The sequence below is a fragment of the Mauremys mutica genome, chromosome 20 (genome assembly GCF_020497125.1).
Source record: "Mauremys mutica isolate MM-2020 ecotype Southern chromosome 20, ASM2049712v1, whole genome shotgun sequence".
Taxonomy (NCBI): Eukaryota; Metazoa; Chordata; order Testudines; family Geoemydidae; genus Mauremys; species Mauremys mutica.
In genome coordinates, this window is record NC_059091.1 from 20,808,262 (window position 1) to 20,948,362 (window position 140,101).

At 52.6% G+C, this 140,101-nt stretch overlaps 3 protein-coding genes and 1 long non-coding RNA gene across 6 annotated transcripts in view; 1 reads left to right on the plus strand and 3 right to left on the minus strand.

Moving 5' to 3' along the window:
• The first annotated feature begins 1,182 nt into the window (after nucleotides 1-1,182).
• On the plus strand, nucleotides 1,183-10,874 carry LOC123353473. Of its 2 annotated transcripts, none has more exons than XR_006574506.1 (5): nucleotides 1,183-1,398; nucleotides 2,551-2,742; nucleotides 5,227-5,418; nucleotides 5,610-5,763; nucleotides 10,776-10,874. It is a non-coding gene; the product is annotated as an uncharacterized LOC123353473 (long non-coding RNA). The 2 variants fall into 2 exon arrangements; XR_006574507.1 differs by lacking the exon at nucleotides 10,776-10,874 and adding an exon at nucleotides 10,303-10,407.
• Nucleotides 10,875-16,601: 5,727 nt separating this feature from the next.
• On the minus strand, nucleotides 16,602-46,321 carry LOC123353824 (adhesion G protein-coupled receptor E2-like). Its single transcript, XM_044995237.1, has 18 exons — nucleotides 46,285-46,321; nucleotides 33,527-33,679; nucleotides 31,408-31,491; nucleotides 31,098-31,235; nucleotides 29,583-29,659; nucleotides 28,731-28,814; nucleotides 28,016-28,193; nucleotides 27,123-27,242; nucleotides 25,973-25,991; nucleotides 25,553-25,743; nucleotides 24,405-24,575; nucleotides 23,781-23,971; nucleotides 22,368-22,603; nucleotides 21,461-21,527; nucleotides 19,246-19,337; nucleotides 18,218-18,386; nucleotides 17,414-17,506; nucleotides 16,602-16,980 (listed from the first exon to the last, which is right to left on the minus strand). Exons 1-18 carry the CDS (start codon nucleotides 46,319-46,321, stop codon nucleotides 16,975-16,977), a joined length of 2,106 nt encoding a protein of 701 aa, XP_044851172.1. The 3' UTR covers nucleotides 16,602-16,974.
• A 7,444-nt stretch (nucleotides 46,322-53,765) lies between these two features.
• On the minus strand, nucleotides 53,766-79,554 carry LOC123353435 (adhesion G protein-coupled receptor E1-like). The gene is made up of 23 exons (XM_044994517.1): nucleotides 79,199-79,554; nucleotides 78,245-78,295; nucleotides 77,822-77,965; nucleotides 75,651-75,794; nucleotides 74,571-74,708; nucleotides 73,997-74,143; nucleotides 73,076-73,213; nucleotides 72,524-72,670; nucleotides 70,848-70,985; nucleotides 69,352-69,489; nucleotides 67,952-68,058; nucleotides 66,955-67,038; nucleotides 66,238-66,415; nucleotides 65,345-65,464; nucleotides 63,705-63,895; nucleotides 62,554-62,724; nucleotides 61,930-62,124; nucleotides 60,538-60,773; nucleotides 59,615-59,681; nucleotides 57,211-57,302; nucleotides 55,102-55,270; nucleotides 54,665-54,757; nucleotides 53,766-54,221 (listed from the first exon to the last, which is right to left on the minus strand). The coding sequence occupies exons 1-23, from the start codon at nucleotides 79,290-79,292 to the stop codon at nucleotides 54,216-54,218; spliced, it is 2,988 nt and encodes a 995-aa protein (XP_044850452.1). The 5' UTR covers nucleotides 79,293-79,554; the 3' UTR covers nucleotides 53,766-54,215.
• A 9,713-nt stretch (nucleotides 79,555-89,267) lies between these two features.
• The window catches only part of LOC123353432 (proto-oncogene vav-like), a 54,971-nt gene continuing 4,137 nt past the window's right edge, over nucleotides 89,268-140,101 (minus strand). The window contains exons 2-27 of one of the 2 annotated variants that reach the window (XM_044994506.1): nucleotides 126,575-126,691; nucleotides 117,199-117,257; nucleotides 116,154-116,219; nucleotides 114,878-114,986; nucleotides 114,304-114,399; nucleotides 112,766-112,834; nucleotides 111,765-111,868; nucleotides 111,075-111,174; nucleotides 109,003-109,098; nucleotides 108,276-108,344; nucleotides 105,469-105,555; nucleotides 103,729-103,814; nucleotides 101,847-101,979; nucleotides 100,918-101,027; nucleotides 100,096-100,197; nucleotides 99,721-99,818; nucleotides 98,919-98,941; nucleotides 97,627-97,672; nucleotides 96,742-96,878; nucleotides 94,268-94,333; nucleotides 93,587-93,618; nucleotides 93,221-93,337; nucleotides 92,463-92,550; nucleotides 91,999-92,113; nucleotides 91,057-91,208; nucleotides 89,268-89,987 (exon numbers count right to left, since the gene is read on the minus strand). In XM_044994506.1, coding sequence (XP_044850441.1) covers nucleotides 89,934-89,987; nucleotides 91,057-91,208; nucleotides 91,999-92,113; nucleotides 92,463-92,550; nucleotides 93,221-93,337; nucleotides 93,587-93,618; nucleotides 94,268-94,333; nucleotides 96,742-96,878; nucleotides 97,627-97,672; nucleotides 98,919-98,941; nucleotides 99,721-99,818; nucleotides 100,096-100,197; nucleotides 100,918-101,027; nucleotides 101,847-101,979; nucleotides 103,729-103,814; nucleotides 105,469-105,555; nucleotides 108,276-108,344; nucleotides 109,003-109,098; nucleotides 111,075-111,174; nucleotides 111,765-111,868; nucleotides 112,766-112,834; nucleotides 114,304-114,399; nucleotides 114,878-114,986; nucleotides 116,154-116,219; nucleotides 117,199-117,257; nucleotides 126,575-126,691 — 2,331 coding nt within the window. In that variant the 3' untranslated portion in view covers nucleotides 89,268-89,933. The remainder of the gene's footprint in view (nucleotides 89,988-91,056; nucleotides 91,209-91,998; nucleotides 92,114-92,462; nucleotides 92,551-93,220; nucleotides 93,338-93,586; nucleotides 93,619-94,267; nucleotides 94,334-96,741; nucleotides 96,879-97,626; nucleotides 97,673-98,918; nucleotides 98,942-99,720; nucleotides 99,819-100,095; nucleotides 100,198-100,917; nucleotides 101,028-101,846; nucleotides 101,980-103,728; nucleotides 103,815-105,468; nucleotides 105,556-108,275; nucleotides 108,345-109,002; nucleotides 109,099-111,074; nucleotides 111,175-111,764; nucleotides 111,869-112,765; nucleotides 112,835-114,303; nucleotides 114,400-114,877; nucleotides 114,987-116,153; nucleotides 116,220-117,198; nucleotides 117,258-126,574; nucleotides 126,692-140,101) is intronic. The other variant, XM_044994505.1, reaches the window with a different exon arrangement.

The following is a 140,101-nucleotide window of genomic DNA, read 5'->3' on the forward strand; positions in this document are numbered from 1 at the left end:
AAGTCCATTTTCGTTTTCACGCTGGTCTTTTGAAGGTGCTGTGCAAAGGAACAAACATCTTCAAAAGATGAGCATGGCAACTTAAATTCATAACTCTGCTAGTCACTAAAAATCATGGTCTCAGGCCGGCTCTACAATACAGACCTATATTGGTAAAATACATTGCTCAGGGGTGTGAAAAATCCACACCCCTGAGTGATGTAGTTATACCAACCTAACCCCCCTGTGTAGACAGCGCTACGTTCAGAAGCCAGATTAACATATAGCCTAATTTTTAGCCCTGTTGTAGGCCCTCCATTCCATACTGAAGTAACAGCTGAGTGACGGCAGTGGGGCCATCGGAATTTTTTTGTCTCATTCGATATTGTTATGTACAAATTAATCAAGACTGTGGACTCAATTTATGGTGGTTGTGATTTTGTCCTTGTGGGCTAAATAAGTGTTTGTGGGCCCAAGCAATACTGAACTTTGTACACAGCCGGCCTAAACTGGACAATAGAAATCATGTCGAAGAAAGGAGGCTGGCAGACATTGAAGGAGGCCAAAGAAAGATGGCAAAGACAAGATGCAGTGCTGAAAGGAACTCCTTCTCGCCTAACGTTTTTTTCCTCCTACTAAGTCTGGTGGTGAGGAAGTCCAGGAGAATACCAGTCTAAGTGAACCTGCTGCATCTCTTGTGCCTTCTCTAGCTGCAGTCTCACCCCACTTCGAAGACTTTCCCAGTGACAGTAATACAAAAATACCCTTCTCCAGCGATCCAGGGGAGTGGGACATGACTTCTCAAGAGGGCTTGCATATTGGACTGAGAAGGGCCCATAGAAATGCCAGGATCTAGAGGCTGATTTTTCACTGACAAAGCGAGAGTACCCAGATCAGAACCGTTACCTGACCAAATCAATGTTTGAATATGTGAAGCCTAACAAACAGATTGGCAAGTGAGAATGGCTCATTAGTCGCCTTCTAAGAAGAAAGTGAACTTGTTTTTATTGCCGCCTGTTTTCTGATGCCAAAAAGTGGGGAATGTTCTGCCAAGGCTTCCATGATTGGAAGAATACTCTGTACGTTACGTGACGGGGCAAGGCCAGATGGCTATAGGAAAGTAGTGAAAAACAGGTATGTTAGCCCCAGGCTAAACAAATCCCTGTTACCATAGTAACCAAATGGCAGTTGCTTCAGGTTAATCAAGAGACCCAGGACCAATTAAGATCCTTCCAGAAAGCAGTGGTGACAGCTAGGTTGATTGGGACACCTGAAGCCAATCAGGGGCTGGATGAAACTAGTTAAAAACCTCCCAGTTAGTCAGGTGGCCGCACATGTCAGGAGCTGTAGGAGGAAGCTGCGCTGTTGGAGAGCCTGAGCAGTACACACCATATCAGGCACAAGGAAGGAGGCCCTGAGGTAAGGGTGAAGTAGAGCTTGAGGAAGTGGGGGATGCTGTGGGGAAGTAGCCCGGGGAATTGTACGTGTCCTGTTTCTAAAAAGGTCGGCTACCATAGCTGATAGTATTAGGGTCCCTGGGCTGGAGCCCGCAGTAGAGGGTGGGCCCAGGCTCCCCCCCACCCCTGATTAATCACTGAAACTGGGAAACAACAGAGACTGTGCAAGGGAGGATAGTTTCTCCTCAGCTCCCTTGCTGGCTTATGATGAAAATGGTTCAGTAGGCTGTGACCCTTGGCCTCTAGAGAGAGAAGGGCTACGTGGAGGGTCACAGTGAGCCTCTGAGGCTAGCAAATCCACCAGGAAAACGTGGGACCCATGGAGACGAGGACAGAGCTTTCTCACAGTTACCAATCTTGCAATGAGTGAGCCTCATACATTGTCAGTTAGCAGTCCCAGCTTCCCCCTGCATCCTGTTGCCTGGACAGATCGGTCTTCCTGCCCTACTTTCACACACTAGTTTCCAGTCCCAGTTCAATCCCACCTCTCACACCTGCTTGGGGCCCAAGAGGGTGGCACCACTACAGATGCAACTTTCCTTATAACAACAATATGAAAAAAATGCATGGGGGCCGTTGGCTCCCATATGCTACTGCCTACAAACATACACAAACATGCAAGGGCCTAGCTACACCCACACTGGTTTGTGGGCAGTTTCTGAACCACAGACCACAGCACGTGCCACTAGAGGGCTCACAGACCGCTGTTAGCCTCTAAGTGTAGACGTACTCTTAATCACTGCAGCATGCTCACCAGTCAGTAGAGTACACTGATACATAACTTTCTGGCAAGTGCAAGAGCTGGTCCCAATGGCATTAGAGCAACCTACATTACACTCACCCCATTACCGAGCTCCCACTCACTTAGCTGGGCTCCGGAGCCGATACTCACCAATGCACTTCACTGTTGGATCAGTGAAGTTTTGCTCCCCAGAACTAGATGCAAACCCATGTTTGCAGATGCAGTGGTAACCCCCAGCAACGTTTTCACAAGTTGCAAAAGCAGGACAAGTGGACGAATCCTGACATCTGTCGACTGTGAAAAGAAGAAGGAATCATGTCTTTGAAAGAGAGCAATGGATAACCCTTTACACCTTTTGTCTGACTTCTCCAGTGTGGTTCACATTCATTCATTAACCTAGTTAATCATGCACTGAGGGAGAAAGAGTGGACCTAACAGAGCAGGTGGCTGAGTTGGGAAGACCAAGGCAGCTGGCCACTCTTCTCAACACATCAGGCAAAGGATCAAGAAAAGGCCTCCATCCCTCTCCCTTGAAGCCAGGAAAAACAAGAGGACACGGGAATGGTAGGTGTGACACCCTCTATCCCATGTTCACCACTTTTATATGGCTATGATCTATTTTGTACAAAGTATGCCTTGTGTGGTGTCATTTGGAAACTCATAATCTGATGAATATTATTATCCTGTAGAAATGTGTGCAATTATAGTACATGTGAAATTGAGATTTTCCTGTCTGATTGTTACTGAAATGTGTTGTAATTCTGGGTAGTACCCATAAACCAGTGTCTCAGAGACAAAGACACACTGGCATGCCAGCAACATGCTAAAGAGAAATCCCCTGGATAATCACAGATTCACCAACTGGGGAGTCCTAAGTAGGAAAATTACAAATCAGCTGAAAGACAATCTGGCGCTCACATACTGCCCATCCACATGACCCAACAAGGGTTTTTCCAATACACAAGGATCGGGGTGTAAGAAGCGGGACAAAACTGTCTGTATCGCCGCTTCTGTCTACCCTATCTCTCTCTGCTTATAACATCAATGAATCCTTGAAAAACACTGAACTAAGAGAAGTGGTCCCAGAATGAAAGGAAATCCAGCCTGTGAACCGAGAACTGCCTGCAGCATCCGGTGTGGTGAGAGGGATGTTGGTTTCAAATCTTATTTAGCTTGGTAACGTTTAGGAATTAGCTTGAGGTTTTATCTTTTTATTTCATTTGTAACCAATTCTGACTTTTGTGCCTTGCCACTTAATCTCTCTCTCTCTCTCTCTCATTAATAAACATGTTTTATTGTTTTATCTAAACGAGTGTATTTGAAATCCTCTAATTAAGATAACAAAGGCTGGGGCATAAACATTACCCTTTCTTGGAAAGTCAGACTATCTATGAACTTATAATGTCCAGGGGTCTACTGAGCAGTATAAGACACACATTTCTGGGGAGCCAAGGCTGAGAATGGAGATATGTGGGTGTTTCCCTGTATCTATTCATGAATGGCTGGGACGTCATTCATGTAAACATCTGGGAGTAATTTTGCAGACTAGTGGCTGTGCATGAGCAGGCCAGGAGTAGCTGGCCTGACAGTAAAGCAGCATAAAAGGAACACGAGGCTAGAGAGTAAAGGGGACACAGCAGTTCAGGTTGCACCCTGGGGAATTTCACAATAGGACTAAAGGATGGGAGTTGCGGGAAGGGAAGTTCTGATCCTGTGAACAGGCTACAGTGAGTTTTAGTCCAGAAACAGACTAATCCCCTGCTAGGGTCACCGCTTTGTCTTAAAATCCATGTCCACCACCAGCAGCAGCAAGAAATAACTTTGAAGGGTTCTGGTTATGTTGCTATCAGTAAAGATCTTGACTCCAGAGCTCAATGCATGGCCATCGTTGCAAGCATAAAAGTAACTCCAAAGATCATGGTGTGAGTGGCCTGGCAAGGGCAAGATTTTCTTCTGAGACACTCACCCACGCCTAGGGAGTCATGCAGAACTGACGGAACCAAGCCTGGCCAGGCACCAGGTGGGGACTCAGAAGAGCTGGAATCTTGGCTCCCATTCCAGGCTCTGGAGGGGAGTGTCCACTAGTGGGCACAGACTCTTCTGCCTGCTCATACCTAAGCTTGGCCCCTTCAGCCACAAACCTCCCTGCACATGTCCCTCTGCCAGTGCTGTCTCTTCCCATCCCTGGCTCTTATCCCCGTTCCAATCTGAATGCCTCAGGTGTCTCATCCCAGTCCTGGTCTCCTTTCACAGCCAGTCCCAGTTCCCCTGCACCCGGTCCTCCCGTCCCAGTCCCGATCCCCTCTCCCAGCCAGTGCCAGTTCCCCTGCATCTCGGCTCCTCATTCCATTTGTCTCTCTCCTCCTCTTAGTTTCTAGCTGTGCCCACTGCCAGCCCCCCAACATTCCCCAGTCCCAGAGAGTCCCACTGTCCCTCCCCAGATAATTAATCCAATCTCATTATTGTTCTCCCAGCCCAACTCCTTGACCCAATCTATTTATCTGGCCAGTCCCATCTTCCCCCTGCATCCTGTTGCCTGGACAGATCTGTCTCCCCACCCTACTTCCACACACTGGTTTCCAGTCTCAGTTCCTTACCACCACTCGCACCTGCTTGGTTACCCTCTATTGTTAGCATGCTAGCTCGATGGAAGTGTAGACGTACCCTTAATCACTGCAGCATGCTCACCAGTCAGTGGAGTACACTGATACACAACTTTCTGACAAGTGCAAGAGCTGGTCCCAATGGCATTAGAGCAACCTACATTCCTCTCGCCCCATTACAGAGTTCCCGCTCACTTAGCTGGGCTCCGGAGCCGATACTCACCAACGCACTTCACTGTTGGATTAGTGAAGTGTTCCTCCAAAGAACTAGATATATACCCACGTTTGCAGGTGCAGTGGTAGCCCGTGGTGATGTTTTCACAGGTTGCAAAAGAAGGACAAGTAGTCGAATACTGACACATGTCATCTGTGAAAGGAAGAAGGAACCATGTCATTTAAAGAGAGCAACAGATAACCTTTTGCACCTTTTGTTTCACTTTTTCAGTGTGGTTCACGTTCATTCATTAACCTAGTTAATCATGCACTGAGGGAGAAAGAGTGGACCTAACAGAGCAGGTGGCTGAGTTGGGAAGACCAAGGCAGCAGGCCACTCTTCTCAACACATCAGGCAAAGGATCAAGAAAAGGCCTCCATCCCTCTCCCCTGAAGCCAGGAAAAACAAGAGGACATGGGAACGGTAGGTGTGACACCCTCTACCCCACGTTTACCACTTTTATATGGCTATGATCTATTTTGTACAAAGTATGCCATGTGTGGTATCATTTGGAAACTCATAATCTGATTAATGTTATTATCCTGTTGAAATATGTATAACAAACACTGCACGTGAAATTATGAGATTTTCCTGTATGATTATTACTAAAATAGATTGTAATTCCTGGGTAGTCCTCATAAGCAAGTTCTTCAGAGACAAGGACAGACTCGCATGCCAGCAACTTGCTAAAAGAAATCCCCTGATTAACTGGAGATTAAGCAACTGGAGAGTTCTCAACAGGAAATTTACAAATCAGCTGAAAGACAGGTTGGTGCTCAGATACTGCCTACCCACAGGACCCAGCAAGTATATTTCCAGCACATAAGGATTGGGGTGTAAGGAGGGGGACAAAAATGCCTTATCTCTCTCTGCTTATAACATCAATGAATCTTTGAAAAACACTTAACTAAGGGGAGTGGTCCCAGAATGAAAAGAAATCCAGCCTGTGAACTGAGAACTGCCTGGTGTGGTGAGAGGGATGTTGGTTTCAAATCTTATTGAGCTTGCTCAAGTTTAGAAGTTAGTTTGAGGTTTTATCTTTTTATTTCTTTTGTAACCAATTCTGACTTTTGTGCCTTACCACTAAAAATCTCTCTCTCTCATTAATACTGTTTTATTTAAACCATTTTGTTTCACTGAAGTGTTTGGGAAACCTCTACTTAAGATAACAAAGGCTGATGCATAAACATTACCCTTTGTTGTAAAGTCAGACTATCTATGAGCTTATACTGTCCAAGGGTCTACTGAGGAGTATAAGATGCACATTTCTGGGGAGCCAAGGCTGGAAGGATACACCTGGGTTCAGATCTGGAGTATTTTGTCCATGTTTCTTGGCATCAACTTACCATCGCTGGTGAAACATTGAGTCCCCGTGAAGCAGATGAGCCAGCAAAAGCCTGAAAGAGGAGAAACAACCAAGGATGCTCTTACTGCACTGGGTTTTAGTGCTGTTACCCTGTAGGAGGCAGCGTGGCCTAGTGGATAGAGCAGTAGGTTGGGAGATCAGGGTGTTATTTCTGGCTCAGTCACTGACCTGACAGTTGACCTTGGACAAGTCCTTACCCCTCTCAGTTTCCCCTTGGTCCATCTTTTCTATTTAGACTGTAAGTTCAAGTCAAGCATTGTGTCCCTACAGTGCCTAGCACAGAAAGGCTCTGATACTGGTGGAGACCCCCAAGCATGGCTGAAATATAGTCTATAGATAATAAAAGCAATTTGGGGGGATTTTCAGAGGGCCAAACTATCCTCATGGGGAGGATGGGTACCTGTAAACCAGTAGGGTGCGAAGGATTCAATTTTTATTGGTAGATGTTGGTAAACGTCAGTTTCGCCATACACACCGAAACCCATGAAAAAATATTTCCATCAATAACTATTGAAATTGACCGATAGGAAAAATAAGAAAAATGCTGCTTGAGAACTTATTACGGTTTGATTTCAGGATCTTTACTGGATATATTGTGACTTGATATTGACAATTTGTGTTTTAACAATTACAGAGCTTTAACTTTTTGAATCTCAAGGTCTACTGTCATTAAACAAATATTGGCTGACTTCCCCCATGGCCTGACCCCTCCATAGTTTCCCACAACCAAGAAAATTGTAATTGAAATTTAAAAAAAAAATCAAGTTGTGCTCAGCCTACAAACCAGTGTGGCTCTATTGACTTCAGCAGAGCTACAGCAACTGATGAGCTGGCCTCAGTCGTTAAACCCAAAGGGAGTTTTGCCTGCGCTAACACTGAGTGAGGACACTCAGGTTTGTCTCGTTCCTACGCCTACACTGTAAGAGACTGACTCACTTCTCCTATTACCCAATGTCCCCACTGCACATTTATCAGATCATCGCAGAAGGCAGTGTGAAAGCCACTTCCTTGTAACCTGCTGCCGTAGTACTGCTGTGAATCAACTGACCCTCTGCTACCTTCATTGACACCTGAGCCTCAGATACATGCTTTGGATGCCACCATCAGAAGCCCAACTGCTCAGCAAAAACCCCTCTGGAGCCAGGGCCGGATCCAGAGCCCAGTGGGGCAAGCACCCGCCTGGGGCGGCCCTTTCCGGGGGGGGCGGCAGGCTGGGCCGGCGGACCTGCCGCAGTCATGCCTGCGGGAGGTCCACCGGAGCCCCGGGAGCAGCGGACCTGCCGCAGGCATGACTGCGGAGGGGACGGTCGGCCGGCATCAAGTAGCCGCGGGAGCAGCGGACCTCCCGTGGGCATGACTGCGGACGGTTCGCTGGTCCCGCGGCTCGGCTGGACCTCCCGCAGGCATGACTGCGGACGGGTCGCTGGTCCCGCGGCTTGGCTGGACCTCCCGCAGGCATGCCAGCGGCAGCTCAAGCAGAGCCGCCGAACCAGCGAACCGCCCGCAGCTGCGGGAGGTCCAGCCGAGCCGCGCGACCAGCGGACCCTCCGCAGTCATGCCCACGGGAGGTCCGCTGCTCCCGCGGCTCAGGGGCGCCTCCCGCGCATGACTGCTTGGGGCGGCCAAATTTGTAGAGCCGCCCCTGTCTGGAGCTGGGAATGCAGGAGAAAATCTCAGAAGTTTACTTTTGTTCGCTGCACTGCAGCAGCCCCAGAGAATGGCTACTTGATGCTTCCTCTCGCACACTCAGCTGGAACTAAGAAATGCAGAGGCACATGGTGATGATTTAAAAATCAAGGGACCAAACCTTTTTGGATCAAAAATATTTTCAGCTTATTTTACCGCCAATGGATTCAGCAGTTTACAATAGAACAGGCCTGCACAACATGCGGCCTGGGACCGTATGCGGCCCGCGTGGGCTCACTGTGCTGCCCGCGGCAGGGGAGTAGGTGGGCTCACGGTGCGGCCCATGGGGGGTGAGTAGGCAAGCGGCGGGTGAGGGAGGGGGGCTGAAGAGGCGGGCGGGCAGCGGCGGGGGGTGAGGAGGCGAGCTGGGGAGGGTGGGGGGCTGAGGAGGCAAGTGGGCAGGCAGTGGCATGGGGGCAGGTGAGCTGGCGGCGGGGGAGGAGGGGCTGAGGAGGCGAGCGGGCAGGCGGGAAGTGGCAGGGGCTGAGTAGGCGAGCCAGGGGGTGGGGGGCTGAGTAGGCGAGCGGGCAGGCGGGCAGTGGCGGGGGCTAAGTAGGCGAGGCGGGGGGGCTGAGGAGGTGAGTGGACAGGCAGTGGTAGGGGGTGAGGAGGCGAGCCGGGGGGTCGGCAGGGCCGGAGGGGTTCAGCCCTCAGCTGTTTTCTTTGGAGTAATATGGCCCTTGCTGCTTTATGAATTGTGCAGGCCTGCAATTGAACAACAGGTCATGCCAGGCACAATAGAAGCAGAGGAGCTCACAACCCTTGGCCGTGGGCTTTTCCCAGCTCTCACCACTTTGTGTTTGCGATCCAGCACTGTGCAGCCCATTACATGAGGTACTTTCCCTTGTGGCTCTAAGATGGCTGGACGTTAGAGGAAGGAGGATCTGGAACAGGTTTCCAATAGGACTAGTGGTGGCAAATAACCCAACTAGTCTGAAGATGGAATTCGCCCTATTCATATAATTCTGTTCTATGATGGGACCGTGTACAACAGCAGGGGCCTGGACTCAATGACCAGATGGCCCCATGTGCTAAGGAAGTTTTACTGATTAAATCCTCCATTTGTTATATGGCTTCTCTGAGTTGCATCATGAGTTACACAGCGGTTCTCAAACTTACCAGACTACTGCACCCCTTTCAGGAGCCTGATTTGTCTTGCATACCCCCAAGTTCACTTCGCTTAAAAACTACTTGCTTACAAAATCAAACATAAAAATACAAAAGTATCATAGCACGCTGTTACTGAAACATGTCTGACTCTCATTGTTATGATATCACTATAAAATAAATCAACTGGAATAGAAATACTGTACTTACATTAGGGAATAGTACATAGAGCAGTATAAACAAGCCATTGTCCGTATGAAAATTTAGTTTGCACTAAGAGCAGGAGTACTTGTGGCACCTTACAGACTAACAAATTTATTTGGGCATAAGCTTTCGTGGGCTACAGCCCACTTCTTCGGATGCATAGAATGGAACATATATTGAGGAGATATATATACACATACAGAGAGCATGAAAAGGTGGTTGTGGTCTTACCAACTCTGAGAGGCCAATTAAGTAAGAGAAAAAAACTTTTGAAGTGATAATCAAGATAGCCCAGTACAGACAGTTTGATAAGAAGTGTGAGAATACTTACAAGGGGAGATAGATTCAATGTTCATAATGGCTCAGGCATTCCCAGTCCCTATTCAAGCCTAAATTGATTGTATCTAGTTTGTACTGATTTGGCTAGTGCTTTTTATCTCGCCTGTTGTAAAGTTAGGCAAATATCCAGATGAGTTGAAATACCCCCTGGAAAACCTGTGCATCCCCCTAGGGACACGACTCTCACCGCACGCAGACAACTCAGCCTGCTTGTGTCTCTCTTATTTTGTCCTCCCACCCCACCTCTGCTCTTTACCCTCCTTCTCTCTAGCTAAGGCCCTAATCCTGCGATGATCATCATATTAGGAGATCCCTACGCCCATTAAAGTCAATCAGACTCCATAGGGGGCTCCTTGCAGAATCAGGGCCAAAAAGAGCATAATCCCTTCAGGGTGGGAATTGTCTTTTGCTATTTAGCTTTACAGCACTTAGCACAATGGGGCTCTAATCTGCCAGGTGCGGCTGTAAGAACATCAGTAACGTGTTGATCCACAATCCACGATTCATAATCGACATGGAATGATAAATAGCAAAGGATTCAGTATGATAGGTAGCACATGGACTTGCTTATTAGCTAGTAATAACTAATAATAAATCTACACCAGGCCTAGCCACCAGCGTATTCATAGATTTAGAGGCCAGAAGAGATCGCTGATCATCTAGTCCAGGGGTCGGCGGCCAGCACGTCCCTCAGCCTGCACCGCTTCCAGCAGCTCCCATTGGCCTGGAGCAGCGAACCGCGGCCACTGGGAGCCGCAATCGGCCAAACCTGCAGACATGGCAGGTAAACAAACCGGCCCGGCCCGCCAGGGGCTTTCCCTGCACAAGTGATGGAACAAGTTTGGGAACCACTGCATTAGAACAATTTACCAAGGTTCATGGTCGATTTCCCATCCCTGACTATTTTAATATCAAGATTGGATGTGTTTCTAAAAGATCGGCCCTAGGAATTATTTTGGGAGTAGTTCTCTGGTCTATGTAGACAAGAGGTCAGACTAGATGCTCACACTAGTCCTGTCTGGCCTTGGAATCGGTGGTTTTTTAACTTTATCAGTGATGATTTTATGTTTTCTTCCAGGTCATTGATCAAACGAGTGTTCATTTCAAGAGTCACAGATCTCGGCCGAATGCCTATCAGTGAAGGGCCCTACAGAGAACCCAACACAATTATTACGGCAGCAGCCGGTCAGGGACCCTTGTGCTAGGCGCTGTTCGAACAGAGAATAAAGACAAGTTTCCTGCCCCAGAGAGCTTAAGCTAAGGTTCTTTTTTGCCAAGCCCCCTTGGAAGAAATAACCCAATTCCTTTCAAACTTACCCAGAAGGTGGGAGATGAGCTGCTTCATGGTGGCCACTGCCTTCTGCAACAAGACAAGAATACCGCATCTACTTTGTCCTCTTGTGATTTTTCTCAGGGGAAGTTTGCCGAGTGACACAGTTTTTACCGGGGCTTTTTATCACAGTTCCGTATCTCAACTGTGTCTCTCTTGGAACAGATACACCTCCCCTGCCCACAATGGCCTCTAAGCATCTAGCTAATGTTTGTTATGAGGGTAAACCTACCTCCAGTGGTGCTGGAACTAGGGGTGCTGCCATGCCCCTCAGGTTGAAGTAGTAATAACAAACACCAAATACATGTTTCAGAATGACTCATCCACTCCATTGGCCAAACCAGACAGCTTCTATGCAAAAGAATAAATGCACACAAATCAGACATCAAAACCAGTCAGAGAACACTTCAATATCCTTGGTCACTTGATTACAGACCTAAATGTCACAATTATTCAACAAAAAACTTCAAAAACAGACTCCAATGAGAAACTGCAGAACTAGGATTAATTTGCAAACTGGACACCATTAAATTAGGCTTGAATAAAGACTGGGAGTAGATGAGTCATTACACAAACTAAAAACTATTTCCCCATGTTAATTTCCCCCTACTGTTACTCACACCTTCTTGTCAACTGTTTCAAATGGGCCACCCTGATTATCACTACAAAAGGTTACATTCTCCTGCTGATAATAGCACACCTTAATCAATTAATCTCATTGGAGTTGGTATGGAAATGCCCATTTTTTCATGTTCTCTCTCTCTATATACACACATATCTTCCTATTGTATTTTCCACTGCATGCATCTGATGAAGTGGGCTTTAGCCCATGAAAGCTTATGCTCAAATAAATTTGTTAGTCTCTAAGGTGCCACAAGTACTCCTCGTTCTTTTTACCAAATACATGGTTTCCATCAGCAGCACCCCGCCTCCCACTAGAAAAATAGTTCCAGCTCCCTTGCCTACCTCCCAGCAATCTACAGGAAGGAAAGTAGCAGGGGAAACTGTGCTCCTTGCCTTTCAGGAACTGAAACTGGCTAATAATAGTAGTGGGTTGTGAAGGCTTTAAATAACCTCATGGATGGTTCCTGGGAACCACATGTAACATTTTATAGCTTGGGGGAACACCCTGTAACCCCCATATTCTTCATTTTTATATAATTGTGATCTTACATATAAAACAGGCCTTGCAAGGTATCAGGGGAAAGGTTACGCTCTGCTGAAAGTCATTTCTCTATCCATATATGTATAGCAGGGGTCGGCAACCGACGGCACGCGTGCCGATTTCTCATGGCACGTGAGGCAGGCTGAGCTGCTCAGCCTGCCGCCGCTCTGGGGTTCCCGCTACTGGTCCCTTGCCAGCCGGGGTCCCCCCTGCCTCAGCCCCACTCAGCACCCGCTGCTGGCCTGGGGGATGGAACCCCAGGCTGGCAGTGGGCTGAGAACCCAGCTGGCAAGGAGCCAGCAGCCGAACCCCCAGAGCGGGGCGGGCTGCGCTGCTCAGCCCGCCGCCGCTCTGGGGTTTCCACCACCAGCTCCTGCCAGCTGGGGTCCTGCCGCCAGTCCCACTCAGCGCCAGCTGCTGGCCTGGGGGAAGGAACCCCAGGTTGGCAGCGGGCTGAGACCCTAGCTGGCAAGGAGCTGGTAGTGGAAACCCCAGAGCAGTGGAGGTCAGCCCACCGCTGCTCTGGGGTTCTGGCTGCTGGCCCCTTGCCAGCCGGGGTCCCCGCAGCCCCATTCACCTTGCTTCCAGTTGGAGTTCCAGCACAGGCCCCCTGCCAGACAGGGTCCAGGGTCCAGGCTTCCGGCCCTGCTCAGCCCTACCGGCCGCCAGCTCCACTCACCTCAGCTGCTGATCTGGGGTTCCAGCCGCTGACCTCCTGCCAGCCGGTTATCAACTTATAACTCAGAAGCCTGTATGCAGCTTAAAGTATCTAAATAGGTGCCACCAGACACTGAAAAACTCAGCAAGGAAAAGCCAGGGCAAGGATCACACTAAACTAATAAGATCTGCATTTTAATTTAATTTTAAATAAAGCTTCTGAAGCATTTTCAAAACCTTGTTTACTTTACATATAACAGTAGTTTGGTTATATATTATAGACTTATAGAGAGACCTTCTAAAAAACATTCAAATGTATTACCGGCACAGGAAGCCTTAAATGAGAGTGTATACATGAAGACTCGGCTGCTCGGCACACCGCTTATGAGAATTGTGTGTATGGTTGTCACTAAAACATGCTGTAAGTTGAGGAATCAGCCAGAGATTCACTCCCCAGAGTCAACAGCAAGGAAAGTAACCAACACCCGGGCGGGGTGTCAAACAACCCATCAACAGCCAGTGTCCAGCAAGGGAGCTACAATGCGATGACTCCCCTGCATGAGGCCACACCAGGGGAACTGCTCAGCCCTGCCTGGAGACTCAACAAGGCCCCCCCCAGACATGCCTGGACTTGTGCTCCCCAAGCACATGGGATGGAGGGTATAAAACAGAACCCAGTGGCCACATGCTGGGTCTTTCTCCTTCACCCACCTACGCTGCAAGCAACAAGGACACTCTGAAGACTCCAACTGAGGGAACTGGCCCAGATTTCAAGGGTGAAATCTGTGCAGTGGTGAGCTGGAGCCGGTTCCCACAGGTTCCCAAGAACCGGTTGCTAAAATTAGACCTCCGTGGAGAACCGGTTGTTAAAGGGCCAGGGGGTGGGCAAAGAACTCCAGTCCACGGGCCGGACCATCCTGTTGCTCCCAGGATTCCCAGCTGGGGAGGCTGAGACTCCTCCGGCCCTTCCCCCGCTTCCCCCCAGCTGCAGCGTGGCCAGCCGCCAGCACCAGCTGGGCAGCTCAGCTGAGCTCCGGAGTCGTCCTGCTGCCGCTTTTTGAGAGGCCCGGCAAGGTGGCGGGGTGGGGGTGGGTGTCCTGCTGCAAGCTCCAGGGCTGGCCAAAGGGGAGGGGAGGGGGCAAGTGGGGCCCCTGGACCCTCAAGGATGTCTCCCCCGGGCCCTCCCCTGCTCCCCCCCCTTAAATCAGAACTTTTTATAGGGAACCGGTTGTTAAGATTTTGGAGCTCATCACTGAATCTGTGTACTATGAACCGCAATATCCAGCGGGGTGAGAAAAACTGCTTTATCTAAATGTTACCCAGTCTAATAGGTTCAAGAGTTCAGATGCGTGCTTATATTTTGTTTTGTTTTTGTAACTAGCTCTGACCTTTTTGCCTATCACTTTTGCCTTTCCCCCTGGAGTAGGAAGTCGTTCTGGGGCTCGGAGCTGACTGTACAGCTTATAGAAACGGAAACACAGACTCTGTGCCCCATCTCGATTTTATGCCAGCCCTTTTAGGTTGTAAAGTTGGCAGAAATGGCCACCCTTTGTAAAGGTTCCGTGGGCAGGGGGCCTCGCTAGCTGGAGTATGGGTCCTGCATCCCCCTGCTCCCGGAGTGGAGGGCAAATCAGGGGAATGACCAGGGTACATTGCACTGCAGCTCTTCCATGCTCCCCAGGAGGCTACAGGTTGCAGCATAAGTTAGAACAGCCTCGAGGCTGCTCTAACTTACACCAAAGGCCTGAATGGCCCCAGAATAGAGGGAACACAACATTTCTTCTGACTTAGCTGCTGCAGGGTCTCTCCCTACAAGCCCTCCTCTGCTCTGGAATGACTCTCACTTCTGGATAGGTCTGAAGTAGAGGTCATGGGGCCCAACTGGGCCAGCTGGACAGGGCTCTAGCACCTGCCTACCAGCATTCCTGGCACTGCCCTAGGCACCGTGTTCACAGCACTATGCCTCAGAGGACCTGGGGTAAACATCCCAGTGGATCTCGTGCTCGGCTGCTAGGGGACAGCTGTGGAGACCAAGAACCCTGGTGGGGAGAACAACGGGAAATTGTGAGGGGGAAGAGAAGAGGCCACATACTATGAATCCCCATCCACCCAGCACGGCGAGGGTTAACACAGAATGCAGCACCAATCTCTCTGCTTTATCCCTGCAGCTTTCTGCTGCCTTATCTCCCTGCCAGAGCTCAGTTCCCCTCCTTGGTTTCTCACAGCAGCCTCTTCTTATCACCCTGGTGCAGGATGGTGACCCTTGTGAAAACTTCCCCTTTGAAGCCACAAGCCAGGGTGCCAAGTGCTGCCCTGCCCATGCATGAGAAACACCCGGAGGCTAAGGGTATATCTGCATTGCAAGCAGAAAGTGTGACCGCTGCACTTCTAAACACCTCTGAGCTGACGGTCGAGTCGCTCCCGAACTCTCCGGCACACCATTCCGGCACTTCCGTGGCATCTTGCGATACTTTCAGTACTTGATTCCAGCGCATCACTCCCTGATCTGAGCTAGCTTTACCTGGCTAAATCACGGCTAGCTCGAGTATTAAAAGCAGTAACGTCCCAGCAGCATGGGCTGCGGCTGCTCAAACATGTACCCTCAGTCCTGGGCAAGCAGCAGGCAGCCACCTGCTCCTCGCGCTAGCTAGACAAAGCAGCTGTTGTATGTCTGCCCATGCTGCAGTCCCATATCCCCAGCTGCAGCATAGACATACCCTGAGGTACGTCTCCCCCCCGGCCCACTGGACTGTAATGTACCAGGATCGCTGCTGGGTCCCTTTTCAGCAGTAGATCTCAAAGCGCTTAGAGGGCCCCCTACTGCCCAGTTGAACAGCTTGCTAGTAGCCGGTGCCATAATCCACCACAGGCCGGGGAAGGTATAACTGGGTTCCTGGACGTCAGGGCCATCGCTGGCTGTTAGCCAAGACAGCTAAGCCTCCGACAGCCAGAACTGGCTAATTGCCCTGTTCTGTTCCTTCCCTAGGATGCGAATGGCACAGGCCACTGTCAGAGACAGGTCACTGGGCGAATGGACCATTGCTCTGACCCACTGTGACCGTTCTTGAGGCAATCCCATGCTGAGGGGGGAGGGGGCTGGTGGCCACATGAGGCTGGAATCCAGACACAGTCACACCCTGTTGGTGGCGGAGGGGCAGCAGCAGAGGGGTGCAAAGCAGCAGGGGCAGTTGCACATGTGGGGGTGCGCACTGGGCCCAACAAGATCATGGACAAAAGAACCGAGCTCTCCAAGAGTAGGGGGGGGCGTAGCAGAGCCAGGACTCTGCGTGGATGCCAATAAAGGGGGGTCCTGTATTGAGCTGCTGGATACAGACCCACTGGTTCCCTCAGGCACTCTAGCTCCCAGACTGTACTTCCTGATGTCACCATTAGGCGTCTCTCCAAATCCTGGCGTGCATTAAGCAGCCATGGGGCAGAGCGCAGGCTGTACTGAATTCATAGGACAGCACTACTGGGCGTGCTCGACAGCGCACCCTTGCTGTCAGGGAGCACTAGGAACTGCACTTAGACCGAGCATTGTGGGGATTCGGGATGTGGTTGCTCGTACCCCATTTCCAGCCACTAGAGGGAGACACAATTGAGCCTGTCTATTTTAGGGTGTAAAAACGAAACCACTCGAGAAAGTGTTTTAAAAAGACACCACGAAGTCATGCATTCAAAATCAAACTCATTTTACAGTATTGAAATGCCGCAGACATGCAAAACCTGCTCAGATTTCAGGGGACTGAAGGATTGGGGTGGGGGGGATGATAAATAAGGAGAAAGGGAATCTCTGAAAAGCAGCAGTGGATTAAGCTATAGCTAGATTAAACTACAGGTGCTACTGGCCCATGCCTAGGGAGTCTAACTTGTTCTAACCACTAGACCCCACAGCCAGGGATAGAAGAACCCAGGAGTCCTGACTGCCAGCACCCCCAGCTCTAATCCTCACACCCCTCTCCCCTTCCCAGCCCGCTGATTTAATCCCGGGATCACACTCCAGCTGGCAGGTTGGTTTCGAAGTTCTGATCCTGCAAGCACTTTAAAGATGGCAGATTCAAGTTCTGCAATAAGCTTTTCCTTCTCCTGTGGCGCGATGGCGTCTCCTGCCTCCCGGCCAGAACATCAGCCCTGCAAGGAACAAGAGACACCGGCATGGTTCTGGAGGGGAAAACACAAGCTCCCAAGAGAGTTTTGATATCAGATGAGTGGGATCAGGCCTTCTGTGCACTCGGATTTAACCCAGACTTCAAGCTCCTAGCGTAGCAGATTTCCATGTCTATTGGTGTCACTGAAGCTTCCCCAAATGCTCTCAAGTCCCTGAGGGCTGGTTTGCACCCAGCTTTTGTGCCAATTTAACTATAGCAGTCCAGACACAACGGCTGCCCTGCACCGGGGAGTCCTGACTCCCAACCCCCTTTGCTCTAACCACTAGACCCACCCCACTTCCAGAGCCCGGAATAGAACCCAGGAGTCCTGACTCCCAGTCCAGTGCTGTAACCCTGCCCAGAGCTAGCCTTTTGGATGCATCTGGTGAGGGGCGGTAAAAATCACAGGGTCTTACCGCTTTGCTGCTGGTGGCTAAAGTAGACATGGAGACATCGGAAACGTAGGACTTGGGTTTGCAGGTGAACCGTCTCTTGTACTCCTCCCGCACCTGGAGATGCAGAGACAGTCAGTGGTGCCGAGAGATCTCTTCTCTCTAGGCCTTATCTCCATTTCTAACGTGCCCAGCACCTCAGCATCTGGGCGTTATGCAAATGAACAAGAGCTGCATCTAATCCTGCCTGATAAAAGGGACCTGAGCCCGATGCAGTCATTGGGGCTCACTGGCTGTTACCCATGCGGAGACTTACAGCTATTTATGCTCCCCCTCCTCTATGCCTTGGTACAAGTTAGAGCAGCCTCAGGGCTGCTCTAACACTCGGCTTCCTGTGGCAGCAGAGAATTCCCATAATGCAGTGCACTTTAGACTTCCACCCAATCCACAACCCTGCACTGGAGCAGAGCCTTTATAGGAGATAAGCATGGAAGTGGATTCTCAGGAGGCCTTTTCCCTCGAGTTTAACAGCCCTTCGAGGTGCCAGACTGATTATTTTAGGGAAGTTCTCCAGGGAATTGAGAGGCTAAGTGACTTGCCCAAGGTGTCAACTGCACAGCGTGGAATTGCGCCCAGTCTCATAAGTGCTCAGCTAGTGCTTCAGCCTCTGGGCCATCTTTCCTCTCCACACAAGGGGCTGCTCCATCGCTCTATTACTGGGGGAACCTTGGGGGGATCTTACCCAGTAAAGCGTCATTAGCCCGCCCTGCTCTCTGCTGGCAGGGGGTCTGCTGAGTCTATCAGGGGATGAAGGGCCCTAGGTGGTACCTGGCGATTGAGAAGACAGTGCACCAGGAAGATGAAGGCTCCCTGCAGGCTGTTGACAACGGTGAATAAATACGCCATGACCGTGGCGGCTGGGCCGACTTGGAGGAGACCGAAAATCCACGTGCAGCCCAGAACGAAGACTTGGGCAATGGCTTTAAAGGTCAGTAGCCTGGAGAAAGGCAGAGGGAGAGATCCCGTGATGACAGGCCTCTGCAGGGCTGCTGAGTCAGGGGGGTCCGGGCCGAAATGGTGAATGCTTCCTAAAGACCCAAGTCTCGCTAAGAGGGGCTGGGACAGATTCAGATCCTGTCTGGATCAGGCAAAAGGAGCCCTGTGACACACTCACCAGCACTGGCTGCAGGCACATAGAAACACAGAGAGAGCCTTGTTCTATGTGACCTGGCTTTCGGGGTGACTATTCCAGCCGGGCCCCATTGCAGAGGGCAGGTGGGGACGGGGCGAGGAAAGTGTCAGTGCGGGGTACACAGCAAGGAGCAGAGCAGGTTTGTAAATCCAAGGTGTCAGAGACGGGGGAAAGCCCCTTGGGAGCAGATCTCCAGCTGGTTCAAATCGGCAGATCCCGTAGAGAGACACCAGCTTCCACCGGCTGAGGATCTGTCCATCCAGGCTTCGCAGCAGCCTCACCCTCTCTCCTGCATTCTAGCACCCTGGCCACTCCACGGCTGAGAGACACAAACAATGGGGCGTCCAGCACTGCCCTTGGGGGGCCGTTGGCCAGACTGAGGATCTCCAAGGGCTGTCCCGGCACTCAGGGAGGCTTACAACTCCCACTTCAGCCCAGTTTTTAAAAGAGGGAAAATGAGGCACAGTGACTTGCCCAAAGTTACACTGCCAGTAGCAGAGCTGGGAATGGAACCCAGGAGTCCTGACTCCCAATTCTAACTGCTAGACTCCACTCCACTCCCCGAGCTGGGGACAGAAACCAGGAGTCCTGACTCCCACCCCGCCCCCACCCCCTTACCACCACTGAACTATACTTTTCAGCTCTGCTTTTAAACCAACATTACCTGGTGTCCTTAAGGGTGGACACTTCAGTGTTGAGGCTGGAAAGCTTTCGCTGCAGCATCCAGAGGGTTAAGGCAAAAAGGACGGAATTAATCTAGAATCAAAGTAGAGAGGTGGCAAAATTTGCAAATACAAAATTGCTCAAGATAATTCAGTCCCAGGCAGACTGCGAAGAGCTACAAAAGGATTTCTCAAACCCAGGTGGCTGGGCAACAAAATGCCAGATGAAATTCAATGTTGACAAATGCAAAGTTATACACATTGGAAAACAGAATCCTAATGATACATATAAAATGATGGGATCCAGATTGGCTGTTACCACTCAAGAAAGAGATCTTGGAGTCATTGTGGAGAGTTCTCTGAGAACATCCACTCAGTGTGCAGCGGCAGACAAAAAGCAAACGGAATGTTGGGAATCATTAAGGAAGGGATAGATAATAAGAGAGAAAATATCATATTGCCTCTATATAAATCCATGGTACGGCCACACCGTGAACACTGCGTGGAGATGTGGTCGCCCCATCTCAAAAAAAATATATTGGAATTGGAAAAGGTTCAAAAAAGGGCAACAAAAATGATTAGGGGTCTGGAACGGCTGCCATATGAGGAGAGATGAATAAGACTGGGATTTTTCAGCTTGGAAAAGAGACGACTAAGGGAGGATACGATAAAGGTCTAGAAAATCATGACTGACATGGAGAAAGTAAATAAGCAAGTGTTATTCACTCCTCATAACACAAGAACTAGGGGTCACCAAGTGAAATTAATAGGCAGCAGGTTTAAAACAAACAAAAGGAAGTATTTTTTTCCCACACAACGCACAGTCAACCTGTGGAACTCCTTGCCAGAGGATGTTGTGAAGGCCAAGACTATAACATGGTTCAAAAAAGAACTAGGTAAGTTCATGGAGGATAGGTCCATCAATGGCAATGGGCAGGGATGGTGTCCCTAGCATCTGTTTGCCAGAAGTTGGGAATGGGCTACAGGAATGGATCACTTAATAATCACCCTTTCTGTTCATTCCCTCTGGGGCGAGGGCCGCCCAGAGGATTCAGGTGGCCTGAGGCAAAGCAATTTCAGGGGCCCCTTCCATACAAAAAAGTTGCAATACTATACAATACTATATTCTCGTGTGGGCCTCTGGGCAAATTGCCCCACTTGCCCCCCCCCTCACTCCACCCCCGGGCAGCCCTGGAAAAAATAAACATTTAAAAACCTTCCACATCTCGGCACAAACCCAGTTTTAAGAAAACTTCTTTTCAAGTCATCTTTACAAGGTATCACTAGTTCTCAGCATCAGCTAGAGCTAAAAGGCACTAAAGCTCATTAAAAGGGTTGGACAAATATTTTCCGTCAAAACTTTTTTTGGATCGAAAACTAGGGGTTTTTTTTAAAAAGCAGAAAAAAATCACGGACAATGTCAGCTTTCCTTCAAAATCTGTTGTGGTTTTTTTACTTGAAAAGCTGAAATTAGTCTGCCAAAACCTGAACACGGTTTGGGGTTTCAGAAGTGTGTGGCCAAATATTTGCTGCTTGCTGTGTTTGACTGTTTAAAGAAACAATTAAAAAATTCTGCTTAAAAAAAATTCAAAACTTTTGAACCACCTCAGCTTGTGACCAAATGCCTGAGCCCATCCAGGCAGAGATCCCTGTCTGGGGCACCTGGCACTGGCTACTGTCGGAAGAGAGGATACTGGGCTAGATGGACCTTTGATCTGACCCAGTGTGGCCGTTCTTATGTTTGTATGTTCTTATCTCACTAACCCTGATTTGCCTCAGGCTCCGGGGAAGGGATGTGACGGGCAGCTGGGGGTCTCGACATGAGCAGAAGCAGAAATTGTCGCCATCCAAAGCAAGGGTGTTGCTGTTCGGTATGTTTATCTGGCCAGATCCGCAGCTAGTGCAAATCAGCATTGCTCCATTGAAATCAACAGAGAAATACTGATTTACGCCAGGTGAGGATCTGGCCCCATGATCTGAAGTCCCAATGTGATGCCAGAAACTGTCTTTCGCAGGATTGATCTGGTGGCTCTTATCACCCCATTCCCTGACTGGGCCAAACTCCTCCTTGGCATATACTCCTTCGAGGTCAGTAGCATTACACCAGGGGATGAACTGGGCCCACAGTGCTTAGCAATAGACAAGGGAAGCCAGGCAGAGCTCCAGACATCACCGTACTGAGGTAGGCGGCAGGCTCAAGCCGCAACAGATACGTACCCCGATGATGACACACACTGGCCCTAGGAAACTCCAGATGAACCCCTTCTCCATGCTGAGCCAGCAGCTACAAGAACAAAAGGTTAATGTGACGTTCACTGAACATCAGCAGCCTGGTGCAGCGATTACCATTGATATTAGTGCTACCCAACGGGGCTCCTACCGAGCTACAGAGTGAGGGACAGTCCCTGCCCCTACCAGCACCATCTAAATGATGTGGGGGAAGGGAAACTGACGCAGCGAAGGGGGATGTGACTCATTTCGGGGAGTTCTCTGGCCTGTGTTATACAGGAGGCCGGAGCACATGATCACAGTGGTCTGGCCAGAGAATCTATTAATTTTATTCAAGGTCAAGGTCATGCACAGAGGTCAGGAGCAGAGCCAGAGAGAGAACCCAGGTGTCCTGCGCTCCAGTCGACTAGATGCTAGAAACATTAATTCATTCATGAAGGACGGCAGCTCAGCTATCGAGACAGACGCCCACTGGTCCAGAGCATCTTTCACTGGGGAGTGCTGGGACGGGCACGGGCACACACACACACACACAGTGCTGGCGTAAGACAAGACCTACTCTCTTCACTACCATTTTTGCACTCACACAGCAAATTTGTCCTTTAGATCTAACCACAGTACATCAAATTTCCTTAAGGCCAAGAACGCCTTAGATTTGGACTGTTTACTTCTAGGGACTTATAAGGCCCCATCACTGTAGCATCTAACAATCTTTAATCGATTTTGTCTCCCAATGCCCCAGTGCAGCAGGGCAGTGCCATTATCCCCATTTCACACATGGGGAAACTGAGGCATTGGCTTGCCCAGCACCAAGCCTGTAGTAGAGCTGGGACCTGCATCTCCCCTAACACATGTTAATGCCCTTCAGGGCCAGTTCCCCAGCTCAGGCGCTCACTTTTCCCGCCTGCCGTATCCCTCCGGCATAACCGCCGCCGAGACGGCCACCACCAGGGCGGGGAAGCCGTAGCCGAAGAGGCTCAGGTGCCGCATCTTGGGGCTGTGGGTGCTGAAGTAGTTGACGACCCCGAGGTTGCGGACGGTGAGGAAGAGCACCACGGCCTCCAGGAACATCCAGGCGAAGCAGGCCAGGAAGAGGTAGTGCAGGAGGCCAGCAATGACGGTGCAGGCCAGCTGGGGAGGGAAGAACGCCCGCGTGAGCGCAGAGATCCCGGGCTCTGCTGCTACGTGGTTCCCCGGGCTGGCACTTAGGGCGACCCCTAGTGGCGACGCTATGCAGAACAGGGCAGGAACTGATGAACCAGAGAGAACCACAGGGTCTGTGTCCAGCAGCCCAGCTAAACAACGTTTGAGCATTGCCTCCACCCTACCACCAGGGGCACTGTAGCCACCACTATCTTCTGCCACACAAATCCCAGCTCAGCGGGGCATTTCAAAGAGCCCACTCAAGGTCTGGGACCTTCAGCCTGCACTAACAAGCACTTGCTGTGACGAAGTGGGAATGTTCTTGATGTGTTGTTCGAATGCTGAGTGGGGAGTATTGACCTGGGAAGGTTGCAGGGGAGTTTTGCTGGGACTGTCTGCATTGGGGAAGGGAGCATACCTGAGCATGTAACCTGAGAACCCAGGAGGGGGGTTGGAGGCCAGGTAACACCTCTGCCTGGGACACTGGACAAAGGACACAAAGGCTGGGGGAGGAGCCGGGGGGGAGGCTGAAGGGAGTTTCTGTCTGGAGCTGGCTGAGAAATGGAGAGGGGCTTCCCAACGGGGCTGTGGCCTCCCTGGGGGCCCACAGATGGACCTAACTAAAGGGGGTCCTGTTGTCTGTATCGACAAGACCTGTTTTGGACTGTGTTCCTGTCATCTAAATACACCTTCTGTTTTACTGGCTGGCTGAGAGTCACGGTGAATTGCAGGAAGTGGGGGGTGCAAGGCCCTGATACCCCCACACTCTGTGACACTTGTCGAGGTCCCTTCTAGTCCTATGATTCTTTCATTTAACAGCCTCTAATGAGCATCCTTGGGCTTGGTTCCCCTGCATCAAACCCACCCCTGGGAATTACCATTGCAAGAAGGGGATTTGCCCTAGGATCTCTTCTCTGCCCTGATGGCCACTGCTAGCTGCATACCCAATAAACGCTCACTCTTCAAAGTAGGTCAGTATCATTACCCCCATTTTACAGATAGGGAAACTGAGGCACCAGAAGGTGCTTTGCCCAGCATCACCAACAGGCTCAGGGCAGAGCCAGGACTACAACCCAGGTCACCAGAGTCCCCAGGCAGTGCGCTATCTACCAGGCTGCTCTGCCTGCCACGTTAGGCACCACCCGAGGGGTGGGGAGTGCTTTACCTGGTGGCTGGGGCTGTCCACCGCGGTGAGGAAGAGCAGGTCGGCCAGGAAGAGGCAGAGGCAGAGCTGCAGGTGGATGGAGGTGTTCACGTTGCGGATGGAGCGGCACAGGAGGAAGGTGAGGATGGCGAGGAAGAGGCACAGCAGGGACAGGGCCAGCCCGACGTGGGAGATGAGGAACAGTGGGAAGCCTGCCTATCGGGGAGGCGGGGCAGACGGCTCGTTAGGAGGCCACGCGTCATCCCACGTGGGGCAGTTAATGCAGGTGGGGCTTTGCTAAGAACTCCCCCCGACTCCTGCCCGTGACAGATAATCACAGCTGTTCCAGGGGAACACGGGCATATACCTGTACAGGGGCCTTTATTTCAGCCATAGGGCTCTGGGAGCCAGCAGGGGACCATGGAACAGGGAACCGCCTGTGATCGGCCCATGATGCCCATCTCCAGTGCTCACCCCAGCCCCTTTGCGCTTTCCCCAGTGCTGCCCCCCATGCCGGGGAGGGGCTCCCCGTAAACATCCCCAGAGCTACCTCCTTGTCCTCCTTCAATCTCCCCTTTCCCGAGAGGATACCCGACTGCCCCCAGCAAAGCCCGCAGCCTCGGTCTGCGAGTACGGGCCCGTTACCGTTATCTCCCCCGATGCCATGAGGACGGCCAGGTTGGAGACGTGATTGCAGCTGCACGTGGTGTGAGTGGCGTTGCTGCGCACGACCCCGCACCCAGCCCGAGACCAGCTGCCACGCCGGTCCGTGGCCTCCCACGAGACGCAGATGAGCTTGTCGGGGCTGCTGGTTGGCTGCAAAAAAGGAAAAAGCGAAGAATAACGCAAGTTGGAAAAAAGTACCAGGGGAGCAGGTCAGAGACTGCAGGAGAGCACTTGAGAGGCAGACTAACAGAGGCCGTGCGGACCAGTGGATGGGGTATTAGACTGTAACTCAGAAGACTTGAGTTTTAGTCCTGGCTCTGCCACTGGCCTGCTGTGTGACCTTGACAGAGTCACGCTCCTGCTCTGTGCCTCAGTTTCCCCTCCCACCCTTTGTCTAGACAGGCTAAGCACTTGGCGGCACGATGAGCCGCTCCTGCCAGAAGGGGGCGCTGATTTCAGCCTGTGCATTAGCACAAATACTGAACAGTAGGGCAGAGGGTTAACAGCTTCTCTATCGCTCCCCACAGAGAGTGGGCCAAAGAACACACATGGGGTGGTTCTGAAGGGCTCCCAGACTCTGCGTCTGCCTTAATGAAGCAGAAGAAAAATCTATCCCTGCTCCTAGTATTAACACCTCGCTCTTCAGTGCTTTCCATCCATCAGTCAAGGCGCTTTCCAAAAAAAGTCACTATCGTTACCCCCATTTGACATATGGGGAAACTGAGGCACAGAGTGAGGTGGGGGGGGATATCAAGGTCAGCCAGCAGGCCAGTAGCAGAACCAGGAGTAGAACCCAGGTCGCCCACTAGTGCGCTATCCACTAGGCCACACTGTCTCCCCGTGTTCCTCTTTCTCTCTTCCCCTGTCACTCAATCCCAGTAGTGGGAAATTCATGCATCTACTACTGATGCTCGGTTAATGGAGCTGGCCCTTTAGCAGCTGGAGGAGAAATTCAGACTTTCTGATCAAAAGGTCATGAGTTCAATCCCCCCTTCCCTCCAAGACAGCACCACACTTGGGGAGAACACAAGAATTCCTCCCCACCTGCGAGTTAATTCAATGCAGCATCCCCATCAGCGGAATCAACCCCACCCGCAGTTCATGGAGGCACGTGCAGCCGGCCTTACCATGATGGTCCGGAAGGTGTAGTTGACTGGATCCGGGAAATCGGTCTTGATCTGGCTGGTCAGGAAGGCACTCACCACCCTGGAATTTATCCGAACTGGCCAGACAGAGGTGGCCCTTTGGCCATGGAAGAAGCTGCCATTCAGGAGGGACTCCATGCCCACGTAGGAGGCAAACGCCACTCCAGCCCGGGCTGCAAGTATCCCCAAGGAGAAACCAGGTGAGTTAGCGGCTTCTTTACCCTGCATTGCACCGGGGGACTCGCAAAGCACTGTACAACTCCCCCGCTTCAGGAGCTGGGTAATGTATTGCTTCAGACCCACCCACGGATAAAAACGGGGCACAGAAAAGTAACACGATGGCACAGCAAGCCAGCAGCAGAGCGGGAAGAGAGGTGTCCGGGCAGCCAGACTTCAACTTACAACTGCAGCTCAGCTAGCACTGACAACAAGACAGAGGGGCTGTCCATAAATTACGGAACGCAACAGTGGGCACGGGGCTCCTTTATGTTGTGTGTTTGTTTCAGTGTTACAGTGTTATCAGGGGTGGGCAGATCTTGAAAATCCCCCCCAACTGAAGATGGTTTTCTCAAAACATCTGATATTAATAGAGCTAGTTGGAAAAGAGTGTTTTTCCCCCTGGTGAAAATCTTGAGGGCTTTTTGGGGGGGGGGGAAATGGAAACCACATTTTTTATTTTAAATTGCCACTACAATGCCTCCTGGGAGTTGTGGTTCGCATGCCTCGTGCTCCTGTTTCTCCTCTATGAGCCAGGTTCCCTGGTTGGTCTGCATCTCCCATGATGCACCATGGCAATCATCTAGCCACAATGCATCATGGGAGACGAAGCCTGGCTAGAGAGCCTTACCTGTGGAGGGGAATGGGAGCTTGAAGCATCAGGAACATGATTTCAGAATCCAGATACACCTCTACCTTGATATAACACTGTCCTCGGGAGCCAAAAAATCTTACTGCATTATAGGTAAAACTGCGTTATATTGAACTTGCTTTGATCCACTGGAGTGCGCAGCCCCGCCCCCCGGAGCGCTGCTTTACTCTCTTATATCCAAATTTGTGTTATACTGGGTTGCATTATATTGAGGTAGAGGTGTATTTTAGGTCTTCAGCCAAAAGCAGAAAATATTTCAGGTTGGAGGGCATTTGGGGCAGCCAGTTTTTCAACACACACTAAGTTTTCTGCAGAAATCAGCCACTTCATGAAGAATTGCATTTTCTGAGGACCCAATTTTCCAGCCCTCATTCCTCATTCTTCATTTTCCAGCCCTCATTCCCAGAGCCCTGTTCTGGGAGCCCTGTATCCCATACACATCAATGGCGCATCTAGTTCACTTTCCCATCTCTCTGTGTCAGCACAGACCAATGGCTCATCTCAGATGGGATCTTCTGCCATTGCCAGTGATGCTTCAAGAGGTACTAAACCTCCAGTACTTTACCTGTGCGATCCTGCCGCTCGGCGGTGAGGACTGGGGTTAGCCCATTCCCACCCCAAATGGGGCAGCTGAGAAGCAAGCCTGGGAAATCCGTCTCATGCCCTCTGGTGGTAGTGACATACCTTGTGCCACTGTTCCCTGGATCGTTCTGCAGCTAATCTTCATGGTCTCCCCTTTGACTTCCAGGCTGACGACTGAGTCCTTTCCGGGGCAGCCATCCTCAATGACTTTGGTCTGGAGATCTAAGGAGAGGGGGAAAGAGCATGGTCTGATACAGCACAACGGCTCCTCGGGCAGGGGAACGGCAGAGAGAGAAGGAAACGGAAAGACACATCCAGCTGAGAGGGGAAGAGGCTTTTGTGCCCACCGGAAAGAGATAGGGAGGAAGTTTCATCGGGCCCTTGCACCAAGCCTCTCCCGAGGGGTTTAAGAACAAGGGGGGACTCGGGAGCTGTAGATGGAGGCGGGGAATGTGGCCTTCCTTGAGAATGGGAACTGCAGCCATTGGCACATACAGGCTGGAGTCCCAGGAGCCAGGATCTAGGGATATGACCTTGTGGTCCAGGCAGGAGATCCAAGCTGAACTCCCAGCTCTGCCACCGACTCCCTGTGTGACCTTGGGCAAGTCACTGCAGCTCCCTGCCTCAGTTTATCTCCTCTGTAAAATAGGGATAATGAGCCTCCCTTTGTCTGTCTAAATTGGAAGTTCTTCATGGCAGGGACTGTCTCTCCCTCCGTGTCTGTGCAGCGCCTGGCACAACAGTGTCTTGGTCTTGGCTGGGCTTTCTAGGTGCTACCATAATGGTCATAATAGGGAGGCCATAGAAAAATAGGTGATACCCTAGTGTTCATAATAAGGAGACCGTAGAGAAATGAGCTAACTAGATATGGCACCTGCTGATTGGTCACCAGGCAGGCTCCATCCCTATTGGGCCAGGTCACGCTGCTTGTGATGTGCAGTTGCCACCTGTTCCAACCACTCCCCACCACCCCACCCCAAGACCCAGCTTCCTACCCAGTTGTTCCATCCGGATGGTCTGGCTCCCGTTCCCAGTGGGGTTCTGGAAGACGTCCAGCACGACATTCTCCATGTTCTCCAGGAAGACGGTGGCCATGGTGGAGACCTGCTCCGTGCTCAGGTTCGACCAGGAGGGCGTCTGATCCAGGATGGAGGCAAATCCCTCAGCGGCTTTCTACGATGGGGTGAGAGAGAGAGCTCTTATTGGCTGTGCTGTGTTACCCCAGCAACAGTCGGCCAATCTCCTAAGAACTGCTGATGGGTGTCCTCACAGCTGCCCTTCGTCCCACTTGCCCTGAGGATCCACGTGTGCAACATGCCCCCTCTAGTGGCTGCTCCATTGAGGTCTGAGCCAGCTACAGCTCCGGGGGCTGCTCCAAGGCGAGCGAGAGGCTTTGAATGACTTCAGTGGGCTTCGGCTCAGGCCTGAAGTCCGCTGGCTCAAGCACTAGCAGCTCGTGCCTCTAAAGCTGAGTGTCCCCGATCCAGCCCTGCTACAGGCCTGCGTGGCACCGATTAGATCTCTCTGCAGCAAGATGCCAGTGAACCACGAGCATCAGCCCTGTTCTCTTCCAGGGAATTCTAAGACCCACCCGCCCCCTAGTTACAGGGCTGGATGCAGGGCTCAGTGGGGTGGGGTTCTGTGGCCGGGGTGAAGCAGGAGCGTCTAGAGAGACTGAAAGCTGCGATAAAACATCCAGGCTTCTCTTACCTCCAGAGAGACGGTGGAGTTCTTCCTTTCGTTGGGGTCTCCCAAGACGCTGAAGGTGGAGGTCAGTAACTTGCAGAAGGCATCCTGTGCAGGGCGGAAGGAGGGGGGCCAGAGCAGAAGGAAAAGCCCATAGTACAACACAAATTCAATTGTACACTGTAAGTCGTGGGGGCACGGACTGCCTATTACTATGTGTCCATGGGGCACCCGGCACAATGGGGGCCCCGATCTTGGTGCGAGGGAGGGGGAAGGGGTCTGTGCAGCGCCCTGCTTGAAGCCAGAGAGCTACTGCAAAGGATTGTGGGTGACAGGAAGGGACAAGGGAGGTTTGGGGTGCCAGAGGTTCTACTGCTGGTACCGTGGGGATCAGGACTGGTGTTGCTGGGGGGGGGGCAGGGGGGAGCTATGGCTTCCTACACTGGGATTTTCCACCCACTAAAGATTTGATGATTCTTGTCACTCTCCTGCAACCTGCACTTTGCTGCTGCTTCACTGGCAGGGATGACAAATTTTCACCCCATGAATTAAAATCCCCAGTGCCAGAAATGCCAGGCGTGAGTGGCTTTGCTGTGGCAGTCAAGGGCCGCACTGCAGATGAAACTGACCTGGGCTCAGATTCTCCAAAGCAACTCGATTTTGGCAGCACTCGTGCGAGGTTCCTTAAAGGTGCCCAGGAAGTGACGAGCGCCTGCTCCCAGCACACTTAGGCCCATTTGAAGGCATCTCAAGTCAGGAACCCCAAAAACAATCACTGAGTCGCTTTAAAGAATTTCAGCTGGGGTTCCCCACACTGCCTTTGCTGTGAGTATCCCTAGATTAACGGGGGCGTGTGAACTATGCTGGGGTACGTACATCGTTTTGGGATGAGCCGTGAGCCGCATCCACCCTTCGGTTCTCGCAATTCCTCACCAGATCATTTGAAGCGACCGCTAGGAGGAAATGAACAAAAAAAAAATCAAATGTGCAGGAAATCGCTGGGCGTCCCCATCCAGGATACAAGGGGTTTAAAAATCCTGCTTGTAACACCAGTGACTTCCAGGTCTAGGGACTACAACCCAAGTAAGCTCCACTGTGCGCTGACCCCAGATCTGGGTCAGAGGGAGGCACCTATTTCCACTCAGGATTCACATACAGGAGCCTGGTCACTCTTTTCCAAGGGGAAGTGGAGCTGGGGTGGTGCCGCCTCCCCAAAAACCCCTTGGGACCGAGAGCCCAGTGGGTAGTGCGCTCACCTGAGCTACGGGACACAAAGGGTCAATTTCCTCCCTCTGCCTGATGTAGGACCATGGGTCTCCCAATCGCCCCAGAGAGAGCCCTAACCACTAGGCTGCAAGGCTGCTATCTCTCAAGCTCTCCGGTTGGGTAACACGCTCATTGCAACCAGGGGACTGGACCCTGCATCTCCCACTTGAGTATCTGGTCACAGCAAGTTGCCAGGCTGCTGCACACAGGGCTGGTTCCTGCACCCACTGTGGACTGGCTCCATCACAGAGAGAGAGACCAGAGATGTTCCCTTTGGTGCTTTAATACACAGCCAGCTCCAGCTGGTAGAGGATCAGGTTAAGTATGTTGTGCATGGTGCCACCTGGGGGATGAACATTATAATACAGTTTAGCAGTCACCTGTGAACTGTACAGTCACTCTCTGGGCCCAGGAATATCTATGTCCCCCGAGTGAGCCCCACCCTTCCCGGGCAGAGACGCTGTTTAAAACCAGGGTGGGGGCTCAGATTTTGTCCTTTTCATGAGCAAGGGCTACGGTCAGAGGCCGGGAAAGGTTGCTTGGATGGTCACCTGTGCAGCGGGTTGTTCCGGGTACCTAAGACCCTGACGTGGATGGATGGTGCCCGGGTGAGCACTGGCAGGTGTAGCTCCCAGGTGTGTTCATGCAGGAAGCATTGGGCCCGCAGATTGCAGGGGTTTGGGCACATTCATCCACATCTGCCAGGAGAGGACTTGGAATTAGACTGTGTGTTTATTACATGTATTAAGGTAGCACCTAGAGGCCCCACTGCGCTAGGCGCTGCACAGACACAGTGCGAACTTACAGTCCAACAAGACAAAGTGTGGGAGGGGGACAGAGGCCAGGAGAGGGGCAGACACTCAGTAAGTCAGGAGCAGCGCTGGGACTGGAACTCCCATCTCCTCGTTCCCAGGCAGTCGCCTGACCCACTGAGCAGCACTGGGGAGCCAGCAGTGAAGACACAGCCAGCTCGGCCCACTTCCCGGGGCTCTGGAGTCAGTCGCACTCCAGGGTGGGCAGGCAGAGCCGCTCAGACCCTCGCTCTCATCTGCAGGATGACTAGAGAGCCGGCCTCAGCCTCCCACCCCCAGAGCTCCACCCACAGCCCCCGCATGGGACGCTCACCTGTGCAGCTGAACGGGATGCCAGGCTGGCTGCGGGGCTGGTAGCCTGGGGGACACGTGCAGGTGTAACTGCCCCGTGTGTTGGTGCAGATGGAGCTGGGACCGCAGGGCGATGGGTCCCAGGAGCATTCGTCAATATCTAGGGGAGGGAATTCAGATTGGACCTGCGTGATGCTAGAACACCAGGGTTTTACTGCTGCAAGCCACTTACATCCTGAGTCAAAGCCCTTTGGACTCAGTAAGAAACTTTCCACTGGCCTCAGTGGCCTTTTGGATCCATCGCTCTGCTCTGTGCCAGAACCAGCACTCACCGTTGCACTGCGCTGCTGGGTCAGTGAAGCTCTGCTCCCCAGAACTGGATGCAAAGCTGGTATTGCAGGTGCAGTAGTGGCTTCCTGGGGTGTTGGTGCAGGTGGCATGAGCAGGGCATGATGCCAGATCCAGACACTCATTTATATTTGTGATTGGGGAAGGAGCAATGGGCCCGGTTACCACAATGAAACCTTCCTTTGATGGGAGGAGGGGAGGGGAGAAGGCAGGTCCCAGCACCTGGCATCGGAGGGGCACCGTGCCAGGAATATGGCTCCCAACAGGTTTGCAATATGCTGCCCAGTCCCAAGAGGCAGCGGGTGCTAGTGGCCTGAGACGCGGGAGCCAGGATGCCTGGGTTCTCGTCTCAGCTTTGGGAGGAGAGTGAGGTTTGGTAGTTGGAGCAGGGAGGTGATGAGGGATGGGGAGTCAGGATTCACATCCAGGAGCCTGGTCACCCTTTTCCAAAGGGAAGTGGAGCTGGGGTGGTGCTGCCTCCCCAAAACCCCTTGGAACCGAGAACCCAGTGGGTAACGTGCTCATCTGAGATACGAGACATGAAGGGTCAATTTCCCCCATCTGCCTGATGTAGAACCCTGGGTCTCCCAATCACCCCGGAGAGAGCCCTAACCACAGGGCTGCAAGGCTGCTATCTCTCAAGCTACCTGGCCATTGCAATCAGGGGATTGGAACCTGGGTCTCCCACTTGAGTATCTGGTCACAGCAGCTTGCCATACAGGGCTGGTTCCTGCACCCACTCTGGACTGGCTCCATCACAGAGAGAGAGACCAGAGATGTTCCCTTTGGTGCTTTAATACACAGCCAGCTCCAGCTGGTAGAGGTTCAGGTTAAGTATGTTGTGCATGGTGCCACCTGGGGGCTGAACATTATAATACAGTTTAGCAGCCACCTGTGAACTCTCTGGCCCCAGGAATATCTATATCCCCTGAGGGAGACTCACCCTCACTGGGCAGAGAAGCTGTTTAAAACCAGGGTGGGGGCTCAGATTTTGTCCTTCTTGTGGGCAAGGGCTACGGTGAGAGGTCGGGGAAGGTTGCTTGGATGGTCACCTGTGCAGCGAGTTGTTCCAGGTACCCAAGGCCCTGGTGTGGATGGATGGTGCCCAGGTGAGCACTGGCAGGTGTAGCTCCCAGGTGTGTTCATGCAGGAGGCATTGGCCCCGCAGATTGCAGGGGTTTGGGCACATTCATCCACATCTGCCAGGAGATGACTTGGAATTAGACTGTGTGCTTATTACATGCACTATGGTAGCACCTAGAGGCCCCACTGTGCTAGGTGCTGCACAGACACAGTGTGAACTTACAGTCCAACAAGACAAAGTGTGGGAGGGGGACAGAGGCCAGGAGAGGGGCAGACACTCAGTACATCAGGAGCAGCCCTGGGACTGGAACTCCCGTCTCCTCATTCCCAGGCAGTCGCCCGACCCACTGAGCAGCACTGGGGAACCAGCAGTGAGTGAAGACACAGCCAGCTCGCCCCACCTCCTGGGGCTCTGGAGACAGTCGCACCCAGGGTGGGCAGGTGGAATTGCTCAGACCCTCGCTCTCGTCTGCAGGATGACCGGAAAGCCGGCCTCAGCCTCCCACCCCCAGAGCTCCACCCACAGCCCCCGCACAGGACTCTCACCTGTGCAGCTGAACGGGATGCCAGGCTGGCTGCAGAGCAGGCAGTCTGTGTGTCTAACAAGAGTCCAAATCACTGGCCATATCCCCCACTAACGTAAAATTGGAATAGTTTCACTGAAGTCAATGGAGTAACACTGATTTGCACCAGCTGGGGATCTGGCCCCATGGCTCCAGTGGACCGAGGCCCCTTTAAACTAGCCGAGGATAGGGCCTAGTACATGTTAACCTATATGCCAGGGCGTTTGCAGTACATGGTAATGAACACCAAACAGCCTTGGTGCCTTGCCATTGGGCACTCCTGGGAGCAAAAGCTGGTCAATCCCAAATGTGACCAGACTGGTTATCACCTGGCAAATGATGGTACCAAAATTCAAAGCCGGCTCTAGAGTACCCCAGGAGTAACTCCAGTAATATCACAGGCGCAGGAGAGATCCTGCCCTGAGAACGCCTTCGGGACTGGCCCAGGAGCTCTCACCTGTACAGTTCAGATGGGTGATGCCGCGCTGCTCGGAGGCTCCACTGGGCGAGTTGTACCCATTCAAACACTTGCAGGCAAAACTTCCTACAGTGTTTTTGCAGCTGGCATTCGGGCCGCAGAGTGTGGAGTCCTGAGTGCATTCATCGGCATCTAAGCAAGAGAAAACAGAACCTGTTGTCGTTTGGTCACCCGGAGAGGTGCTTGTGTTACCCACCGGTGGGTGGGTGTTACAGGTCCCCCTATGTGCCCGTGTGTAAGAGGACACAGAGTTGTTACAACTCCTGGCACCACATCTTTGGTTCTTTAACTCAAGCTGTAGCAGCTCATGCTTTCAGCTGTAGAGATCCCCCGTTTGTGAATCAACCAAGACAGTGGCTGTCACATTTGGAGATGGTTAATAAGCCACATTTATCAGGGGTTAGTGTATAGAAATCATGAATGGAGCATTTAGCATGCAGGTCTGAAAACATCAGTCATTTAGAAACACAGGGATGGAGAGACTGGCTCAGACCAGTGACCCATCTAGCCCAGAATCCTGCTTTCAATTGTGGCTAGTACTAGATGCTTCAGAAGTTCATTTCAGATGGTTTCATTATTTATATCAAAGTCGAATCCTTCTTCAAAACCTGATAAATTTGCAGCCTCCATGGGATACTGTGGCAGGGAGTTCCACAGGTTGATATTGCATCATGTAAAGCAAGTGCTGTCTAAGCTTGCAAAGTGCTCAAATTGACCTTTCCACTGCTGTAAATCTAATGAGGAGTCTTGGAACTGTTCTTCAACAAATGTGGGATAGTTTTGATGAGCATGAAATTCAGGGGGCTGCAAGGACTGCTAACCATGAATATCAGTCAGCCAAACGCTGCAAATGACAGAAGACATGCGACGACGCAACTGCCCACTCGGTCAGTGCCAAGGAGGCCTTCAGAGTTAAGACCTTCATCATAATCATCGACAAACTGAAGAGCTCATTAGAACATCAGATCGAGGCTTTTGAACTCTGTGTATAAGCTAGTCCATACATTTATCCGGCACATCACCCTGCTTCACCGGCAGGTTATGAAGTTCCCCTATTAAACCATTTATAAACTGGCTTTTCACATAGGATTCTCTCATGGCTTGGCACTGGTCATACGTTCCTATCTCCACTGTCAGATTGAGCACAGCAAGTTCTACTGCACTCAAGCCATCTCCCAGCCAGGGGGCGCAGGGAAACAACTATCAAATAGTCTCTGCAGGGCACACAAATAACTATGCAGGAGATCCCCTTCCTGCCACCTCATGGCTTGCCATTCCTCCCAGTATTTCAAAAGGGCCGAGTCCCCACCACAGCTGTTGTATAACTGTTTGGGTAACTGTCTACAGAACCCACCATCCACACTGGGAAGCTGCTGCCAAAATGCAATGGAAAAACATGGCACTGGGCTGCTCTCTCATCAGTCTGCTCTTTCATGGAGAGCAACAGCTGAAAGTCTGCCAAGGGCTCTCAGATTCCTGACTCATCTGCAGGAGCAGCAGGTCTTCTCAGGCAAAAGCACTTTTGCCATCTTAAAGAGTCATCCTGTGGGTAATCAGAGATACACCAACTGGGGAGCTGCAAACAGGAAATTTACAAATCTGCTGAAAGACCGTTTGGCGCTCACATACTGCCTACCCACAAGACCCAGCAAGGGTATTTAACTTGGTAAAGTTTAGGAATTTCCTTGAGGTTTTATCTCTTCATTTCTTTTGTAACCAATTCTGAGTTTTGTGCCTCACCACTTAAAATCTCTCTCTCTCTCTCTCTCTCGTTCATAAACATGTTTTATTGTTTAATCTACACCAGTGTGTTTGGGAAACCTGTCCTTGAGATAACAAAGGCTGGTGCATAAACATTACCCTTCGTTGGAATGTCGGACTATCTATGAGGTTATACTGTCCCACCCCCAGCTGGAAGTGTAGACATGACTTAAATCACTGCACCGTGTTCGCAAGTCTGTAGAGTACATTGATACAGCAAGAGCTGCTCCCAAGCACAGCTGGGCAACCTACGTTATAGTCGCCCCAGTACAGGGCTCCCGCTCCCTTAGCTGGGCTTCGGAGCCGATACTCACCGACACACTTCACTCTTGGATCAGTGAATGGTTCTGCCCCAAAACTAGGCACAAACCCGCCTTTGCAGGTGCAGTGGTAGCCCCCAGGGATGTTTTTGCAAGTTGCAAGGTCAGGACAAGTAGACGAATTCGCACACATGTCAGCTGTGAAAGGAAGAAGGAATCATGTCTTTGAAAGAGAGCAATGGATAACCCTTTGAGGCTTTTGATTGACTTCTTCAGTGTGGTTCACATTCATTCATTAACCTTCTTAATCATGCAGTGAGGGAGAAAGTGTGGACCTAACAGAGCAGGTGGCTGAAATAGGAGGACCAAGGCAGCTGGTCACTCTTCTTGAGGCATGAGGCAAAGGATGAAGAAAAGGCCTCCATCCCTCTCCCCTGAATCCAGGAAAACAGGAGGATGTGGGACAGGTAGCTGTGACACCCTGTAGCCCATATTCACCACTTTTATATGGCTATGATCTATGTTGTACGAAGTATGCCCTGTGAGGTGTATTTGGAAACTCATATCTGATTAATATTATTATCCTGTTGAAATATGTGAAACAAACACTGCATGTGAAATTATGAGACTTTGCTGTATGATTATTACTGAAATATGTTGTAATTCCTGGGTAGTCCTCATAAGCCAATGCCTCAGAGACAAGGACACACTGGCATGCCAGCAACATGCTAAAGCGTCATCCCCTGGTTAATCGGAGATTCACCAACTGGGGAGTTCTCAACAGAAAATTTACAAATCACCTGAACGACGGTTTGGTGCTCACATACTGCCCACCCACAGGACCGAGCAAGGGTATTTCCAGCACAAAAGGATCAGGGTGTAAGAAGGGGGACAAAAATGCCTTTATCCACCTCTCCTGTCTACCTTATCTCTCTCTGCTTATAACATCTATGAATCCTTGAAAAACACTGAATTAAGGAGAGTGGTTCCAGAATGAAAGGAAATCCAGTCTGGGAACTGAGACCTGCCTGTTGCATCCGGTGTGGTGAGAAGGATATTTACTTCAAATCTAATTTAGCTTGGGAACATTTAGGAATTAGCTTGCGGTTTTATCTTTTTATTTCTTTTGTAACCAATTCTGATTTTTGTGCCTTAACACTAAAAATCTCTCTCTCTCTCTCTCTCTCTCTCTCTCTCTCTCTCATATCATACTGTGCATGAGCAGGTCAGGAATTTCTGGTCTGACAATAAAGCAGCATAAAAGGAACCCCAGGTTCGGGGGTTAGGTTGCACCCTGGGGAATTTCACAGAAAGATTGAAGGATGGGAGTTGGGGGTAGGGAGGTTCTGATCCAGTTGATCCTACAGTCAGTTTTAGTCCAGAATGGGTTATCTAGGGAAGTGGTGGAATCTCCATCCTTAGAGGTTTTTAAGACCTGGATTGACAAAGCCCTGGCTGGGATGATTTAGTTGGTGTTGGTCCTACTTTGAGCAGGGGATTGGACTAGATGACCTCTTGAGGTCTGTTCCAACTCTAATATTCTACAATTGTATGATTCTATGGCAGTTGAGGGTAGGGAGGTTCTGATCCTGTGGACAGGGTACAGTGAGTTTTAGTCCAGAAATAGACGAATCACCCGCTAAGGTCCCTCTTTGTCTTAAAATCCATGTGCAGCAGCAGCAGCAGGAAGAAATAATTTTGAAGGATCCTGGTTACGTTTCAGTCAGTAAAGATCTGGACTCCAGAGCTCAATGCACGGCCATCGTTGCAAGCATAAAAGTAACTCCAAAGGTCATGGTGTGAGTGGCCTGGCAAAGGCAAATCTTCCTGCTGGGACTCTCACTCACGCCCAGGGCCGGCTCTAGACCCCAGCGCGCCAAGCGCGCGCTTGGGGCGGCATTTTGCCAGCAGGGCGGCAGGCGGCTCCGGCGGACCTTCCGCAGTCATGCCTGCGGGAGGTCCACCAGAGCCGCGGGACCAGCGGACCCTCCGCACGCATGTCTGCAGGAGGTCCCCCGGAGCCGCGGGACTGGCGACCGCCAGAGCGTGCCCCGCGGCGCGCCGCCCTGCTTGGGGCGGCGGAATTCCTAGAGCCGCCCCTGCCCACGCCTAGGCAGTCATGCTGAACTGATGGAACCAAGCCTGGCCAGGTGCTGGGTGGGGAGTCAGAAGTGCTGGGTGTTATTCCTGACCCTGGCCTGCTCTGTGCCTTGGGCAAAGCACTTCCCCATGTCGTGCTGGTGTTTTCACTTTGTTTATTTAGATTGTGTCTCTTTGGGGTTAGGGACGCTCTCCCCCTCCACGTCTGTGCAACACCCAGCCCCCTGTGGCCTTTGTCTTTGTAGAGGCCTCTAGGAGCTACAGAAACACAGATAAAAAAATAACCCTTTGCACCTCTTGTGCACCTTTCACGCACATTTTCAAAGCACTTTGCAAGCGTTAATTCATTCTTTAATTAACCCAGCCAACCCCACTGCAAGAAACAGCCTCCATCCATCCAACTGCACACAATCAAAAGACCATTAGAAAGGTTGCAAAGTCAAACACTCAGAGGTTGGGGAGTGCCAGAATTAAGGTTGCCAGCCCTGTGTAGCTGTGTCACTGAGTAACAGAGCACTCGCAGGTTGTCTGTAACTATGTGGAGCAGCATTAGAGGGATGAAGCACTTAGCCAGCAGGTTTCACAAATGTTTGCTGACAGCAGAGGAATGGGGAGACTCTGGAGTCTTGGCTTCCATTCCAGGCTCTGAATGGGCGTGTGGGTGGAGACTCTTCTGCATACTCCACCCCAAGCTTGGCTCCTCCAGCCTCATCCCCCCCGAACTTGTCCCTGTCCCAGTGCTGTCTCTTCCCATTCCTGGCTCTTGTCTCCATCCCAGTCTGAACGTCCCAGGTGCCTCATCCCAGTCCCAGTTTCCTTGCTCAGCCAGTCCCAGTCTCCCCCTGCACCCAGTCCTCCCCAGCCAGTCCCAGCTCCCCTCCATCGTGGCTCCTCATCCCATTTGTCTCTCTCCTCCCCTCCTAGTTTCCAGCTGTGCCCACACTGCCACCTACCCACCAACATCCCCAGTCCCACTACGTCCCAGTGTCCCTCAGTCCAATCTCATTGTTGTTCCCCCAGCCCAGCTCCTTGACCCACTCTCTTTATCTGGCCAGTCTCATCTTCTCCCTGCACCCTGTTGCCTGGACAGATCTGTCTCCCCACCCTACTTCCACACACTGGTTTCCAGGCCCAGTTTCCCATCCCAGTTCCTCACCCGATCTCATTCTCCTCCACCAAAAACGGTCTCTCAATTTGCCCCTTCTGCCCCCATTTCCCTTACCAGCTCCCAGGGTCAGTCTCCACCAGTAAGTTCCACAGGTTAACATAGCATTGGGTAAAACAAAAGCATTTTATCTTTTTATCCATTTAGGGGCCAGATTATGATTAGCAACCTCCCCCGAAACCCTCTCCACAGGCGGCACAAGGGTCACTGCTTCCTCCCTGCCCCCCATGGTGGCTCGTGGCACCCCAAAATTGGGTGGGAAAAGAGGCAGGGCCATAATATGCTCCTCCCCTCTGCACTTGCCAAAGGATCTGTCTGGCCACATGAAGATGGAATTGCAACATGTGAAGAATGTCACGGGGGTTGGGGGTGGATCATTCCCCAGACACCCTGGGCTGCTCAGGGAAAGATTCAGCCCCAGCAGGGCTGGAACAGCTCCATGCCCCCCCTGCCCAGGGCTCTGTGCCTATTGCAGAGTCTAATCTTACCCTGATGCTTTTTGGTTTTACTGGACATCCCTTGGTTTGTGGGGGGACAGATTGACAGGTGTTAGGGCTGTGGATCATCCCTTTCCTGCTCTTTTAGGGCACGAGCTGGGCGTGTAATTCCCATCAAGCGAGCACGCTAGAAGTAGAGTGTTGCTGCAGGAATCTGAGCTAAGGCGCTAGGTACATACCTGGGGCAACAAGCCCATCCCACCACTTGCACCAGCCTGGCTACCCTCTATTGTTAGCATGCTAGCTCCTCGAGCGGGGAATCATACCCTAGCTGGACGTGTAGTCATGGCCTTAGTCACTGCGTCGTGTTCGACAGTCAGTAGAGTGCATCGATACATAACTTTTCTGCAAGAGCTTCTCCCAAGTGCATTAGAGCAACCTACATTATAGTCGCCCCAGTACAGGGCTCCCGCTCACTCAGCTGGGCTCCGGAGCCGATACTCACCGACACACTTCACTCTTGGATCAGTGAATGGCTCTGCCCCAAAACTAGGCACAAACCCGCCTTTGCAGGTGCAGTGGTAGCCCCCAGGAATGTTTTCGCAAGTTGCAAGATCAGGACAAGTAGACGAATTCGCACACATGTCAGCTGTGAAAGGAAGAAGGAATCATATCATTGAAAGAGAGCAATGGATAATTCTTTGAGGCTTTTGATTGACTTCTTCAGTGTGGTTCATAGTCATCCATTAAGCTGGTTAATCATGCAGCAAGAAAGAAAGGGTGGACCTAGCAGAGCAGGTGGCTGGAGTGGGAGAACCAAGCCAGCTGGCTGACACTTCTGAAGGCATCAGGTGAGGGAACAAATCCCCATCCCTCTCCACCTCCCCTGAAGCCCCAAAAGGAAAAGCAGGAGGTGGTGGGGAAGGTACAGATGGAGGACTGGTGTTGGGGGCAGGGAGGATCTGAGCTGGCTCCAAGGGTTTTTTTTTTCCCCAGAAACCAATCAACCAACATATGGTTTCCTAGTCTGCACCAGTGAGTCCCAAGGTGAACACTAAACTGTATCAAATCAAAGCCTTCCTTTTTATCCATTTGATTGTGACTGGCCCCGACATAGCACACAGGAGGCGGGATGCACTCAGGAAACCTCCCCACCACACCCTCTCCAGCGGCTGCGTGAGGTACATTCCTTCCTCCCGGTGGATCACAGTCCCCCAAATAGGGGGTGGAGAAATGGGTAGGGCTACAGTATGCTCCTTCCCTCCGCACTTGCCCAAGGTCTCCGACCACATAGAGGAGGGACGTATGCAGGATTCCCCCAGAAGAATGTAAGGGTGCGTAGGGACCCCCACACCTTGGCTCGGTAGCTTTCCCACCCAGGGCTGTACGCAGTTTGCACATGGCTGCTTTCCAGTTACATTGGATGTCCCTGACTTCATTGATGGCCAGATTAAGAGACAGGGGAAGCCAAGTCATTAAATTTCCTGGCCCCAGATCATTCCTTTCTTGGTCTTTTAAACCCATTTCCAGTCAGTAAAGCTCTTTTTGAGAGTGCTCAATGCATCACCTCCAGAGGTGAAAGTAAGCCGGTACGGGCAAGTACGGAGGACCGGTAAGAAAAGGAGACTGGCTGAGGGAGGGAGAAGCCTGCCCCCAGTATAAGAATCAAACTCAGCTGTTCCCTGAGTGGTTCAGCCCTCAGGGTTAGGAGTGGATTCTGGCATTCTTGTTAATTTCACTCACAGTAGCTGTGGGGAGGGTGTGTTTGACTATGGCAGGGGCAGTCCTTGTCTACCCCCCCCCCCCCGGGATGAGGGGATCTCTCTAATACTAATATACACAACAAATACAAGCATTTGGCTGCACAGCTTAAATCCAGAGCTAATAAAAGCGGGTGGAAGGGGAAAACTCACTGTCACATTGGTTTCTTGTCTCCTCCCTCCCCCTCCTCCAGCCAGGTTGCAGAAAAGCCTCTGCATTCCTCCCCCCAGCAGGGGTTCTCTTCTAGGCTCTAGCTTGAAGTAGGGAGACTGGCTGAGATGCCTGCTGCTGCTGCCTGCATAAGAACAGTTTAAACTCAGCTGTTCCCTGCGCAGTTCAGCCCCCAGGGTGAGAAGCCGTTTCTGGCATCCTTGTTAATTTCACTCCCAGTTGTTGTTGTCCGGGGTGGGGGGGTGATCATGGCAGGGGCCCCCGGGATGAAAGGATCTCCTATATCAAAATCAGGAACCATTTCCAAGTTCAAATCTATCCCATTCCCTCCCCAGCAGAGGATCACGGTTGTGATGTCCAAACTGCTTGCTCTTTGAATTGTTACTGAACTGCGCAGGGAACAGCTGAGTTTAAATTGTTCTTATGCAGGAGGCAGGCTTCTCCCTCCCTCTGCCAGTCTCCCTGCTGCAAGCTAGAGAGAAGCCCCTGCAGCTGCTGCTCAGTGCCAGACAGGGAGAAAGCATGGAGCCTAATGTCTGCAGCCTGGCTGGAGTGGAGGAGGAGGGAAGACACGGAGAAAAACGTGACAGTGAGTTTTCACTTTTTCAGGCTTATTCCAATAGTAAAGTTTTATTACAGACAGTACTGGTAGTAGTAATAGTAGCTTTATTTTCTCTATCTATGTCATGCAATGGGAGGGATCCATGAAGTACGTAGGAGAGGTGGGTTGCTTGCGATTGGACCATATGGGTAAGAAAGGTAAATTACTTTCACCCCTGCCCAAACCCCAGGGCTCCCAGCCGCCTTTGCAGCTGGTAGCTCCGGGGATGATTTAAAGGGCCTGGCTCCTAGCTTCAGCTGAATCCCTGAGTCCTTTAAATCCTGATTTAGAAGCCTCGGGATTTAAAGGCCCCACCTCTTCTGATAGAGGCCATGCCTCTTCTGGTTGAGGCCCCTCCCCCTCCACAGGACTCTGGAGTACTGGCAAGTCCTTTAAGTTACTTTCACCCCTGAGCACCTCCTTTGCAAGCTCAACCGCATTACAGCAAGTGACAGAACTGTCTCCCCTTTCCAGGGCTCCCCCTCACTTGGGTTGACTCAGGCGCTCAGTCACCTTTGCATCGAACTGTTGGATCAGTGAAGTCTGGGTCCCCTGAAGTGGATACAAACCCAGGTCGGCAGGTGCAGTACTGGCCCTGGATAGTATTGGTGCACATTGCGTGTGTAGGGCACACAGATTGATCATCACACCTGTTAGCTGTAAAATGAAGAAGGAACCAGCACTGGTCATTTAATTAAAACACAGCCCTATTTAGCCACCAGTGAAGCATGTGGCTTTCTGGTGACTAGGGAAGAAGGAGGCAGAGACAAAGATCAAGAGATCAGAAGAGAATGAAAAATATACAGAGAGACATAAGGAGGAAATGGGATGGAAAGGTCTTTGCCCATTCAAAGCCCCCCTCCAGCTGCAGGACACACCGGGGTTCAAATCTGCAGATTTTTGTCCAGGTTTCTAGGCATCAACTTACAAGTGCTGGTGAAACATTGAGTCCCCTTGAAGCAGACGAGCCAGCAAAAGCCTGAAAGAGGAGAAACAACCAAGGATGCTCTTACTGCACTGGGTTTTAGTGCGGTTACCCTGTAGGAGGCTGCGTGGCCTAGTGGATAGAGCAGTAGGCTGGGAGATCAGGGTGTTATTTCTGGCTCAGTCACTGACCTGACAGTTGACTTTGGACAAGTCCTTACCCCTCTCAGTTTCCCCTTGGTCCATCTTTTCTATTTAGACTGTAAGTTCAAGTCATTGTGTCCCTACAGCGCCTAGCACAGAAAGGCTCTGATACTGGTGGAGACCCCCCAAGCATGGCTGAAATATAGTCTGTAGATAATAAAAGCAATTTGGGGGGATTTTCAGAGGGCCAAACCCTCCTCGTGGGGAGGATGAGGACCTGTAAAACAGTAGCGTTGGAAGGATTCAATTTATATTGGTACATGTTGGTAAACGTCAATTTTGTCATACACACCGAAACCCATGAAAAAATATTTCCATCAGTAATAACTGAGATTGACCGATAGGAAAAGAAAAATGCTGCTTGAGAACTTATTACAGTTGGATTTCAGGATATTTACTTTATAGATTGTGACGTGATATTGACAATTTGTGTTTTCACAATTACAGAGCTTTAACTTTTTGAATCTCAAGGTCTATTGTCACTAAACAAATACTGTCTGACTCCCCGCATGGCCTGACCCCTCCAGTTTCCCACAACCGAGAAAATTAAAATAGATAAAAATAGAAAAATAAAATCAAGTTGTGCTCAGCCTACTTCTGTCATTCAACCCAAAGGGAAGTTTGTCTGCGGAAACACTGAGTGAGGACAATCAGAGTTTGTCTCGTACCCACACCTACACTGTAAGAGACTGACTCACTTCTGCTATTACCCAATGTCCCCACTGCACATTTATCAGATCATCTCAGAACACAGTGTGAAAGCCACTTCCTTGTAACCTGCTGCCGTAGTACTGCTGTGTATCAACTGACCCTCTGCTACCTTCATTGACACCTGAGCCTCAGATACATGCTTTGGATGCCACCATCAGAAGCCCAACTGCTCAGCAAAAACCCCTCTGGAGCTGGGAACGCAGGAGGAAATCTCAGAAGTTTACTTCTGTTCCCTGCACTGTAGCAGCTCCAGTGAATGGCTACTTGATACTTCCTCTCCCACACTCAGCTGGAACTAAGAAATGCAGAGGCACATGGTGAGGATTTAAAAACAAAGAGACCAAACCTTTTTGGATCAAAAATATTTTCACCTGATCCTTATTTTACCCCCAACGGATTCAGCAGTTTACAATAGAACAACGGCTCATGCCAGGCACAATAGAAGCAGAGGAGCTCCCAACCCTTGGCCGTGGGCTTTTCCCAGCTCTCACCGCTTTGTGTTTGCGATCCAGCACTGTGCAGCCCATTACAGGAGGTACTTTCCCTTGTGGCTCTAAGATGGCTGGACGTTAGAGGAAGGAGGATCTGGAACAGTTTTCCAATAGGACTAGTGGTGGCAAATAACCCAACTAGTCTGAAGATGGAATTCACCCTATTCATATAATTCTGTTCTATGATGGGACCGTGAACAACAGCAGGTGCCTGGACTCAATGACCCAGATGGTCCCATGTCCTAAGGAAGTTTTACTGACTAAATCCACCATTTGTTATATGGCTTCTCTGAGTTGCATCATGAGTTACACAGCGGTTCTCAAACTTGCCAGACTACTGCACCCCTTTCAGGAGCCTGATTTGTCTTGCATACCCCCAAGTTTGACCTCGCTTAAAAACTACTTGCTTACAAAATCAGACATAAAAATACAAAAGTATCAGAGCACGCTGTTACTGAAACATGTCTGACTCTCATTGTTATGATATCACTATAAAATAAATCAACTGGAATAGAAATACTGTACTTGCATGTCAGTGCATAGTACATAAAGCAGTATAAACAAGTCATTGTCCGTAGGAAATTTTAGTTTGTACTGACTTCGCTAGTGCTTTTTATGTCGCTTGTTATAAAACTAGGCAAATACCTAGATGAGTTGATGTACCCCCTGGAAGACCTGTGCGTACCCCCGGGGGCATGTGTACCCTGGTGGAGAACCACTGAGTTAGGATAAAGCTCAGGGGCTAGTCTGGTCCCAGTTACACTGATACCAACCTACAATAACTTCACTGAAGTCAACAAGAAAAATGGGGGGTCTCGCAATTAAGGCCAGATCCACAAAGGTACTTAAGGGTCTAAATCTCAGATTTAGCCACAAAGCCCCTGCTCACTGCCCCCTACCCCTGTAGATGCCTAAACTCACCGGGTAAAACTTTTTCCAGGCATCTGAGTCTCTGCCTCTGGGCACATGCCCTATTTGCCTTGCTCTTGATGCCTCTCTCACACCTAAGCCCCACAAGTTGGGGGATGGGGACCCCAATCTTGTAGGCATGCTCAGAGCACACCTCCTGGACTGGGTCCCATTCAAAATTGGGGGAAGGGGAAAAGCAGTGGGGGCACCTTGTTCATACCTTTTAGCCTGGGGTTAGATCACTCGCCTGGAATGCGGGAGATCAAGGCTCAATTCCCCCCTTGTGCCTGATGGGAGGAAAAGGGGTTTTGAACAGGGGGGTGTCCTCCCCACTGTGCTATGCTGTTGTGGGGCTCCTGAAGTTTGTCCTGTTTAATTAGCTACACAAAGCAGAAGCACTGAAAGAGCCATTGAAGCGAGGGACTGGAAACTGGGTCTCCCCTGTCCCAAGCAGGTGTGCTAACCCCCGCACTGCAGAGTCCCTCTCGTTCATTCTGTGGCCCAATGACTACCCCAAAAAGAGCCAGGAGAATTAGAGGATTGGAGCACGTGTGTAGGCGAAAGATTCAAAGAGCTCGATCTATTTAGCTTAACAAAGAGAAGGTTAAGGGGTGACTTGATTACTGTTTATAAACATCTACACGGGAACAAATATTTAATATTGGGGGTTTTAATCTAGCAGAGAAAGGTGTAAAACAATCCAATGGCAGGAAGATGAAACTAGACAAATGCAGCCTGGAAAGAAGGCGTACATGTTCGACAGTGAGGGTAATTAGCCATTAGAACAATTTACCAAGGGTCATGGTAGATTTCCCATCCCTGACGATTTGGAAACACAGCCAATCTTGATTTTAAAAAGATCTGCTCTAGGAATAATTTTGGGGGTAGGTCTCTGGTCTATGTAGACAGGAGGTCAGACTAGATGCTCACACTAGTCCTGTCTGACCTTGGAATCGGTGGTTTATTAACTTTATCAGTGATGATTTTATGTTTTCCTCCAGGTCATTGATAAAACGAGTGTTCATTTCCAGAGACACAGATCTGGGCTGAATGCCCATCAGTGAAGGGCCCTACACAGATCCCAACACAATTATTATGGCAGCAGCCGGTCATGGACCCCTGTGCTAGGAGCTGTAGAAACAGAAAACAAAGAGAGGTTTCCTGCCCTAGAGAGCTTAAGCTAAGGTTCTTTTTTGCCAAGCCCCCGTTGGAAGAAAATAACCCAATTCCTTTCAAACTTACCCAGAACATAGGAGATAAGCTGCTTCATGGTGGCCATTGCCTTCTGCAACCAGACAAGAAAACCGCATCTACTTTATCCTGTTGTGATCTTTCTCAGAGGAAGTTTGCTGAGTGACACAGTTTTTACTGGGGATTCTCATCTCAGCTGTCTCTCTCTTAGGAGGGACACACCTCCCCTGCCCACAATGGCCTCTCAGTATCTAGCTAACGTTTGTTATGAGGGTAAACCTACCTCCAGCAGTGCTGATACTAGAGACGCTGCCATGCCCCTCAGGTTGAAGCACTAATAACAAACACCAAATACATGGTTTCCATCAGCAGCACCCCCCCGCCTCCCACTAGAAAAATAGTTCCAGCTCCCTTGCCTACCTCCCTGCAGGAAAGTAGCAGGGGAAACTGTGCTCCTTGCCTTTCGGGAACTGAAACTGGCTAATAATAATAGAGGGATGTGAAGGCTTTAAATAACCTCATGGATGGTTCCTGGGAACTACATGTGACATTCTACAGCTTGTAACCATATTCCTCATTTTTATGTAATCGTGATTTTACATATAAAGCAGGCCTTGCAAGGTATCAGGGGAAAGGTTACGCTCTGCTGAAAGTCATTTCTCTATCCATATATGTATATAAATAATGCACATGAAGTTATGAGAATTGTGTGTATGGTTGTCACTAAAACATGCTGTAAGTTGAGGAATCAGCCAGAGATTCGCTCCCCAGAGTCAACAGCAAGGAAAGTAACCAACACCCGGGCGGGGTGTCAAACAACCCATCAACAGCCAGTGTCCAGCAAGGGAGCTACAATGCGATGACTCCCCTGCATGAGGCCACACCAGGGGAACTGCTCAGAGGGTATAAAACAGAACCCAGTCAGGGCCGGCTTTAGGACGATTCTCCTGAATCGGGCCCCCTGCTCATTGGTGAGCTGGAGCCCAGTTCCCAAGCTCCAGCAGCTGTCCGCCCCGCCCCCGCCCCAGCTCACCTCCCCCTCCTCCCTTGAACATTCCACCCCCCTTCTCCTCCCCCTCCCCCGCTTCCCGCAAATCAGATGTTCGGGCGGGAAGCCAGGGAGGGTTCAGAAAGAAGCAGCGGCTTTGCAAGGTGAGCAGGAGCGGGGAGGCTCGAGGAGGGCTCCAGGGAGCTGCGGCACGGCCCAGTTCGGATCCAGCCAAGCGGGTCCGGCCCGGCGGCTCCCTCCAGCCCCGGCCCAGCAGCTCCCTCTGGTCCCAGCCCCACAGCTCTGGCCCTGGCCCCGTGGCTCTGGCCACAGCCCAGACTCTGGCCGGTGGGAGTTCCGGGGGTTTGTTGGGGTGGTGGTGGATGGGGTCGGGGCACTCAGGGGAAAGGGAGCAAGGCAAGTTGGGTAGGGGGTGGGGTCCTGGGGGGCACTTAGGGTGGGGGGGGTCTCGGGAGGGGGTGGATAGGGAACAAGGAGCAGGGGGGTGGATGGGTTGCGGTTTCTGAGGGGGGCAGTCGGGGGCAGGACATGGGTGGGGGTCGGATGGCGGGGATGTGCTCACTGGGCGGTTCTCTACCAGGTCGTCATCGACGGGTCCTTCAGTGCCGCGGAAGACCCAGAGCGATGACCCGGAGCACCGCCGTGTGAATCACCCCTGCCGGGGCCCTGTCGAATCAGGCCCCGCACTTCCTAAAGCCGGCCCTAAACCCAGTGGCCACATGCTGGGCCTTTTTCCTTCACCTACCTCTGCTGCAAGCAACAAGGACACTCTGAAAACTATAACTGAGGGAACTGGCCCAGATTTCAAGGGTGAAATCTGTGTACTATGAACCGCAATATCCAGCGGGGTGAGAAAAACTGCTTCATCTAGATGTTGCCCAGTCTAACAGGGTCAAGAGTTCAGATGTGTGCTTATATTTTGTTTTGGTAACTAACTCTGACCTTTTTGCCTATCACTTTTGCCTTTCCTCCTGGAGTAGGAAGTCGTTCTGGGGCTCGGAGCTGACTGTACAGCTTATAGAAAGGGAAACACAGACACTGTGCCCCGTCTTGATTTTATGCCAGACCTTTTAAGGTATAAAGTTGGCAGAAATGGCCACCCTTTGTAAAGGTTCCGTGGTCAGGGGGCCTCGCTAGCTGGAGTACGGGTCCTGCATCCCCCTGCTCTCGGAGTGGAGGGCAAATCAGGGGCATGACCAGAGTACATTGCACTGCAGCTCTTCCCTGCTCCCCAAGAGGCTACAGGTTGCAGCATAAGTTAGAACAGCCTCGAGGCTGCTCTAACTTACACCAAAGGCCTGAATGGCCCCAGAAAGAGGGAACACAACATTTCTTCTGACTTAGCTGCTGCAGGGTCTCTCCCTACAAGCCCTCCTCTGCTCTGGAATGACTCTCACTTCTGGATAGGTCTGAAGTAGAGGTCATGGGGCCCAACTGGGCCAGCTGGACAGGGCTCTAGCACCTGCCTACCAGCATTCCTGGCACTGCTCTAGGCACCGTGTTCACAGCACTATGCCTCAGAGGACCTGAGGTAACGCATCAGAGTGGATCTCGTGCTCTGCTACTAGGGGACAGCTGTGGAGACCAAGAACCCTGTCGGGGTGAACAATGGGGTGTTGTGGGGGGGGAGGGGGGAGAGAAGAAGCTACATATTATGAATCCCCATTCACCCATTACTGCAAAAGTTAACCCAGCACGGAGCACCAATCTCTCTGCTTTATCCCTGCAGCTTTCTGTTGCCTTATCTCCTTCACAGAGCTCAGTTCCCCTCCTTGGTTTCTTGCCTCCTCTTATCGCCCTGGTGCAGGATGGTGACACTTCTTGTGAAAAAAACTTCCTCTTTGAAGCCACAAGCCAGAGCTGCCCTGTAGGCCCACGCCCCAGACCCAAGAAACCCCGAGTGGTCCCTCGTGAGGGCTAAGGATGTACTTACATTGCAACCAGGAGGTGTGACCACTGCACTTCTAGACATGTCTGAGCTGATGGGTGAGTCGTACTGGAACGCTCCGGCACACCGTTCCGGCACTTCCGTGGCATCTTGTGATACTTCCAGTACTTGCATTCCAGTGCGGCTCGAGCGCTGCATCACCCCCCTGATCTGAGCTGGCTCGGGCGTCACGGGGCCAGGAACGAAAGTTTGCATGTGAGTGAGCAGGAGGAGCCGGGCCAGGCAAGGCTGGGAACAGAGTTGGGTGGGGGGAGAGATACCCGGAGGCTGGGGAAGGGAGGGGGAGCCCAGCTCAGGGGGTAGAGGCGGGTATGGGACTTAGGGGAGTGGGCGGGGGGGGAGGAACCAGGCTAGGGATGGCTGGGGGGAGCCGGGCTGAGAAGGAAAAGGAGCGGGGTGGGGGGGTTCTTTGTCTAGCTCAGTGAGCAAGCAGCAAATGCACTAGGGCCTCCTGAGTAGCAGGGTGGTGGCCCGGGGGGAGAGCAGCTGTTCCGAGCATCCCCACACTGTACCTGCACCTCTCCCCTCTTCTGCCCACATGCCCTGTCCCCCGGCAACTCCCTGCCACCTCTCCCCTAGTCTCCTCTTCACTCCGCCTCCCTCTTCTCTGAAGTTTAAGCCCAGACCTCGAGGATCCCCTTTGGACCGGCACCTTTCCTCTCTTCCCTTCCCAAGCAGGGATGTCATAACTATAAAGGGAAGGGTAACAGCCCTCCTGTGTACAGTCCTATAAAATCCCACCTGGCCAGAGGCACAAAATCCTTTTACCTGTAAAGGGTTAAGAAGCTCAGGTAACCTGGCTGACACCTGACCCAAAGGACCAATAAGGGGACAAGATACTTTCAAATCTGGTGGTGGCTTTGTTTTGTCTGTTCTTATTATCTTCCATTCTAATTTGACAGAGGTGCTTCTTCTACCTTTTTTCTTTCTAATAAAGTTCTGTTTTTTTTAAAGTCTGATTGGTTTTTTTAGTGTCCTAAAAAAAAACCAGGTTGGTCTGTGCTCATTTTGTTTGTTCTCAAGCCTCCCCGGGAAAGGGGGTGTAGGGCTTGGGGGGATATTAGGGGGGAGTAGGAACTCCAAGTGGTCCTTTTCCTGAGTTTTGTCTAATCCCTTGGTGGTGGCAGCGTTACCTAAGGTACAAGGGAGAATTTGTGCCTTGGGGAGTTTTTAACCTAAGCTGGTAGGAATAAGCGTAGAGGGTCTTTCATGCAGGTCCCCACGTCTGTACCCTAGAGTTCAGAGTGGGGAGGGATCCTGACAAGGGATCAGCAGCAGACCTGGGCTGGGAGGAGGGAGAGGCACACACACAACCAGGCTGGGGCGGAGGGGAAGTTTAGAGGAAAATAAAAGCAGGTGGCATTTGCTTTCCCTGCCCATTCACAATATTCCTGTCTCTACAGGAGGAAACTGACACTAAAACAATAGGAGGAGGGGGACGTACCAGGAGCAGAAAAGCAGCAATCAGGGCTGCAGAATGCAAGGGAGGGAGTGACCTCTTAGCTGGGGAGGAAGATGGACTCACACTTGACAAGGCTGGAGTAGCTGAACACTTTCATTTAGGGAAAAGGGACATGGTTTTTTTTCTTGTGGATCCAAGTATCTCCAGCGCGGTCTCTCAAGCTGGCAGCATTTTGAACCAGGGAGAGGTCTAAACAGTGCAGAGTTGAGTGGGATTTTAAAGGTCCCTTCAAGAATGCAGCACCTTCTTCCTCCCCTGTGGGAAAGACCTTTGAAAACAGCTTTAAATAATCCAAAACAAGCGCCACTGTTCACGTGAGACTCGGCTGCTTACGGCTCCAGCCCCAAGGTTGAAGCATTGTTGAAACTGTGTGCTGAGTTATACCCAGTACAATCCCCACTGAGCCCTGTGTGGCAACCAGGTGTATAAATCAGGGCAGAAAAAAAGCCTGGTGCCTGACTACAATTCCTTTTCTTATTAAACTGCACTTCCCAAGCACTTCTTTACTTGTCAAGATTAGCGGGAAATGCTCTATTTTAGGGAGAATGAAAGGCCATTTGGGAGTTGATGGCCCAGAGCAGTGGCAGATGACTGGGTTCCCTCCCCACTCTGAACTCTGGGGTACACATGTGGGGACCCGCATGAAAGACCCCCTATGCTTATTTCTACCAGTTTAGGTTAAAAACTCCCCCAAGGCACAAATCCTTCCTTGTCCTTGGATGAGTATTGCTGCCACCACCAAGTGAGTTAGGCAAAGATTTAGGAAAAGGACGCCTTGGAGTTCATGTTTCCCCAAAATATCCCCTCCAAGCCCCTTCACCCCCTTTCCTGGGGAGGCTTGAGAATAATCTACCAACCAGATAGGTAACAAGGTGAGCCCAGACAGACTTTGGGATTTTTAGGACACTAAAAACTAATCAGATTCTTAAAAAAACTTTATTATAAAGGAAAAAAAGTAAAAGCAGCACCTCTGTAAAATCAGGATGGAAGGTAACTTTACAGGGTGATAAGATTTAAAACACAGAGGATTCCCCTCTAGGCAAAACTTCAAATTTACAAAAACAGGGATAAACCTGTTCTCCTCTTAGCACAGGGAAAATTCACAAGCTAAAACAAAAGATAAACTGACACATTCTCTTGCTATACTTACAAGTTGTAATCTTAGAGACTTATTTCAGGTATGGTTTTAGGAGAGGGTTGTTTTTTTTTCCTGCCTGGTCCCTCTCTTTGTCAACAAAGAAGCACAAAACAAAAAACCTCCCCCCAGAGATTTGAAAGGATCTTCTCTTATTGGTCCTTTTGGTCAGGTGCCAACCAGATTATCTGAGCTTCTTAACCCTTTACAGGTAAAGGAGGAGATTTTTTGCTACCCTTTAGCTGTATAGTTATGACAGCAGGGAAGGGCCTGGACTCAGTCCTTGGTATCAGCTATTTCTTTTGGATTTGGGGTCATGGTGACATCCCAGCCATCATGTAAAACACTTCCCTGTGGCCTTGTGACCTGCACACAGAGATACCTCACTGCCAAGTCCCCATCCTAGGACGGGAGGGGAGGGGGAAGGCTGCAGGGTGCTCTCCCACCTCCATGCACCCAGTGGCCTAAGCTTGCCACTGCCATGCTGGAGCCTCCACATTTATTTATTGACAAAAATTGCAGAATTTTGCAAAATTTAAAATATTGTGCACAGAATTTAATTTTTTGGTGCTGAATTCCCTCAGGACTATGGGGGTGCTGGGCAGTTAGGGGGGCTGTGAGAGGGGTGCTGGGCAGTGGGGGGTGTCTGTGGATGGGAGATCGCTGGGCATAGGGAGATCTCTGGGTGAGGGGCTGCTGGGCATGGGGATTGCTGGGCATAAGGGGGTGGGAGTACTGGGCAGAGGGGCAGTGTGGCGGGGCAGACTGGCACCGCAGGGCTGGGTCTGGGGGTGCAAGTGGGAGGGAAGTGCAGGGTTAGGGGTGAAGGCAGCACAATTAAACTGGTTTGAATAAAGTCCACGTGGCAAGTTTTCCAAGCTTGTGTTTGTGTTGCTAAGAGCAAGTCGGGCATAGGGGCACAAGTTTAATAATACTGCGGAGGGCCCCATAAATCCTAAGGGCTCTGCACATCCCCAGCTGCAGCATAGACATACCCTGAGGTACGTCTCCCCCTGGCCCATTGGACTGTAATGTACCAGGATCACTGCTGGGTCCCTTTTCAGCAGTAGATCTCAAAGCGCTTAGAGGGCCCCTACTGCCCAGTTGAACAGCTTGCTAGTAGCCGGTGCCATAATCCACCGCAGGCCGGAGAAGGTATAACTGGGTTCCTGGAGGACAGGGCCATCGCTGGCTGTTAGCCAAGACAGCTAAGCCTCCGACGGCCAGAACTGGGACTGGCTGTCAGGGGATGGATCACTGGCTAATTGCCCTGTTCTGTTCCTTCCCTAGGATGCGAATGGCACAGGCCACTGTCAGAGACAGGTCACTGGGCGAATGGACCATTGCTCTGACCCACTGTGACCGTTCTTGAGGCAATCCCATGCTGAGGGGGGAGGGGGCTGGTGGCCACATGAGGCTGGGATCCAGACACAGTCACACCCTGTTGGTGGCGGAGGGGCAGCAGCAGAGGGGTGCAAAGCAGCAGGGGCAGTTGCACATGTGGGGGTGCGCACTGGGCCCAACAAGATCATGGACAAAAGAACCGAGCTCTCCAAGAGTAGGGGGGGCGTAGCAGAGCCAGGACTCTGCGTGGATGCCAATAAAGGGGGGTCCTGTACTGAGCTGCTGGATACAGACCCACTGGTTCCCTCAGGCACTCTAGCTCCCAGACTGTACTTCCTGATGTCACCATTAGGCGTCTCTCCAAATACTGGCTTGCATTAAGCAGCCATGGGGCAGAGCGCAGGCTGTACTGAATTCATAGGACAGCACTACTGGGCGTGCTCGACAGCGCACCCTTGCTGTCAGGGAGCACTAGGAACTGCACTTAGACCCAGCATTGTGGGGATTCGGGATGTGGTTGCTCGTACCCCATTTCCAGCCACTAGAGGGAGACACAATTGAGCCTGTCTATTTTAGGGCGTAGAAACGAAACCACTCGAGAAAGTGTTTTAAAAAGACACCGCGAAGTCATGCATTCAAAATCAAACTCATTTTACAGTATTGAAATGCCGCAGACATGCAAAACCTGCTCAGATTTCAGGGGACTGAAGGATTGGGGTGGGGGGGATGATAAATAAGGAGAAAGGGAATCTCCGAAAAGCAGCAGTGGATTAAGCTATAGCTAGATTAAACTACAGGTGCTACTGGCCCATGCCTAGGGAGTCTAACTTGTTCTAACCACTAGACCCCACAGCCAGGGATAGAAGAACCCAGGAGTCCTGACTGCCAGCACCCCCAGCTCTAATCCTCACACCCCTCTCCCCTTCCCAGCCCGCTGATTTAATCCCGGGATCACACTCCAGCTGGCAGGTTGGTTTCGAAGTTCTGATCCTGCAAGCACTTTAAAGACGGCAGATTCAAGTTCTGCAATAAGCTTTTCCTTCTCCTGTGGCGCGATGGCGTCTCCTGCCTCCCGGCCAGAACATCAGCCCTGCAAGGAACGAGAGACACCGGCATGGTTCCGGAGGGGAAAACACAAGCTCCCAAGAGAGTTTTGATATCAGATGAGTGGGATCAGCCCTTCTGTGCACTCGGATTTAACCCAGACTTCAAGCTCCTAGCGTAGCAGATTTCCATGTCTATTGGTGTCACTGGAGCTTCCCCAAATGCTCTGAAGTCCCTGAGGGCTGGTTTGCACCCAGCTTTTGTGCCAATTTAACTATAGCAGTCCAGACACAACGGCTGCCCTGCACCGGGGAGTCCTGACTCCCAACCCCCTTTGCTCTAACCACTAGACCCACCCCACTTCCAGAGCCTGGAATAGAACCCAGGAGTCCTGACTCCCAGTCCAGTGCTGTAACCCTGCCCAGAGCTAGCCTTTCGGATGCATCTGGTGAGGGGCGGCACAAATCGCAGGGTCATTGGCTCTCTTACCGCTTTGCTGCTGGTGGCTAAAGTAGACATGGAGACATCGGAAACGTAGGACTTGGCTTTGCAGGTGAACCGTCTCTTGTACTCCTCCCGCACCTGGAGATGCAGAGACAGTCAGTGGTGCCGAGAGATCTCTTCTCTCTAGGCCTTATCTCCATTTCTAACGTGCCCAGCACCTCAGCATCTGGGCGTTATGCAAATGAACAAGAGCTGCATCTAATCCTGCCTGATAAAAGGGACCTGAGCCCGATGCAGTCATTGGGGCTCACTGGCTGTTACCCATGCAGAGACTTACAGCTATTTATGCTCCCCCTCCTCTATGCCTTGGTACAAGTTAGAGCAGCCTCAGGGCGTCCAGTAAAGCGTCCTTAGCCCCCCCTCCTCTCTGCTGGCAGGGGGCCTGCTGAGTCCATCAGGGGACGAAGGGCCCTAGGTGGTACCTGGCGATTGAGGAGACAGTGCACCAGGAAGATGAAGGCTCCCTGCAGGCTGTTGACGACGGTGAATAAATACGCCATGACTGTGGCGGCTGGGCCGATTTGGAGGAGACCGAAAATCCACGTGCAGCCCAGAATGAAGACTTGGGCAATGGCTTTAAAGGTCAGTAGCCTGGAGAAAGGCAGAGGGAGAGATCCCGTGATGACAGGCCTCTGGAGGGTGGCTGAGTCAGGGGGTGTGATGTTATTGATATAAACTGGGACCATATAGAACATGGTTTGCAACCAAGGTCCTGTAGTGGCACCAAATCTTATGTAAAGGGGGTCATATAAGGTGTCTAAGACCAGGTTATGGGTTGCTGGTTATGATTATGCTGTCTGTATGTCTGTATCATTTTGTAGTTGAAGTTATGAGTATTGGCTGTACACTGTCTGTATTTCAAATCTGTGCTGTATTTCTGGGAAACATCCCAGACAAGTTGGTGCTAGCTCTGCCTAGCCTGCTTGATGGCCCATTAAGGACCATCAGCTACATAATTGACCCATTGAGAGGAGGCAGATACGCCTTGTAACTCAGCAAAGTATGCAGGGTCTTGCCCATATGACTCCAGACTCCATTTTGCTGTAATTTTCCACAGTAAGAACAAAGAGGTTCTTACACCTGGAAAAGCCTATATAAGGCTAATGCCTCATCTCCATCTTGTCTTCAATCCTGCTTCTTACCTCTGGAGGGACTTTGCTACAAGCTGAAGCTCTACACAAGGGACTGATGACCCATCCTAGCTGGGGATGTTCTCCAGAGACTTGATTTGAACCTGCAGTTTACTCCATCACTGCTACAAGCCTGAACTAAGAACTTTGCCATCACTGTATGTAATTGATTCCATTTAAGCAATTCTAGCTCTCATCTCTACCTTTTTCCCTTTATGGATAAACCTTTAGATTTTAGATTCTAAAGGATTGGCAACAGCGTGATTTGTGGGTAAGATCTGATGTGTATATTGACCTGGGTCTGGGGCTTGATTCTTTGGGATCGAGAGAACTTTTTTCTTTTATTGGGGTGTTGGTTTATATAACCGTTCATCCCAAGGATGAGTGGCACTGGTGGGGATACTGGGAGACTGGAGTGTCTAAGGCAATTGCTTGTGTGACTTGTGGTTAGCCAGTGGGGTGAAACCAAAGTCCTTTTTGTCTGGCTGGTTTGGTTAGCCTTAGAGGTGGAAAAACAGCCTTGGGCTGTGACTGCCCTGTTTGAGCAATTGCTGCTGAATTGGCACTCTCAGTTGGGTCCCGCCAGAACCGCATCGTCACAGGGGGGTCCGGGCCGAAATGGTGAATGCTTCCTAAAGACCCAAGTCTCGCTAAGAGGGGCTGGGACGGATTCAGATCCTGTCTGGATCAGGCAAAAGGAGCCCTGTGACACACTCACCAGCACTGGCTGCAGGCACATAGAAACACAGAGAGAGCTTTGCTTCTACGTGACCTGGCTTTCGGGGTGACTATCCCAGCCAGGCCCCATTGCAGAGGGCAGGTGGGGACGGGGCGAGGAAGATGTCAGTGCGGGGTACACAGCAAGGAGTAGAGCAGGTTTGTAAATCCAAGGTGTCAGAGACGGGGGAAAGCCCCTTGGGAGCAGATCTCCAGCTGGTTCAAATCGGCAGATCCCATAGAGAGACACCAGCTTCCACCAGCTGAGGATCTGTCCATCCAGGCTTCGCAGCAACATCACCCTCTCTCCTGCATTCTAGCACCCTGGCCACTCCACGGCTGAGAGACACAAACAATGGGGCGTCCAGCACTGCCCTTGGGGGGCTGTCGGCCAGACTGAGGATCTCCAAGGGCTGTCCCAACACTCAGGGAGGCTCACAACTCCCACTTCAGCCCAGTTTTTAAAAGAGGGAAACTGAGGCACAGTGACTTGCCCAAAGTTACACTGCCAGTAGCAGAGCTGGGAATGGAACCCAGGAGTCCTGACTCCCAATTCTAACTGCTAGACCCCACTCCCCTCCCCGAGCTGGGGACAGAAACCAGGAGTCCTGACTCCCACCCTGCCCCCTCCCTCTTACCACCACTGAACTATACTTTTCAGCTCTGCTTTTAAACCAACATTACCTGGTCTCCTTAAGGGTGGACACTTCAGTGTTGAGGCTGGAAAGCTTTCTCTGCAGCATCCAGAGCGTTAAGGCAAAAAGGACGGAATTAATCTAGAATCAAAGTAGAGAGGTGGCAAAATTTGCAAATACAAAATTGCTCAAGATAATTAAGTCCCAGGCAGACTGCGAAGAGCTACAAAAGGATCTCTCAAACCCAGGTGACTGGGCAACAAAATGCCAGATCAGCAAAGAATCCTGTGGCACCTTATAGACTAACAGACGTTTTGCAGCATGAGCTTTCGTGGGTGAATACCCACTTCTTCGGATGCAAGTGGGTATTCACCCACGAAAGCTCATGCTGCAAAACGTCTGTTAGTCTATAAGGTGCCACAGGATTCTTTGCTGCTTTTACAAATCCAGACTAACACGGCTACCCCTCTGATACTTAAAATGCCAGATGAAATTCAATGTTGACAAATGCAAAGTTATACACATTGGAAAACAGAATCCTAATGATACATATAAAATGATGGGATCCAGATTGGCTGTTACCACTCAAGAAAGATCTTGGAGTCATTGTGGAGAGTTCTCTGAGAACATCCACTCAGTGTGCAGCGGCAGACAAAAAGCAAACGGAATGTTGGGAATCATTAAGGAAGGGATAGTTAATAAGAAAGAAAATATCATATTGCCTCTATATAAATCCATGGTACGGCCACACCGTGAACACTGCCTGCAGATGTGGTCGCCCCATCTCAAAAAAAATATATTGGAATTGGAAAAGGTTCAAAAAAGGGCAACAAAAATGATTAGGGGTCTGGAACGGCTGCCATATGAGGAGAGATGAATAAGACTGGGACTTTTCAGCTTGGAAAAGAGACGACTAAGGGAGGATATGATAGAGGTCTAGAAAATCATGACCGACATGGAGAAAGTAAATAAGCAAGTGTTATTCACTCCTTCTCATAACATAAGAACTAGGGGTCACCAAGTGAAATTAATAGGCAGCAGGTTTAAAACAAACAAAAGGAAGTATTTTTTTCCCACACAACGCACAGTCAACCTCTGTGGAACTCCTTGCCAGAGGATGTTGTGAAGGCCAAGACTATAACATGGTTCAAAAAAGAACTAGATAAGTTCATGGAGGATAGGTCCATCAATGGCAATGGGCAGGGATGGTGACCCTAGCATCTGTTTGCCAGAAGTTGGGAATGGGCAACAGGAATGGATCACTTAATAATCACCCTTTCTGTTCATTCCCTCTGGGGCCAGGTGGCCTGGGGCAAAGCAATTTCAGGGGCCCCTTCCATACAAAAAAGTTGCAATACTATACAATACTATATTCTTGTGTGGGCCTCTGGGCAAATTGCCCCCCCTCACTCCACCCCCGGGCAGCCCTGGAAAAAATAAACATTTAAAAACCTTCCACATCTCGGCACAAACCCAGTTTTAAGAAAACTTCTTTTCAAGTCATCTTTACAAGGTATCACTAGTTCTCAGCATCAGCTAGAGCTAAAAGGCACTAAAGCTCATTAAAAGGGTTGGACAAATATTTTCCGTCAAAACTTTTTTTGGATCGAAAACTAGGGTTTTTTTTTAAAAAGCAGAAAAAAATCACGGACAATGTCAGCTTTCCTTCAAAATCTGTTGTGGTTTTTTTACTTGAAAAGCTGAAATTAGTCTGCCAAAACCTGAACACGGTTTGGGGTTTCAGAAGTGTGTGGCCAAATATTTGCTGCTTGCTGTGTTTGACTGTTTAAAGAAACAATTAAAAAATTCTGCTTAAAAAAAATTCAAAACTTTTGAACCACCTCAGCTTGTGACCAAATGCCTGAGCCCATCCAGGCAGAGATCCCTGTCTGGGGCACCTGGCACTGGCTACTGTCGGAAGAGAGGATACTGGGCTAGATGGACCTTTGATCTGACCCAGTGTGGCCGTTCTTATGTTTGTATGTTCTTATCTCACTAACCCTGATTTGCCTCAGGCTCCGGGGAAGGGATGTGACGGGCAGCTGGGGGTCTCGACATGAGCAGAAGCAGAAATTGTCGCCATCCAAAGCAAGGGTGTTGCTGTTCGGTATGTTTATCTGGCCAGATCCGCAGCTAGTGCAAATCAGTATTGCTCCGTTGAAATCAACAGAGAAATACTGATTTACGCCAGGTGAGGATCTGGCCCCATGATCTGAAGTCCCAATGTGATGCCAGAAACTGTCTTTCGCAGGATTGATCTGGTGGCTCTTATCACCCCATTCCCTGACTGGGCCAAACTCCTCCTTGGCATATACTCCTTCGAGGTCAGTAGCATTACACCAGGGGATGAACTGGGCCCACAGTGCTTAGCAATAGACAAGGGAAGCCAGGCAGAGCTCCAGACATCACCGTACTGAGGTAGGCGGCAGGCTCAAGCCGCAACAGATACGTACCCCGATGATGACACACACTGGCCCTAGGAAACTCCAGATGAACCCCTTCTCCATGCTGAGCCAGCAGCTACAAGAACAAAAGGTTAATGTGACGTTCACTGAACATCAGCAGCCTGGTGCAGCGATTACCATTGATATTAGTGCTACCCAACGGGGCTCCTACCGAGCTACAGAGTGAGGGACAGTCCCTGCCCCTACCAGCACCATCTAAATGATGTGGGGGAAGGGAAACTGAGGCAGCGAAGGGGGATGTGACTCATTTCGGGGAGTTCTCTGGCCTGTGTTATACAGGAGGCCGGAGCACATGATCACAGTGGTCTGGCCAGAGAATCTATTAATTTTATTCAAGGTCAAGGTCATGCACAGAGGTCAGGAGCAGAGCCAGAGAGAGAACCCAGGTGTCCTGCGCTCCAGTCGACTAGATGCTAGAAACATTAATTCATTCATTAAGGACGGCAGCTCAGCTATCGAGACAGACGCCCACTGGTCCAGAGCATCTTTCACTGGGGAGTGCTGGGACGGGCACGGGCACGGGCACACACACACACACACACACACACACAGTGCTGGCGTAAGACAAGACCTACTCTCTTCACTACCATTTTTGCACTCACACAGCAAATTTGTCCTTTAGATCTAACCACAGTACATCAAATTTCCTTAAGGCCAAGAACGCCTTAGATTTGGACTGTTTACTTCTAGGGACTTATAAGGCCCCATCACTGTAGCATCTAACAATCTTTAATCGATTTTGTCTCCCAATGCCCCAGTGCAGCAGGGCAGTGCCATTATCCCCATTTCACACATGGGGAAACTGAGGCATTGGCTTGCCCGGCACCAAGCCTGTGGTAGAGCTGGGACCTGCATCTCCCCTAACACATGTTAATGCCTCTCAGGGCCAGTTCCCCAGCTCAGGCGCTCACTTTTCCCGCCTGCCGTATCCCTCCGGCATAACCGCCGCCGAGACGGCCACCACCAGGGCGGGGAAGCCGTAGCCGAAGAGGCTCAGGTGCCGCATCTTGGGGCTGTGGGTGCTGAAGTAGTTGACGACCCCGAGGTTGCGGACGGTGAGGAAGAGCACCACGGCCTCCAGGAACATCCAGGCGAAGCAGGCCAGGAAGAGGTAGTGCAGGAGGCCAGCAATGACGGCGCAGGCCAGCTGGGGAGGGAAGAACGCCCGCGTGAGCGCAGAGATCCCGGGCTCTGCTGCTACGTGGTTCCCCGGGCTGGCACTTAGGGCGACCCCTAGTGGCGACGCTATGCAGAACAGGGCAGGAACTGGTGAACCAGAGAGAGCCACAGGGTCTGTGTCCAGCAGCCCAGCTAAACAACGTTTGAGCATTGCCTCCACCCGACCACCAGGGGCACTGTAGCCACCACTATCTTCTGCCACACAAATCCCAGCTCAGGGGGGCATTTCAAAGAGACCTTCAGCCTGCACTAACAAGCACTTGCTGTGACGAAGTGGGAATGTTCTTGATGTGTTGTTCGAATGCTGAGTGGGGAGTATTGACCTGGGAAGGTTGCAGGGGAGTTTTGCTGGGACGGCCTGCACTGGGGAAGGGAGGATACCTGAGCATGTAACCTGAGAACCCAGGAGGGGGGTTGGAGGCCAGGTAACACTTCTGCCAGGGACACTGGACAAAGGACACAAAGGCTGGGGGAGGAGTCAGAGGGAGGCTGAAGGGAGTTTCCCTCTGGAGCTGGCTGAGAAATGAAGAGGGGCTTCCCAATGGGGCTGTGGCCTCCCTGGGGGCCCGCAGATGGACCTAACTAAAGGGGGTCCTGTTGTCTGTACCGGCAAGTCCTGTTTTGGACTGTGTTCCTGTCGTCTAAATAAACCTGTTTTAGAGTCTGGCTGAGCGTCACGGTGAATTGCAGGAAGTGGGGGGTGCAGGGCCCTGACACCCCCACACTCTGTGACACTTATTGAGGTCCCTTCTAGTCCTATGATTCTTTCATTTAACAGCCTCTAATGAGCATCCTTGGGCTTGGTTCCCCTGCATCAAACCCACCCCTGGGAATTACCATTGCAAGAAGGGGCTTTGCCCTAGGATCTCTTCTCTGCCCTGATGGCCACTGCTAGCTGCATACCCAATAAACGCTCACTCTTCAAAGTAGGTCAGTATCATTACCCCCATTTTACAGATAGGGAAACTGAGGCACAGGAAGGTGCTTTGCCCAGCATCACCAACAGGCTCAGGGCAGAGCCAGGACTACAACCCAGGTCACCAGAGTCCCCAGGCAGTGCGCTATCTACCAGGCTGCTCTGCCTGCCACGTTAGGCACCACCCGAGGGGTGGGGAGTGCTTTACCTGGTGGCTGGGGCTGTCCACCGCGGTGAGGAAGAGCAGGTCGGCCAGGAAGAGGCAGAGGCAGAGTTGCAGGTGGATGGAGGTGTTCACGTTGCGGATGGAGCGGCACAGGAGGAAGGTGAGGATGGCGAGGAAGAGGCACAGCAGGGACAGGGCCAGCCCGACGTGGGAGATGAGGAACAGTGGGAAGCCTGCCTATCGGGGAGGCGGGGCAGACGGCTCGTTAGGAGGCCACGCGTCGTCCCACGTGGGGCAGTTAATGCAGGTGGGGCTTTCCTAAGAACTCCCCCCGACTCCTGCCCGTGACAGATAATCGCAGCTGTTCCAGGGGAGCACGGGCATATACCTGTACAGGGGCCTTTATTTCAACCATAGGGCTCTGGGAGCCAGCAGGGGACCATGGAACAGGGAACCGCCTGTGATCGGCCCATGATGCCCATCTCCAGTGCTCACCCCAGCCCCTTTGCGCTTTCCCCAGTGCTGCCCCCCATGCCGGGGAGGGGCTCCCTGTAAACATCCCCAGAGCTACCTCCTTGTCCTCCTTCAATCTCCCCTTTCCCAAGAGGATACCCGACTGCCCCCAGCAAAGCCCGCAGCCTCGGTCTGCGAGTACGGGCCCGTTACCGTTATCTCCCCCGATGCCATGAGGACGGCCAGGTTGGAGACGTGATTGCAGCTGCACGTGGTGTGAGTGGCGTTGCTGCGCACGACCCCGCACCCAGCCCGAGACCAGCTGCCACGCCGGTCCGTGGCCTCCCACGAGACGCAGATGAGCTTGTCGGGGCTGCTGGTTGGCTGCAAAAAAGGAAAAAGCGAAGAATAACGCAAGTTGGAAAAAACGTACCAGGGGAGCAGGTCAGAGACTGCAGGAGAGCACTTGAGAGGCAGACTAACAGAGGCCGTGCGGACCAGTGGACGGGGTATTAGACTGGAACTCAGAAGACTTGAGTTTTAGTCCTGGCTCTGCCACTGGCCTGCTGTGTGACCTTGACGGAGTCACGCTCCTGCTCTGTGCCTCAGTTTCCCCTCCCACCCTTTGTCTAGACAGGCTAAGCACTTGGCGGCACGATGAGCCGCTCCTGCCAGAAGGGGGCACTGATTTCAGCCTGTGCATTAGCACAAATACTGAACAGTAGGGCAGAGGGTTAACAGCCTCTCTATCGCTCCCCACAGAGAGTGAGCCAAAGAACACACATGGGGTGGTTCTGAAGGGCTCCCAGACTCTGTGTCTGCCTTAATGAAGCAGAAGAAAAATCTATCCCTGCTCCTAGTATTAACACCTCGCTCTTCAGTGCTTTCCATCCATCAGTCAAGGCGCTTTCCAAAAAAAGTCACTATCGTTACCCCCATTTGACATATGGGGAAACTGAGGCACAGAGTGAGGTGGGGGGGGGGATATCAAGGTCAGCCAGCAGGCCAGTAGCAGAACCAGGAGTAGAACCCAGGTCGCCCACTAGTGCGCTATCCACTAGGCCACACTGTCTCCCCGTGTTCCTCTTTCTCTCTTCCCCTGTCACTCAATCCCAGTAGTGGGAAATTCATGCATCTACTACTGATGCTCGGTTAATGGAGCTGGCCCTTTAGCAGCTGGAGGAGAAATTCAGACTTTCTGATCAAAAGGTCATGAGTTCAATCCCCCCTTCCCCCCAAGACAGCACCACACTTGGGGAGAACACAAGAATTCCTCCCCACCTGCGAGTTAATTCAATGCAGCATCCCCATCAGAGGAATCAACCCCAACCGCAGTTCATGGAGGCACGTGCAGCCGGCCTTACCATGATGGTCCGGAAGGTGTAGTTGACCGGATCCGGGAAATCGGTCTTGGTCTGGCTGGTCAGGAAGGCACTCACCACCCTGGAATTTATCCGAACTGGCCAGACAGAGGTGGCCCTTTGGCCATGGAAGAAGCTGCCATTCAGGAGGGACTCCATGCCCACGTAGGAGGCAAACGCCACTCCAGCCCGGGCTGCAAGTATCCCCAAGGAGAAACCAGGTGAGTTAGCGGCTTCTTTACCCTGCATTGCACCAGGGGACTCGCAAAGCACTGTACAACTCCCCCGCTTCAGGAGCTGGGTAATGTATTGCTTCAGACCCACCCACGGATAAAAACGGGGCACAGAAAAGTAACACGATGGCACAGCAAGCCAGCAGCAGAGCGGGAAGAGAGGTGTCCGGGCAGCCAGACTTCAACTTACAACTGCAGCTCAGCTAGCACTGACAACAAGACAGAGGGGCTGTCCATAAATTACGGAACGCAACAGTGGGCACGGGGCTCCTTTATGTTGTGTGTTTGTTTCAGTGTTACAGTGTTATCAGGGGTGGGCAGATCTTGACAGTTTTTGGAGAGCCCCTGAAGATGGTTTTCTCAAAACATCTGATATTAATAGAGCTAGTTGGAAAAGAGTGTTTTCCCCCCTGGTGAAAATCGTAAGGGTTTTTTTTTGGGGGGGGGGTGGAAACCAAATTTTTTATTTTAAATTGCCACTGCAATGCCTCCTGGGAGTTGTGGTTCGCGTGCCTCATGCTCCTGTTTCTCCTCTATGAGCCAGGTTCCCTGGTTGGTCTGCATCTCCCATGATGCACCATGGCAATCATCTAGCCACAGTGCATCATGGGAGACAAAGCCTGGCAGAAAGCCTGACTTATGGAGGGGAATGGGAGCATGAGGCATCAGGAACATGATTTCAGAATCCAGATACACCTCTACCTCAATATAACGCTGTCCTCAGGAGCCAAAAAATCTTACTGCATTATAGGTGAAACTGCATTATATCGAACATGCTTTGATCCACTGGAGTGCGCAGCCCCGCCCCCCGGAGCGCTGCTTTACTCTCTTATATCCAAATTTGTGTTATACTGGGTTGCGTTATATTGAGGTAGAGGTGTATTTTAGGTCTTCTGCCAAAAGCAGAAAATATTTCATGTTGGAGGGCATTTGGGGCAGCCAGTTTTTCAACACACACTAAGTTTTCTGCAGAAATCAGCCACTTCATGAAGAATTGCATTTTCTGAGGACCCAATTTTCCAGCCCTCATTCTTCATTGTTCTAGTTCCCTTTATTCTAGCAAGCTTGACTAGGACAGAAGGAATTTACATTTGTAGGCGTGAGAACCCAGGAATTCCCATTCCAGCACAGAGCCCTGTATCCCATACACATCAATGGTGCATCTAGTTCACTTTCCCATCTCTCTCTGTCAGCACAGACCAACGGCCCATATCAGATGGGATCTCCTGCCATTGCCAGTGATGCTTCAAGAGGTACAAAACCTCCAGTACTTTACCTGTGCAATACCTGCCGCTCGGCGGTGAGGGCTGGGGGAAGCAAGCCTGACACGGAGGGACATGCAGCCGGCCTTACCAGCTGAGAAGCAAGCCTGAGAAATCCGTCTCACACCCTCTGGTGGTGGTGACGTACCTTGTGCCACTGATCCCTGGATCGTTCTGCAGCTAATCTTCATGGTCTCCCCTTTGACTTCCAGGCTGACGACTGAGTCCTTTCCAGGGCAGCCGTCCTCAATGACTTTGGTCTGGAGTTCTAAGGAGAGGGGGAAAGAACACGGTCTGATACAGCACAACGGCTCCTCAGGCAGGGGAATGGCAGAGAGAGAAAGAAACGGAGAGACACGTCTGGCTGAGAGGGGAAGAGGCTTTTGTGCCCACAGGAAAGAGATAGGGAGGAAGTTTCATCGGGCCCTTGCACCAAGCCTCTCCTGAGGGGTTTAAGAACAAGGGGGGACTGGAGAGCTGTAGATGGGGGCGGAAAACGTGGCTTTCCTTGAGAATGGGAACTGCAGCCGTCGGCACATACAGGCTGCAGTCCCGAGAGCCAGGATCTAGGGATATGGCCTTGTGGTTCAGGCAGGAGATTCAAGCTGAACTCCCAGCTCTGCCACCGACTCCCTGTGTGACCTTGGGCAAGTCACTGCAGCTCCCTGCCTCCGTTTCCCTCCTCTGTAAAATAGGGATAATGAGCCTCCCTTTGTCTATCTAAATTGGAAGTTCTTCGCGGCAGGGACTCTCTCTCCCTCCGTGTCTGTGCAGCGCCTGGCACAGCAGTGTCTCGGTCTTGGCTGGGCTTTCTAGGTGCTACCATAATGGTCATAATAGGGAGGCCATAGAAAAATAGGTGATACCCTAATGTTCATAATAAGGAGACCGTAGAGAAATGAGCTAACTAGATATGGCACCTGCTGATTGGTCACCAGGCAGGCTCCATCCCTATTGGGCCAGGTCACGCTGCTTGTGATGTGCAGTTGCCACCTGTTCCAACCACTCCCCACCACCCCACCCCAAGACCCAGCTTCCTACCCAGTTGTTCCATCCGGATGGTCTGGCTCCCGTTCCCAGTGGGGTTCTTGAAGACGTCCAGCACGACATTCTCCACGTTCTCCAGGAAGACGGTGGCCATGGTGGAGACCTGCTCCGTGCTCAGGTTGGACCAGGAGGGCGTCTGATCCAGGATGGAGGCAAATCCCTCAGCGGCTTTCTACGATGGGGTGAGAGAGAGAGAGCTCTTATTGGCTGTGCTGTGTTACCCCAGCAACAGTCGGCCAATCTCCTAAGAACTGCTGATGGGTGTCCTCACAGCTGCCCTTCGTCCCACCTGCCCTGAGGATCCACATGTGCAACATGCCCCCTCTAGTGGCTGCTCCATACAGGTTTGAGCCAGCTACAGCTCCGGGGGCTGCTCCAAGGCGAGCGAGAGGCTTTGAATGACTTCAGTGGGCTTCGGCTCAGGCCTGAAGTCCGCTGGCTCAAGCGCTAGCAGCTTGTGCCTCTAAAGCTGAGTGTCCCCGATCCAGCCCTGCTACAGGCCTGCGTGGCACCGATTAGATCTCTCTACAGCAAGATGCCGGTGAACCACGAGCATCAGCCCTGTTCTCTTCCAGGGAATTCTAAGACCCACCCACCCCCTAGTTACAGGGCTGGATTCAGGGCTCAGTGGGGTGGGGTTCTGTGGCCGGGGTGAAGCAGGAGGGTCTAGAAAGACTGAAAGCTGCGATAAAACATCCAGGCTTCTTTTACCTCCAGAGAGACGGTGGAGTTCTTCCTTTCGTTGGGGTCTCCCAAGACGCTGAAGGTGGAGGTCAATAACTTGCAGAAGGCATCCTGTGCAGGGCGGAAGGAGGGGGGCCAGAGCAGAAGGAAAAGCCCGTAGTACAACACAAATTCAATCGTACAGCAGGAAGCTTGGTCTTGTGGCCAAGGCATGGGGTTGGGACCCAGGGGTTCAAACGGCAGCATAGTCACGAAGCCATCTCATTTCTCACAGTTTCCGTTCCCCATCTGTACAGTGGGGCAACTAATCCCGTCTTGGCCACTTACATTGTAAGTCGTGGGGGCACGGACTGCCTCTTACTATGTGTCCATGGGGCACCCGGCACAATGGGGGCCCCGACCTTGGTGCGAGGGAGGGGGAAGGGGTCTGTGCATTACCCTGCTTGAAGCCAGAGTGCTACTGCAAAGGATTGTGGGTGGCAGGAAGGGACAAGGGAGGTTTGGGGTGCCAGAGGTTCTACTGCTGGTACCGTGGGGATCAGGACTGGTGTTGCTGCGGGGAGGGGGCAGGGGGGAGCTATGGCTTCCTACACTGGGATTCTCCACCCAGTAAAGTTTTGATGATTCTTGTCACTCTCCTGCAACCTGCACTTTGCTGCTGCTTCACTGGCAGGGATGACAAATTTTCACCCCATGAATTAAAATCCCCAGTGCCAGAAATGCCAGGCGTGAGTGGCTTTGCTGTGGCAGTCAAGGGCCGCACTGCAGATGAAACTGACCTGGGCTCAGATTCTCCAAAATAACTCAATTTTGGCAGCACTCGTGCGAGGTTCCTTAAAGGTGCCCAGGAAGAGACGAGAACTGGCTCCCGGCACACTTAGGCCATTTGAAGGCATCTCAAGTCAGGAACCCCAAAAACAATCACTGAGTCGCTTTAAAGAATTTCAGCTGAGGTTCCCCACACTGCCTTTGCCGTGAGTGTCCCTAGATTAATGGGGCGTGTGAACTATGCTGGGGTACGTACATCATTTTGCGATGAGCCGTGAGCCGCGTCCACCCTTCGGTTCTTGCAATTCCTCACCAGATCATTTGAAGCGACCGCTAGGAGGAAATGAACAAAAAAAATCAAATCTGCAGGAAATCGCTGGGCGTCCCCATCCAGGATACGAAGGGTTTAAAAATCCTGCTTGTAACACAAGTGACTTCCAGGTCTAGGGACTACAACCCAAGTAAGCTCCACTGTGCACTGACCCCAGATCTGGGTCAGAGGGAGGCATCTATTTCCACTCAGGATTCACATACAGGAGCCTGGTCACCCTTTTCCAAAGGGAGGTGGAGCTGGGGTGGTGCCGCCTCCACAAAAAACCCCTTGGAACCGAGATCCCAGTCGGTAGCGCATTCACCTGAGCTACGGGACATGAAGGGTCAATTTCCTCCCTCTGCCTGATGTAGAACCCTGGGTCTCCCAATCACCCCGGAGAGAGCCCTAACCACTAGGCTGCAAGGCTGCTCTCTCTCAAGCTCTCCGGTTGGGTAACACGCTCATTGCAACCAGGGGACTGGACCCTGGGTCTCCCACTTGAGTATCTGGTCACAGCAAGTTGCCAGGCTGCTGCACACAGGGTTGGTTCCTGCACCCACTGTGGACTGGCTCCATCACAGAGAGAGAGAACAGAGATGTTCCCTTTGGTGCTTTAATACACAGCCAGCTCCAGCTGGTAGAGGTTCAGGTTAACTATGTTGTGCATGGTGCCACCTGGGGGCTGAACATTATAATACAGTTTAGCAGTCACCTGTGAACTGTACAGTCACTCTCTGGGCCCAGGAATATCTATGTCCCCCAAGGGAGACCCACCCTTCCCGGGCAGAGACGCTGTTTAAAACCGGGGGGGGGGGGCTCAGATTTTGTCCATCTCGTGAGCAAGGGCTACGGTGAGAGGCCGGAAAAGGTTGCTTGGATGGTCACCTGTGCAGCGGGTTATTCCGGGTACCCAAGGCCCTGGCGTGGATGAATGGTGCCCGGGTGAGCACTGGCAGGTGTAGCTCCCAGGTGTGTTCATGCAGGAGGCATTGGGCCCGCAGACTGCAGGGGTTTGGGCACATTCATCCACATCTGCCAGGAGAGGACTTGGAATTAGTCAGTGAGTTTATTACATGCATTACCTAGAGGCCCCACTGCACTAGGCGCTGCACAGACACAATGCGAACTTACAGTCCAACAAGGCCCACTGAGCAACACTGTGGAGCCAGCAGTGAAGACACAGCCAACTCGCCCCACTTCCCGGGGCTCTGGAGACAGTCGCACTCCAGGGTGGCCAGGCGGAGCGGCTCAGACCCTCGCTCTCACCTGCAGGACGACCTGAGAGCCAGGCTCAGCCTCCCACACCCAGAGCTCCACCCACAGCCCCCACATGGGACGCTCACCTGTGCAGCTGAACCGGATGCCAGGCTGGCTGCGGGGGAGGTAGCCTGGGGGACACGTGCAGATGTAACTGCCCCGTGTGTTGGTGCAGATGGAGCTGGGGCCGCAGGGCGATGGGTCCCGGGAGCATTCGTCAAGATCTAGGGGAGGGAATCCAGGTTGGACCCGCATGATGCTAGAACACCATGGTTTTACTGCCACGGGCCACCCACATCCTGATTAAAAGCCCATTGGCCTCAGTAAGAAACTTTCCACCGGCCTCATGTGGCCTTTTGGATCCATCGCTCCGCTCTCTGCCAGAACCAGCACTCACCGTTGCACTGCGCTGCTGGGTCAGTGAAGCGCTGCTCCCCAGAACTGGATGCAAAGCCAGTATTGCAGGTGCAATAGTGGCTTCCCGGGGTGTTGGTGCAGGCGGCGTGAGCAGGGCATGATGCCAGATCCAGACACTCATCAATATCTGTGATGGGAGAAGGAGCAATGGGCCCAGCTAGCACAATGGAACCTTCCCTTGATGGGAGGAGGGGAGGGGAGAAGGCAGGTCCCAGCACCTGCCATCGGAGGGGCACCGTGCCAGGAATATGGCTCCCAACAGGTTTGCAATATGCTGCCCAGTCCCAAGAGGCAGCGGGAGCTAGTGGCCTGAGAAGCTGGAGCCAGGATGCCTGGGTTCTCGTCTCAGCTTTGGGAGGAGAGTGAGGTTTGGTAGTTGGAGCAGGGAGGAGCTGATGCCACCTGCTGAGTAGCAGTCACCTGTGAACTGTACAGTCAGTCTCTGGGCCCAGGAATATCTATGTCCCCCTAGTGAATCCCTCCTCTACTGGGCAGAGAAGCTGTTTAAAACCAGGGTGGGGGCTCAGATTTTGTCCTTCTCGTGAGCAAGGGCTATGGTGAGAGGCCGGAAAAGGTTGCTTAGATGGTCACCTGTGCAGTGGGTTGTTCCAGGTACCCAAGGCCCTGGCGTGGATGGATGGTGCCCGGGTGAGCACTGGCAGGTGTAGCTCCCAGGTGTGTTCATGCAGGAGGCATTGGGCCCGCAGATTGCGGGGTTTTCGGCACATTCATCCACATCTGCCAGGAGATGACTTGGAATTAGTCTGTGTGTTTATTACATGCATTACGGTAGCACCTAAAGGCCCCACTGCGGTAGGTGCTGCACAGACACAGTTTGAACTTACAGTCCAACAAGACAAAGTGTGGGAGGGGGACAGAGGCCAGGAGAGGGGCAGACACTCAGTAAATCAGGAGCAGCGCTGGGACTGGAACTCCCGTCTCCTCATTCCCAGGCAGTCGCCCGACCCACTGAGCAGCACTGAGGAGCCAGCAGTGAAGACACAGTCAGCTCGCCCCACTTCCCGGGGCTCTGAAGTCAGTCGCACTCCAGGGTGGGCAGGCGGAACTGCTCTGATCCTCGCTCTCATCTGCAGGACGACCGGAGAGCCGGCCTCAGCCTCCCACCCCCAGAGCTCCACCCACAGCCCCCGCACGGGACGCTCACCTGTGCAGCTGAACGGGATGCCAGGCTGGCTGTGGGGGAGGTAGCCTGGGTGACACGTGCAGGTGTAACTGCCCCGTGTGTTGGTGCAGATGGAGCTGGGACCGCAGGGCGATGGGTCCCAGGAGCATTCGTCAATATCTAGGGGAGGGAATGCAGGTTGGACCTGTGTGACGCTAGCCACTCTGGACTGGCTCCATCACAGAGAGAGAGACCAGAGATGTTCCCTTTGGTGCTTTAATACTCAGCCAGCTCCAGCTGGTAGAGGCTCAGGTCAAGTATGTTATGCATGGTGCCACCTAGTGGCTGATCATTATAATACAGCAGGGGTCGGCAACCTTTCAGAAGTGCTGTGCCGTGTCTTCATTCATTCACTCTGATTTAAGGTTTCGTGTGCCAGTCATACATTTTAATGTTCTTAGAAAGTCTCTTTCTACAAGTCTATAATATATAACTAAACTATTGTTGTATGTAAAGTAAATAAGGCTTTTAAAATGTTTAAGAAGCTTCATTTAAAATTAAATAAAATGCAGAGCCCCCAGGACTGGTGGCCAGGACCCGGGCACTGTGAATGCCACTGAAAAACAGCTCGCGTGCCACCTTCGTCACCCGTCCCATAGGTTGCCTACCCCTGTAATACAGTTTAGCAGTCACCTGTGAACTGTACAGTCACTCTCTGGCCCCAGGAATATCTATGTCCCCCGAGTGAGCCCCATCCTTTCTGGGCAGAGAAGCTGTTTAAAACCAGGTTGGGGGCTCAGATTTTGTCCTTCTCGTGGGCAAGGGCTACGGTGAGAGGCTGTCACACCCCAAAGCCCCCTCCCTCCAGGAGTCCCTAGGAAGGCAGATCGGCATTGTATATTGCTAACACTCTTGCTAGCATCGCAAAGCTTTTTGGGGAGGGTCAAATGTGTGTGAGTGGGGAGTGGAAGATTCCTTTGCAGGTTGCAAAAGGCCAAGAGGGGGGAAGGGGAAGAGAGCAGAGAACGGGTTAACTCAGCACCTCAGCTAGCTCTGTGTGAGAATAAGACGCTGGCCCCGGCCCACGGTCACGTGCTCGAGAAATCAGCAGCTGCCCAGCCGTGAGAAGAGAAAAACTAAGCTGATCAGAGCTGCAGAACAGCGAAAACAGTGAGAGCGAAGGAAACAAAAGGGAAAACAGTCTCCGGAGCCAGGTTGTTTTGGGAAACCGAGGAGGCCACAGCAAGCCTGTTTGGACTGGTAAAAAGAGCACCAGGAACAGAGGGCCCTGAACAAAGCCCCCATCCCACCCCAAGGAGCCCAGGACTTAAAAACCCGCCTGAGAGCTGAAGCAACTCGGAGAGCACCGCAGATCCTTGGATGGCCTGGGCCCAGGACAGCACTCCCATCCACCTTCCCCCCTCCTCCCCCACTTCTTCTCCTGCTCTTACACCAAGACTTGGCCACTCTGGGTCGTGCTTGCGTGGGTTAAGGCTTGGGGCATTAACGCTTTCTTTCTTCCCCTGAGTGACGTGGGACCATTCCCAGCACTCTCTGCTGTTATTTTATCAATAAACCTTTAAAATTGAGACACTTGCTGTGCCTCATCGTCTCCTCCCCAGAAAAGATCCTGTGGCCCCAGCCTGATCAACTGTGGCCCAGGCAGATTGGTAACGAAAATCTGTCACAAGGCCGGGAAAGGCTGCTTGGATGGTCACCTGTGCAGCGGGTTGTTCCAGGTACCCAAGGCCCTGGCGTGGATGGATGGTGCCCGGGTGAGCACTGGCAGGTGTAGCTCCCAGGTGTGTTCATGCAGGAGGCATTGGGTCCGCAGATTGCGGGGTTTTCGGCACATTCATCCACATCTGCCAGGAGATGACTTGGAATTAGTCTGTGTGTTTATTACATGCATTACCTAGAGGCCCCACTGCGCTAGGCGCTGCACAAACACAGTGCGAACTTACAGTCCAACAAGACAATGTGTGGGAGGGGGACAGAGGCCAGGAGAGGGGCAGACACTCAGTAAGTCAGGAGCAGCGCTGGGACTGGAACTCCCGTCTCCTCATTCCCAGGCAGTCGCCCGACCCACTGAGCAGCACTGGGGAGCCAGCAGTGAAGACACAGCCAGCTCGCCCCACTTCCCGGGGCTCTGAAGTCAGTCGCACCCCAGGGTGGGCAGGCGGAGCCGCTCCCACCCTCGCTCTCGTCTGCAGGACGACAGGAAAGCCGGCCTCAGCCACCCACCCACAGCCCCCACATGGGACGCTCACCTGTGCAGCTGAACCGGATGCCAGGCTGGCTGCGTTGGAGGTAGCCTGGGCGACACGTGCAGGTGTAACTGCCCAGTGTGTTGGTGCAGATGGAGCTGGGGCCGCAGGGCGATGGGTCCCGGGAGCATTCGTCAATATCTAGGGAAGGGAATCCAGGTTGGACCTGCGTGATGCTAGAACACCAGGGTTTTACTGCCACAGGCCACCCACACCCTGATCCAAAGCCCACTGGAGTCAGTAAGAGTCTTTCCACCAGCCTCAGTGGCCTTTTGGATCCATCGCTCTGTTCTGTGCCAGAACCAGCACTCACCGTTGCACTGCGCTGCTGGGTCAGTGAAGCGCTGCTCCCCAGAACTGGATACAAAGCCGGTATTGCAGGTGCAGTAGTGGCTTCCTGGGGTGTTGGTGCAGGCGGCGTGAGCAGGGCATGATGCCAGATCCAGACACTCATCAATATCTGTGATGGGGGAAGGAGCAATGGGCCCAGCTAGCACAATGGAACCTTCCCTTGATGGGAGGAGGGGAGGGGAGAAGGCAGGTCCCAGCACCTGCCATCGGAGGGGCATCGTGCCAGGAATATGGCTCCCAGCAGGTTTGCAATATGCTGCCCAGTCCCAAGAGGCAGCGGGTGCTAGTGGCCTGAGAAGCGGGAGCCAGGATGCCTGGGTTCTCGTCTCAGCTTTGGGAGGAGAGTGAGGTTTGGTAGTTGGAGCAGGGAGGAGCTGATGCCACCTGCTGTGTAGCAGTCACCTGTGAACTGTACAGTCAGTCTCTGGGCCCAGGAATATCTATGTCACCCTAGTGAATCCCACCTCTACTGGGCAGAGAAGCTGTTTAAAACCAGGGTGGGGGCTCAGATTTTGTCCTTTTCATGAGCAAGGGCTATGGTCAGAGGCCGGGAAAGGTTGCTTGGATGGTCACCTGTGCAGCGGGTTGTTCCGGGTACCCAAGGCCCTGGCGTGGATGGATGGTGCCCGGGTGAGCACTGGCAGGTGTAGCTCCCAGGTGTGTTCATGCAGGAGGCATTGGGCCCGCAGATTGCAGGGGTTTGGGCACATTCATCCACATCTGCCAGGAGATGACTTGGAATTAGACTGTGTGTTTATTACATGTATTAAGGTAACACCTAGAGGCCCCACTGCGCTAGGCGCTGCACAGACACAGTGCGAACTTACAGTCCAACAAGACAAAGTGTGGGAGGGGGACAGAGGCCAGGAGAGGGGCAGACACTCAGTAAGTCAGGAGCAGCGCTGGGACTGGAACTCCCGTCTCCTCGTTCCCAGGCAGTCGCCCGACCCACTGAGCAGCACTGAGGAGCCAGCAGTGAAGACACAGTCAGCTCACCCCACTTCCCGGGGCTCTGGAGACAGTCGCACCCCAGGGTGGGCAGGTGGAGTTGCTCAGACCCTCGCTCTCGTCTGCAGGATGACTGGAGAGCCGGCCTCAGCCACCCACCCCCAGAGCTCCACCCACAGCCCCCGCACGGGACGCTCACCTGTGCAGCTGAACGGGATGCCAGGCTGGTTGCCACGGAGGTAGCCTGGGGGACACTTACAGGTGTAACTGCCCCGTGTGTTGGTGCAGATGGAGCTGGTGCCGCAGGGCGATGGGTCCCGGGAGCATTCATCAATATCTAGGGGAGGGAATCCAGGTTGGACCCGCGTGATACTAGAATACCAGGGTTTTACTGCCACGGACCACCCACACCCTGAGACAAAGCCCATTGGCCCCAGTAAGAAACTTTCCACCGGCCTCAGTGGCCTTTTGGATCGATCGCTCTGCTCTGTGTCAGAGCTGGCTCAGACCAGTGACCCATCTAGCCCAGAATCCTGCTTTCAACAGTGGCTGGTACTAGATGATCCAGACGATCATTTCAGATGTTCTCATTATTTATATAAAGTCAAATCCTTCAAATTCTGATAAATTTGCAACCTCCATTGGATACTGTGGCAGGCAGTTCTACAGGTTAAGATTGCAGCATGTAAGAAAACCCAGTTTTCTTTTATCTGTTTTAGGGACTGGATTGTGAATGGCCCCAACATCGGTGCACAGGAGTAGGGAGTCCACTAGGAAGCTCCCCCCCCAGGCCTTCATGAGGATCACGCTTTCCTCCATATTCCTCCTGGTGGATCATAGTGTCCCAAAAGTGGGTGGGGAAGGAGGCGGGGCCATAATATGCTCCTCCCCTCTGTACAAGGAATGGAATCAGGGCTTGAGGGGACTCTTTCTACACCCTGGGCTGCTCCTGGAGGAATTCAGCCACCCATCCCCATGATGGGGTAGCTGCGCCAGGGCTGCGTCCAGACTGCACTATGGCTTTTTCCATTTGATTGGCTGTCCCGTGGTTTGGGGAGGGACAGATTGACAGGCTGGGGAAGCCAAGTCACTAAATCTCCTTGGCCACATATATCCCTCTTAGTCACTGCATCACGCTTTCCAGTCAGCAAAATACTCGATACCGAACCTTCGCCGCAAGCGGAAGAGCCACTCCCAGTGACACTAGTGCAAGCTACATAGCAGTGGCCCCACTACACGGCTCCCTTTTTCCTAGCTGGGCTCAGGAGCTCACACTCACCATTGCACGTCACTGTCGCATCAGTGAAGTGCTGCTGCCCAGAGCTAGATGCAAACCCACGTTTGCAGGTGCAGCGGTAGCTCCCGGCGACGTTGTCACAGGTTGCATAAGCAGGACAGATAGATGAATCCGTACACCTGTCAGCTGGGAAATGAAGAAGAAACAATGTAATTCATTAACAAGCCTTTGCCCCTTTTGTCTTACATCTTCAGTGTGCTTGTAGCAGGGTGGTTACCCGCTCCTGCCCTGCGGGGCTTGAAGCAGCCCAGGAGTGGGCTGGGGCTGGGGCAGGGAGCAAAGCCCTGGCTGACTGGGGGAAGTGGCCAGGGCAGCCAGAAGCTCAGGTGTGGAGAAGGGCCTGGCTGCTAGGGAGCAGAGCAGGGTACCAGGAGTGAAGCAGGGCTGGGGGAAGGCTAGAGGAGCTGGGGAGCTCTGGCCTAGGAAAGCCCCAGGCTGCGGGCCTAGCTGAGGGCCTAAGACCAGTGCTGGGGCTGCTAGGCAGAGGCAGCAGGGAGTGGGGCTAGATGGTGACTGGCAGTAGCCTTACACTGAGGCGAGGTGGGGATAGTGGGTGGGGGTTCCCCTGGGTGGGGAGACCCAGAGTGTGGGGGTACTGCCAGAGGGGGCAGCAACCCCGAGAAAGGGGCACCGGGGTCCCGGGAGGGACACTGGGGCCAGCGGTAAGGCCTGAAGCGCCCCCTGGAGGCTGGAGGGACCCCGCTCCAGGGGCCCCGAAAAACTCTCATGGGGGCCCCTGTGGGGCTCGGGGCCTGGGGCAAATTGCCCCTCTTGCCCCCCCACCCGGGTGGCCCTGGGGAGGAAGCGCTACCCAGCCCCACTGTGCCGTCCCGCTGTGCTCTGGCACCACTCCCAGCCTCAGCCGCAGCTCTGCACCCGGCCACAGCCCCAGCTGCTGGCCCCCATCATGGCCTGGCTGCAGTCCCACCCCCAGACCCACCTCCAGCTGCAGTCCCAGCCTCGGCCCCTGCACCCCAGGAGCTGCAGCCTCGCTCCAGCTCCTGGAGGGGTGGACAGCGGTGCGAGGGGGCATGACCCTGAAGAGTTTGGGGACCACTGCTGTAGACTGGTCTTTTAACAAAGGCATTTTTGGCACCTGTATTTTCCTAGGTTTTTCAAAAACAAACTGAAAAAACCCATCACGTGGCACCATATGAAGAGCTACATGGGTCACCAGCTGAGTTGGAACCTCAACATCCATTGCACGGACCTCGGCCACTTGAGCTGAGGGAGGAATTGCGAGCCGCAGCAGCTTGTCAGTATCTATGCGAGGGAGGAGGCCTTTGCCGGCGAGTTCCCCAGATCCCTGCTGACAGCAGAGCAATGGGGAGACTCTGGAATCTCAGCCTCCATCCCAGGCTCTGGAGGGAGTGTGGTCTAGTGGGTGCAGACCCGTCTGCCCATTCCCCCAAGCTCAGCTCCTTCCGCCCCGTCCCCTCCAATCTGTCCCTGTCCCAGTGCTGTCTTTTCCCCACCTCTGTCTCCTTGTCCCCATCCCATTCTTCACTCCTCAGGTTCCTCATGCCAATCCTCGTGCCCAGCCAGTCCCAGTCTCCTCCCAATACCTGATCCCCCCTCCCTCCCAGTCCCCGTCTCCCTTCCCAACCAGTCCCAGTCTCCTCCCCATGCCTGATCCCCCTCTCCAGGGTGGATTTGATTTAAATCAGGATGAGGGTGGGGAGAACTCCTCCTACACCTTGGATTAAGATCACAAGAACGGCCATACTGGGTCCGACCAATGGTCCATCTAGCCCAGGACCCTACCTTCCAACAGTGGGCGGTGCCAGGCGCTTCAAAGGGAATGAAGAGAACAGGGCAGTGATCGAGGGAACCATCCCCTGTCCAGCCCCAGTTGGCAGCAATCCGGTTGCTCAGCATCTCCACCCACAGCTTTGTGCAGTTTGCACTGACTTCCATTGCTGCTTTCCAGTGTGACTGGCCATTCCTGGGGCTATTAACAGCCAGATTGTGGGAAGCCAAGTCGTTAAATCTCCTTTGCCACATATTGGCCTGGCCTGGCTCCTAGTCACCGCCTCACGCTTCCCAGTCCCTGTTACTCTTTTCTCTAGTACCTGATGTATTCTCTTCATCGCACGCTCCAGAGCTACTCCATGGCAGTCTCCCCAGTACAGAGCTCCAGGGCTCACACTCACCGTTGCAACGGACGGCTGGATCGGTGAACTTCGTGGCCCCCGAAGTGGATATGAACCCAGGTCGGCAGGTGCAGTTGTAGCCCTGGAGAGTATTGGTGCACGTTGCGTGATCAGGGCACAGCATTGGATCATCGCACCTGTTCACTGGGAAATGAAGACGGAACCAGGGCTGGGCATTGAATTAAAACGCAGCCCTGTTTAGCCGCCAGCGGAGAAGGTGGCTTTGTGGCAAGCGGGGACACAGCGCAAGAGAGCAGAAGGGAATGAAAAAGAAGAAAGAGAAAAATACACAGAAATGTGGGGAAAAAGGAGGAGGAAATGGGATGGAAAGTTCTTTGCCCGTTCAAAGCTCCCCTCCAGCTGCAGGACACACTGGGGTTCAAAGCTGGAGATTTTTGTCCAGGTTTCTAGGTATCAACTTACGAGCGCTGGAGACAGGCTGAATCCCTTTGAAGCAGACGAGCCAGCAAAAGCCTGGAAGAGGAGACACAACCAAAGATTCTGTTATTGCATTGGGTGTTAGTGCTGTTGCCCTGTGCTCTTACCTGTAGGAGGCTGGGTGGCCTAGCGGGTAGAGCAGTAGGTCTCAGGGAAGGGTGGTTTGTTGGTTCTCTTCTTAGCTCTGCTGGTTGACCCTATCCAAGTCGCTCCTCCTCTCTATTTCCCCTGGGTCCAGCTTCCCCATTTTGATTATAAACGCTTCAGAGCAGCCTTTGTCTTCACACCGCTGATCATGGCTGAGACCCCTAAGCGCTACCAGAACATAACCTATCAGAGTAACACGTTTTCAGCGGGCCAGATCCCAAGGTACTGAACTCAGGAACCAATCCCCGGGCGGTGTAGATCAGCGTGGCACTCCTGACTGCCGTGAGCAGCTGAGGATCTGGCCCGCAGCCCCAGCAGGAGTTTAGCCTGAGTCAGCACCAAGGAAGGATACACGAGATCAGCTCATTCTGTGGTGCCCTTCACGAGAGAGATGTTCTCAGGCCCTCGCTCCTCCCACTGCCCCAGTGTCCCTGCTGCTTGGCGATCTGACTACTTCTCTATAAGCTAGAAGGCAGTGAGCACTAACCAACTCCAGGGACGGCTGAGCCCCCAGAGGTTCAGAAACGTGCCTTGGCTGGGACAGCCAGAAGCCCAGCGGCTCGGTCTAACCCCCTCTGGAGCAGGGAAGGCAGGTGGAAACCTCAGAAGATTCCTGCTGTCACTTGCCCTGGAGCTGCCCCTGCACAGAGGAATTCTTTTGAGGCTCCCTCCTCCACCCTCACCGGGAACTCAGAGAGGCGGCGCCGTTTGGTTTAAAATGGAAGGGACCAAACTTTCAAAAAAAACCATTGGGCTGATCCTCATTTCCCCCAGCTCCCGTCAGTCGCTTACGATGGAACAAAGGGCCGTGCGACACAATACGAGCAGAGGAGCTTGGCATTGGCAGCCCAGCCCGCTGCGGCCGGTTACACGAGGCCGTTTCCATTTTGGATCCGACAAGGGGGCTGGAAGTTTCAGGCTAGAAAACACAAGAGGGTTTCTAACCGGCAGCGGAGGGAGGTTCTGGATCAGCCTCCCGATGGGACTAGTGGGGGCAAACAGCCGAGCTAGGTGTAAGGTGGAGCTGGATACATTTATACACCGGGTTATATGGCAGGATTCTGTGTGGTAGCAGGGGACTGGACCACCGCAAACCACCCCTTCCCCTGACCCAAGGGGTTCCCTTGACTTCCCATCACTCCCCCCAGACCTCCGGCTCCCTGCAGTTCTCCAGCCAGCCCCAGCTGAGCCACTCGCTGGGCTTTAGAATCACCTGATCCCCAGCTGCTCAGTCTCAGGGGAGGCTGGGCCCAGCCGCCCCCCATTCTCCCCTCTCCCATCTTTTATCTTTTATGAACAGTTTGAATCTAGGCCCGTTTGCTTGGAAAGCTCTGACCTCTCTCACACCTGGGTGTCAGGCACCCCCTTGCTTCCCCCACCCTTTGCTGCTCGTGGAGACAAAATGCAGAGCGGAAACCGGACTGGCCCCTGTTCGTGGGAGCTGGGCAATGACCAGAGATCTGACATCACAGCAAATCCTTTATACTGCGTGTTCTATTTGATGGCTGGGGGCAGGATTGGAAGGGGGCTGGGTGCAGGGCAAGGATTTGAGTGTGGGTTGCCGGGTGCTGGGCTGGCCAGTGGAGAGGGTTGATTCCCACAACCCCACAGGCAGACACGGGTTAACCCGGGGGGACAATTGGCACCTGTGCGGGGGCAGAGGCTGGCCGGGCGGCGCCGCTCCCTGCTGGCCGTGATGTTCCTCAGACAGGCCAAGAGTCTTCAGCCAGGAGCTCCTGATCCACACCCCCGCCGCTCTCAGCTTCTGCAGTCACAGGCTCAGATCGGGGTGGGCCGAGGTGCTAACTGGGTGGGGTGGGGCCCACCTCTGGCTATGCCCCAGACTGGCCTGGCTGACCTGGGAGGCCCCTTCCAGTCCTGTGTCCTGAGGCAGCCTCACTGGCCCGACCTTCCATTCATTAACTGGCTGCTTCAAGCAGCATCGGAAGTCACCACGAGGCTCTGTGGGCTGCACCCCGTTCGTCACGGCACTGAGACGAACGGGGGTCTCGCAGTTAAGGCCCAGGGGCCCAGTTCAACAAAGGCGCTTAGGCACGACTGTGCTCCACAGACGCCGGCTTGGCCACGCTCGGCCCCCGTGACTGATGACACTCCCAGCGGCCACAGGCTAAGCAGGTGCTCAGCTGCGATTGGCGATTTGCTTCTCCCCACTAACAAACACCCTACGCCTAGAAAGCCATGAGCACAAACAGTCCCGCTTGTGTCACTCTTATCCTGTGCCCCCACCCCACCCTTCCACTGGGTTCCCTTTACCCACCTTCTCTTACGCTAAGGCCCCGATCCTCCCGTGATCTTCACCCAAGCAGCCCCCCATGCCTGTTAAAGGCAGGGGGACGCTGGGATTAATCAGGGCTTAAAGAGACTAAGCATTTTAGGACAGGAAGTGTCTTTTGCTATTTAGCTACTGTGGCAAGGCACCTTCTCAATCTCCCCAGCCTCTGCTGCTTTTAGCCCTGGTGAGACAGGCTTGGGTAATGTGGTCTCCCTTGGGACACAGGGGGAGTCTGCTCCCCGTATCTCCACCAGTCCTGTTTAGAGTATTTTTCTCCCTCGTGGGAAAGAGTAATGCATCTCCTCCTGGTGAGGCTCACTGTCTTGCTGCTCCTCACCTACTGGCAGCAGGGCTCCTTCTCTCTCTGCTCTCCCCAGTCCTTCCTCCCAGGGGAGGGTTTAAAAAGGTCTCAGGCAGCCCTAAGTTGGAATCAGCTGATCCTAATTAACCTCAGGTAGCTCCCCCTCAGCTGATTCTAATTGCTACCTTGGTAACCCCTTCTCAGCTGAACCTGATTGACCCGTAGTTGCCTCCCAGTTGATAGGGAGGAGGGCCTTTTAACCCTCTGGGACTGATTCCTACCCCTCCCTTGCAGCTGTCTGTCCTGAGTTTATCACACTACACACAGCACCTAGCGTATTGGGGCCATGACAATAACCTTAATAATGTATTGATTAACAACAACCAAGCATTCATAATCAACATGCAACAATTAATAACAAACCACTAATAATCAAATCCACACAGTACAAACACTAATGAATCCTTCATTAGTAGCCATTTGTGATTAATAATGAAAACACCCCAGGGATACCAAGCGTGGCAGCCACCGGTGTATTAATAGATTTGGAGGCAACGGTGAACATCTAGTCTGACTTCCTGTGTGATCCGTGCGATAGAACTTCCCTGAATTAATTCTTGTTTGAACAAGAGCAGATCTTTTAGAAAAACATCCAACCTTGATTTAAAGATTTCTAGTGCTGGAGAATCCACCACGGCCCTTGATAGGTTGTTCCGATGGTTAATTGCCCTCGTTGTTAAAATTTGTACCTTATTGCCAGGATGATTTTGTCTCGCTTCAACTTTCAGCCATTGGATCTTGTTAGACCTTTGTCCACTAGACTGAGAAGCCCATGCTCAAATATTTATTTTCCCTGTAGGTACCTATAGACTGGGATCAGGTCACCCTTGAACCTTCTCTTTGTTAAGCTAAATAGATCGAGCTCCGAGAGCTACAAGACAAGCTTTCCAATTCTTTAATCATGCTCATGGCTCTTCTCTGACCCCGCTCCAATTTTTTTGACGCCCTTCTTGAATTGTGGACCCCAAAACTGGACACAGGATTCCAGCCGGGGTCACACCAGGGACAAATACAGAGTAAAATAACCTCTCTCTCCAACTTGAGATTCCCCTGTTCATGCATCTCAGTATCACATTAGCCCTTTTAGTCACAGGGTCACAGTGAGACCTCATGTTCAGCTGATTATCCACCATGACCTCCAAGTCTTTGTCTGAGTCACTGCTTCTCAAGATGGAGCTGTAAGTATGGCCGACAGTCTTTGTTCATAGATGTACGTCCATATATTTGGTCACACTGACATGCATATTGTTTGATTGCACCCAGCTTACTGAGGGATCCAGATCTCTCTGTATCCATGACCTGTCCTCTTCCTTACTACCACTTCCCCAATCCGCATCTTCTGCAGACTTTCACAATAACGATTCTACGTGTTTTTCTGGGTCATTCATCAAATAAGCATTTAGATGAAAAGTCACAGATCTGGGCTGAACGCCCATCACTGAAAGACCCTACGACCCCTCAGAGATCCCAACACAATGACAATTATTGTTGCTCCTTTTCAATCCGAGCTGCTAGTCAAATTTCTGGGCCCAGGGCATCTTCCAACTGGGAGTAGAAACTGATGATGGACTCTGGTATTTCCTATGTTCCAATCTGGTTTGGTTACAAGTCCTGCTTCTTCAAATGCAGGAGGGACCAAAAACCAGGGGTAGCTTCTTTTCTTTACAAAAAACAACAACGAGGAGTCCTTGTGGCACCTTAGAGACTAACAAATATATTTGGGCATAAGCTTTCGTGGGCTAGAGCCCACTTCATCAGATGTTTTAGCCAACAAAAGCTTATGCTCAAATAAATGTGTTAGTCTAAGTTGCCACAAGGACTCCTCGTTGGTTTTGCTGATACAGACTAACACGGCTGCTACTCTGTAACCTTCTTTTCTTACAGTCCCAAGCCTCATTAGCCAGCACCAAACCCAAAAGCTGGTCTTCTCCCAGGGTCATTCAAACCATGCCTACAAGCTCCTGTTTGGCTTTCTTCCTCTGTCTCTGAGTCTCCCCCAGTTTCTTGTCTGCCACTCCCCCCGCAGCTAGATTAATTCCATGCCTAACAGTCTCACACACACATGGTCAGAATAATAGCCAGGTGGAACCCTCTGCCCACACGATGCTAGTTTCTGGGCAGATTCCATCCTGCCTTGTTTTAGGGGGGCGGGGGCCCGACAGGGTCTCTTACAATTATCTTCACATATCAATTTCCATGAGGTTTTAACTCAACCGGTAACAAGGATTGATTGCACCCACGAGCCTCAATCATGGATTGGGCCCCTGCAGTGCTAGGTGCTGTACAAAAGCAGAACAAGAATACAGTCCCTGCCCCAAAGAGCTTAAGTTAAGTTAGTTTGTTTTTTGCCAAGCCCCCACTGGAAGAAAATAACACAATTCCTTGCAAACTTACCTATAAGGTGGGTGATAAGCTGCTTCCTCATTATGCCACTGCCTTCTCTTACCAGGCAAGAAAACTGCCCCTGCTTTATCTGGTTGCGATCTTTCTCAGAGGAAGTTTGCAGAATGACATGGTTTTTACTGGGGCTTCCTTTCAGAGGTGCTTTAGCTCAGCGCTCTTGCTCTTGTGACAGTTCTTCCTCTGCCCAAGATGATCTCTGGGCATCTACTAAGTTTATTATCAGAGTAGCCAAATAACACCCCTGCAATGGACAGGAAACAACAGGGGAAGTTGCAGTCTTATCTCTTCAGGAACTGAAAGTGGGACATGGGGTGGGGAGGTTGGTCTTATCGTAGACTCATAGAAGATTAGGGTTGGACAAGACCTCAGGAGGTCATCTAGTCCAACCCCCTGCTCAAAGCAGGACCAAACCCAACTAAATCATCCCAGCCAGGGCTTTGTCAAGCCTGACCCTAAAAACCTCTAAGGAAGGAGATTCCACCACCTCCCTAAGTAACCCATTCCAGTGCTTCACCACCCTCCTAGTGAAATTTTTTTTCCTAATATCCAACCTAAACCTCCCCCACTGCAACTTGAGACCGTTACTCCTTGTTCTGTCATCTGCCACCACTGAGAACAGCTGAGCTCCATCCTCTTTGGAACCCCCCTTCAGGTAGTTGCAGGCTGCTATCAAATCCCCCCTCACTGTCCTCTTCTGCAGACTAAACAAGCCCAGTCCCTTCTGTGACGTTGACCTCCATAGTGTTTAATGGAAATATGTTTATGAGCGTGAATATAATGTAACTAGAATATGCTTTATGCAAAAGGTCTCTTGTAAAGTATCATTGCAAAGCTTATAATCTACTGAGTGTGTCCATCCTGTTTGTATGTATGTATCATTCTTGTATCTAAAACTAGAAATAGAAAGTAGACCTCTGAGGTCCTATTGTAATTATGTGGGCCTTTAATGGTGGCTTGGAATCTTGATGGCTCCCACTGGTTGTAAATGGGTTTATTTACCTGCACGCCTTCCTGTGTACCTGACACGGGTTATGAAGAATGAGGTCTCACAGGACATGTGACCAGGTCACATGATACTGGAATCCCATCTTAAACCTGGTGCTTTTCCATTGAGAAGGAGGGGTGGGGACCCAGAGAGACAAAAGATTCCCGCCTTCTGCCAAAGATATATAAGGGGGTGGAACAGAACACCCCTGTTTTCCACCTGTGTTGCAGCAGGCTAGTGAAGCTGGCTCAACAAGGCAGGGTTCTGGAGTCCCAAGCTGGCAGGGAAAACAGGCTCAGAGGTAACTTCAGCGCATCAGGTGATAGTCCCAAGGGGGGTCTCTGTGACCGAACCCATCACACCCTCAGCCTCTCCTCGTAAGTCAGGTGCCCCATGGGGCTCCCTGATCATTTTCGTTGCCCTCTGCTGGACTATCTTCAATTTGTCCACATCCTTTCTGTAATGGGGGGTGCCCAAAACTGGAAGCAATACTCCAGATGTGGCCTCACCAGTGCCGAATAGAGGGGAATAATCACTTCCCTCGATCTGCTGGCAAAGCTCCTAGTAAGGCAGCCCAATATGCCGTTAGCCTTCTTGGCAACAAGGGCACACTGCTGACTCGTATCCAGCTTCTCGTTCACTATAATCACCAGGTCCTTTTCTGCAGGACTGCGGCTTAGCCAGTCGGTCCCCAGCCTGTAACAGTGCATGGGATTCTTCTGTCCTAAGTGCAGGACTCTGAACTTGTCCTTGTTGAACTCATCAGATTTCCTTTTGGGCCTAATCCTCCTTGTATGGGCCTAGGAGAGTTCTGGGTCTCTTCCTAGCTCAAGATCTAACAGGTAGAAAGGAAGCTGGAATTTGGACATGTGGGTTCTCTTCCCAGGGCAGTGTTATCTAGTAGCTAGAGCATGTGAGTAGGAGTCAAGATTCCTGCCAGAGGACGTTCATGATTTCAAACTTTTTTTTCCATTCCACTTGTGAATGAAACCAAAAACTTTCAAAATTCTCAGTGAAAAAAAATTTCAGGAGGGAAAAAAAACATTTGGGGGGTCAATCAAAATGTTTCATTTCGACAAAGGTTTTTTTCATTTCAGTTGCTGCTTCAACAATGTTATCTTGTGTTACAACACGCACCCACCATAACACAAAATACAAATTTCAAAAATGGACGTCATTTTGAAAAGAAAACGTGAACCATTTGGCTCCGAAAATGTTAAAAATGAGACATTGTTGGAACTTTTTTCTCTGAGACAAAATTTTGGTGAATCCAAATGTTTCCCTTTCGAGGGAACTGCAGTCTCCAGTGGAAAAAGGGTCAGTTGGACTTTTTCCATTCAGTTCTTCTCTTGGGTTCTATCCTCAACTCAGGGAGGGAGGCTGGGAGTTAGGACTCATGGGCTCTCGTCCCAGTTCTAGGAGGAGAGTGTTACCTAGTGGTGAAAGCACAGGATTGGGACTCAGGGAAAGAACGCAGAAGTCATGCTCTGGGAATATACTCTATTTATCTCAGCATGTCTCTTGGGGGCATGGCTCTAACTTTGAGAGCATGGTCTAGAGGTCTGAGTACTAGACTGGGAATCCAGTGGTTTGCTTGCTAGTCCCAGCTCAGCCATTGACTTGCTGTGTGACGCGGTCAAGTCACTGCTGCTCCATGCCTCAGTTTCCCCAGCTGTGAAATGGGGCAATGATACTTAAGAAAAGTGTTTTGATATCTTTGGCTAAGACACACCAATGTAACTGCCACGTAGTGTTACTGGGGGTATTTTCTTGCCTGAGTAAAGAGCAGGTTTTGTGGATGTAGCCAGAGCTAAGGGAAACAGGATAATAATGTACAAGGGAGGGCATACTGCCATAAAGCTATATGCTCAGGGGGTGGATTACTGCTCTGGGAAGGGGAGGCTGAGGGGAGTTGGAGCCCAGAAGTCTGTTGTCATATTTCATCCAGGATGTTTTTCATCATCAGGGCTTATTTCTGAGGCCGCTTTCTCAACAGCAGAGCCCATAGATGGGTAGACGCTGTACCCAGCTGCTTACGACGTGGCTAGTCTATGTCGGGATTTCCCCACATAGATGACGCCTGAGATGCGAGCGCTACGTGCCCGGGAGGGCTGGACAGAGTGCTGAGTAGGGAGAGCTCAAGGAAAGCTTTGTGGGGCTGCAAGAGGGCAGGAGACAGGACGATGGGGGCAGTCCATGGAGACATACATGCAGCTAGGTAGATGGCTGTTGCCACTGGCTCAGCCGTCCGGCCTGCAGAGGCATTCAGATCTGGAAGCCGGGTCGGGCCCTCCATGCTTCCCTGGGACACACGGTTGTCCCACTTTTCCTTTGCTGTTCCGCCAGGAGCCCTGAGATTCGCAGGAACATGGAGGGGGGAACCAATTCTGAGACCGCCCCGTCTGCAAAGCCGGGAGGGGACCGGGATGACATCACAGCTAGAGCATCAAGCCGGCCCCTGCCTGTGCAGAAACTGACAAAATGTCACTTTGGAAAAGTGCTGAGTCAGTCACGGGCAGAGCGTTTCCCCAGAGCCGCTCTCAGAGGAGGGGAACAGAAGGGGCTTGTCCAAGGGGCAGGATGGGTGGTGGCTCAACCACAGCCTCGAGCCTGAGGACACTTGGGTTCTATTCCTGGCACTGCTGCGTGACCTTCGGCGGGTCTGTGCCTCAGTTTCCCCATCTGTAAAATGGGGGCTGAGGCTGACTTCCTTTGAAATAACAAGTGCCATGTGCATGCTAGGAGTTATCAATGCTGGTTAATATTAATTCCTGCTGCAGCCGTGCCAGCATTCCCTCGGAGCTGCCCTGTGCCTGGCATGGAGATGCCAGCGGCAGAGACGGGCTGCCTGGGAGCAGGAAGCCCTTGGGGAGGCAAGGAGACGAGCGACCTTTCTGGCCTGGTGGGGCTTGTTTAAGCATTTTGTTTTTCAGGCCAAGGAGACATCTGCTCAGGATGTTACACCTGGGGAACAGGGCTCTGGGGTGGGAGCAGGGCTGCGGGGGGGGGCTGGCAGTGTACAGGAATAGGGCAGGATCCGTTTAAATAACGTGAGCCCTCGCTTAGTGCTCCCCGTGTTCTGGTTTAGATGCCGCCAGAGCAGCCGGGGATGCGTAGCCGGGCCTCACGCGCTGGTGAACGTGCACCAAGCTGGGCCCCAGCTGGATCGTGTTATTTTTATTGTGTAAAGCCCCAAAGGCACAATGGGGGGGAAGGGAGGGGGGATGGGAAAGGGCGCCTGGCCAACGCCCGCAGGGATAAATGGCAGCCCAGCCTCTCCGATTAACAGGCAGGGTGGTCCAGTGGTTACAGCATTGCACTCCACAGACCTGGGGTCTCTTTCAGGCTCGGCCACTGACGCTGGCTGAGTCCCCGCCCCGCACTGTACCTTATCTTCCCCCTCTGATTCTGGGCTAGTCCGGTTAGCCTGGGAGCTCGTAGAGGTCAGGACCGTGTCTCAGTAGGTGTTTGTGCAGCACAATAATTAGCACTTAGAGCACATTGCAATGGAGACGAGTATCACTCACCCCATTTTACAGTTGGGGAAACTGAGGCTCAGGGATCTGGCAGCATAGAAATAGAAGCCGGGTTTCTTTGGTAGCAGTCCCGTGCCACCTGCTCGCCCACACGCGCACACACACCCCGAGACCACAGTGTTCTTCTTGAAACCAAGCGCTTCCGTTTTCCTTGGGTTTCCTGGAATATTGCACAAACTGAAGACCAGGGGAAATGCTGAGCCAGGGTTGAACTTACCAGCAGCTCAGCAAAATGCTGTACTGTATTCTGGCCCTGTTCCCAACACTCTCCCACCCCACGTTTCTCTCTTCCCAACCCCCACGGCTACTGGGCCTACGCCGCATTTCCCTGTGTTGTGTGTTTGTGGGGCCTAGCGGGCAACCCGCTGACCTGCCATGCCCACAACTTGGCTTCTGTGCTTGACTCTGCTGCTGGGTGATGTGGGACAAGCTGCTTCCCTGCCCTGTGCCTCAGTTTCCTGGGAGACCCACATTATCACCACCAGCACCACATCACTTGGCGGTACCAGCGCCATCTAGGGGTAGCTACTTTGGATGCTAACGCAGAACTGGGCCTGGCGTGGCTGGGAATTGATGCTACCGGGTGTCCATGTGCCCAGGATCTACCCTGGTAGCTCGTCCCTATGGACAATGCACTGCAGAGCCAGTGGAGCAGAGGGGAGGAAACCCTGCGTGGCCTGGGGATTAGGCAGCACAATGCAATGAAATGGATGAGTGACGTTTCCAGCTCGGGGGGTGGAACGGGGACTCGTGAGTTAGAGGAGAATGGGATTCAGGACTCCTGGGTTCTCTTCCCTCTTCTGGGAGGGGAGTGGGGTCTAGCTGTTGCAAGGGTTCTCAAACTGAGGGTCACAAGGTCATGGGGGGGTCGCAGGCTGCCACCCCCCATGCACGCCGGTGCTCTATGCAGGGCTGACAGCCCAAGCCTTTCAAAGCTGGGTGGCCAGAGAGCAGCGGCTGCTGGCCAGGCGCCCAGCTCTGAAGGCAGCGCTGCCTCCAGCAACAGCCCAGAAGTAAAGGTGGCATGGTATGGGGGGGGTTGTCATTTTTGGGGGGGGTCATCACAGCCTGAAATATTTTCAGAGAGGGGCACACCCAAAAAAGGTTGAGAACCCTTACGTTAAAGCATGGTGGGAGAATGGGAGCCAGGACTCCTGGGTTCTCTTCCCAGCTCAGGGAGGGGAGTCAGGCCTAGTGGTTAGAGCGGGGGGGTGCCTCTGAAAGTCAAGACTCCCAGTTCTAATGCTGGCCCTGAGAAGAGACGTTTAATTTAGAGCGAAGGGCTGAAAGTCACGACTGCTGGATCTAACCCCAGTGCTGGGAGGAAGTGTGGTCTGGTGATTTAGAAGAGGGGCGTGGCTGTCAGGACTCCTGGGTTCTGTTCCTGGCTCATAAAGTGACTTGCCAGCAAGACGCTCCCCCTCATGCCTTAGCTCACCCTGCTGACCAATTCAGTAAAGGGTTAATGACAATCGCATGCGCCTGGTGCCATCTGGGTTCTGCCTATGCTGGAGGGAATATAAAGATGGCAGTGGGCAGGGTGGGGACAGCCTCCTACCCATTCACGTGGCAGCAGCCCTCTGGGCTCCAAACACCTGTGCCTGATTGGGCAGCTGGATCCTGGCATGGACTGGAGAGAAAAGGGCTCTTGGGTGCAGGGTGACGGCCGCTACATCTCCAGCCCGTCCACCCATTCAGTTTATTCAACACAAAACTTCCTTTACATGCGTGAGATAAGGGAAAGAAAAGAGGGATCCGAAAGTTCATAAATTAATAGTCCCGGGGCGCTACTCCCCGCCGCACTTCCGCCAACACAACATTTCTTCCTGCTACAGAGACCCCTTCCGGGCCTGGCTCCGCTTGAGCTCACGATCTGAGTGCCATGCAGGGTCACGAATCCTGTGGGTCATGATCTCAGGGGGGTGGAAAATTACACAGGGCTCCAGACCTCAGCAATATTCCGAATAATCTTCCTCCACGTAATTCGCTGGGAACCAGCCAACCTAGGAGGGGAAAACCCAGTGAGACATGGAATTGTTATCACAAAACAGCCATTGGAACATGGCCCATGTGCTGTATACGCATTGCTGCCCTCTTCTGGATGGGATGGGTGCTGCTCACCTGTGTGTCATAAGCCCTGTACTGCTAAGAGCTAACAGGGATTCTCCTGTAACTCAGCTTGTTTTTGTGTGCTATCCCCAATGCTGTGGTGAGATCTGCTGGCTATGCCACGTGGCACAGGAGCCACTATCATGACGCATGAGTAGCTGGGATTGAACTTTGGATCTCTGGATCTAAAGGCACCAGTCTCTACTGCTTGACCTAAAAGCCCCAGCTCCATTAGCTGGCTCATCAACCGCTACAGTCCCAGCCACCACTAGGGGGAGACAAAGTGCCACTGAAGTTGGCCAGTTGGCCATAGCTTTCTTGGCATCCCATACTCACACTAGGTGTTCATTGTTACCTGATGCATCAGAATGTGTGAGCGCGTGGGTGCACACATGTGGCGCGATCGTGCATGTGCATGCATGTGGGGCGGATCGTACGTGTACACGTGCATGCGTAAGGAGATCGTTTATGGGTGTGTGCACATGTACATGCACAAGCGAGAGGAATGCAGGAATGTAGGCGTGCAGTGATTGTGTGTGCGCGAGCACATCTTTGGGTGCGGATTGCGTGTGTACATGTGTGGATTGTGAGTGGGGGTAAGACAGAATTGCTGCCCTCTGCTGAGTAGGAGATGATTACACCAGCTCACAAGTGTGTTTTGGTGTGGGGGCGGGGAGTGCTTGCACAGAACTCTGCCCCCTGCTGGATGGAATATGTCAGCACTGCTCACATGCATGGGTCTATATACACTAGAGAGTGGTGTGTGAATGTGTGTGTGATGGGATTACACTCTGTATGTGTAGAAGTGCAAAGAACGCTGCCCCCTGCTGGATGGGATATGTCAGAGCGGGTTGTGTGCATGTATGTGTGTGTAACACTGCCCCCTTGTGGACAGGCTATGTCAGGCCTGTTCTGCTGTATAAGGGGGTTGTAATCCCAACCCCCGCTCGGCGATGCACTCACCCGGCCGTAGATCTCCCCTTTCCACCAGCCCTGCTGCCCTTTCTTGCTCAGGATCTTTATGATGTCGCCCTCCTTGAGCGTCAGTTCCGTCCGGTCCCGCGCGCAGAAATCGTAGCGAGCCTTCGCCGACCCAAAGTACTTCAGTCCTCCTGCTGCAAGGGGACAGACCCACGCTAGAGACAGCTGTGCCAGGACCGGACACCCTCAAATAAAGATCCACCCCTTGGGTGGGATCCTGGGAAGCGAGCGGCCCCCGGAAGCGCTCGTCACCCACCACATGGCTGGAGGCAGGGATCGCATGGGGAAAGATTGGCTCTCTCCCCTCCTGGGGCTCCAAGGGCTTGGGCCGCAGAGGGTTAATTTCGAGAGACCACCAGGGTGGAGTCTATGCCCCAGCCATGACCCACAGGAAAGAGGGTACCACTGCTGGGGGCCGTGGCCGCATGACTCCTCCACGCTGTGACATCTCCCATCAGCACTAGAGGGGCAGCCCAGAATATCCCCCCTCTTCTTTGCAACGGAGCCTTTGCCAGGTCCGGCAGGGAGCACAGACCACCCTCACCAGCTGGGGGCTGCCCCAGCCCCTTTACTGGCATTTCGACAAGCGCCCACATGCCAGCAGCTGACCAGGGTGAGCGATTCGAGCTGAGCTTGGGAAATGACAGGTTTTGCCTCTCGACATTTTTTTCCTGGTTTTGTCAAAATGTTCCCATTTTTGTTGAAAACCCTGGAAATCAGACAAAAACTAGAAGGGGGGAGCAAAAATTTGGGTTGAAAAGCCACCGTCCCTCAAGAAAAATGTTTTAGGGGAAATTTCCATCCCACATGTGCCCGGTCATGAGGATCTATCCCAAGAATCCTGGGGGCTGAGATCCTGCAGCGCTCGGGGGGCGCTCGAGGTCTCCCCGCCCTGGCTCCAGCGCTGGCCCCCGAGCACCCTACCGGGAGGTCTGGAGATGGCCCTCTGCTCGGGCTCCTTGAACGGGAACTGCAGCGTGGTGTCGAGGGTTTTGAAGCAGTCTTTCAGGGAGTTCTGCTGGTAAAACTCCACCAGCTCCTAGGGAGGAAGCACGGAGAGGCCCTGAGCGGGCAGAGATCCCTTCTCTCCTGGAGCAGGAGCAGAGACAGTAACAGCTGGACCCCACTCCCCTGGCACCCCCAGCCAGAAATAGAACCCAGGAGTCCTGACTCCCAGCTGCCTCCTCTTCTAACCCACTAGCCCCCACTCCCCTCCCATGGCTGGGAACAGAACCCAGGAGTCCTGGCTCTCAGCCCCTCCTGCTCTATTCAATACACCATCCTGAGGGCTAAGCGGCTGGTGTTGCACTAAGCATTCCCCCAGTGGCCGGAGCCTTCCAGTGAAGATGGAGTTGAAGCATCGGATGCAAAATCCGCTCAATCCTTACTATGAGTCCTTTGAACGCCTTCTTCTCCGTGATGCGGTACAGGCCCTCCGACGTCAGGATCTTGATGTGTTTGATTTCTACGTTAAACCTGGGGGCACAGACACCAGCTCTCAGGGGGCCGCTGGTTTCCTAACGATCTCTACAGCTGTAATTTTCCAGTGTATTGCACCTTTAAATTTCTAGCTGTCTGCTCTCTGGGAGGGGCAGAGCTTTGTGCATGGAGGGTAAATGCAGATTGTTACAGAAGAGAGGCACACACTATACTCTCTCTCATAGGGTCTTTCAGAAAGCACTAAGATGGGGATCTGGCCCCACCGACTCCAATGGAGTGACACTGATTTATGCCAGCTGGAGCTCTGGCGCTAGGAATACAGGATTCTCCATAACGGCACAGCTCTGGCCTTGTATCACCTCAAATGGCAAGCACATCCAGATGGAAGATCATCATATGCACTGGAGCAGGAGGCACTTTTCCCTGCTCCCCGAGCTGGTGCTTTTGGAGGTGCTATTCTTAAATATCTAACCCTATCTTCTTAACTTACGAAGCAAATTACCTTCATAAAATCATGAGGTGGGGAGTCCCACAGGTTAACTACCTGTTGCATATTTACTTTTACCAGGTGGGCATTTAATTTTCCTAAGTGCCCTCTGGTGTTTGCATTCTAGGGAAGGGCCCAAAAGAGTTCTCCCTGAGAGGCAGGCTATTCACGCACACAAAGATGTTGCTCTGTAGAAGCTGTTATTAAGGTTAGGATTACTTGATGCTGATGGCAAACTCGGCCGCGTCCTTGACCCTCTGCCGCACCAGGAACGTGCCGTCTGAACGGTTTGTGAGGATTTGCTCCGCCTCTGCTCTCTCCATAGGTCCCGCGTACCTGCAAGTAGGGAAATCCACACAAGAGTTATTACTTGGATCTATGATTCAGCCACTAGATGTCGCTGTGGGCTGTATGCCACACCAGCGAGGGTGTGGTCTGGTAAACAATGGAGACAAAGCTGGAACTCAAGCTGGTTTAAGACAGTCTGTGATTTCACAGAGCATAGATTCACAAGGCTGGACTCCAGATTAAACAGCAATAAATTATGTAGATGCAGAAATGTTTCAGTTCTATCATTTTACTTACCAAAGATAAGCAGAAAAATCTGGGGGAGGATTCTGTGGAGGGAAAAGAAAAAAGTTTTATTTTCTTGCAGTAAATAAAACAGAGAAGAGTTAAGTCTGGCCCAGGAGATCTGATGTCAGTGCTCTGTTATTCTGGAGTTTCATTTTTCTCCCAGGGTCACATCACAAATAATTCATTTTTTAAAAAATATTTATATTATGGTACAAAGAATGGGGCCCCACTGTGCCAGGTGCTACACAGACCAGGGCTTCACTGTCCCAGGCACTGCACAGACCTTCCCCAAGATCAGGACCCCAGGGCCCCGGGTGCTGCCCAGACACAAAGTGAAAGACAGTTCCTGCCCCAGACAGCATGTACACAAAGAAAGAATTATTATACCCAATTTAAAAATGAGGAGCTGAGGTACAAGGAGATGAAGTGACTTGCCCAAGGGCCCACACAGGCAATCTGTGGCAGAGCCAAGAATTTCACTCACATCTTCTGAGCCCCACTCCAGCACCTTACCCACAAAACCCACCCTTTCTTCTGCTGCTAAGCGCCCTGGATTGCAGACTGACATCTGCCCTTTGTCCCCAGAGCAGATAAAACCCACCGAAACTTGTCTAAGGAATTTAGAGACCCTACAAAAACATCCAGCGTTTAACAGCTAATTGAGCAAACGTGAAAGGAGTCGCTACTCACACACACATACGGTTTGACTTTTTGGCATGGGAACCAGCCGATCTCGTTCGTGGATGTGTTTCTGCCCTGCAAAGCGGAAGCCAATGCACGTCAGATCTATTGTAAAGAGCTATCAGGGAAGAGGCCAAGGCGGCTGCTCTTGGCCTGGTTTGCAGAGGGACTATCGTAGGCTGGATGTTTAAGCCGAGAGCAGAAATATTTCAATTCGGCTATCCCAACGTGGTGTTTCTTGGGAATTGTAGTCTGGTTTTCTCGTGACCCCATTTGCTTTGCATCAGACTCCCTAGCCAAACTACTTCTCCCAGGATGCACCATGATCAGGGCCTCCCATGATGCAACTGTCTCCCCTCATCATGAGGGCAGACTGTGGTGCATTATGGAAGATGTAGTCTGACCAGGAAGCCTGGCCTTTGGAAGAGAAATGGGAGCATGAGGCAACCAAACTACAACTCCCACAAGGCACCAGGGCTACATTCCCCAACCATAATATTTATTTTTTTTTGCCCCAAAGTTGAACATTTTGCACAGGAAAAATCCCCCTTTTTCCAACCAGTTCTAGCCTGAAGGCCTGAGCCAACCCCCAGTGAAGTCAACGGGAGTCTTCTCCATGGGCTCCAGTGGGTTTTGGATCAAACCCTGCCTAGCACTCAGCATCTCTGATCAGAGCCAGCACCGAGATCAGAGCCCCCATTGTGCCAGCCACTGCACAGACCCTGATTGAGATCAGAGCCCCATCATGCCAGGTGCTGCACAGACCCTGACTGAGATCAGGGCTCTGGGAATTAACTGGGAGAAGACAAGGCATGGGTGACCCTGCCAAAGGGGGCTACTTATTGCTGCTAAAGCCCGAGGTATAAACACAGAGACACTGAAGGCAGGTTGGACACCAGGGCTGCTGGACGGGGAAGACCCTGTGGTTCTCTCTGGTCTTCACTGCCTGGCATCACCACTAGGAGGAGTCGACCTCCCTCTTGGCCTCATCAGGAGAGTTGAGTACCCGGCTCAACAACTAGCCACTTTCAGAAGCGGCCTGGATCAGTTCTGTTTCATCATTCGGTGCCTGATGCTGCCCGGCCTCCTGAACAACAAGAGGCTAAAGCACTAATTGATTTATGCTGCTCTCCTCTTTGACAGCTGATTTTAAAGACACCCTTCCCCACCATCATTTCTTACCATGAGCTCTGTAAGATCCCAGCTACGGTCATCAGCAGGGCTTGACTGCTGGAATGTCCGCACTGACAAACAGACCCCTCCCACTTGAGCTAAAGTGAGCTCCATTAGCCAGCTGCACTAACTTGCGGCATCTTGAAAACTGTATTGCAACTGTACGCTATCCCTTTAAATGCTCAGCGGGTAGGGGCGGTGTTCCTAGTCCTGCTTGTGGGCAGGGAGCTCTGTAGGAAGCTCTGAGATGTGGGCCTAGCAATAGTTAGATTGCAGCCAGCCAGCCTAGAGTAAGGTGGGGCAAGGCCGCCCAGAGTGCAGGGGGCAAGTGGGGCAATTTGCCCCGGGCCCCGCAGGGGCTCCGCGAGCCCTAGCTGAGAATCCCTTCCCTGGCTAGAGGGGCCTTTTTAATTTTTACTCACCTGGCGGCCGTCCAAGTCTTCAGCGGCACTTCAGCGGCGAGCCCTTCACTCACTCCAGGTCTTCGGCAGTACTTCGGCGGCGGGTCCTTCAGTGCTGCCGAAGATGCGGAGCGAGTGAAGGACCCGCCGCCGCCGAAGACTCGGAGCACCGCCCGGTGAGTACAAGCACCGCAGCGGGTGGCGCCTTTTTTTAACGTCTCCTCCCCCGCTTTGCCCCAGGCCCCCTGAATCCTCTGGGCGGCCCTGAGGTGGGGTGAGTTATTTCTCAGGGAGAAGCCTGTTTTGTCTCTCTCTGTTTTGGAGTTCTTGTGTGTTATCATTCTGGATTCAAAGCAATAAAGTTGTGTTACACTGCAACCTTCCGGCAAGAGTATTCTGGGTTTATCTAGTTTCTTGGTTTGCATGCCATGAACGTAACAGTAGTCAGACTGTTACCCTCTGGATGGACCAGGCATCAAAATGGGATGTCCTCATGGGGCAGAGCCCTGTGGTTTTGGAACCAGAAGTCCCGGCTTCAAGTCCCCGCTGACTAAATTTATGTGCAATTCCTCTAGTCCAGCAGTTCCCAAACTATGGGTCGCGACCCCAAGTGGGGTCACACCATCAGCGGATTGGGGTGCGAGTCCAAGTGAGTAGCCAAACCAAATCTAAACATGTCTGGAACCTGCTCCACAAAATGGCGTCCTCTGTGCAGCATGACCTTGTGCATACGAAGCCGTGCCACACGGAAGATGCTGTATTTGGTTCACCCTCCAGCAGCGGGTCTAGTGATGTAGTTATGGGGTGGTAGGAATCAGTGGGATTGAACGTTCAGGAACCGCTGTTCTAGTCAGTGTGTCTCCATCAGGGCACACAGAGTGATGGGTGGATGGCTGCAGAGATACCTACCTCCCACCAGAGCTGCTCCACCTCGGCTTTGGTCAGCTCCACAATGTCCCCCATGCTGAGTCGCAGCGACGGGCCAAATGCCACGGGTGGCGGGGGCAGCCCGTAATACTCCTGGCAGACCTCCATTTTGGGCAGCCCTAAGGAAACAAGGGCATTGGCAAGGAACCGGTCACAGGGCAACCCGATGTATCTCCCTGCAGCCAACGCCTGCCACCCGGCAGCATCTGCGCCCAGTGCTCCTCCCACCCGCTACGTGGACACACGTGGACGGTCACATCTTCCTGGTGCGAGGGGGACAGAAAATCCTCCCTGTGTTCTACAGGGGGGATAGAGAGACAGCCCCAGGGCAGGCTCCATTTGCCCCTCCAGGACGGGGATTCTGCATGCAGGATGGTGTATGTTAAGGGCTTATTGTCTCCTGAACTCTCATCAACCCAGACCTCCCATGAGCCAGTGGGGCTTTCCTGCACGTGCCCTGAGTTTAAGCTGGAGCTCAGCATCCCAGCACAGATCAGGGGTCCCTCTAGTCCGGTGTCCAGCCTGTGGGAATGGTAGCTCAGTTACCACATGACTTCCTCTATGGGGCAGGCTCCCCAGCCGGACTGCATCACCCATGATGCACCACACTTCAGAGGGATGGGGTTAGAGCATTCCAGTCCCTCGTAGTACAGCAGAGCTAGCAGAACTTAAAGGGGGATCCTTTATTGTGGGGTTAGACCCAGAACAGACCCTCGGCTCTCTCCAGGCTGTAGTGCCTGGAGTCACCAATAGGGGTCTCCATCACACCTGGCCTAATCAGGACTGCTGATTACAAGAAAGGAAATTCCTTCCTGACTCCCCTGCCTGCCCTGAAGCATGAGAGTGGGTGCCTGCCACAGGACTTACCAAGGTCGTTCTTCTTTCTCTCCTGCGTGTGTCGGTTGGATTTATTCTGCAGAGGGAAGACAAGGAGCCTGGCTCAGATAAGGAGACTGTGTGGGATCTGTCTGCAGTTCAGCAGGCACAGACCCTGCTATACATCAGCGGGGGGTGTAGTATTATGAGCAGAACTGGAGTAAGAGGGTGGGGCTTGAGTGTGGTACTAGGGAAGGGCTCAGCAAGGCAAATATAACCCCCCATGTGGTAATTAATCCCCTTCTAATGGCAGTTGAGTCATAGACAGAGGCTGATAAGCCTGCTACTAGATCAGGTTTTAGACCCAGAGGTCCCAGGTTTGATCCCCCTTCCTGGTGACGGCCCTAGCAGCATAACATAAACTGGGACCAAGTTCCTTTGCATCCAAACTCTAGACCATCAGCATGTAAAGATCTCCCCTGTCCCATATTACTTATTGCTAATTAACCATGGGGCAGGGGTCTGTAATCTCCTGATGCTGCCATTTAGGCTGTGACTAAGGCTGATCCCCCAAATTTTCCATTTAGGGTTTTTTTCTGAGAAACACCGTTTTTCATGAAAAGTGTCAGCTTTCTGCAGAAAAATGTCCATTTTTCTTCAACCCCCCCACCCACGCCTGAAAATTTCAATATACTGCCCCAGTGCCTCATGGGAGTTGTAGCTCAGTGGCCTCGTGCCCCCATTTTCTTCTATGGGCCTGGCTCCCTGGCTGGATTATATCTCCCATGTGCTCTCTCCCATCAGCCACAAGGCCTGGCTTTTCACTCACTTATGCTGAAGCATCACTGGTGTAAAATAAGGCGCTAGTGAGCGAGAAATTAGGTGCAATGTCTGTCTGATAAACAGTATAAGGAGAGAGAGCCAGGCAGCGAATGAGCTGAGGTGAAGAGAACCTTGTTTAAAAGTCTCTGGTGCTTCAAGGGGCAGTATTGCCCAATGGCTAGAGCACTGGACTGGGAATCAAGAGACCTGCCTTCTATTTCCAACTCTGACTTGTGTGATCCTGGCCAAATCCCCTCCCCTCTCCATGCCTCAGTTTCCAAACATTCCTACTTTATTATTATTCTTATTTATTAGGTGTATTATGGTACGTGTAGGACCCCACCCTCCCAAGCCCAGGACTCCGTTGTGCTAGGCCCTGTACAGACACAGAACAAAAAGACAGACCCAGGCTCTTACTATGTGTTTTTGTCCCCACGGAGCCCAGGACAATAAAAGCCTCCACCCCCCGGATGAGAATGTTTTCTCCCTAAGAGATTTAAGGTTGTTCAGGGTTTGTTTACCTTTTTCAGCGTAGACCCATAATCTGGATTAAACAGAAAAGAGGGAAACCGATTACTCCATAGTTCTGTAATCGAACCCTAAGAGTTCTCAGACTAAATTAAAGCAGAATTGTATTTCTGTTTGAGGGTGACCAGTATGTGCCAGGAAGGCTGGGTTAGAAAACTCACCTCCTGTCCCACATGGTGCCTGTCTGTCACCCCACAGCCACTTGCAACTGCACCCTCCTCAGATGTATCCCAGAATCTTTTGTGCTGCCATGCCCCAGCTGCGTCCCAGAATCCCTTGCACCACTTTGTCCATGCTGCATCTCACAAGCCCTTGCAACACTTGACCCAAATGCATCCCAGAATCCCTTGCACCTCATGGCTTAAATGCATCCCACAATCCCTTGCACCATTTTGTGCTCCCTTACACGACTTTGTCCAGCAGCATGCCAGAATCCCTTGCACCTCATGGCCTTAGATGCATCTCAGAATTCCTTACACCACTTTGTCCCAACTGCATCCCACCATCCCATGCCCCAGCTGCGTCCCAGAATCCCTTGCACCACTTTGTCCATGCTGCATCCCACAATCCCTTGCAACACTTGAACCAGATGCATCCCAGAATGCATTGCACGTCATGGCCTAGATGCATCCCACAATCCCTTGCCCCCAACCCTTCAGATAAGGCCCCCTGGGAATCAGCTGATTAGTTTCCGGGTTGCTTTAAGGAGGGCTGGCTGCAGGCAGGCTCAGGTGGCAGGAACGGAATTGTACATCCCGCCAACGCTGCTGACTTGTGCTGGACGCAGACACGTACCTGAGCTCAACTTCCCGCAGGGGGATACCCGGCCCAGACACTCCTTGTGAGCCGGGGCTTTGCATCGGCTGCAGCGATAGCCCTGGTAGAACGTGCCCCTATTCACATGGCCAAAAGAGAGAACATCTGTGTGTTAGAGTCGCCATGGTAAATCGGGGCTTGAAGTCATCCCCCCCACCCTTCTGCCCTGCTCTCTTAACCCCTACTTCCCCATGCCCCATCCCCAGCTCAGCCCTGCCCCACAAATTAACCCTGAATACGGGATCGGCCAAACTCAGGAGATGCCTTAGCCGGGAGCAATAGTGCAGACCAGCAGCTGGTGTGGGGGATGCACATGTCCCAGGCGGGTTGCACTAGGATCCGGGCAGTTCCTACCTGAGCAGCATCTGGCAGGATTTGCAGGACGCATTCTCCTCGAAGGAGTGCATGTGGAAGTCGTGGCCATTGGACGTGGCGTTTTCGGGGTAGATATTGGAGCTACAGGGATCAGGGGAGAGAGACAGACCAAGTTATGCATATTATATTATCGTTATTATTATTATTTATTAGGTATATTACGGTAGCACCTAGGCGTCCCAGTCACTGGCCAGCTCCCCTTTGTGCTAAGCACTGAATATTATGGTAGTACCCAGGAGCACTTTGTCCCTTAGTTCTGATGGAGCCGGCGCGTTAAAAATAGCAGCGTAGCCGAGGTGGTGTGAGGAGCAGGAGGAGCTGGCCACCCTGAGGACGTGCCTATGGGCGTGGACGGGATCGTACTCAGGGCAGCTAGTGAAAGTCCCTCCTGCCATTCACACCCCCACGGCTACACTCCCATTTTTAGTGCATGGCTTGAACAGACCTAGAACAGGTACGTCTGCCCGGGCTGGACATTAGAGCTGCAGCTCAGAATGTAGATTTACCCTATGTGTCTGTGCAGCGCCTGGCACAGCACGGCCCTGATCTCAGCTGGGACAGAGACCGTCTCTCGCTGTGTGTCTGTACAGCGCCTGCACAATGGGACCCTGATCCTCATCAGAACCTGGGGCCACTGCCACTTTACCACTAATAATCTAGCAAGCAATAACCCACCGAGGAGAGCGGGGGCAGGACGCGGCAGAGAAGTTTCAGAGAAGGGCTGGGACAGATTTTTGACGCCGAATCTGCAGAGAATCATGGGCAGGGATGGGAGTGAGGGTTGGGGGGGGGGGAACGTACATGGACATTTCAAACTGCTCCATCCACTTCTTCTTCAGTTCTCGTGTCTTGAAGAAGAGTTCGTAGCCCTGGGTCCCGTAACTACAGATCAGGTGGAACATGTAAGTCCACTGGAAAAGACAAGCACACAGATATTTAACAGTCCCCCTGGAACTCATGGGGCAGAGGTCCCACCTTCCCAGTAACTGCATATCAGACAAGGGGACTCAAAGAGAAACGTGAAACCACACCCCACCCCACCCCAGCAGCAGCACACAGGGGCAGTGTGGACTCGAAATGAGAGCAAGGGAGTGGGGAGTCAGGATGCCTGGGGTCTATTCCCAGCCTTGGGAGGGGAACGAAGTCTAGTAATTACAGCTAGGGAAGCAGGAGTCGGACTACCAGGGTTCTACTCCCAGCTTTTGGAAGGAGCGTCGACCAGTAGTTAAAGCAGGGTGTGCATGGAAGCCAGGACTCCTGGGTTCTATTCCTGGCTGTTGGGAAGAGTGTGTCCCGTAGTCAAAGCAGGGGGACTGGCAGCCAGGACTCCTGGGTTCTATTCCTGGCTGTTGGGAGGAATGTGCCCAAGGTTAGAGCAGAGGGACTAGGAGTGGGAGTTATTTTGCTGACTCTCCCTAGCAGCCAGAACTGGCAGGTCTCATTAGCTCCAACCCAGGAGCAGAAAAGGGCTGAGCCGGGGGGAAGAGGAGCTAGTGCAGGGGCAGATACTGGGCTCAGCCAAGCTAAGGAGACGCCTTAGGCCAATGTTTGGGTGGAAATGGTGCAGACTCTGTATGTGTGTGGTCACTGCCCCCGACTGGGGGGAAATACCTGTTCTGTGTACGTGTGGGTCTGGCTGTGTGTCGATGTGCAGAAGGGAGTGCACACATGTTGTGTTAGCAGGGTGGGAGAGGCTCCGGCTCTCACACACCCCGCCCCCACAGCGTTACCTTCTTATTGTCCTTTTCTCCCAAGGAGTCGTCCCGGATCTGGTAAGTGTGGAGGTCGATGAAATCCCTCATCTCGTAGGAGTCCCCTTTCCGCTTGCAAATGAGCAGGGCTTGGTCCAGGAGGAAGGCGTACCTGCAAGGAACAGGCCCCGACACGGAGAGGGATGAAGACGGAACCCGCGACAGATGAGCCACAGACGAGCCGTGGGCAGAGGGCGGGAGGAACGCACATCCAGCCTATATGAGCCCCAAGACTTTAGCCCTGCTCTGGATGCAGTGGGAGGCCGTACACTTAATCCAGGTCTACATGCATCAACGAAGTCGACCCAGCTACGTCACTCAGGGGTGTGAAACATCCACACCCCTGAGCGAGGAAGTTAAGCTGATCTAAACCCCAGTGCAGACGGTGCTAGGCTGACGGGACAATTCTTCCATCAACCTAGCTACTGCCTCTCAGGGAAGTGGATTAGCTACGGGATAGGAGAACCCCTCCGGTGAGAGTCTGCACTGAAACACTGATCTCTAAGGGCCAGGCCCCTGGGACACGTTCTCCATCCTTTGCTATTCTCTGGACCTCAGGATGACACTACTAAGGACCGTATCTGCTCTAGATTCCCCCAGCCACCCCAGAGCTTGTTCTTGAAATAGGCAGAAGGGAGGCGGTTCAAGACCGCAAATTATTTTTATTTTGTTTTATTTGCAGGAAATTTCCTCCCCCCCCCAAAAAAAAATCAATTTGGGGTTTATCAAAATTTCCCTGCCTCCCCGCCCAAAAAAAAATGTGGACCAAAAACCCAACCAACCCAAACCTGGTTTTTTCAGTTTAAATTGTCGATACAAATTATTTCTGAAAAATATTCATTTGTATAGGAATCATTATGTCCAGCCAGGGCATTTCCACACCACCGCGTTCGTTTTCAGTGAAAAGCTTTTTTTGTTGTTGTTGTTGAAATGGAAAAGAATCCAACCAACCCCGCCAATAACACACGACAGGACACATTATACCTTGAAAACGCTGGTGCTAACACCCCAGTTCAGGACACCACTTAAACACGTGCCTAAGTGCCCTTCCTGAATAGGGGTGGGGTCCTGAACGGAGGCCGGAAGCATGTGCTGACCGCTAAGCAGTCGCTGTGACTTAAAGCTCAGCATGTGCTTAAATGGGTTGCTGAATGGGGGCCCAGAGCTCTAGCATCTTGTGCGCTGGAGCCCCGGGTTGGTTCTGTCGGTGGCAGAGACAGCTGCCATGGGCCCCGGCCCGGGAACCGCTGTCCCAGACACTTGTTATGTGATCAGATGCATCATGGTCCCTTCTGGTGAAAGTCAGCAGCCTAAGAGCAATGGGATTAGCCCTGGCGTTGGCCCCATGGCCCAAGGAGGTAAGAGAGTTTGTAAACTACTTGTACGACCTTAAATCAGGATGGCAAAACTTCCATCGCCTAGGGCAGGTGTCCCCGACGCGGTGCCGCCAGGGCGTCTAAGTGCGCCCGCGTACTGGCCGGCGGACGAGCATCCGCCGAAATGCCGCCAACAAGCTGCGTCATCCAGAGGCGTCGCCGCCGAAATGCTGCCGATTTTCTATTGACATTGCCGCTTGTCGGCGGAATTTCGGCGGATGCTCGTCCGCCGCCACAATCGTCCGTGGCTCGTCGTCTGGTGACTGCCAGATGAAAAAGGTTGGAGACCACTGACCTAGGGGGGTTATTGATCATATCTGTATTGCATGGGGAAGCCCTCCAGTGTCGATTCAGCCCCCATTCCCAGCTAAGTGACGTGCCCAAGATCACCCAGCAGGCCAGTGATAGTAGAACCCAGGTCTCCTGAGTCCCAGTCCAGTGCTGCCACTCAAAGCCACGCAGCTCAGCTCTCTGCCTGCGCTCACCTGTCCATCTTGGAGCGTTTCTCAGAGCTGATGACCTTTAGCTCCCCGTCAATCTTCGGCCTCCCGTACTGAGCCAGGGACTGTGACTAAGAGGAGAAGGGGGACAGAAAACCAAACCCTCTTACAGGAATTCAGTCTGAGATGTATGGAAGCAGCAAGCTGAAGAGATGCCATATACCTCCCTAGCGGCTGGCCCAAAGACGGTAAGAGTCTATGACTGCTACTGGATGATGGAGTGACTCTTATTGCTAAAGAGGGAAAACCTCTGTGCTGGGACCTGGGTTCACTCCATGGGAGGCCATATTAGATATTAGGCTGCACAAGTTTCCTGGAGCTGAACAAAGGGTGGTAGCAATAATGCTGGCACCGTCTGCTCTAGAAATACCACAGCGACCAGTAGGAGCGGGGAAAGGGAACTGGTCTAGACAGAGGCAGCTCTAACAACGGCCAGGAAGCTGTTGAGTGTGTATAAAACCAGGGCCGGCTCCAGCGTTTTTGCCGCCCCAACCAGCGGGGGGAAAAAAAAATTAGCCACGATCGGCGGCAGCTCTACTGCCGCCGCTTCGTTCTTCGGCGGCAATTCGGCGGCACGTCCTTCCCTCTGAGAGGGACTGAGGGACCCGCCGCTGAATTGCCGCCAAAGAGCCGGACGTGACGCCCCTCTCCGTTGGCCACCCCAAGCACCTGTTTGCTGCGCTGGTGCCTGGAGCCAGTCCTGTATAACACACACTCAGGTTTGTGTTGTATATACACCTCTACCCCGATATAACGCTGTCCTCGGGAGCCAAAAATTTTTTACTGCGTTATAGGTGAAACCGCGTTATACCGAACTTGCTTTGATCCGCCAGAGCACGCAGCTCCCCACCCCCCACCCCCCGGAGCACTGCTTTACCACGTTATATCTGAATTCGTGTTATATCGGGGTAGAGATGTACATATTCCAGGGAAAAGGAAAAAAGTGATACAGTCGGCTGGGAAAAAATAATTTCAAAAAATAATTTCACTCGTTTGATATAATTAGTTCATTAAAGAGAACGCACAAATGAAAAGAAATGAACAAAAAAATGAAAGGAAAAGAGTAAAACAGAAAAAGAATGAAAGAACAAATAAAAAGAATGAAAGAGGAAAAACGAACGAATGAATGAAAGAACCAACCCACAACGGGTGAATGAATGAAAAAAAAAGAACAAATAAATAAAAGAAAATGAATTAAAGAACAAAAAAAGAAAAAGAGGAGGAATGATTGAAGGAACAAACAAATAAAGGAGTGAACAAAAGGATGAGAGAGGAGAAATGAACGAACAAGTAAAGGAATGAATAAATACAGGCGTGAACAAACGCAAGATTGAAAGAGGAAGAATGAACGAATAAAGGCAAGGCTTTGGAGCTGTGCTCCGGCTCCGCTCCAGCTCCAGGCAAAACCTGCAGCTCCACCGCTCGGGAGCTGCTCTGCGCTCCAGCTCTGGGCTCCGCTCCAAAGCCCTGAATAAAGGAATGAATGAAAGAGGAAGAATGAACAAATAAAGGAACAAATGGATAAAGGAGCGAACGTGAACCATGGTGGAGGAAGAATGAATGAATTAATGAATGCAGGAAGAAATAAATGGAGGAATAAACAAATGAAAGTGGAAAAATGAACGAAGGAATGAAGGAAGGAATAAACAGACAAGGACAAAGGGAAAAAGAAAGGAAGAGACCGACGGAAGCAGCAAAGGCAGTAGCTGTGGCCCAGGGACTCACCAGTTTCTCTATGGAGAGCTGGAAGTTGGTGATCTGTTTCAGGGTCTCATTGTCTCTCTTGATCTCGTTCACACACTGTGCCAGGTCCTAAGGGATGGAGGGTGGGGGGACACAATGAGCCCTTGGTCAGAACCAGCTGTGCCTGGGGGTGTGATCATGGCTGGGTTTTCCCTTCAGGGGCATTCTCTGCTGGGGGCACGGCCATCTGATGTCTGCCCATTAAAAAGGGGGCTTTCCTTGGGGCAGAGTGACCTCCCTTGCTGGCAAAGGGGGCGGCAGACCCCCTCCATTACTGCTCTGCCCCACCGCCACCCAATGGGGTGTACTGAATAGCCCCAGTGCAGCATCCCAGTAGCACCCCTCTCGACTGCCCTCTCCAGCCCCAGCTTCCCCACCCCACAAGCCCCCCAACTCCGCAGCCCCCAGCCCACAAACTCCCCACCACTCCCCTCAGCACCAGCCTCCCCACCCGACAAGACCCCAACCTTTCAGCACCAGCACTAGCTCCTCCACTCCCCAGCTCACCGCGCCAAAAGCAACATATATTTGTTACATTATATTTATTCTAGTGTATTTATTTAGGCTTAGCAGATTTTTTTTGAATTTTAACTGAGACTATCAAAGTTTATTTAATGTTTGTAGCTTTACATTTTCACCGTTGCACGAACTTCTGGGTTTTAAGCATTTTTTTCCCTATTTTTATTGGTTTAAATGTTCACACTTAGGGATAATTATGAGGTGCTCAGACAAGGAGGTACTGACAGCGGATTCAAAACCTGTGAACATCACCCGTCGCATACACAAAGTAAATACCCTCCAATCAACAAATCAGCCCTGTTTTCACTAGCCATTCGCTAGTCCAGTGGTTCTCAACCGGGGGTCCGCAGCCCCCTGGGGGTCCACAAGCCCTTTCAGCAGCAAAGAGTCCTGTGGCACCTTATAGACTAACAGATGTTTTGCAGCATGAGCTTTCGTGGGTGAATACCCACTTCTTCAGATGCAAGAATCTTGCATCTGAAGAAGTGGGTATTCACCCACGAAAGCTCATGCTGCAAAACATCTGTTAGTCTATAAGGTGCCACAGGACTCTTTGCTGCTTCTACAGAACCAGACTAACACGGCTACCCCTCTGATACTAAGCCCTTTCAGGGCGGCCGCAGAGCCCCGCCACTGAAACCCAGTGCCCCAAGCCCCAGCGGCCCCCGTGGGGCTGAAGCATTGAGGGGACGCAAGGGTGTTGCCTCCCAAACTGCAGTACCTTACCCAGAGTGGGGTAATCCTGGGGGCAGCTTCACCCCTCTCCCTCAGCCCCCCTCAGGCCCCACCCTCTGGCCAGATGCTGGGCAGGAAGGCAGAGCCAGGCAGCGCGGGGCAGCTGCTCCTCTGGCTGGTGGTGCCATGGAGGGGGCAGCTGTGGCATTCTCCCATCCGCCCCTGGCGCTTGGGGTTGCATCTGCCCTCAGCTCCCAGCCCCCTTTGACTAATCACGCAGCCGGTCAGAGCTGCCCAGGCAAAGCCCTCGGGGAGCAGCCGCCGGCTCCAGCCCCAGACAGGTGGGTGACCTGATGAGGTGAGTCGGGGCAGGGGCTCCCTCCCTGGACCCCGCTGTGCAGAGCTGGCCCGAGCCCTGCCAGCCCTTGTCCCCCCACCATAGAAGTCAAACTACCCCTATCCCTGGAGGCCCCCCTGCCCCCGGCTGGGCCCCGGAGTTTTTCTAGCATGTTGGGGGGTGGGGCTCAGAAAAAGAAAGGTTGAGCACCGCTGCGCTAGTCCACTTGTCTAAGTCACTGGATTTTGACTCTAATCAGGTCTCACCCCCCCAAGCCCTGCCCTCACTTCCCCTTTTCCCCAAGTCCCCACCACGCATCTTCCCCAGAGCCCCCGCTTCCGTATCGCCCAAATGACCCTGCCCCCGCTCGCTCCCCTCCGCCCCCTCCCATCACTTGCCCTAACGGCCAGTGAAAAGTGGGGGGGGCCACAACCCCCTGGTCCCACCTGTTCCGGTGCCCCTGTATTAATTATTATATTATAGTGTGTCTACACTTAAACATTTTCTGACGTAACTATTCCAGAATAAACCCGCTTCCAAAGGGCATTAAGCTAAATTGGAAAAGGCATTTGTCTTCCAGAATAAGAGTGTCCACACTGGGACTTATACAAAAAGAACAATTCTGGAATAGTGAAATTATTATTAATAACTATTACACTTGTTATTAATTATTTATTATTATATTTTGTAATTATTCCAGAAGAGGTATTTATAATTATTACTATAATGTCATTTATTTAATAATTATTCCAGAGCAGCTACTTATAATTATTATTTTCATTACTATGGTTATTTTATTGTTATAATTATTCTGGGATAGATTTTATTATTATTACTCATTTTCAAATAATGATCCTAGACTAGCTACTTGGCTTTGTTATTAGGTAATTATTCCAGAATAGCTATTTCGGTCCATTTCCACGTCTCCACAATCCCTCGAGTCATTGAGATGTTTCGGAATCAACATTTTTCAGAATTTCCATTCTGAGGAAAATTTCAGCCTCAGGATGATGGTCCCCGTCCCCCTCCCCCTCACTCACAATGTCAGAATTTCCCCGGGGGAGGAAAGTCCCTCTTCCACCCAGCCTTAAACTTTCCTACCCTCACCTCCTAAGCATAAGTCCCTTTGATGCACACAACCACCCGCCAGGCCCGGGAGCGTTTTGCACCAGCCCAAGTCTGGCAACCAAAACATTGAGAAACCCTCATGACTGTCCCAAAAGTTGACAGCACCCGGGAGACGCAGAGCCGGCCTCACCCGCATGGCATCCAGCGCCAGCCGCAAGTTCTCCTTTTCTGACGGCTCCACCGTATGTTTCACCAGCTCCTGGAGAGAGGAAAGAAACCGGGATGCATTTGACCAACTCAAAGGCATTTCTGGCTCCTCCAGCAGAGGGTGCCAGGGTTCCCCAGCTCCCCAGAGCGAAGCATCATGGGGCAGAGCCAGGAGCCCATATAGTGCTGGGTGCTGTACGTTATTTATTAGGTATATTACGGTAGCACCTAGGTGCTCCAGTTATGGCCCAGGACATACGTCCTGTACAAACAAAGAGAACATAAAGACGGCTCCTGCCCCGAAGAGCAGACTTTCTAGTCTGAAGCTGACCCCAGGCTTCGATGGAAGAGCTGGCCAGTCCCAGCTGGTACTGAGGGGGATTATATCATGCCGAACACCTACAGGTTTTGTTTTTTTCCGATGGTGGTCATTGTTCTGCCTATTTTATAGAAGGAAACTGAGGCACAGAGAGGGGAAAGGACTTGCCCATGGTCACACAGCAGGCCAATGGCACAGCCAGGAAGAGAACCCAGGAGTCTTGAGCCCCAGCCTACCCCCTCCTTTAGCCCACAAGACCCCACTCCCCTCCCTGAGCTGAAAATAGAACCCAGGTGTCCTGACTCCCAATCCATGACCCTTCTGCATAGACCACCCCCCATTGACCAGGGTCCTTCGTGCCCACACCCAGCTTACAGCCGAGGGGCCGTACCTGCAGGAGCAGATGGTATTTCAGCACCCGTTGCATGGGCACCATCAGCAGGTCACGCAGGGTGAAGCGCCCATTGTTGGCTCGCTGGGAGCATTCCTACACAACAGGATTGCAGGACAGGACAGCGTTGGCAGGGGGAGATGCTCAGTGTGCTGAGGGCCAGGCCAGAAGGACCCACAAAGACTAGGGCCAGTCCTATGTGATGGGACCCTCATAGGGCCCCAGCTAGCTCCTGCATGAGCCAGGACTCTGGAACCCATCCACCCCGTGACCCCACAGAACCTCCTGCCGCGCCCTCTGAGCCCCTTGACCCTGCACCTCCTGCCACGCCCTCTGAGCCCCCCGACCCCGCGCCTGCTGCCGTGCCCTCTGAGCCCCCCGACCCCGCGCCTGCTGCCGTGCCCTCTGAGCCCTCCGACCCCGCGCCTGCTGCCGCGCCCTCTGAGCCCCCGAACCCGCGCCTGCTGCCGTGCCCTCTGAGCCCCCCGATCCCGCACCTGCTGCCGCGCCCTCTGAGCCCCCGACCCTGCACCTCCTGCTGTGCCCTCTGAGCCCCCCGACCCCGCGCCTGCTGCCGTGCCCTCTGAGCCCCCCGACCCCGCGCCTGCTGCCGTGCCCTCTGAGCCCCCCGACCCCGCGCCTGCTGCCGTGCCCTCTGAGCCCCCGACCCCGCGCCTGCTGCCGCGCCCTCTGAGCTCCCGACCCTGCACCTCCTGCCGTGCCCTCTGAGCCCCCCGACCCCGCGCCTGCTGCCGTGCCCTCTGAGCCCCCCGACCCCGCGCCTGCTGCCGCGCCCTCTGAGCCCCCCGACCCCGCGCCTGCTGCCGCGCCCCCGGAGCCCCCGAACCCGCGCCTGCTGCCGTGCCCTCTGAGCCCCCCGATCCCGCACCTGCTGCCGCGCCCTCTGAGCCCCCGACCCTGCACCTGCTGCCGCGCCCTCTGCGCCCCCGACCCTGCACCTCCTGCTGTGCCCTCCGCTGCCCCCGACCCCGCGCCTGCTGCCGTGCCCTCTGAGCCCCCCGACCCGGCGCCTGCTGCCATGCCCTCTGAGCCCTCCGACCCCGCACCTGCTGCCGCGCCCTCTGAGCCCCCGACCCTGCACCTCCTGCTGTGCCCTCTGAGCCCCCCGACCCCGCGCCTGCTGCCGTGCCCTCTGAGCCCCCCAACCCTGCACCTGCTGCCGTGCCCTCTGAGCCCCCCAACCCTGCACCTGCTGCCGTGCCCTCTGAGCCCCCCAACCCTGCACCTGCTGCCGCGCCCTCTGAGCCCCCCAGCCCTGCACCTCCTGCCGCGCCCTCTGCGCCCCCCGACCCCGCGCCTGCTGCCGTGCCCTCTGAGCCCCCCTACCCTGCACCTCCTGCCGTGCCCTCTGAGCCCCCCAGCCCTGCACCTCCTGCCGTGCCCTCTGAGCCCCCTGAACCCACGGAACCTCCTGCCGTGCCCTCTGAGCCCCCCGACCCTGCACCTGCTGCCGCGCCCTCTGAGCCTCTCGACCCTGCACCTCCTGCCATGCCCTCTGAGCCCCCCGACCCTGCACCTCCTGCCATGCCGTCTGAGCCCCTCGACCCTGCACCTCCTGCTGTGCCCTCTGAGCCCCCCGACCCTGCACCTGCTGCCGTGCCCTCTGAGCCCCGCGACCCTGCACCTCCTGCCGTGCCCTCTGAGCCCCTCGACCCTGCACCTCCTGCCGTGCCCTCTGAGCCCCCCGACCCTGCACCTCCTGCCGCGCCCTCTGCGCCCCCGACCCTGCACCTCCTGCTGTGCCCTCTGAGCCCCCCGACCGTGCACCTGCTGCCGCGCCCTCTGAGCCCCCTGGCCCTGCACCTCCTGCTGCGCCCTCTGCACCCCCGACCCTGCACCTCCTGCTGTGCCCTCTGAACCCCCTGACCCCATAACACCTCCCGCCAGACCTCCGAACCCCCCTGACCCTGGCACATCTGTCATGTCCTCTGATATCCCCAGCCTATTCCAGCTTCGGGGGTTCCCGTTAGCACGGAGGGACGTGGAGGGTGAGGCTATAGTTAGAGGATGGATGGGGAGTGGCTAGGATGATACAGAACCATGGCCCTGACCTCCAGCTTCATCCTCACGTCCATGCTGGCACCAGCCACTTGGTCCAGACACCGGCTGGCGGCTTCCACTTGACTGCAGTATCTGCCATAGAGCAGGAACCTGGGAGGGCAAAGGGGAGTATGGCCGTGAGCCGGGGGAGGGGAGAGAGAGCTGGAATGTGGCCCTGGCCAAGTCTGGAAAGAAGCCTTCACTTGTCTTCTTCCTGTCTCCACCCACAGCCAAGGGGAAGGAGAAAGAAAGAAAGAAAGAAAGAAAGAAAGAAAGGTGGGAACTCGGGAAGGAGGTGCTGGGAGCCCCGTATCCTGGGAACGGAGAGTGGGGGACACAGGGACCAGCTGTGCCCTGACTCCCTGGTCCCACCTCTGCTCTCCGAGTGCAAAGAGAGCTCCCACGAGGTGGTCTTAGCTTTCTTGCTCAGCAAGGGGAACCATGGGGGCAGGGAATACAGAAGTGGGGAGGGGGCGGTGGTGAGAAGGGGGCATCTCCACGGATTCTTCTAGACACTGAGCTCTCGGGGCAGGAAGGAGAAAGGGGAACCGACCCTCGCCCCAACAAGACGGTCTGGCTCAAGGGGGAGGCAGAAGAACATGTGGCTTCAGAGCATGCCCAAGTGACCCCACTAGGGGAAGCTCCTCCACCCCTCCCCAGGGGTTCTTCTCCCCACCCTCACCTTTCCGGACAAGCCTCACCTTTCCTTGTACTTGATAAAGACCTGGTAGAGGTTCTGGGCATTGCTGAAGGACAGGATGTTCTTCAGGTCATCCAAGAAGAATCGATGCACCTTCACGAGGTCCTAGGAGCGTGTTGGGGGGGAGGTGGGGGGAAATCAGCTCAGAGCAACTCAACCTGCCACAACTAGCTCAGTCACCAGCTATGGGCTGTACAGAAACATCACGTGCACCACAAGTCCCATGCTGGAGTCCCAGGGGAGGCGGACTTAGATCTAGACCCCAGGATTAGACTGTGGAACCGCCCGGGACATGTGCTTCCTGGGCTAACACCTGATGTGAAATTTGCCCAGTCACCACTTATGGAGCAGGAACCCATTGTACTGGGTGCTGTACACTCTGTACAGAACAAAAATATCAGTGGGGCCAGATCGCCAGCGAGTGCGGCCCCACTGGAGTCAATGGGCCAGACTCTTCAGCTGGTGTTAATAGGATTCCCCTTGTTCTAACAACCAGGTCTCACTCCTATCCAGAAATAGAACCCAGGAGTCCTGACTAACAATCCCTCTTGATCTAACCCCTAGACCAGACTCCTTCCTAGAGCCAGGAATAGAACCCAGGAGTTCTGACTACTAAGCTAGCTCATCCTAACCAGCAGGCCACACTCCCCTACCAGAGCCTTTCAGTTCTAGGAACCTACCCATGACCTACTGCAGGAGATAGGGTGACATTCATAACTACCCCTGCATGGATTGCCAGTGAAATTTGGATCCAGGGCCTTCAGCACAGGCTGCTGCCTTTTGAGATAAAGGAGCAACTCTATCCGCTGCTAGCAGTAGCAGGTTGTTATCCACTTTGTGGAACAGCCACTGGAATGGGGGGATATGTAGCACACACTGAACTTCTGAGTCACACAGTCCCCGAAACAGGGAAGGTGCATTAATGGGTGGTATTTAGCCTGGGTTTCCAGGCCGGAACTTAGTTCAAGTCAGGAGAGGTATATGAAGAAGAGAGCAACTTACCTCGATGTTGATGAAAATGTTCTCCATGTCCTCGGGCTTTAGAAATCTCTGCAAGGGCTTCATAAAGTGCTACAAACACACAACGGGGAGTCGTCACGCAGGGCAGACCTGTCTGAATCCCACGGCTCAGGGGCCGGATTCCACAGACAAACCCTGGCTGGACTTTCATGGAACAGACCTGGGCGGGGAGGTTGCTGGGACTGCAGATGGGGTAGTGGGCAAGGAAACAGCATTGTCATTTAAAGTGGCCACCTTCCTGGAGAGAGTAAAGCATGTGCCTCTGTGATTCAGGGGTTCAAGGTCAAATGTGTACGCTAAAGGCTGAAGGTTAAAGTGGTCCAGGAGTTAAAGCTTCGTTCAATCCAAAGTTAAAGTGAGCTCAGTCTATTTAGCTCAACAAAGAGAAAGTTAAGGGGTGATGTGATTATGGCCAATAAGTACTGACATGGGAAACAAATAGTAGAGAACGGGCTGTTCTGTCTAGCAGAGAAAGGTCTAACATGATCCAATGGCTGGAAGTTGAAGCTAAACAAATTCAGACCGGAAACAAGGCGTAAACTTTTAACAGGGAGGGTAATTAACCATTGAAACAACTGGCCAAGGGTTGTGGTGGATTCTCCCATCACTTTTCAAATCAAAATTGGATGTTTTTGTAAAAGGTCTACTCTAGGTAGATCTCTTTGGCCTGCAACATCAAGGAGGTCAGACTAGATGATCACCATGGGCCTTTGTAGGCTTGGAATCTATCATTCTATGTCTCTAAGCTTGACGGTTAAAGTGATTCAGGAGTTAAAGGTTGGTCCACATTTTTCTGTTGACATTTTTTGGATGGAAAATTGGAGCGTTGACATTTTCACGGAAAGCGTCTGCCTTCCTCCAATATTTTCGATTTTTCTTTTTTGAGTCAGAAAACTGAAAAACGTCCTGCTTTGGACCAAAACTCTTTGAGGTGGTTTCTTTTCTTTTCATTTTTTCGTCAAAAACATGTCAGGTTTTTGATGAAAAAATCAAAATTGGTCACTGAAAACTGTGTTCTCAATTAAATGTTTTGCAGAACCCCCGGCATTTTTCTACCAGCTCTGGGGGAAAGCTCCTCTTCTCCTTAGGTATGGTGAGAACTAGCGGACTCATCCCCCATGGTGGGGCAGGTGTCTGTGTGGACTGAATCTGCCGCGTCTGGAGCTAAAAGCTGGTCGTAGAATCTTTCATATGGCTACATATGGTGCAGCCACTAAAGGGCTATACACTCTGTAGTCACTGCCTCCACCCCAAGTAGCACCATCGCAACCTTTGGCCTCATGCCGCCATTGGCTCTGACCCTCTTTCACGCCAACCTGGCCTTTTCAAGGGTGTCCTCCCAGCTCCTGCCGCCCACGCAGCCCTCCCATTAAGGGGGCAGGGGAAGCCAAACTGAGATGAGCCCCTTGTTTTCACCATGTCATACCTCTGCCTATGTCACCGGGGGAACGGTCCGCACCCCCAGCTGGCCGAGTGGCCAGCAGAGATGGCAGGACTGGTGGGCTGCCCACCTGCCGTACCTGGTAGATGGATTCTAGTGTGTCTGTGTATTTCTCCTCCGTCTGTCTGATTTCTTGAAGGCAGCAGTTCCGCTTATCCAGCTCTGTCATCTTCTGCTGCAGGAAGACACAGTGCAGATACTTGACATCCAGTAACCTTAACCCCGGGGGCCATATGCCCAGCTGGAGACCCCACGACCCTCCCCAAGCTAGTAATCGAACCCAGGGGCCCAGACTCAAAGCTCCCTTTACTCTAACCACTAGACTCCAGCTCTCTTCCCAAGCTGGGAACAAAGCTCAGGAGTGCTGACTCCCTCTCCTCTCTGCTCTACCCCCTGGACCCCACTCCCCTTCCAGGAGTCCTGACTGCCCTCCTCCTCCCTCTACATCTTACTCCTCTACCAGAGCTGGGAACAGAACCCAGGAGTCCTGACTCCCAGCCCCTGGCTTTGACCATTAGCTCACACTCCCCTCCCCCGAGAATGGAACCCAGGAGTCCTAGGATATCTCCACATGCTGAATACCTCAAGCCACCTTCAGGGTACAGCCCACTCCAGCAGCAGGGACTCAGCAACGCATCCTTCCTGTTACTTACTGGCATGACAACCGGCTCCGACCTCATCAGGTCTTCGTAGATTTCATCTCCTTCCGCCTCCTCATTCTCCACGCAGTCGTACAGGTCGTCATCTTCCTCCACCGTGTCACTAGGGAGTTGAGAGCGAGAAGGAAGCTCAGTGCCCTGGACCGGGTCTGACCCCTTATCTTGCAGAACAGTCCAGATGTTCAAACTCAAGGGCCAAAATTCAATATTTAGGCACCTAAATAAGTGGTCTGATTCTCAGAAGTGATGAGTTCCCCCAAGGGTTCCTCAACACCTTCTGATTAATATCTGCACAGACCCTGACTGAGATCAGGGCCCCCTTGTGCCAGGCGCTGCCCAGACTCCCACTGAGATCAGGGCCCCCATTGTGCCAGATGCTGCTAGGGTTGCCAGGTGTCTGGATTTTGACAGGAACACCTGGTCAAAAAGGGACTCTGGTGACTCCGGTCAGCACCACTGACCGAGCCGTTAAAAGTCCAGTTGGCAGGACTAGGCTCGTTACCTTGCTCCCCGGCCCCTAGATGTAGAGTTGGCCGGGGGGCTCCATGCAGTGCCCTCCACCCCAAGCGCTGGCTCTGCAGCTCCCATTGGCCGAGAACGGTGGCCAATGGGAGCTGTGGGAGCAGCACCTGCAGGAAGGGGCAGTGCGCAGAGCTGCCTGGCCGCACCTCCTCCTAGGAGATGAGGGACATATTGCCGCTTCTGGGAGTCGCCTGAGGTGAGCACCAAGATTGGGGTCCCCCTTGTGCTAGGCCAGTGTTTAATTTGTGCCAGGGCTGAGCCCCGGCGCCTCTGGGCCCGGCAGTTCAGAGCTCCGGCGCCTCTGGGCCCGGCAGTTCAGAGCCCCGGCGCCTCGGGGCCCGGCAGTTCAGAGCCCCGGCGCCTCGGGGCCCGGCAGTTCAGAGCCCCGGTGCCTCGGGGCCCGGCAGTTCAGAGCCCCGGCGCCTCGGGGCCCGGCAGTTCAGAGCCCCGGCACCTCCAGACTTGCCACATCAGTTATGAATGTAAAAAAATGGCTTGAGCCCCGGCACCTTTTTCATGACAAACTAAGCACCGTGTTGGACACTGCACAGACACATAATGAGAGAGTCCCCGCCCCGAAGAGTTTGCAATATAAACAGGCAAGACAAAGCCAAGAGCGTAGTCTCCATTTTCCAGAGGCAGAGTCGCCCAGTGGAAAAGCAGGGAACAGGACCCTTTTGAGTGCCAAGCCAATGCTCTTTCCAGGTCACCCCCTGTGGCTTTTGGTGACGACGCAGAGGGCACTTACTCAATCTGATCCGAAAGGTCACCGTAAATGTCGTTGTCCGCGACGCTGTCCTCGGTGGGGAAGGGCCTGAAAGAGGACAGAGCCGGCTCGTGATCAGGTTATAACGCGGGCAAGCCTCGTTCACGAACGTCTCCTCTCCTCTCTGACCCGTTTTACCCTCGCTGCCCCAGGTCCCAGCGGCACAGGGCTGCCCGCATCCCTGCCCCTGTCATGGAGCTGATCAGCCAGAAGGGGTCACTCAAGAGGCTGTCTGTGGGCAAACATCGACCGATGTCATGGTCAACCAAGATGGCCATTTACTAACCACATGACCACCACAGCTGATAACTTCTAATTGAGGGGAAGGGCTGGGAGGCAGGACTAGGCCCTCAGATATGGTTTGATGGGGAACAGTTTTCCTGTCCTGTAAATATTAGAGTTGAAAAATTTTCCCATATCGAATTGGGGACAAAAAGCTGCAATCTTGAAACTAGACCTGCATTGAGAAAAGTAAGGTTTTTTTTCATTTCAGGTGCATTGGAATGTTTTATTTCAATCATTTCAAATGTTTTGTTTAGACCAGCCAATTAAAACCTTTTTTTTAAAACCTGTCTAATTAGCTTCAATCTCCCAATGAAAAGTTGTTTCCAACTGGAGAACTGGGATTTTTCCATTTTGAAAATGTCCAAACGACACATTCTGACCATCTCAAAACTTTCTTCCGAGTCAGGAAGAATTGGGCTGACTTTCACAGCCAGTTTTGGAGTCAATGAATCAGCATTTTCCGATGAAAAAATGATTTATTGGAAAATTCCTACCCTCGATATCACCCAGTGTGGGACTCTGGATCCCTGGGTCCTGGATTCTAGACCCATGAAGGCTGCCTGATTAGGGCCATAAACTAGGATCCTTCTCAGCAAGGAGAGGCCACGTGATATTAATGAACTACCAGGCTTATTATCCCATCTACCAACACATTCCAAAGAGAAATGAAGCCACCCCACATATGCATATTCCAATTCCTTGCTGTAGCACTCAGCCGGGGTGCGTTGCCAACCTTACTTACATGATCCCTTTGGACTGAGCTATCTGAGTCCATGAGAGAATCGACAAGGTCTCGATCACCTGGGAGGGGAGAGAGGGGCATGTTACATCAGTGGACAAGATGGACAACTGCAGGGGTGGCAACAGAACCGTAGTGAGGGTGAACTGGACCCACAGAACCCGGATCGGAACTCCCCAAGGCTCTGGGAATGCAGCATTGCACCTTGAGAACGTTAAACTGAGAGCAATGGAGAGTAATCCCCCACCCACTGAGCGCAATGGAGACTCCCACTCCCAGGGGAGCTGCTGAATGCTCAGCACTGTTGCAAATATGGCCCCTTGGTGCTAAACCCCAGGGGTTTCCGTGCCCTGGGTTAAAATGAGCAGCAGGCTGGGGATCTTCCCAGGATTTTCCCAGCCCCAAAGCCTGTTGGGCCAGCTGACCTCAATCCCCAAATGTGTGGCTTTCCCAAAGTACAAAAATAAAAAAACAGAAATGTCTCTGTCCAGGGAGCTTTTATTCCAGAGAACAAGAAAGAACCAATGTAAAGTCTCCATGAAAGCGAGACGAACATGTACTCAGAGACGCAGGGTCTCTCACACACAAAGCCCCTTTGTAACACCCTGCATCTGGACTGCAACACAGAACAATAGCCGCCCAGCAGCTGTCTCTGCAGACAGATAAGGAGAACCCTCCTGGACACAGATCTTCTTTCAGGCACCATATATCGTACAAACAGCACCCCAATTATCTGGGGGCTTTGGGTGCTCCCCACTAACCCAAGACATTCACATTCTTGGGCTTCTTCTCTACACGTGGTTTAAAGGACTTTGTGACCCTTGGATTGAAAGGGGCAATATAAATCGATATTGAACTCCTGCTTCCAGAGTGCCCCCTGCTGCTGTGATTGGGAAAGCACCACAAAACCAAAGCTGGAGCTCCTCAAAGGCCAGCTGGGGACACCCACTCACTTCTCAGGAACCATTATTTATTATTGTTATTATATATTTGTGTTATAGTAGCACCTAGAGATCCCTGCGCGAGATCAGCCCCCCTATCCCATTGTTCCGGGCACTGCACGGACTCCCACTGAGATCAGGGCCCCGTTGTGCCGGGCACTGCACGGACCCCCACCGAGATCATGACCTCACCGTGCTGGGCACTGCAGAGTCACAGTAAAAGACAGTCCCTGCCCTGAAGAGTTTATAACCTAAATAGACAAAGGGTGGGTGGGGGAATAGAGACCCGAGGGGGAAAGCGACTTGCCCAAGGTCACCCAGCAGTTCAGTGGCAGGAAATGCTCCCACCCTTGCCCCCGAACTCTGGGGCAGTTCTCCAGACGCGCAGCAGCAGAGCTCTATTGAGGGTTACTTGAATTGTGAGCTCTGTGGAACAAGGAACTTCTTTTTGCTCCGTGTTTGTGCAGCACCTGGCACAGCAGGTCTTTGGTCCGTGACTTTAATAATTCTAGGCTCGACCCAGCAACACCGAGGTGACCCTAAGGGATACGCCAGGGCATCTAAACTGACTATTCCAGACCCAGAACGATGTCGCTGTGCTGCAGTGCGACATGGGAGCCCTGCAGGCGTTGCCCAGCGCGCTGGTCCTGCCAAGCAAATGTTGCAGCACTGACCGCCTGCCTTCTTCCCTAAGACGGAGCTGGAGCGTCGGGGCTGGCCGGGGAGGAAGGGAAGTGAGTATTTGGGGTGCGTATGGTGGGGCCTAACTTGCACCGTGGCTCCGGACGACTCTCCAAGATGGCTGCCTCATGAGCCAAACTCCCAAGTGACTCCAATCTAGGGTTGCCAGCCAGACAGTCCAGGCTTCACCCTTGTGTGTCCGGGTGCCATTTGGCAAGCCCTGAGGTCCTGCTTTTTGGTCGCGGGTGGGGGGAAGGTGGAGCAGGGGCTTTGCGGAAAGAGGCGGGGCCTTGGGGGTCCAGTTACCAGCCATTAGAAAGGTGGCACCCTACTCCAATTAACGCCAAAAGGGGACCAGGAGCAAGGGGGTGAGGCGTGATTGGGCACTCAATGGTCCACAGGCATCTTAAAGCCTCTCAAAGGGGGCAGGGCAGGGAGGAGAAAGGGGCAATCAGAGATAAGCTTTGTGTGATATCTTGGGACATTTGATCTGTGGTGCAGGTTATGTCACCTCAGACCGGCCTGTCTGGGAGGAAGCACAAAACTCTCCACTTCCTTCTTGGCCAAGACTATTTGACACACTATTTGACACACTCTCGGGCGTGCTGGGGGAGCTTTTCCCTTTTCCCTGTTCAGCAGGGTTCATGGGAGGCAGCTCCGGGGAGGGTGTCACTGTCACACAAGTCACTGAGAGGCAGCGGGGAGGTTGATTTACTAGCAGTGACCATGAAGCCTAGTGCATGGATGGGGGGCTTCAGGGACAGGCAACAGGAATGATCAGGAGCCTGGAAGAACTCTCCTATGAAGAGAGATTGAAGCGAACAGGAGGCAAATATACGGATATAGAATAAGGGATTCATAGATTATAAAGCCAGAAGGGACATTGAGATCAAGTGTGACAACTGGAGAAAAGAGAGGGGGAGTTAGACCAGCAAATGTTAAATGTTTTGGAAGAGAGAGAAACTCATCAGGGCACAAAACAACCCCTCACTATTGGGGATTAAGAGAAGATTTTCCCGAGGGGAGATTATCCCACATGAGCCTCTGCAGCGTGTGGTGCTGGACACTGTCTGAGGCAGAATACGGGACTAGATGGACTCTGAGTCTGACTGTTATTGTTATTTATTAGGAATATTATGGTAGCTCCTAGGAGCCCCAATCTTGGCCTAGGACCCCATTGTGCTAGGCACTGTACATTATTTATTCGGTGTATTACGGTAGTGCTAGAAGCTCCAGTCATAGATCAGGTGCTAAGTGTGCTAGGTGCTGTACAAACATACAACAAAAAGACAGTCCCTGCCCCAAAGAACTTTTTCAATCTGGCAGTTCCTATTTCATTTCCCCAAAGCCCAGTAAACTAGTAGCTCTCTTCCCTAGGTGCTTATCTGACCCCCACCAGTGTCATGTCCGAGCACCCCACAATCTTTACCACATTTACTCCCACAACACCCCCTGGATGGCAGAGCAGGGCTGTTATGCCCATTATACAGATAGGAACTGAGGCACAGAGATTTGCCCAAGGTCACACAGAGAAGCTGTGGCAGAGCAAGGAATCTAACCCCAGGCTCCTCAGCACTGCTCTGTCCTCAGCATCATTGTAGTAAGGGAATGTGGAGCATCAGCTGTTCTCAGCGTGCATGGGAAAGAGACCCCAGGTCAGGCTTCAGCCTCTCTTCTGAGGCTGCCAGCGTGGGGTGGGGCAAGATCAGTGCCAATTGCGAGGGTTTGGGATGCGGCCTGCTAGGATCTGGGCTGAGGCCCAGCAAACTCACTCCCACCAGGTTCTAATCTCCTCTCTACACGTATCCTTACAGGTATGCAGCCAGCTCCACTGTCGCCAAGGTCTCAAAAATGGAGCAAACTGAGCCCGTACCTATAATAGTAACAGCTAGTTCTCCTGGAGCACTTTTCATCTGTAGATCTCAAAGCCCTTTTCAAAGGAATCCGTATCACTATCCCTGCTGTACAGGTGGGGAAACTGAGGCACGGAGGTGCGGCAGTGACTTGCCCAAATTCATCCAGCAGGCCAGTGGCAGAGGTGAGATCCCCAGAAAAAGGAAATTACAGGACAGTTCAAACATCAAGCATGGGATTGCAACTGGCAATTTCTCACATGCTGACCTGGGCATCCTCCATCCCAAAGAGGCAATTCTCCATAGTCTAAAGGGGGAAACTGAGGCACGGGAGGTGGGGGCAGGGAAGCAACGTGCTTGCAGTCGTGTGATGAGTCAGTGGCAAAAATGGGAATAGAACCCAGACTCCCAGGCCCCCTGCTCTAACCACTTGAGGCCACTCCCCTCCCAGAACTGGATTTAGAACCCAGGAGTCCTGACTCCTAGCCCGCCCTGTTCTAAACCCTGCACTCCCCTCTCAAAGCTGGGGAGAGAACCCAGAAGCAGCTATTAGTCAAAACTAACTAACAAACGCTAGACCGCGGCACATAGGTAAGGAGACCATCGATCCATAGTTGGAAATGCCAGGCAAATAGGAGGCAGCTTGCTGAGTGGACAGCCCAGGGGACACTGAACCAGGGGATCTCCACAGCTTTCAGCATGAGTCTCTCCAGCTTCCACTACAGAAGCAGCTTCATTGCAGCTCTAACCAACCCACCATCTCTGTGGCTCAGGCACCGAACGGGGGACACGTAACACACTCTGATCACCCGAACCCCCTCCTGATGGAATCGGAACTGGGTCGACTGTGTGTGTGTCACATAGGCCCTATACTGCCAACAGCAAATGGCATTTCTGCCACTGTGCAGGTATCAGAGGATGACCTATAGCAATAATAGTATCATCTAGCGCTTTTCATCTCAAAGCACTTTGCAAAGGAAGCTAGGTTTGTTATCCCCCATTTTACAGAGGGGAAAACTGAGTCACGGGGAGGCAACATGATTTGCTCACAGTCACTGGCAAAGCTAGCACTAGAACACAGGTCTCCCAGGTCAGTGGTCTAACCACTAGACCACACTGCCTCATACTATCAGACTTTTATGGCCTCAAATATCACAATGTCTGAGCACCTGACTCTCTTTAATCTGTATTTATCCTCCCACAATCCTGGGAGATAAGGCAGTGTTATGATCCCCATCTGATAGCTAGGGGAGCAGATGCACAAGGAGATCTGCCCAAGGCCACTCAGGAAGCCTCTAGCAAAGCAGGGCCTTGCACTCAGCTGGGCAGTGAGTGCTCTAACCATTGCACCATCCCATCCCCGAGTCTCAGATCTGAAGCACCAGGGGTCTAACTTTGAGCCTCCACCCCTGTCACCGGGAAGCCCTCATCCCCCATGACCTGCAGCAGCATCACAGTACGCGGCCAGTACGTGACACACGCACCCAACCATTCAGCTCTGTGAAAGCCAGAGAAAGCTGCTGGCCCCAGCTCCTCTTCCACGCCCCAGCAGAACAGAAACTGAGCGAGCGGCCCAACCTCGACAGGATGCGAGATCTAAAAGAAAAACCACACACGGGCTGCAGCGCCAGAGCCGCAGAGACACAGCAAGCGCGTCTCGTGTGCAGTGAGAACGCGGCCTTCGCAGATCCACAGATTTTGGGACCAGACGAGACCATTCGAGCATCAGATCGAAGCTTGAGCCCAACCATTTGCGTTTGTCTAAAACATCTTCCAGAAAGGCTGTATCTGAAAACCACAAGAGATGGAGAATCCACCACTTAACTGGGGAGTTTCTGGCAATGAGTACCCCCCACACACTGTTTAAAATTGGTGCCTTGTTTCTAATTTGAATGAGTCTGGCTTTTCCCTTCCAGCCGCTGGTTCTTGCTGATCCTTTCTTCAATTGATTAAAGAGCCCTTTAATAGACGGTATTTTTCTTCTGCATCCGGGGGTACGTTGTCTACACTGTACATTCTGGTATGTCTACACTGCAGTCAAAGACCCATGGCACGACCGTGGCTGGCCCAGGTCAGTTGACTCGGGATTGCAGGGCTGTCAAATTGCAGTGCAGATGTTTGAGCTCGGGTTGGGGGTGGGTCTCGGAGCCCAGGGTCCAGCTTGAGCGTCTACACTGCTAGTTCTAGCCCCACAAGCCCGAGTCAGCTGGGCCAGGCTCTGAACCTTGCCGCCCTGGGTTTTATAATCGCAGTGTAGACGTCCCCCAAGCCTGGGCTCTGATTCAGGTTTGAGCCCAAGCCCCCCTTTTGTCTACACACAGATCAGTCTGACTCAGGTCAGCAAGCACTCCGCACCTAGACCCCTTTTAGGGGGCTGGGTCAGAGCCGAAGTCCTGTGGTGACTTGGGTCCAAGCCCTGTCATTTTGCAATGTGGACGCAGCTCAAGCCACAGATCCAAGTCGTGCAGTGCGAGCCGGGTCCAGCAACTGGCTTACGATGCAGTGTGGACAGTCAAGCTCGGGCTGGGAAACACTTTGTCCACAAACCTGGGTCCCACAGACCTGGCCTTCGTGTGCAGTGTAGACATACCCAGTGGGGTCAGGAGGGCTAGCGAGCCAGCTCTTCTTGGGGAAAGGTGGACACTCCCTAAAGAAACATTTCTCACATGTGGCCACCAGTGGCTTTACGTGCGGCCACGACAGTCTCCTGGGCGGTGCTGGGGGGGTGGAGGGCAAGGCATCACGCGCCCCCCCCCCCCGCTTTGTTGCTCCTGGATGCGCCGCCCTGCACGGCCTCTGGAGAGAGGTGGGGCACAACGGTGCAGGAGCAAGGTGAGTTCTTATCCACGTTGCAGGGCGGGGGCTGGGGGGCAGGCTCCAGTGGTGGGACTCCGGGAACCTGGCAATGGGGCCCCAGGCTCTGACTGTGGGGCAGCGGGTACTGACCCCTGCCCCCGGCTCTGGCCACGCGGCCCTGACCTCCAGCTGCGGGGCTCCTGCCCCTGGTTCCAGCTGAGTGGCAGCAAGCGCTGGCCCCCGGCTCCAGTCCCAGACTCCAGCCACGCACGCCTGGCTCCAGCCACGCACTCCTGGGCTCCAGCTCCAGGCTCTGGCCCTGCAGCAGCAGGCACTGGCCCCGGGCGCTGACCCACAGCTCCGGCTGCAAAGCAGCGGGCTCCGATCCCTGGCTCCGGCCATGCGGTTCCTGTCCCCAGCTCCAGGTTCTGGTTGCGGGTACTAAGCCCCGGCCCTGGCCACATGGCAGCAGATACCAGGCCCTGGCTCTGGCCACACGACAGTGGGGCTCATCTTCCCTCCTCCCCCCGGCCCCCCCGGACCCAGCTGCCTTCCTGGCCTCCCATCCATCCCCTGCATTGCGGGCCCCCGCTGCCTCCCCTTTCCATCCCCCCACGCCCCATCCAGAGCTTAATAGGTCCTGGGACTTGCTGCGGAAAGTGATATTAACAAACATGCAAGTATCACTTTTCACAGCAGACTTACTAGGGATCTGTGAAAAGTGCTACTTGTATGTTTGTTAATATCACTTACCACTTTTCCTAGCCTCCCAGGTAGCTACTAAGTGTGCTGTGACGTTAACAAACATAGAAAGGTCACTTTTCACAGCAAGCCCCAGGACCCATTAAGCCCTGGATGAGGGGCCAAAGCGGGAGGCAGCATTATCTTTGTTACTGAGTCTGCCAAAAACCCCTACAAATATAAATGACAGTGATCTGGAGGTGACTCTGTGCATATTTAATTGTTTTTCCTAAAGTTAATTAAGTGTTTTAGGGGGGAAAGTGTCAGTGCGGCCACCACTGAGAGTTGGTGGCCACACACTGACGCCACCAAACAATTGCTGTGAGAACCCCTACCCTAAAGGGAGCCGATTTATTGTCCAACAAATACGTACGCAAAGCACTTTACAATAGTGAGCCATTTACTCCATTTTTTAGTTGGGGAAACTGAGGCACAGAGCAATTGTAGCATCTTCAAGGTCTCACAATAACAGAGTCAGGAATAGAACCCACAGCTCGTGAGGGTTAGTCCACTGCTCTAGCCACTAGACCATACTGCTCGGGGAGGCAAGTGGCTTTCCTTGAAGACTCCTTGAATGCGGTCAGGCTTGACAAAGCCCTGGCTGCGATGATTTAGTTGGGAATCGGTCCTGCTCTGAGCAGGGGGTTGGACTAGATACCTCCTGAGGTCCCTTCCAACCCTGATATTCTATGATTCTATGTCCCAGCCTTGCAATGGCCTTGGCTGCACTGATAAATTCAGTATGGCCAGCCCCAAGCCTTCAAAAATCAGGAGCCAGGTTCCAAAACAAGCACCAGATTGTCTTACACATCACAAGATTTAAAAACAATAATACTCCATTTGGGGGTTTTTCCAGATCTTTTGTTCAGAAAAGGGAAAAATTCAATAAAAAGTTGGACAATTATTTAAAAAAAAAGTCAATAATAATTTTGGTAAAAATGTCACTAAAATTTTCACCCCCAAATTCATCAATATTTTCACTTTTTTTTCCAAATATTGTCCCCCTAACTCACTAGTATTTCTTGAAGATTTTTATTAATATTTTCCCCAAAAATCTTTGTGCATTTTCCCAAATCTCTCCCCCCCCCAAAAATCACTAAAAGTGTCCTGAATATTTTCAGTAATATTGCCACACAATTTTCCACCAGTATCGCCACCCAAAAGTTCACTAATGTTTTTATACACAAAAGCCACTTACGTTTTCAAGAAAATCTTCCCTAATATTTTCATGACAATTTTCAGCATTATCGCACAATTGGTCACTAAAGTTTCCACCGACATATTCACACACAAAAAGTCACCCCAAAAAAATCACAAATATTTTTTGTGCAAATGGGTCTGTTTGGATCCATGGTGATATTTTTCACCAAATTGGTTCACGGCTTCTCAAGCCGTGCTATTTAACCACTCATTACGGCACCTGCTAAGTGCTAGCGGTGACTCATTGAGGCTGGGGTTAGGGGGCAGGGGAGCAGGGTTTGGGAGGAGTCTGACTCTTTCTGAAACTATTTGAGAAACCTCAGGTGTAAAAAGAAACTGAAAAAAACCAAAAACAGGTTCCACTTCTCTCGTGTGGGTGGATGGGGGAGAGGCAAGCATGGGGCACTGGGTCTCACTATGGCACACTAAACACACAAAGGGCCCATTTATTCGGCTGTGGGCAATGGTTATACTGTACACTGTCTAAACAGCAGTGGGGGGTACGTTAGAACAAGGCGTGGAGCGGATGGGAGTCAGGACTCCTGGGTTCTATCCACAGCTCTGGGAGAGGGGTGGGGGCTAGTGTTTGGAGCGGGGGGGGCACCAGGGAGCCAGGGCTCTTGAGTTCTTTCTCCAGCTCTGGGAGGGGAAGGCAGTGGGGTGTAGTGGTTACAGCAGGGAGACTGGGAGTCAGGACTCCTGGGTTCTATTGCCAGCTCTGGGAGGGGAGTGGTGTCTAGTGGTTATGGGAGGGGGGGTAGCACTGGGAGCCAGGTCTTGTGGGTTCATCACCAGCTCTGAGAGCGAGTGTGGTTTAGTGGTTAGAGAGGGACACTAGGCACGAGGATTTTTGGCTTTACGGCTGATGCTCTGTGCAGCCCTTTGACAAGACACTTCCCCTCTTTGAGCCTCGGTTTCCCCACACGCCATCTCAGAGTTGAGAACAAGATTGGGGAGTTGTTCCCTGCTCTGCCACCGACTCCCTGTCGTGGGCAAGTCATTTAGCCGCCCTGTGCCTCGTTTCCCCACCTTAACACGAGGACATTAGCACTTCCCTGCCATGCAATGGGGTTGCGAGGAAAAATGCATTAAAGACTGTGAGTCGCCCAGATGCCACAATGACGGGCACCAAATAGAAACCAATCAATAATCCAACCAAAGACTGACCTTCCCGAAATCCCGCACGTCGAAGAGATCGAAGACTTCAAAGAGCTCGTTCTTGCGCAGGCCGAACTTATCGCAGCAGGTGGAGAGGAAGGTGCGGATGTTCTTGAGACACAGGAACTGAAAAGGAAACAGGAGTTGATGCTTAATCTGCGAGCTCATTGGGGCAGGGACTTCCCTTTTATGGCCGCATGCCTGTGGCAGCCCCATAGGGCCCTGATCCCTGACGGGGGGCCCAGGGGCTGCTGCATTACATATGCATGGTAATAAATTAGGGGCGGCAGGCCTTTTCCTCACCGGTGCCGCCTCTGTACTGGGTCTGGTGGCCACCAGTAAAGCAGCATCGTATCCCACCATTCAATCCCCAGGACATGAGCCTGCTATGGGCCGGCTCATCTGCTGGAGCCCTCAGCTCGGCCCCTGTCTTGGCAGCCTCTGTGCAGGGTTTGTCAAGGGGAGAGCAGAACTCGAGAGAGGGGGATCTGGGAATGGTGACAGGGCAGTCCCAGGAGACAGGAAGTCGGAGGGTCAGACAGAAGGTCTGGCTAGATTTGCCTGGCTTAAGAAGGGTTAGTGGAGCTCTGAGGAAGGAAGCCTACAAGGCTGAAGAGAGGCTTCCCGAGTCCCAGCCACTTCCCACATAGACAGAGGGTGGTGGGCTCCGGGGGGGGTGGGGGTGGAGTGGCTTGGGTGGCCACACCAGCCACCCAAGCAGCAAAGGTTGGTGCTGGGAGATGACATTGGACACAGCCAGGTCATGACACAATATTTGCAAATGAAGAAGACGCTTAAGACAGAGCGACACAGATAGGGTGAGATGAGCAGTTTCTGTGCATAAACCTGTTTCTTTAATGCTTCCAGCTCCATGTTGGATTAGATTTGTTCTTAGTGTAATGAATATGATGCTTTATTTTCACTATCTGCAAGCCTATGGCCTAGTCTACACTAAACACTTAGGTCGACCCAGCTACATAGCGCAGGCGTGTGAAAAATCCACTCCCCTGAACGGCGTAGTTAAGCTGACCTAACTCCTAATGTAGACAGCACTAGGTTGATGGAAGAATTCATTTGACCTCCTGTATAAAACAGGCCATAAAACTTCCCCAGAGTAATTCCTAGAGCAGATCTTCTAGGAGAAACATCCTCATTCCCAGAGACTTGGGCCCAGACCATCAGAGGTATTTGAGCTCCTAACTTCCACTGAAATCAATAGGAATTGGGTGCTGAAATACCTTCCAGAAGCTGTGCCTCGGGGACTGCCTGGGGGCAGCGAAAAGGCTGGGGGGGCTATCAACCCCTTCCCAATCCCTGCATTCTGAGGCCCTGCCTGGCCACTGGCATCATTTAGAGCAGCCTCAAGGCTGCTCTAACACTTCCTCTGCTCCACTAGGAAGCTGAAAATAGCTGTAGTGCAGTACGTTCTGGCCATGAGGCTGGGAACACGGTAGCTGTAGGACTCTTACTAGTTCCACACTGGTCCCCTCTGTGGGGAGATTCTCAGGGGGGCTGTTTCCACCTGCTTTAAGGCCCCTCTATGCTGCACCAGTGTAGCTACACCGGTGGCTTAAAAGTCTGAGCCTTGAAATAGACTGAGAGGTGTCTCCAAAGCACTGTGAGGTCTCAGTGGTTAGATGCAACCCGTGAGACATTCAAAGCTGGCCTGAGATTTGTGTCTACTAGTTGCTCCCAGAAGAGATGGCTTAGACTCCTGGCCTGCGTGTGCTCTGAATGCAAAACCCGCGTGGTGCTGCTGAAACAGCTAAGCTTCGGCCCTTCATTGTAGCCAGTCGGAGCTACCAACTCTCCCAGGGGATCTGCTCTTGGAAGGCTTGAAGGCTGAACCGAAGCTAGACTGGATACAGGTTTTCCCGTCTTGTGAAAAAAAATTGAGATTCCAAACAATTTGCGTGTCCCAAATTGGGTGAAAAGTCAAAAACCTTGGAAATGTTATGGAATGAATTTCCAAAACTTTTCTCTCTTCGGGCTGATTGAAATGTTTCATTTCAACTTCCCCCATCTCGTAAATTTCAAAACAAAAAGGTGTTTTGACCCTTTCCTGCAAAAACTTTCATGGGATTGGCATTTTGACAAAAAAGTCTCGTCCCAAAACTCCTGAAAAACCTGAATACAAAAATCCATTCGGGGCAATCGAAACAGTTCCTTGTGATGATTTCAAAATGTTTCATTTCCATTTAATTTTTTTAAATTCTAATCATCTTAAATTTTGAAACCAAAAGTCATTTTGAGCTGGAAAAAAATGGAATTTTCCATTTCGAAGCATTTTGAGATTTTCAAAACCATTTTTTCCCCCCAACATTTTTTCCAACTGAGAAATTTGTCAGTATTGATCCTTTCCCGTGGAAAGTTACGACTGGCATTTTCCAACACAAAAAAAAAAGCTTAACTGAAAATTCGTAGCCAGCTCTACCCTGTACCTTCCCACGTGGACACCACCATGCAGAACAGAGCACCATCACTTGAAGAATGGACAGTGGCAAGGGGACGTATCCTCTTCCATTTGCCGACCTCAAATCCCTCAGGAGACCCTCCACCTTGACCTCAGTCTTTGGCACTTCAATTTCCTTGATCATCTGCCCCATTATCCTGGTGTCCCCAACCCCTACACAACATGCGTCTCCCCAGCCCCGTCCCGGACTTCCTATCTCCCTCTCCAGGCCACGCCCTCTCCCATGGCGGTTAGGCCGTTTCACACTTTAACCACAATTGTCCCCTTCCTGCCAACTTTCTCTCTCACGCCGGCTCCATCTTACCTCGAGTGGCAGTCTGGGCTAGTGGATAGGGCACCAGGCTAGGGCTTAGTAAACACGCGTTCCATTCCCAGCTCTTCCACTAGCTTACTAAGTGATGCTGGGCAAATCGCTTCGCCTTGTCGTGCCTCAGTTTCCCCTCCCACCTTGAGACTATAAACCCTTTGGGGCAGGTGCTGCCTCATGTGTATACAACACCCCCACAGTGAAACCCTGATCTTGGTCAATATCTCTAGCTGTTACTGTAATACTCAATAGCTTCATGAACCTGCTTTCCCATCTTATAATCTTGGGAGTCATCCTTAACCTTCCGTGTCTCCTTGCATTGCTGTCCCCTTCAAAAGTTTGCCAGAAGAAGCCCACTTTCCTGTGGTGTAAAGGAATAGGGTGGTATCCCTTTAAATACTGAGGGAGCCCTCTGATGGTGCACACTATGTTCCGTGTTTTAGAAGCCACCAGAAACCAGCCAGAGCAAGCGGTGTGGCCGAAGCTGGGCCTTACGTGTTTGTATATATGCAGTGAACACAATAGGTTATTTGGTTATGCCCACACGGTTCCTTCACAGTCTGTTTTGTGTAAAGAGCAGAAGGCAAAACACGTGGCCTGGGAGCTCATCCTCCGAGATTCAGCAGAGATTTGAGCTGAGCTCTGCTGAAAACCTGGCCACCTAGTCCGGTGCCTAAGTGGGAGCCCAGATCTTTGGAAATCTGGCTCCAGTTTGACTAGGAGCTCAACACAGGTCACCAGTGGATGGCCTGGTGTTATGCAGGAGAGCAGACTAGATGATCTAATGGTCCCTCCTCATCTGAAAATCTATGGTGATGAATTTCATTCCCCCGCCCTCAGCCAGTGAATTGGAGACCTAGATATAAAAATTCCAGACCACCATGGCCAACAACTCCTCCAAACACCTGCTTCTGCTGTTCATCCCCATTGAGGTGGAGGGTCACACGCTGGCTGTTGCAGAATGGGACCTATGACACATACTTGGACAGATCTTACATTTCAGCCATGATGCAACAGGCTTTTTAAAGCCTCAACGTGGCTGCCATAAGACCAGGCTGGGAATTTTGACAGGGTCTCCATCCATCCTCCCTGCAGCCCAGGCAGGAAGCTGTCAGGGTCAGCAGATCAGGAGAGAAGATCTACTGGTGGACTGTCTTTGCAGCTATCCAGCTGCAGTGGTTCATCACATCAGCTCCACTGCTATGGCTGCTCCTTGAATGGCCTTTACCCCAAAGACACAAAAGCCTCCAGAAATGATCCGGGCAGTACAGATTCATAAAATAGCCTTTTTGCCGTTCTAGGCAAATGGTCCAGGTTTAAGGTTTGCATAACAAATTGTGTGTGTGTGTGCATGGCATTGTTAAAGGGGAAAAAAATACGCATTATGTTTCAAAGCACACAAGGAAAGCTGGACAGCCCAGGGGCATCAAGGTTTGGAACCCTGTATGGAAGGTAGAGCTATTTCTCCTGATTCACCCTGGCAGCCAGAACAGGTGGGTCCTGTAGCAGGGTGGACCCTGCTCCTGCCCGAAGGGGTTTAAAAAGTGGCCTGGCAGGGCTTGAGAAGACAGCCTTCAGGCTAGGCTGATTGGGGAAGTGGCTGCAGCTGGGGGCCACGCCCCAAACAGAGCAACCGGGCCTTATAAGAAGGCCAGGGAAGCCAGGAGCCAGACAGTCTCTCTCTGGCTATAGAGAGAGATGGGCCTGGCTGCTTAGGAGCTTGAGACTAGATACCTGAGTGCAGCAGGGCTGGGGAAGGCTGAGGAGCTGGGAAGCTCCAGCCTAGAGAGCCCCAGGCTGCGGCCTAGCAGTGGGCCAACAGGTACTGGGGGTTGCAGGGGGCAACCCAGGGGTAGGTCCAAACCCAACTTTGCCTGTGATGAGTAGGCTGATACTGCAGTCTGCCCCAGAGGGTGGGGCTAGACAATGACTGGCAGTAGCCAAATACTGAGGCAAGGTAGGGATAGAGGGTGAGGGTTCCCTGAGAGAGAAAGGGAGACCCAGAGAGAAAGGGGTTGCTGCTAGGGGGCAGCGCCCCATGTAAAAGGGCACCGGGTCCAGGGAGGGACACAGGGGGCCTACGAACAGGTGGATCACAAGCCTGCAGAGGGTGCTCCGGGGCTGGACTGAGCTAAATTCGCAGAGCAACCAGCAGGAGGCGCCGCAGGGATGAGTCGACCCGTTTACAGTCCTTTTATTACCAGCTCAGGAGTATTGAAGGGTTTGAATGTCCTGCTATCAAGTACCAAGACCCTTTCGCAGAGATGCAGGGCTACTTCTGCTGACACATCCTGATGCCAGGACCATGCTGAGAAATATCTCTGCCAATTCACCCCAATGCCAAGAGGCAGAGCTACTTTTGCTGAGTCACCCCAACGCCATGTCCCTGCACAGAGAGGTGGAACTATGTCATCACCTTCGCACCACCCTCACAGATCATGCTCAGAAATGCAGCACTATTTCTGCTGACTCACTCTTGCTGCCAGACCAGATGGGCCCTATTAATTCCAACATGGGAGTATGAAAAGGCATGTGCATCCCAGAGAGAATTAAGGTTAGGAACTGAGGAGGTTTTATAAAAAGAAACAGTCAAGCTCAAGAGGAAAGCTTAGGTTGACGTTTATATTTTGGTGTTGTTCAGATGAGGAAAGGGACAAGCACTGAGAGAAGCCCTGGTTGTGTGTTGGTGCTGAAGAGGCTACAGGGAGGAAATACTTTAATGTACCCCCACTAGTCTCTCATCCCAAGGACCAATCAGATCTGGTCATGCTTAGCTTCCAAAATCATAGAATAATCCCCCTTGTCAGCATGTTATTACAGATCCTAGTCTGCCCCTGATCCACAGAGGATATGAGTCTATTACAGCACAAGCTAGCTCAGGCTACAGAAGCTTATTTTTTACACTCTGGAGGTTTCCAGGTCTGTCCCCAGTGTGTCAGTCAAAATGTTGGCCATCATGTTAACATTGCTTGAGACAAGAGCCGATCGGGAACTTTTCAGGAGAACGTTTTTTCGCTGACAAAATACATCTTAGTCAAAACCAAAACTTTTCACAGAAAAGGGTTGGTTTTGACAATGATCTCTGCTAAGAAAAACAGGTGAACGAGGTTTTCGACTTTAAAAAAAAAAGGTTGAAAAAAGTTCTGAAGTCGTCAAAAGGTTCCGTGTCGACATGAAAAATTTCTCAAGGAAAATTCTGGTTTCTTCTTCGAAAATGTACGCGAATTAGAGTTGAAAAAAATTGCTTTTCAATCCAATAAGGGATGAAATCAAAATGAAACATTTCAAAATGATTGAAACCGAAATATTTCGATTGACCTGAACTGGGGAGTGGGGGGGCAGACCTGGATTATCGGTTTGTGAAGTTTTTCAAGATTTCAACCCAATTCGGGGGAGGAAACTTTTGCAGGGAACCATGTCCTAGCCCTCTGAGGCCTGACCCAGGCTGAGGCCCGGAGCAAGGGGAAGCCCTGCGATATCTTTGGTGACGATGCGCCCACAGGCTCTGGATCGTAGAAGGGGCGTGTGTTTGGCCTGGCCTATGGCGGAATTCTGATTTTAAACACCCAGGAGCTTTGCGGGCGCTCACATTTGCGGGGGGTCTCCAGTTTGAGGGGATGGGGACACTCGGGTCAAGAAGCAAGGCCTAGCTCCACCCCATCTCCCACAGGGACGCCTGGCTGCAGGCCCCCCACCCCAGCGCCGGCCGGGGGGGGGAGGGGGCGCTCCACAGGAGCTGAGCCACTTCTGCTCTTTAAAATCACTTGTGTTCTCTCCTCCACCCCTGGATTCCCTCCCCCGCTCCTTCCTCTTCCTCTCCCCTGCACCTCCCCCAGTGTACCCTCCCCTCCCCCTACTTCCTTTTCCTCACCCCTTCGCCTCCCCCTTCCCCTGCCTGCCTCCTCTCCTCTAAACTTCCTCCTTCCCCGCTCCTCCTCTCCCCATTTACAGTAACTGGAAGCTTCACAGGCCCCGCCAGCGAGCTCATTCACAGCCCAGCGTCACTGGGCCAGCTAAAGCCACAGAGCCGGCCGCAAGCTGAGCTCATCAGCCACAAATATGCCCCCGACTCCCTGGTTTCGCTTTCGTCTCCTTGCTGAATTTCAAGGACCCCGAGTTCGAAAGAGAAACTGGGGGAGGGGGCGCGCCAGACCCAGACCCCCGGATTGGCATGCGCCCAGCTCTGGGGGAACGCCTGGGCTAGAACAGGCCAAAGATTCCAGAGCTGAACTCAGTGTAACCGGGCCGCTCCCAACCCTGGGGTGACGGGAACCAGCTCTGCTGCTTGGGGAATGCCCAGGGTGGGGGTGGTTAAGTGGCTTTATGCACTCCCTTGCATTCCCTGGACACTGGGGCTCCTGGCATCAGTGAGAGCAACCTCGGGGCTGCTCTAACTCATGCTCTGCCCCCTACAGGCCCAAGGGGAATAGGGAATAGCCACAGTCCAATCCACTCCCGACAGCAGGGGCTGGAGGCTCCCTGCACTGGAAGGATTCTCAGGGGCCAGAGCAATCAGAAGGATCTTAGCATAAGCAAGAATCCAGTGGGTCAAAACTCATCTCTCGTTTGACTCCACCGAACTCAACAGAGCACTAATGGACAGAGGAGCCGAGAGGGATTGTAGCCTGGGAAATTTCACGGCCGCGGGATAGTTCAAGGGGAGAAGGAGCAAACCTTAATTCAGTAAACATCAGCAGTGTATCCCAGACAGGAAGGCTCATCCAGGGGCAAAGGCGTTAACGTTCGATTTGGGAGACACAGGGTCAATTCCTAGCTCCGCTCCAGACTCCCTGGGTGACTGTGGGCAGGTCACGCAATCTCTCTGCGCCTCAGTTTCCCCATCTGTATCCGAAGGATAATAGCACTGCCCTGTCTCACGGGATGTTGGAATAAATGCATTAAAGACTGGGAGGTGCTCAGATACGACAGTGATGGGGGCCAGCGAAGTACCTTACTTAGCTATTACCCAGGACCCCATTGTGCTTGGCGCTGTACATGCACAGAGCGAAAACACAGTCCCTGCCCCCAAAGACCTCACAATCTGAAGCTTGAAACTATGAAACCTAAAGGCACAGACATTAAAAGGCACATAAAGAGAACCCCCACCTTTTTATTATTTAAAAACTCAGGATTTTAAAGCCAATCTCATGATATTTTTTTTTTGGATGGGGCTGCACTGTATTTTTTGGAAGACATGGGGCCGGCGACGTTGCGTGGGACGTGGTAACGTCGCAGCCAGGCTGACAAGGCTGTGTGGGGACCGGCAATGCCATGCTGGGGCTGGCGACGCTGCCTAGGGGCTGACAGAGCGAGGCCGCATGGGCGCTGGTGAGGCTGCACCAGGACTGGCGATGCCCGGTTGGGTGGTGCAAGATCCACTGAGGGCCCATGCTCCCTTGCGCCAGCCACATCTCTTTACGACTGGGGAGGGCTGGGCCGGAAACAGGAAGCTCTGCATCAGAACGGCTTCCTCCTCCCCCGACCCCACGCTGGGGAAATTGGCTACCGCAGAGAGCAACCAATGAGCGCAACAGGGCTGGCGTTTGCCTCTGACTGCATCTGCACAGCCTGGGCTGGGGATGTCCCATATCAGACCTATCCAGTCGGTGCTGTGCTGCCTGGAGCGCACGCTTAGCGGCAAGTGAATCCAGACAGAGTCTGAGCCAGCGGCTCGGCAGTGTCCATTATATCATTGGTGTCAGTTACACCAGCTTGGACCCCACCCCTCGCGCCTGATTCTCAGTTACCCCATTCCCCTGCCTTGGGTAGAAATGGTGGCGGCGCCTTTAAACTACCTTTGTGCTCCCCATATTCTGGGCCCTGCCCGGCTTCTGCTCCAAGTTAGAGCAGCCTCAGGGCTGCTCTACCTCAATGGCCCCTGGGAAGCAAAGAACAGCTGCAGCGCAGAGCACTCTAGCCATGCCACTGCTCCACCCACTGTGGGAGCAGAGTCTGCCCCTTCCACCAGATCCACCGGGTGGGGAGGCCCCAACATGGGTGGAGGGGATGCTCAGGGGGAGGGGGGTCGTACACTCCCGAAGCAGCCTAAAAGGCCCTTAGCATCACCAAGAATCAAGCCCCCGGGGCCTCCAGCTGCCTCACTGGGACGAGCAGAGGGCTACGAGCAGCCCCAATGCAGGATGCTAATGGAGTTGCAGCAGGGCCAAGCTGAACCTTGGGGTAAGTCCCAGCAGCGCCATGCTCCTGCCTCCCTCGCTCTTAGCGATTCAGGTGCTCGGTGCAGAGTCCCGCTCTCCTCGCGAAGTCTGACCTTAGCCAGGCTGGGTCTGGGCTGCAGAGACCCATCTCCTCTCTCTGCGGCTGCTCTGGAGACAGGCTCCTCTGGGGCTCGGGGGCCTTGCGCTAGCTGGAAACCACCTGCTCTGACGGTAGCTGCCCTTTCAGAAACCCCAGAGCTCTGAGGTCTCCACGCCCCCGCAGGGCTCTGAGCACGCTCCCCAAAGGGAATCAGAGCACAAGGCGAGTTCCCAGGTGATAGCCGGTCCTCACTGCAGAGGCAACCTTTCCAGCCTGGACCCCCAACCCCGCTTCCGGTTCCATCCACACACAAACCCCGCCCAGCTGGCCCGGCAGGTTAGAGCCGGGTGCCACTTGCACTTTGCAGTGCGGATGCAGGTTAAAACCTCTCTAGTCCTCCAAGGCCCTCCCACCCTTCCCCCCGTGTGCCCGCAAGGGCAGACAAGTTCTCCCACGAGGATCAGAGCTTAGCGCCACGCTGAGATCCCCGGGCGTGTGCCTGCAGCCGTTCGAGCAGCACGCGGCCAAGCGCCGCAGCAGCAGCAGCGAGGGGTGGACCAGTAACTGGGGTCGGGCTGCGCTGCTCCCACCCGGGCTAGGTTGAGCCTATCAGCCGGGCTAGCTCTGCAGTGAAGCCCCATCTGGGGTCGGCTGTGTATGCCTGCACCGCACTGTGTTTGTACTGGAGAAGGCCGACCAGAGAAGTGTGGCTGGTGCTTGGAAGGGGAGGTTTGGGAATGGTCCCTAGTTCTTGTGGCAGGTAGTTCCACTGGCTGGGACAAGGAGGCTCTGTCTCCTGCACAGACCCGCTTTACCCTGACCATAGCCGGTTCCTTGGGGCCTGAGCAGCAGAAATGTTGCCCCCAGGCCCCGTCCCAGAGCTTTAGAAGCTTGAAGAGAAAGACCGAGCCCTTGAACTGGACTCTCTATTCAACGGGAGCTGGTGCTGAGAGCAGCAGACAGGGTGATGAGCTGGTGGGAGCCCGCTTTGCTGAGGAGGCATGCTGCAGAGTACTGTGTGAGCTGCAGTTTCCCACGCACTGAAGGCTTCATGCCAGGTCTGTCACATGGCTGTGGTTCAGTGACGAAGGCCTGAGTCACTGAGGCCAGGTCTTTGTCCAGCGGGATGGGATGGAGTCCCCTAGCCAGCTGGCTGCACACTCCTCAGCGGGCTCCCCTCTGTCCTCCAGCATTACCTCGGTCTTGCTCAGGTTCAGCTTCTCTTCAGCTGTTCCTCAGCCATGAGCTGACCTCGTCCCGTCCCTGGGCCACATGAGGGTGGGTGGTGCATGGTGATGGATAGGCAACAACTGCATATTGCTGGCACGTGTTGTCCGACCGGGCTCACATGTAGATGTTGAATAGGACCAGCGGGAGAATGGATTTCTGTGGGACTCCACCAGGGAGGGGTCCAGTGGCCGAGAGGCGGTTCCCCATCACTGCTTGTCGGTCGCATCCCTCCAGGAAGGACTTAAACTATTTCCGTGCATTCCCTGGACCCCGTGCCGGAGTAGATGGGCCATTGGTCAGATCTGGTTGGGGCAGGGACTGTCTTTTTCTTCTGTGTTTGTACAGCACCTAGCACCATGGGGTCTTGATCCATGAGTGGGGGTGCTAGGCAACACCATAATACACCTAACACATAATATGGCAGTGGGTAGCACACCAGGCTAGCTAGACCGTTGCTGTGATTCAGTGCAGCAGGGGACGAGATGCCAGACTAGATTACTAGAACATAGGGGTTGCTGGATAGGGTCGGACCCGAGGTACTTGCAGCCCAGGATCTTTTCCCTGACACTGGTCAGTGCCAGATGGTTCAGAGGAAGGTGGGGAGGTTTGGGAATGGTCCCTAGTTCTTGTGGCAGGTAGTTCCACCGGCTGGGACAAGGAGGCTCTTTCTCCTGCACAGACCAGCTTTACCCTGCAGTAGCAAATGGGGAATAATCTGCCCCCCACATTAGGGCTCCTCCTGGTCTCAGAGATCATCTCAGACCCTGAAGTTTAATCTCCTTTCACAATGTGACCACCAGTAATTATTACAATTCTGGATATTATGTGTATTACGGTAGCAGCCAGAGGGCCCAACCTAGACTGGGGTCCCCCGTTGTGCTAGGTGCTGCACAGACCCGGGCCGAGATCAGGGCCTTCATTGTGCCGGGTACTGCACAGGCCCCAGCCGATATTTTTCACCCAGCTCTATTTAGGTGCCAAAGTCCCATTGACTTTCAATGACACTTAGGCTTCTGAGGCCCCAGTTTACTTCTGAAAATGGGACTTTAGGCACCTAAGTCCTGTAGGCGCTTTTGAAAATTGCACCAAGGTAACTTGGGAGCAGCGTGGAAAGCAGCTCTGGGGAGAAGCAGCGAGAGCGAGCAGCTCCCGCAAGCGGAACTGAGGAAGGAACTTGAGTGCAAGCCCAGCAGAATGAAGGGTTTCAGCAAAACAAACAGCTTTGCTCTCTCTGCATCTGCCCGAGTCACACACACGTGCAGGGAGGCTGGTATATTTCATGTCTCCTGAGAAAGCCCTGATTGGCCGCCCCCTCACTCGTCTTCCCCTGCAACCAAGGGGCCAGAGACTCTCAACCAAGCCTGCATTCACTCACCGATGGAGCAGCTAACCCGCCTAGAGCTGGAGCCAAACGCCCTCTGAATATCGGTTCATGGACTGCATTGAAGTCCAGGTCCACCTCTAATTTACACAGCGCATCATCCATCCTTTGAGACCTCAGAGAACTTTACAAACTAGACAAGGATCACTTTGCCACCACTAAAATGCAGCCACCTCTAGGGTAGGACATGGCAGCTGATCAACAGCACGTGGGGATGCTGAGCAGGCATTGCTCACCCAGCACTGAAATGCAGCTCCCTCTGGTGTGGGACACAGCAACTGTCCAATGGGACACAGCAACAGTGTGCAAGGGATCGCTCAGCCAGCGTTGAAATGCAGCCACTTCTGGGGTGGGATGCAGCAGCTGCTTAACAGCTGAATAGCAATAGTACACACTGATTGCTCACCCGGCACTGCAATGCAGCTGCCGCTGAGGTGGGATGTGGCAGCTGATCAATGGCACGCAGCAACACTGTGCAAGGGATTGCTCACCCAATACTGAAACACAGCCACCTCTGGGGGGGGATGCAACAGCTGCTTAACAGCTGCACAGCCGCAATGCGCAACACTGCCTCGGACAGAAAGTGAAGGAGGTAATTTAGAGAGGCAGAAGGGAATAACTGAGATTAAAAATCGGGTAGAGCACCAGGGTTCACACCCTTGAGCAAATCACCCTGGGCTCTTTAGTGACCAAAATCCCCCAGTGACAGACACCTCCGACATATAGCAGTGGTGAGAGCCTCAGAACAGGTGGGAGCACACAGCAGAGCCAGCCGGGCGTTCCACAGCTGCAAGACCAGGATTATGTGATGCCAGGGGCCAAGAAAGAACCACAGGGTTGGTCTGTGTCCAGCAGCCTCCATAGAGAATCCTCTTTATAGTCATCACAGCTGAGTCCTCGGTTGTTCCGACCACCAGGGACGCTCTGGATGGTCTCCAAAAGTGTAACACCCCAGTGACGGTGCATTGGGGTCACTCCTGAAGTCAGGTGGCTTGGGAGTCCCCATCCAACAAGGCCTGGCCATGCTTCGCTTACAGAAATCACAGGATAACCCAGCACTGATCTCCCGGCAGCCCTTAGCCACAAAGAACACGAGCTTGTTACAGCCCCAGAGCTCAGGGCTCAGCCCCCGCCACCACCACTGAAATGCAGCCTCCTCTGGAGTGGGATGCAGCAGCTGCTTAACAGTGGCAGAGCCAACGTGCACAACAGTCGAGGACGGGAAGTGAGGGAGCATTAAAACCACAGCGGGAGAAGGCTTTCGAGAGGCAGCTAGGGAACACTGGCTCTTCAGTTCAAGCCACTGTCGCATTGAGCTCTGGGACATCCAGCTCAATGACCTGTGTCAACCAAGATAATTTGCTTGCCAGCTTCCTTAAAGCTCCTCTCCTTGGGAGAGAGCCTGGGGCATCCTGGCTCCATTGTTCAGTCTGTGGTCACCCTAGGAACAGCCCCGTAACATGGCAACCTCACCCGGGATTTGACTATCTAAACACCGTGGGAGCTGTTTATAGCATGTTCCCCAATCAATGGGGACGTTGTTTTTAAACACCGGGCCAAGATTACATCTTTTCAGGGCCAGTTCCTAGGGGCAGTACAGCCTAGTGGGTGGGGCACTAGACTGGGACTCAACAGACCTGCGTTCTAGTCTCAGATCTGCGGCTGGGTGACCTCAGGCTTCTCTATGCCTCAGTTTCCCCACCTGTAAAATAGGGATACTGGTGCTTACCCTCCTTTGAGATCTACCGATGAAAAGGGAGAGCTAGGGATGATTATTATTCAGGACCCAAGTCCTATTGGGCGACAGGCAGGGAATATATGGACTGCCAAACTCCTATCGACCAGCTCTCCCTTGAGCCCAGTCTCACAGAGCTTAAGGCTAGACGG

Bases quoted from the DNA above. Each gene is read 5' to 3' on its own strand.
- LOC123353824 (XM_044995237.1), bottom strand. From the start codon at position 46,321: ATGGCCACCATGAAGCAGCTTATCTCCTATGTTCTGG. The intron at 33,680-46,284 runs GTAAGTTTGAAA...TCTCTTGCTTAG, and splicing joins GCTTATCTCCTATGTTCTGG to ATGCCGATGAATGCACTCAG. The intron at 27,243-28,015 runs GTAGGAAGCTGG...CCCTCTCCTTAG, and splicing joins CATCCGGATGGAACAACTGG to ATCTCCAGACCAAAGTCATT.
- LOC123353435 (XM_044994517.1), bottom strand. From the start codon at position 79,292: ATGGAAACGGCCTCGTGTAACCGGCCGCAGCGGGCTGGGCTGCCAATG. The intron at 78,296-79,198 runs GTAAGCGACTGA...CTCCTCTTCCAG, and splicing joins GCACGGCCCTTTGTTCCATC to GCTTTTGCTGGCTCGTCTGC. The intron at 75,795-77,821 runs GTGAGTGTGAGC...TTCATTTCCCAG, and splicing joins TCCAGCCGTCCGTTGCAACG to CTGACAGGTGTACGGATTCA.